Source organism: Bos taurus, chromosome 12 (assembly GCF_002263795.3).
Source record: "Bos taurus isolate L1 Dominette 01449 registration number 42190680 breed Hereford chromosome 12, ARS-UCD2.0, whole genome shotgun sequence".
In the NCBI taxonomy this organism is placed as follows: Eukaryota; Metazoa; Chordata; class Mammalia; order Artiodactyla; family Bovidae; genus Bos; species Bos taurus.
Window position 1 is genome coordinate 5,591,000 of NC_037339.1, and position 144,179 is coordinate 5,735,178.

Consider the following 144,179-nt stretch of genomic DNA (forward strand, 5'->3'; position numbering starts at 1 on the left):
TTTCCGACATACATCACAGCAGGATCCTCTATGACCCACCTCTCAGAATATTGGAAATAAAAGCAAAAATAAACAAATGGGACCTAATTAAACTTAAAAGCTTCTGCACAACAAAGGAAACTATAAGCAAGGTGAAAAGACAGCCTTCAGGATGGGAGGAAATAATAGCAAATGAAGCAACTGACAAACAACTAATCTCAAAAATATACCAGCAATTACTACAGGCAATTCCAGAAAAATAAATGACCCAATAAAAAAATGGGCCAAAGAACTAAATAGACATTTCTCCAAAGAAGACATACAGATGGCTAACAAGCACATGAAAAGATGCTCAACATCACTCATTATCAGAGAAATGCAAATCAAAACCACTATGAGGTACCATTTCACGCCAGTCAGAATGGCTGCCATCCAAAAGTCTACAAGCAATAAATGCTGAAGAGGGTGTGGAGAAAAGGGAACCCTCTTACACTGTTGGTGGGAATGCAAACTAGTACAGCCACTATGGAGAACAGTGTGGAGAGTCCTTAAAAAAACTGGAAATAGAACTGCCTTATGATCTAGCAATCCCACTGCTGGGCATACACACTGAGGAAACCAGAAGGGAAAGAGACACGTGTACCCCAATGTTCATCGCAGCACTGTTTACAATAGCCAGGACATGGAAGCAACCTAGATGTCCATCAGCAGATGAATGGATAAGAAAGCAGTGGTACATATACACAATGGAGTATTACTCAGCCATTAAAAATAAAATATTTGAACCAGTTCTCATGAGGTGGATGAAACTGAAGCCGATTATACCGAGTGAAGTAAGCCAGAAAGAAAAACACCAATACAGTATACTAACACATATATACGGAATTTAGAAAGATGGTAACAATAACCCTGTATAGGAGACAGCAAGAGACACTGTTGTATAGAACAGTCTTTTGGACTCTCTGGGAGAGGGAGAGGGTGGGATGATTTGGGAGAATGGCATTGAAACATGTATAATATCATATATGAAATGAGTCGCCAGTCCAGGTTCTATACATGATACTGGATGCTTGGGGCTGGTGCACTGGGATGACCCAGAGGGATGGTATGGGGAGGGAGGAGAGAGGAGGGTTTAGGATGGGGAACTCATGTATACCTGTGGTGGATTCATTTTGATATATGGCAAAAACCAATACATTATTGTTAAGTTAAAAAATAAAATTAGGTCCCATTTGTTTATTTTTGCTTTTATTTCCAATATTCTGGGAGGTGGGTCATAGAGGATCCTGCTGTGATGTATGTCAGAGAGTGTTTTGCCTATGTTCTCCTCTAGGAGTTTTATAGTTTCTGGTCTTACGTTTAGATCTTTAATCCATTTTGAGTTTATTTTTGTGTATGGTGTTAGAAAGTGGTCCAGTTTCATTCTTTTACAAGTGGTTGACCAGATTTCCCAGCACCACTTGTTAAAGAGATTGTCTTTTCTCCATTGTATATTCTTGCCTCCTTTGTCGAAGATAAGGTGTCCATATGTGCGTGGATTTATCTCTGGGCTTTCTATTTTATTCCATTGATCAATATTTCTGTCTTTGTGCCAGTACCATACTGTCTTGATAACTGTGGCTTTGGGACCTAATTAACCTTAAAAGCTTCTGCACATCAAAGGAAACTATTAGCAAGGTGAAAAGACAGCCTTCAGAATGGGAGAAAATAATAGCAAATGAAGCAACCAACAAACAACTAATCTCAAAAATATACAAGCAACTCCTACAGCTCAACTCCAGAAAAATAAACGACCCAATAAAAAAATGGGCCAAAGAACTAAATAGACATTTCTCCAAAAAAGACATACAGATGGCTAACAAACACATGAAAAGATGCTCAACATCACTCATTATCAGAGAAATGCAAATCAAAACCACTATGAGGTACCATTTCACACCAGTCAGAATGGCTGCAATCCAAAAGTCTACAAGTAATAAATGCTGGAGAGGGTGTGGAGAAAAGGGAACCCTCTTACACTGTTGGTGGGAATGCAAACTAGTACAGCCACTATGGAGAACAGTGTGGAGATTCCTTAAAAAACTGGAAATAGAACTGCCTTATGATCCAGCAATCCCACTGCTGGGCATACACACTGAAGAAACCAGAAGGGAAAGAGACACGTGTACCCCAATGTTCATCGCAGCACTGTTTATAATAGCCAAGACATGGAAGCAACCTAGATGTCCATCAGCAGATGAATGGATAAGAAAGCTGTGGTACATATACACAATGGAGTATTACTCAGCCATTAAAAAGAATACATTTGAATCAGTTCTAATGAGGTGGATGAAACTGGAGCCTATTATACAGAGTGAAGTAAGCCAGAAGGAAAAACATAAATACAGTATTCTAACGCATATATATGGAATTTAGAAAGATGGTAACAATAACCCTGTGTACGAGACAGCAAAAGAGACACTGATGTATAGAACAGTCTTATGGACTCTGTGGGAGAGGGAGAGGGTGGGAAGATTTGGGAGAATGACATTGCAACATGTAAAATATCATGTAAGAAACGAGTTGCCAGTCCAGGTTCGATGCACGATACTGGATGCTTGGGGCTAGTGCACTGGGACGACCCAGAGGGATGGTATGGGGAGGGAGGAGGGAGGAGGGTTCAGGATGGGGAACACATGTATACCTGTGGTGGATTCATTTTGATGTTTGGCAAAACTAATACAATTATGTAAAGTTTAAAAATAAAATAAAATTTAAAAAAAAAAATAAAAAAAAATAAAATTAAAAAAAAAGTCATGATTGACATGTGGAAATATATAATATAATATATTACATTGACAGAAAGAAGGACAAAACAATATCATCTGAAGTAATGCATAAAAAGCATTCTACAAAGTTTTCTCTCTCTTCATTATATATTAGGAAAAAAAAAAAAAAAACTAGAGATAGGGGAAAATTACCTTACCATTATAAAGGTCGTAATGAAAAAATCCCCAACTAAAAACTGTAACTTAGTAAAAAACTGAAAGTTTTGCATCCCACATTGGGAACAAGACAAGGATGCCACTCTTAGCACTTCTGTTCAGTATAGTACTGGAAGTCTTGGCCAGAACAACTAGACCAATAAAATAAAAAGCCTTCAGATGGTAAAGGGAGAAAAAAGTATCTCAGTTCACAGATGACATAATTTCATATGTAGGAAATTTTAAAAAATTCTAGAAGAAGCTTTTATAACTTATAAACAAATGCAGCAAAGTTGAAAAACACCAAGTCACCACATACAAATATCATTTGCATATTATACACTTACAATGAACAATCTGAATGCAAATTAATAAAATAGCCCTCTTTACAATAACACACACACAAAGAATAAAGTACTTTGGAAAAAGCTTAACTAAGAAGTGAATAAATTGTATACTGAAAATTACAAAATGTTACTGAAAGAAAATTTTTTCTTCTTTTTTTTTTTTGTTTCTTTTTATTTTTTAACTTTACAATATTGTATTGGTTTTGCCGTATATCAACTTGAATCCGCCACAGGTATACACGTGTTCCCCATCCTGAGACACAAGTGAATGGAAAGACATCCCAGGCTGATAGATTGGAAGACAATATTGTTAAAATGTTTACACTACCCAAAGTAGTCTATAGATTCACTGAACTCCCTTTCAAAAGCCTAATGTCATTTTTTGAGAAATACAAAAGAACCATCCTAAAATACATATGGAATCACAATGACCCTGGTGAGCCAAAAAAATCTTGAAGAAGAAAACAACACTGGAGGCCTCACATGTCTTGATTTCCAAACATATTACAGAGCTAATATTTAGATATAATGAATTGAAATATAGCACCATACATTTAAAACAACTATCATTAAAATATAATGAGCTTCTAATTGATCTATTTATTTACTACAAAATAGGTCTTTAATCAATTTCAGAAGATATAAATTCTTCAAAAAAAATTATTGATCATCCTATTCTATTCACCTATTTTCTTATTTAGTTTCTTGCATATTGGGTGCCAGAGATAACACTATGAATTATTACAGCAATATTACAGGGCACTACTTTATAAAGTCTTGTTAAAGAAAGCAGAGTGTGATTAAAGGTCTAAAATATTCAAAATATTATATATTAATCTCACAAATTGTTAAACTTTGCTTAAACTTACTAATTCTGAAACACTATTTTTTTATCTGCCAAAATTTCTGTAGTTTTTAATTGCTGAATTTCTCTAGCATCTCCAAAACTAAAATTTACATTCAAATATTAAGTTAGACACTTGGGAATTGGTTTAACTCTTTCATTATCCTAGACAATATTTTAGGACAGATAAAGCAAAGGGACTTTAAAAAAATAATAATAAACAAATATTGATTATGGACTCTCTGGTTATGAAGCCTTTTATAGGGGCCAACTAGGGATTAAAATGGCAGAGTAGGAGGAAATGGAATTTGTCTCTCCTATAAACACATTAAAAATACATACACATGTGGAACAACACTCATGGAAAATTAACTAAAGCCTGGAAAAAAGACTATCATACAACTAAGGCTGTGAAACAAGTCTATACAAAATTAGGTTGGATGGGAAAAGAAGGAATAAGTTGGGAACTTCTGACCCCAGGAAGGGACTCAGAAGTAAGGGAAGACTACATAGGTGAAGATTGTCCATGGGGAAAGAGCCATTTGACACCTACATTAAGTGTTCCTACCCTGAGATCCTGGGTTCGGTCCCAGGGTTGGGACGATCCCCTGGAGAAGGGAAAGGCTACTCACTCCAGTATTCTGGCCTAGAGAATTCCATAGACTGTATAGTACACGGGGTCACAAAGAGTCAGACACACTGAGAGACTTTCACTTTCACTTTTCACCCTGGGATCCAACATGAGGAAGACAAATCCTCTTAATTGTTTGCAGGACTGGTGGGACTAACAAGAGGGTTGTGAGAAGCCAGGATTTTACTGGTGAGGTCTGCAAATATGCTTGATTACTCCTAAAAGAGGGCAGAGAGGGTGGGTCATAACTTCACAGAGGTGACTGGCCAGTTTTCCATGATTGCGCCGCCTGAACCCAGCGTGAATCAGGTGGCCATTCCTGCAGCACCTGCTTCACAAAACGTTTCCACACTGGAGCAAAGGCTGCTACAGTCAAAAAGAACCTCTACTGCGAGACAAGCAGCTCAGCCTGAAGCAGCATCTGCACAGAGCAGGAGCAGCCATTACTGGTTCTTACAAGGGCAGTGCTTAGGAAGCAGTCTGTCTGTGGCTGAGAGCAATAGTTCATGCCCTAACTGGGGCATCCCTGGCTACTCAGCTGGTAAAAAATCTGCCTGCAATGCAGGAGACCCTGGTTAGATTCCTGGGTCAGGAAGATCCCCTGGAGAAGGGATAGGCTACCCACTCCAGTGTTCCTGTGCTTCCCTGGTGGTTCATATCAGACAGTGAAAGAATCCACCTGCAATGCAGGAGAACTGGGTTGAATCCTGAGGTTGGGAAGATTCCCTGGAGAAGGGATAGGCTACCCACTCCAGTAGAACTGCCTGGAAAATTCCATGGACATAGGAGCCTGACAGGCTACAGTCCATGGGGTCAGACAGGACTGAGTGACTTTGACTTTCATGCCCTAACCCATGCCAAGTGATTACGCAAGCCTATCTTGCTCCAGTACTACTCCCTTCTGGGGTAAGAGTGCTGATGATAAGAGGGGAGAAAGCACACATTTAAGAGAGCAGACCTGGCTTGATCCAAGTCTAAGGGCTTCTGCTCCAGCCATGTGGGAAGCAACTCAGACCCCAATAGGGCAGTGACAGCCAGTTTAGGAGAGAATCCCAGCTCACACTTGAATCTGATCCTAGTTCCTGCATCTCCAACCCTGCCTCCTATCAAGAAAACAGCTGCTGTCACACCCCAAGGAAAGGCTTGACTCCCTGTTCATGTCAGATGCACCGCTCTCATCAAAGGCAGTGGGCATTTGCAGATGGTACAGGGACACTCTTACATAAGGACTCTTTTTCAAGACCACAATAGGTAACTGTTTTACCTAATTTCATAGAGATAAGAAATGTTAACCAAAATGAGAAGACAGGTATTACTTTCAATTTAAAAAGCAAGAGAAAATCCCTGAAAAATTACCTAATGAAACAAGAATAAACAGTTCTCCAGATAAAGAGTTCAAAGTATTTGTAATAAGAATGTTAACTGAGTTAGGGACAAGAATAGATGTACACAGTGAGAATTTTAGCAAGAAACTAAAAATATATAAAAAAGAACCACTCAGAACTGAAGAATACAGTAACTAAAAAAAAAAAAACAAAACAAAACACTGAAATGAATGAGCAGAAGACTAGATAATACAAAATATCACAATTGATTTGGTGATTTGAAAGATATAATCTTAAAAATTATGCAATCAGATATAAACACCATGGTAACCATAAATCAAAAACCTGTAGTTGATACACAAAAACCATAGAGAAAGGAATACAGTTATCAGTTCAGTTCAGTTCAATTCAGTTGCTCAGTCGTGTCAGACTCTTTGCGACCCCATGAATCACAGCATGCCAGGCCTCCCTGTCCATCACCAGCTCCCGGAGTTCACCCAGACTCATGCCCATCGAGTCAGTGATGCCATCCAGCCGTCTCATCCTCTATCGTCCCCTTCTCCTCCTGCCCCCAATCACTTCCAGCATCAGAGTCTTTTCCAATGAGTCAACTCTTTGCATGAAGTGGCCAAAGTACTGGAGTTTCAGCTTTAGCATCATTCCTTCCAAAGAAATCCCAGGGCTGATCTCCTCCAGAATGGACTGGTTGGATCTCCTTGCAGTCCAAGGGACTCTCAAGAGTCTTCTCCAACACCACAGTTCAAAACCATCAATTCTTTGGCGCTCAGCTTTCTTCACAGTCCAACTCTCACATCCATACATGTCCACAAGAAAAACCATAGCCTTGACTAGATGAACCTTTGTTGGCAAGGTAATGTCTCTGCTTTTGAATGTGTTATTTAGGTTGGTCATAACTTTCCTTCCAAGGAGTAAATGTCTTTTAATTTCATGGCTGCAGTCACCATCTGCAGTGATTTGGGAGCCCAAAACAATAAAGTCTGACACCGTTTCCACTGTTTCCCCATCTATTTCCCATGAAGTGATGGGACCGGATGCCATGATCTTCGTTTTCTGAATGTTGAGCTTTAAGCCAACTTTTTCACTCTCCTCTTTCACTTTCATCAAGAGGCTTTTGAGTTCCTCTTCACTTTCTGCCATAAGGGTGGTGTCACCTGCATATCTGAAGTTATTGATATTTCTCCAGGCAATCTTGATTCCAGCTTGTGCTTCTTCCAGTCCAGCGTTTCTCATGATGTACTCTGCATATAAGTTAAATAAGCAGGGTGACAATATACAGCCTTGACATACTTCTTTTCCTATTTGGAACCAGTCTGTTGTTCCATGTCAGTGTACCACTAAGAAAATCATCAAACCACAAGGGAAGAAATTTTTAAAAAGAAGAAAACAAAGAACTTCAAAAACAGTGGGATATCAAGTAATAAAATTGCAATAGGACATACCTATCACTAATTATTTTAAATATTGATGGATTAAACGCTCCACCCTAAGACATAGGGTGGCCGATCAGATTAAAAAAAAAAAAATCAAGACCCACCTATATGCTACTTGCAGGATACATACACAGAAAATCAGAGGATGGAAACAAATACTTTATGCAAATGGAAGTGACAGAAAGCTAGGGTAACAATACTCATATCAGACAATAAAGACTTTAAAAAATGCTTAGAACAAAAAAGGACATCCTATAATGATAAAGGGATTAATACAAGACAAGGACATTACACTCATTATCATATATGCACCTAATACAGGAGCACATAAACATGTAAAGCAAATATTAACAGACATAAAGGAAGAAAGTGACAATAATACAGTAATAGTAGGATATTTTAACACCTCAATCACATCAATGAGCAGATCATCTAAATGGAAAATCAATAAGGAAGCAGTGGTCCTAAATAACAAGATAAATAAAACTTTAGTCCGGCTCATCAAGAAGTAAAGAGAAAGGATCCAAATAAAGTAAGAAATGACAGAGGTGAAATAACAACCAATAATGCAGAGATACAAAAAGTCATAAGAGGATACTATAAAGTTATTTGCCAATAGATTAGTCAGTTTAGAAAATGGACACACTTCTAGAAACATACAACCAGCCAAGCTGAATCAGAAAGAAATAGATAACCTAAACAGACTAATCACTAATTGTGAAAATCTATTTGCAATAAAAAACAAAAAGTAAAATAAAAAAAATCCTCTCATTAAATGAAAGCTAGGACTGAATGGCTTCACAGGGGAATTCTATCAAACATATAAAGATCTAATGACTATACTTCTCAAACTCTTCCAAGACATTAAAGAGAAAAGTACCCTCTCAAATTCATTCTACAAGTCAGTCGTTACCCTATTACCCAAACAAAAAACAAACAACAAAAAAAAAACATTTCAAAATTAAAATTACATATCAATATCTCTGATGAATATAGATGCAAAAATTATTAACACAATACAAGCTAATCAAATTCAACAATATGTAATAAGAGTCACACACCATATCATGCTGGATTTATGCAGAGATCCAAGAATGGTTTAATATTTTCAAGTCAATCAATGTGATATCCTCCATTAACAAGAGAAAGGACAATATAACATAGTCATCTCAATGGATGGAAGAAAAACTTTTGACAAAATCCAACATTCATTCATGTTAAAAACTCTCATCAAAGTTGATATGTGCTCAGTTTTTCTGATTCTTTGCAACCCTATGGTCTATAGTCTTCCATGTTCCTCTGTCCATATTTTTCAGGCAATAATACTGGAGTGGGATGCCATTTCCTCCTCCAAATCTTCCTTACCCAAGGATCAAACCTACATGTCCTGCAGCTCCTGCATTAGCAAGCATATTCTTTACCTGCTGAGCCATCAGGAAAGCCCCCAAGTTGGTATAGAGGGACAATATCTCAATATAATAAAGACCATTTATGACAATCTTCCCTGGTGGCTCAAATGGTAAAGCATCTGCCTACAATGCAGGAGACATGGGTTCAGTCCCTGGGTTTGGAAGATCCTCTGGAGAAAGAAATTGCAACCCACTCCAGTATTCTTGCCTGGAAAATCCCATGGATGGAGGAGTGTGGTAGGCTACAGCCCATGGGGTTGCAAAGAGTCAGACATTTTCATTTTCATTTTCACTTTCATGACAAATCTACAGCTAACATCATACTGAAAGATTAAAAATTGAAACCCTTTTCTCTGAAATCAGAAACAAGACAAAGTTGCTCATTTTCACCAGTTTTATTTAGCATTTTTGGCTTTGAATGTCTGAGCTATAACAATCAGAAGAAGAAACAAAGACATCCAAATTGGAAGTGAGAAGTAAAACTGATTCTATTTGTAGATGTCATGATGCTATATATAGAAAATTCTAGAGCCTCTGCCAAAAAGCTGTAAGAACTAATAAATGAAGAAAGCTAAAACAATAATTTGTGAAGATACATGCACTCCTATGTTCACAGCAGCAATATTTGCAGCAGCCAAGTTATGGAAGCAACCTAAGTGTCCATCAATATACGAATGGATAAAGGTGATGTGATATACACACAATAGAATAGTAATCTGCCATGAAAAGAATGAAATTCTATCATTTTCAATGACATGGATGGACTTGGAAGGTAGTATGCACAGAGAAATAAGTCTGACAAAGACAACAACTTCACAGTGTCACATATGTAGAGTCTAAAAAATAAAACAAATGAATATATATAAGAAAATGGAAATAGTCTCACAGAAAGTAAACTGGTGCTTACCAGTGAGAAGAAAAATGGGGAGAGGGACTCAATAGGGGTAAGGAATTAAGAGATACAAGCAACTATATAAAATAAATAAAATAAACTATATAACTAAATAAAATAAATAACAAAAATATATGGTACAGCACAGAGAAATGCATCCATTATTTTGTAAAAATTTTAAATGGAGTATAGACTATAAAAGTATTGAATCACTATGTTGTACACCTGAAATTAATATAGTACTGTAGAACAACTATACTTCAATTAAAAAGAAGGTGAATAAAGAAGTGATCATGCTCTCTAGTAATTCCATTTTATATACACACTCACTCACAGACACACACACTGGCGTGCATACACACATGCACACTACCCAATAGAAATGCTATAGGAAAGTATAGAACCAACAGAGGATTGAGTTAAGGTATTAAGGGAAGTCCAGGATATCTTCATAGGTGACATAATGATTAGACTGGATTTTATAGGATGAATGAGTATGTGGAACTTAGACAAAAAGCCTTTTTCTTACACCAAATGTGCCGGGAGGGAAATTTGTCTACAATTATGAAAGACAACAAGTTATTCTGTGATCTGTAAGTAGTTGGTCACTATAGAGTATAACAATGTGTTGATGTAGAACTTCCTAAGAGGTAACAACTGAAGTCAGAGTATAAGTGTTTTCACATGAAAAAGTAGTATTTACTTTAGGAAATCTGTCTGTGTACATTTGTATATATATCAACTTGGTCTAAAATAATTAATATAATGCCTATTATATCAAGAAGGAGTTGTTGTTGTGCAGTCGCTAAGTCAGCTCTGACTCTTTGTGACCTCATGGGACTGCTGCACACTAGGCTTCCTGTCCTTCACTATTTCCCTCAGTTTTCTCAGATTAATTTCCATTGAGTCAGTGATGCAATCCAACCATCTCATCCTCTGAAGTACCCTTCTCTTCTTGCCCTCAATCTTTCCTAGCATCTGGACCTATTCTTTTTTTTTTTTTTTGATAATGACCTCACTGTAAGCTATATTAGGAAATGCTACTGCTTTGATGCCACAAAGAAAAGATAAATAATAAATTAAATTTGATATTGGAGTCTTTAATCTTATATTTATAGTTGTATATTTCAAGCATTTATAATTCTTACAAATAATGACACTTTTTTTTTTTATTAATGTATTTATTTTAACTGGAGGGTAATTACTTTACAATATTGTGGTGGCTTTTGCCATACATTGACATGAATCAGCCACGGGTGTACATGTGGCCCCTTCTCCCAAAACCCCCACCCACCTCCCTCCCCATCTCATCCTTCTGGGTTGTCCCAGTGCACTGGTTTTGAGTGCCCTGTTTCATGCATCGAACTTGGACTGGTCATCTATTTCACATATGGTAATATACATGGTAATACATGGTACTATCTCAAATCATCCCACCCTCACCTTCTCCCACGGAGTCCAAAAGACTGTTTTTTTTTTTGTTTTGTTTTTTGTTTTTTTTTTAATCTGTGTCTCTTTTGCTATCTTGCATATAAGGTCATCGTTACCATCTTTTGAAAATCCATATATGTGCTTTATATACTGTACTGGTGTTTTTCTTTCTGACCTACTTCACTCTGTATAATAGGCTCCAGTTTCATCCACCTTATTAGGACTGATTCAAAGGTGTTCTTATTAATAGCTGAGTAATATTCCATTCTGTATATGTACCAAAATTTGTTATACATTTGTCTGCCAATGGACATCTAGGTTGCTTCCTTGTTCTAGCTAGCTATTGAAAACCATGCTGCAATGAACATTGGGATACATGTGTCTCTTTCAATTCTGATTTCTTTGGAATATATGCCCAGCAGTGGGATTGCTGGGTCATATGGCAGTTCTATTTCCAGTTTTGTAAGGAATCTCCATGCTGTTCTCCATAGTGGCTGCACTAATTTGCTTTACCACTAACAGGGTAAGAAGATTCACTTTTCTCCACACCCTCTCCAACCTTTTTTTGTTTGTAGATATTTAGATAGCAGCTGTATGGATCTGCATGAGATGGTACCTCATTGTGGTTTTGATTTGCATTTCTCTGATAATGAGTGATGTTGAGCATCTTTTCTTATATTTGTTAGCCATCTGTGTGTCTTTGAAGAAATGTCTGTTTAGTTCTTTGGCCCATTTTTTGATTGGGTTACTTATTTTTCTGGAATTTAACTGCATGAGCTACTAGTATATTTTTGAGATTAATTATTTGCCAGTTGCTTTGTTTGCTAATATTTTCTCCCATTCTTAAGGCTGTCTTTTCACCTTACTTGTATTTTCCTTCATTGTGCAAAAGCTTTTAAGTTTAATTAGGTACATTTTTTTAAAAATTTTTGCTTTTATTTCCTTTACTCTGGGAGGTGGGTGATAGAGGGTCTTATTATTTATGTTAGAGAGTATTCTGCCTATGTTTTCCTCTAGGAGTTTTATATTTTCTGGTCTTACATTTATATCTTTAATCCGTTTTGAGTTTATTTTTTTTGTATGGTGTTAGAAAGTGTTCTAGTTTCATTCTTTTACAGGTGGTTGACCAGTTTTCCCAGCACCACTTGTTAAAGAGATTGTCTTTTCTTCATTGTATATTATTGCCTATTTTGTCAAAGATAAGGTGTCTGTATGTGTACAGATTAATCTCTGGCCATTCTATTTTTTTACACTGATCTATGTTTCTGTCTTTGTTCCAATACCATACTGTCTTGATGACTGTAGCTTTGTAGTATAGTCTGAAACCAGGAAGGGTGATTCCTCCAGCACCATTCTGCTTCTCAAGATTGCTTTGGCTGTTTGAGGTTTTTGTGTTTCCATACAAATTGTGAAATTATTTGTTTAAGTTGTGTGAAAAATATCATTGGTAGCTTGATAGGGATTGCATTGAATCTACAGATTGCTTTGGGTAGTATACTCATTTTCACTATATTGATTCTTCTGAACATGGTATATTTCTCCATCTATTTGTGTAATTTTTTATTTCCTTCACCAGTGTTTTATAGTTTTCTATATACAGGTGTTTTGTTCCATTAGGTAAATTTATTCCAACGTAAAATTCCTACGTATAAATGAAAATTCTTTTCATTGTAATGGTGAATGAGATTGATTCCTTAATTTCTCTTTCTGTTTTCTAATTGTTAGTGTATAAGAATTCAAAGGATTTTGTGTGTGTGTGTGTGTGTGTTAATTTTATATCCTGAAACTTTTACCATATTCATTGATTAGCTATAGTAATTTTCTGGTGGTGTCTTTAGGGTTTCCTACGTAGAGGATCATGTCATCTGCAAACAATGAGAGTTTTACTTCTTTTCCAATCTGTTTTGCTTTTGATTCTTTTTCTTCTCTGATTGCTGTGGATAAAATTTCCAAAACTATATTGAAAAGTAGGGGTTAGAGTGGGCACCCTTGTCTTGTTCCTGACTTTAGGGGAAATGCTTTCAATTTTTTTTGCCATTTAGGAGAGTGCTTGCTGTGGGTTTATCATATATGGTTTTTATTATGTTGAGGTATGTTCCTTCTCTGCCTGCTTTATGGAGAGTTTTTATCATAAAAGCTTTCTCTGCACCTATTGAGATAATCATATTGTTTTTATCCTTCAATTTGTTAATATGGTGTATCACATAGATTGATTTATGAATATTGAAGAATCCTTGCATCCCTGGGATAAAGCCCACTTGTTCATGATGTGTGATCTTTTCAATATGCTGTTGGATTCTGTTTGCTAGAATTTTGTTCAGTATTTTTGCATCTATGTTCATCAGTGATATTGGCCTGTAGTTTTCTTTTATGTGACATCTTTGTCTGGTATTGGTATTCAGGTGATCTTGGCCTCATAGAAAGAGTTTGGGAGTTTACCTTCCTCTGCAATTTCCTGGAAGACTTTGACTAAATTAAGTGTTAACTCTTCTCTAAAGTTTTGGTAGAATTCACCAGTGAAGCCATGTGGTCTTGGACTTTTGTTTGTTGGAAGATTTTTTTATTACAGTTTCAGTTTCTGTGCTTGTGGTGTGTCTGCTAAGGTTTTCTATTTCTTCCTCATTCAGTTTTGGAAGGTTATATGTTTCTAAGAATTTGTCCATTTCTACCAGGTTGTCCATTTTATTGACATATAGTTGCTTATAGTAGTCTCTTATGATCTTTTGTATATCTATGTTGTCTTTGTGATTTCTCTATTTTCATTTCTAATTTTGTTGATTTGACTTTTCTCCCTTTTTTTTTCTTGAGGCGTCTGGCTAGTGGTTTGTCTATTTTATTTATCTTCTGAAATAATCAGCTTTTAGTTTTGTTAATTTTTGCTATAGTCTCTTTTGTTTATTTTTCATTTATCTGCTCTAATTTTTATGATTTCTTTCCTTTTACTAACCCTGGAGTTCTTCATTTCTTCTTTTTCTAGTTGCTATAGGCATAAGGTTAGGCTATTTATTTGATATTTCTCTTGTTTCTTGAGATAAGCTTGTAATGCTCTGAACTTTCTCTTTAGCACTGATTTTACCAAATCACATAGGTTTTGGGTTGTTGTGTTTTATTTTCATTTGTCTCTATCCACACTTGGATTTTCTTTTTGATTTCTTCCATGATCTGTTGGTTATTAACAAGTGTGTAGTTTAGCCTCCATGTTTGTATTTTTAATACTTTCTTTCATCCTGTAGTTGACATCTAATCTTACAGCAATTTGATCAGAAAAGATACTTGAAATGATATAATTTTTTTTTTTAATTTACCGAGGCCAGATTTGTGACCCAGGATAAGCTCTATCCTAGAGAATGTTCCATGTGCACTTGAAAAAAAGGTAGAAATCCTTGTTTTGGGATGAAATGTCCTATAGACGTCAGTTAGGTCTAAATGGTACATCGTATCACTTAAAATTTGTGTTTCCTTCCTAATTTTCTGTTTGGTTGATCTATCCATAGGTGTGAGTGAGGTATTAAAGTCTCCTACTATTATTGTGTTACTCTTAATTTCCCCTTTTGTACTTATTGGCATTTGCCTTACATATTGAGCTGATCCTATGTTGGGTGCACATATATTTATAGTTGTTATATCTTCTTTGTGGATTTATCCTTTGATCATTATGTAGCATCCTTCTTTGTCTCTTTTCATGGTCTTTTTTTCAAAGTCTATTTTATCTGTTATGAGTATTGCTACTCCTGCTATCTTTCGGTCTCTATTTGCATGAAGTATCTTTTTTCCTTCTCTGCACTTTCAGTCTGTATATGTCCCTTGGTTTGAGGTGGATCTCTTGAAGACAGCATATACTTTTAAGTTGCTTCAGTCATGTCCAAATCTTTGTGTCCTTCATGTCCTGCCTCATAGATGGCAGGCTCCTCTGTCCCTGGGATTCTCCAGGCAAGAATACTGGAGTGGGTTGCCATTTCCTTCTTCATGAAGACAACATATACAGGGATCATATTTTTATATCCATTCAGCTAGCATTCAACCCATTTACATTTAAGGCACTTATTGATATGTATGGTCCCGTTTCCATTTACTTTACTATTTTGTGTTTGATTTTGTAAACCTTTTCTGTGTTTCCTGTCTAAAGAAGATCCTTTCACATTTGTTGAAAAGCTGGTTTGGTGGTGCTGAATTCTCTCAGCTTTTGCTTGTCTGTAAAGCTTTTGATTTCTCCTTCGTATATGAATGAGATCCTTGCTGGGTAGAGTAATCTGGGTTGTAGGCTTTGCTCTTTCATCATTCTAAGTATGTCCTCCCATTCCCTTCTGGCCTGAAGAGTTTCTATTGAAAGATCAGCTGTTATCCTTATGGGGATCCCCCTTGTGTGTTATTTGTTGCTTTTCCCTTGCTGCTTTTAATATTTGCTCTTTGCGTTTGATCTTCATTAGTTTGATTAATAAGTTTACTGGGGTGTTTCATCTTGGTTTATCCTGTTTGGGACTCTCTGAGTTTCTTGGACTTGGGAGGCTATTTCCTTCCCCAATTTAGGGAAGTTTTCAACTATTATCTCTTCAAGTGTTTTCTCATGGCCTTTCTTTTTGTCTTCTTCTGAGACTCCTATGATTTGAATGTTGGGGTGTTTAACTTTGTCTCAGAGGTCTCTGAGGTTGTCCTTATTTCTTTTAATTCTTTTTGTTTATCTTTTTTCCCTCTCTTCTTCATTTATTTCCACCAATGTATCTAATACCTCACTTATCCTCTCTTCTGCTTCAGTTATTCTATTGTTGGTTCCCTCCAGAGTGCTTTTGATCTCAGTTATTGCATTATTCATTATTGATTGACTCTCCTTTATTTCTTTTAGGTCCTTGTTAAACATTTCTTATATCTTCTCAATCCTTGCCTCTAATCTACTTATCTGTAGCTTTGTTTTGTTTTCAAGATTTTGGATCATCTTCACTATAATTTTTTTGAATTTTTTTTCAGGTGGATTCCCTATCTCCTCCTCTTTTGTTTGGTTTCATGGGTATTTACCATATTCCTTTACCAGCTGAATATTTCTCTGCCTTTCATATTGTTTAGATTGCTGTGTTTGGGGTGCCCATTCTGTGGGCTGGATGTTCATAGTTCTTCTATATTTTGGAGTCTGCTCCCTGTAGGTGGGGTTTGACTAGTGGCTTGTCAAGGTTTCCTGGTTACAGGAGCTTGTGTCTGTGTTCTGGTGGATAGAGCTGGATCTCTTCTCTCTGGAGTGCAATGAAGTGTCCAGTAGTGAGTTTTGGTGTGTCTATTGGTTTGGCATGGCTTTAGGCAGCCTGTCATTTAATGCTCAATGTTGTGTTCCTGCTTTGTTGGAGAATTAGCATGGTATGTCTTTCACTGGATCCTGTTGGCTCTTGTGTGGAGCTTGGTTTCAGTGTTGGTATGGAGATTTTTGGATGAACTCTTGTCTACTAATTGTCTACTCTTGTCTACTAATTCCAGGGAATTAGGAGTTCTCTGATGTTCTCAAGTTTTGGATTTAAGCCTCCTGCCCCTAGCTTTCAGTCCTTCTCTTACAGTAGCCTCAAGACTTCTCCAAACAGCACAGATGCTAAAACATCTAGGTTAATGATGAAACAGTTCTCCATAGCAAGGAACACCCAGAGAGACTCACAAAATTGCATAGAGAACAGAAGAGGGAGGGAGGAGATAGAGGTGACCAGGAGGAGAAGAGGGGAAATCAAAAGGGGCGAGAGCAATTTAGGCAGGAATCAATTTCCTAAGTCCTCTCCACAGACCAGAACACCCAGAGAGATTCACATAAGGAAGAGAAGAGGGAGGAGATAGAGTTGAGCAGGAGAAGAAGGAGAGTCAAAGAGGGAGAGATCAATCTCACTAGTAATGAATTCCCTAAGTGTTCTCCACAGCCTGGAACACCCAGAGAGATTCACAGTTAAGTAGAGAATAGAAGGGGGAGGAAAGAGACAGAGGTGACCTGAAGGAGAAAAGGGAGAGACAAAGTGTAGAGAGCAATCAAACGAGTTTAATCACATCCCTAAATGAAAATGGATGCTGAAGATTAGATTCTTAAAGGTACAAAATTGATAGCAAATACCAAAAAGCAAAGGTTGAACATCTAGAATAGAGGTTAGACTTTCAAAAATACAATATAAAAATATAAAACAATATCAATCACAAAATTAATATATATATATATGAAATTTACTTTGATAATATGATCTTTTTGCAAGTTAATAGTAAGTTATAATAATGAAAATTAAAGGAGTAATAAAAGAAATGTTGATAGTAAAAAATAAACCTAGGAATTTCTCTGGAGCTGTTGTGGGTAGTGTGTGGTCAGTTCAGCTATGGACAGTTCCTTGTTCCAGCTTGTACTTATTCTCAAGGTCTATAGGTCCCCTCTAATGCACAGACAATATTGACTGCAGGGTTTTAATCTGTTGCACCTGTCACTTTCAGAGTGGTTCCTTCTTTGTTTATTTAGGCTTTCTTGTTTACAAATATCTTCAGTGTCTAATTTCCACCCTGACGTAAGAGGGTGAAGGTGGTCACTTATTTAGGTTCATTTATTCAAGTTGTGTTGTGAGGAGGGAAGAACACTGCAAATAAATATTGCTGGTGTGTGTCAGTGATGCTCGCACTTTATGGACCAAACTGGGTTTGCCACAGCCCAAGGCTGTGTGTGCTTCCTGGGTTTACACTGCTTGGGCTCCAGTGTGTTCTTCAAGGACACTGTCCCAAGTGGGCCCTGAGTTTTGTGCACTTCCCAGGTCCAAGGTGCTCAGGTTTTTGGGTACTCTACAAGGGCACAGACTGGTTGGGCATGTGTTTTGTGCCCTTCCTAGGTCCAAGCAGCTCAGATGACCAGGTGCTTAGCGAGTGCAGTGTCCTAGGTGGACCGTGTGTCTTACTCACTTCCTGGGTCTCAGCCACTCGGTTTCCTGGGTGTGCTGTGAGAGCACCGTCTCAGGTGTGCCAATGTGTTTCCTCTTGGGAGCTGATCTCAGGCTGAGACACTCCTGGCAGATGTCAACCATCCAGGATCCCAGGAAGACGTTGCTAGCAACTTGGAGTCTGCTCACAGTTTGGTGGAAGATGCCATCTCTGGGGCCGCGACTGCAGCAGCCCCTTAACTTCCCACTCTGGCTGTCACACACCTGCCTCTCTGCCTCCCCTGGGAGACGGGCCTATATTGCAGCCTGATAGCTCTCCTTTGGTATTCACTCAATCGTTTGTTCTGTGAGTGCTTCAGGCTTCATTCAGCATTAGAGCCTTGTGCGGCAAATTATTGTGTGTGTGTGTGTGTGTGTGTGTGTGTGTGTGTGTGTGTGTGTGTGAGACAATCCCTAGGTTTGGGTTGTTATCTTATGTTAGCTCCCTCAGATTGTCTTCAGAGCATTCAGGCGTGGTCCTTACCCTAAGGACTGATGATGCAGCCCACAGCTCCCTGCCCAGCCCCCACTAGCTGGTAGCAGACATGAGCATCTGAGATACTTCTCTGCTGGCAGTTAGGGCATATTCTGTGGGTTTGTTTTTTTTTTTTTTCTCCTGGTTATGTTGCCCTCTGAGATTCCAAATCTCCCCATAGACACGCCTGTTTTATGGTTTCCTACTGTGTGGAAACTGCTCCTCCTTCACGACTCCTTCCACAGGACAAGTCTCTGTCCCTAACATTTTGTCTCTCTTTGTCTTTTGTATTTTGTCCTACCTCCTTTCGAAGAGAATGGGCTTCCTTTCTGGGTGCCTGGTGTTCTCCACCAGTGTTCAGAAATTGTTCTGTGGAAGTTGCTCAACATTCAAATGCTATTTTGATGAATATGTGGGGGAGGAATTGTTCTCTCCATCCTATTCCTCCACCATCTTGGGACCACCCCCACCCCCCACTCCCCCCAATCTGTATCTTTTCCAAGGACTTGGTTCTTTGCATCAGGAGGCCAAAGTATTGGAGCTTCAGCTTCAGTATCAGCCCTTCCAATGAATATTCAGAGTTGATTTTCTTTAGGAGTGACTGGTTTGGTCTCCCTGTCCAAGGGACTCTCAAGAGTCTTTTCCAACACTACAGTTCAGAAGCATCAATTCTTTGGTGCTCAGCCTTCTATATGGTTCAAGTCTCACAGCTGTATTTGACAACTGGGAATGTCATAGATTTGACTACACAAACCTTTGTTGGCAAAGTGATATCTTTGCTTTTTAATATACTGTCTAGGTTTGCCATAGCTTTTATCCCAAGGAGCAAGTGTCTTTTAATTCCATGGCTGCAGTCACTGCAATAATTTTGGAGCCCAACTAAAACTTTAATATTGAAAGAATCCGGATCTTTTACTGGAACACATCAATCATTAGTTAAGGGCATCTAGATATGCATGTCCTCAGTTTCCTACAAACTATTTTCCATATAATTAAGTTTCTTTTTTTTTTTAATGAATATATAATTAACATACAACATTGTGTACGTTTAAAATGTACTAAGTCTTGCTATGATACATCTGTAACCCCTTCTTCATGTCACATAATTATCATCTCTTTTTGTGTTGAGGATAACTGACATCTGATCTCTTAGCAACTTGGCAATTTTGAAATATATAATATACTATTGTTGACTATAATAAATATGTTTCATTAGATCTTTAGAAATTCTTTATATACCAGGTGTAAATTTATACACTTAAAGAACATCTCTTCATTTCTCCCTCTCCTCCATGTTTAGGTAACCACTTCTCTACACTGTTAACAAGCTCATATTTTTCATATTCACATATAAGTGATATCACGCAGTTTTGGCACTCTCTGCCTGGCTTATCTCACTTAGCATTATGCCCTCAGGTTCAACTTGTGTTTTTACAAATGAAAGGATTTCCTTCTTTCTCATGACTAATATTTCATTGTACATATATACCATATCTTTTTTATTTCAGCCATTTCTGGACACTCAGGCTATTTTTATATCTTGGGTACTGTGAATGATGCTGCAATAAAGAAGGATGTGCAGTTATCTGTTTGAGATACTGATTTTTGTTTCTTTGAATATATACCCAGTAGTAGTATTGCTTGATCATATTGTAGCTCAATTTATAGTTTTTTTTTTTTTTTTTTAGGAACCACCATACATTTTCCCCCCTAATTGCAGTACTAATTTGTATACATACCAACAGTAGGTAAAAGGGTTCTATTTTCTCCACATCCTTAGCTCTTGTCATTTGGTAAAAGTCATCCTAATAGGTACAAGGTAATATCTCATTGGGTTCTTAATTTCCCTAACAAAGGTCCATCTAGTCAAGGCTATCATTTTTTCACTGGTCATGTATGGATGTGATAGTTGGACTGTGAAGAAAGCTGAGCATCGAATAATTGATGTTTCTGAACTTTGGTGTTGGAGAAGACTCTTGACAATCCCTTGGACTGCAAGGAGATCCAACCAGTCCATGCTAAAGGAGATCAGTGCTGGGTGTTCATTGGAAGGACTGATGCTGAGGCTGAAACTCCAATACTTTGGCCAGCTCATGCAACGAATTGACTCATTGGAAAAGACTCTGATGCTGGGAGGGATTGGGGGCAGAAGGAGAAAGGGACGACAGAGGATGAGATGGCTGGATGGCATCACTGACTTGATGGACATGAGTTTGGGTGAACTCTGGGAGTTGGTGATGGACAGCGGAGGCCTGGTGTGCTGTGATTCATGGGGTCACAAAGAGTCGGACACGGCTGAGCAACTGAACTGAACTGAATGAATAATGATGTTAGTGTGTGTGTGTGTGTGTGTGTGTATATGTGCACGTGCATGTGTTTATAGGCTATTTGTATGTTTTCTTTCAAAAAAATAAATCTGTTCAGATCCTTTGCCTCCTTTTAATTTGGAGTATTTGCTTTTTATTTTGAGTTGTATGTATTCTTTATACATTTTATAGTTAATTCCTTAACAGATGTGTGTTTTGTGCATATGCTTTTCTCATTCTGTAGGTGCCTTTTCAATTTATTGACTACTTCCTTTACTGTGCTTAATCTTCTTATGTAAGATAGTCCTATCTGTTTATTTAGTTCTAAGTTGCCTGTGCTTTGGGTAGCTTATTCAAGAAATTATTTAGTTGGACTAGCTTAGTGTTTCTTAAAGGAAAAACTTAAGGAACAAATTTAGATCTTGAGGAGAAATGAAAGCCACCAGAATATAATCATGCTATCACACTCTATTTTTCACCAGTCATAACTCCTTTCTCGCCTCTTAGTCATGTTGTTACTAAACAGAGATATTAATATTGCTTTTTAAAATTTTTTAAGAATGACAGCATGTATAAAGAGTGATGCATATGTATTTAATGAAATATTTGATACCAAGTGGACACATGAATGTCCTTAAAATATATCAGTCAAAAAGTTACAAAATATGCTATAGGTTGTATACATTTTGAGTTTGCAGGAAAGCAGTAGAATGTAGTAAAATGTATGGACAAGTAGAAAAGCATTTAACTCTCTCAGTATTTAATTTAGAAATATCTGCATCATTATGAAACTTAAGTGAGATTTAAAATAAAATACTACTAGTTTGAATTTCACTTACTCCTTTCTAGCTGTGTATTCCTTTTCCTCTCTTAAACTAATAACAATAAATCCTACAGTTTATTGCAAGATTTAACTTAGATTAGTTTATAGGACATTGTGATATTTAAATGTATAAACAGCATCTTGCTTTTATTTCCCCCCATTCCTAGTAAATTCTGGCACATGGCAGAAATTTAGTACAAATTTTTGAATCAGTGAATGAGGGTATGTTATTATCCTGCTGCTATTGTGTCATTATTAGTATATATTATGAATCTCAAAAGAAAAAAAAGAGCTTAAAAGAAGAAAAAGGAAACTGATAGATGACAAAAGTCCTCAGTTTTCATAGAAATATTAAGAAAACTAAATCTCAAGAAATTTAACATTGGGGATGGTCCCAAGATGGTGGAGGAATAGAATGGGGAGCCCAGTTTCACCCCCACAAATTCATCTAAAGGTCATTTGGATACTGAGCAACTTTCACAAAACAACTTCTGAACCCTGGCAGAGGACACCTGGACTACACAAAGGCAGCCCATTCTCTTTGAAAGGAGGTAGGATAGAATATAAAAAACAAAAAGAGACAAAAGAGGTAGGGAGGGAGACCTGTCCTGGGGAGAGAGTCGTGAAGGAAGAGAAATTTCCAAACTATAGGAAACCTTTCTCACAGGCGTGTCTGTGGGGAGTTTTGGAATCTCAGATAGCAACATAACCCAGAGAAAAACAAACAAAAAAAACACACAGAATAGGGGCCTAACCACCTCTGCCAGCCAAGAAATAGCCCAGAAGCTCGCATCTGCCACCAGCGAGTGGGGGATGAGCAGGGAGGTGAGGGTGGCATCATCAGTCCTTAAGGTAAGGACCGGGCCTGAATGCCCTGAATGCCCAATCTGAGGGAGCTAACATGAGATAGCAATACAAACTTTGGGATTGCTGAGGAAAAAAAAAAAAAAAAAGAGAGAGAGAGAGAACTTTCCTGCACAAGGCTCTAATGCCACAGCCTGGCCCACTCACAGAACAAAGCATTGAGTGAATACCAAAGGAGAGCTAGCCAGATGCATACCGGGCCCTCCCCACTGCTGGAGGCAGAGAGGCAGGCTTGCGACAGCCAGAGCCTGAAGGCAATGGGCTGCTCCAATCTTGGCCTCAGAGACGGCATTTTCCACCAAACTGTGAGCAGGCTCCCAGTTGCTAACCATGCCTTCCTGGGATCCTAGATGGTTGACATCCACCAGGAGAGTCGCAGTCTGAGAACAGCTGCCAGAAGAGACACATGGCACACCTGAGTTGGTGCTATTTTGGCACACCAGGAAACCGAGCGGCCGGTACTGGGGAGGTGATTAAGATGCACAGCCTGCCTGGGACAGTGTGCTCACAAGCACCTGGTTGCCTGAGCTTCTTGGACCTGGGAAGGGCACAAAACTCAGGGCCTGCTTTGGACAGTGCCCTGAAGAGAATGCTGGAGCCTGAGCAGTGTAGACCTGGAAAGCACACACCACTGTGAACTGGGGCAAGTGTGGTCCATACACTGAAGGCACTCTCCAAACATGCCAGTCATATTTATTTCCAGTGTTCCTCCCTCCTCACAACACAACTGAACAAGTACACCTAAATAAGGGACTGCCTTCACCCCCTTGTGTCAGCGTGGAAGTTAGACACCAAAGAGACTTGCAAACAGAGGAAGCAAAAATAAACAAAGAAGAGAGAACTGCTCTGGAAGTGACAGATGGAGCAGTCTTGAGGCCACTGTAAGAATAAGACTGAAAGCCAGATGCAGGAGGTTTAACTCCAAAACTTGAGAACATCAGAGAACTCCTGACTATAGGGAACATTAGTAGACAAGAACTCATCCAAAAGCCTCCATGCCTACAATGAAACCAAGAGCCAAAAACTTCCAGAGCAAGACATACCACATTAATTCTCAAGCAAAGCAGGAACACAGCTCTGAGCATTAAAAGACAGGCTGCTTAAAGCCATGCCAAACCCATAGACACCCCAAAACTCCCTACTGAACTCTTATTTACACTCCAGAGAGAAAAGATCCAGCTCCACCCACCAGAACACCTATGCAAGCTCCCCTAACCAGGAAACCTTGACAAGCGACTAGTCAAACCCCACCTACAGGGAGCAGACTCCACAATAAAGAACCATGAACATGCAGCCTACAGAATGGGCACCCCAAACACAGCAATCTAAACAATATGAAAGGCAGAGAAATATTCAGCTGGTAAAGGAATATGATAAATACACATGAAACCAAACAAAAGAGGAGGAAATAGGGAATCCACCTGAAAAAGAATTCAAAAAAATGATAGTGAAGATGACCCAAAATCTTGAAAACAAAACAGAGTTACAGATAAGCAGATTAGAGGCAAGGATTGAGAAGATATAAGAAATATTTAACCAGGACCTAGAAGAAATAAAGGAGAGTCAATCAATAATGAATAATGCAATAACTGAGATTAAAAGCACTCTGGAGGGAACCAGCTATAGAATAACTGAAGCAGAAGAGAGGATAAGTGAGGTGGAAGTTAGAGTGGTGGAAAGAAATGAAGCAGAGAGGAAAAAAGACAAAAAGAATTTAAAGAAATGATAACTTCTTAAAAGAAGTCTTTCTTAAAAGAAGGTTTTAAAAGTCACTTCTTAAAAGAAACGAGAGACCTCTGGAACAATGTTAAATGCCCCAACATTCAAATCATAGGAGTCTCAGAAGAAGACAAAAAGAAAGGCCATGAGAAAGTACTTGGGAAGGAAATAGCCTCCCAAGTCCAAGAAACTCAGAGTCCCAAACAGGATAAACCCAAAATGAAACACCCCAATAAACATATTAAACTAACAAAGATCAAACGCAAAGAGCAAGTATTAAAACCAGCAACAATAACACACAAGGGGATCCCCAAAAGGATAACAGCTGACCTTTCAATAGAAACTCTTCAGGCCAGAAGGGAATGGCAGGACATACTTAGAATGATGAAAGAGCAAAAGCTACAACCCATATTACTCTATCCAGCAAGGATCTCATTCAGATATGAAGGAGAAATCAAAAGCTTTACAGACAAGCAAAAGCTGAGAGAATTCAGCACCACCAAACCAACTCTTCAACAAATGTGAAAGAATCTTCTCTAGACAGGAAACCCAGAAAAGGTTTATAAAATCAAACAAAAAAATAGTAAAGTAAATGGTAACAGGATCAAAGATATCAATAATTACCTTAAATGTAAATGGGTTGATTGCCCCAACCAAAAGACAAAAACTGGCTGAATGGATACTGGCAGGGAACATTTAACAAGAGGGTTTCTGCATGCTGTTTTCTATTTCTCAAGGATTCTCTGTTCCTTATCAGTTCCTATTCTGAGAACAAGTAGAGCTGCATGCAGTTCTCAGGACTGAGGTCATAGGATGAAACATGCAGTGACTCTTTTCAGTGTCAGCGACTTTGTATGTATTAGCCTATCCATATTGTGGCTATTGATAAAATTTCATTCTGTGTAATAGCTGAGTAATCATCTTACTAAAGATATATAAGCCTGCATTTCTGCTAATTAAGCACCCTTGCTCCATCAGAACTTGGGTCCCCATGTCTTTCTTTCTTTCTCTCTCTCTCTCTTTCACTTTCTTATCATTGACTCCAGACTGCCAGGTTCCGGTCCATTAAAGGACCACAGCAGGATACAAAAACAGGACCCCTATATGTTTTCTACAAGAGATACACCTGAAACCAAGGGACACATACAGACTGAAAATGAAGGGCTGGAAAAGATATTTTATGTAAATGGAGACCAAAAGATAGCAGGAGTAGCAATACTCATATCAGATAAAATAGTCTTTGAATTAAAGAGATAAAGAAGGACACTACATAATGATCAAAGGAGCAATCCAAGAAGAAGATATAACAATTATAAATATATATACACCCAACATAGAGTCAGCTCAATATGTAAGGCAAATGCTAACAAGTATGAAAAGGGAAATTAAAAGTAACACAATAATAGTGGGAGAATTTAATACCCTACTCACACCTATGGATAGATTGACCAAACAGAAAATTAGGAAGGAAACACAAACTTTAAATGGTACAATGTACCAGTTAGACCTAACTGACATCTATAAGACATTTCACCCCAAAACAATGAATTTCACCTTTTTCTCAAGTGAACACAGAACATTCTCCAGGATAGAGCTGATCCTGGGTCATAAATCTAGCTTTGGTAAATTAAAAAAAAAAATAAAAGAAGTTATTTCAAGCATCTTTTCTGATCATAATGCAATAAAATTAGATGTCAACTACAGGAAAAACAAATATTAAAAATACAAATGTATAGAGGCTATATAACATGCTTCTGAATAACCAACAAATCATGGAAGAAATCATAAAGGAAATCAAAATATGCCCAGAGACCTTTGAAAATAACATAACGACCCTAAATCTATGGGATGCAGTAAAAACAGTGCTAAGGCAAAGTTCATAGCATTACAAGCTTACCTCAAGAAACAAGAGAAACATCAAATAAATAGCCTAACTTTATGCCTATAGCAACTAAAAAAAGAAGAAATGAAGAACTCTAGGGTTAGTAAAAAGAGATAAATCATAAAAATTATAGCAGATAAATGAAAAATAAGGGAGACTATAGCAAAAATTAACAAAACTAAAAGCTGATTATTTCAGAAGATAAATAAAATAGACAAACCATTAGCCAGATGCCTCAAGAAAAAAAGGGAGAAGAATCAAATTGACAAAATTAGAAACGAAAATAGAGAAATCATGACAACACAGAAATAGAAAGGATCATAAGACTACTATAAGCAACTGTATGCCAATAAAATAGAAAACCTGGTAGAAATGGACAAATTCCTAGTAAAGTATAACCCTCAAAAACTGAATCAGGAAGAAATAGAAAATCTTAGCAGACACACCACAAACACAGAAACTAAAGCTGTAATAAAAAATCCTCCAACAAGCAAAATATGTTTTCACAGGTGAATTCTACAAAAAAATTTAGAGAAGAGAAAACACTTATCTTAGTCAAAGTCTTCCAGAAAATTGCAGAGGAAGGTAAACTCCCAAACTCTTTCTATGAGGCCAACATCACCCTAATATAAAAACCAGACAAAGATCCCACATAAAAGAAAACTACAGGCCAATATCACTGATGGATATAGATGCAAACATCCTGAACAAAATTCTAGCAAACAGAATCCAACAGCATATTGAAAAGATCATACATCATGAACAAGTGGGCTTTATCCCAGGGATTCAAAGATTCTTCAATATTCACAAATCAATCAATGTGATACACCATATTAACAGATTGAAGGATAAAAACTGTATGATTATCTCAACAGGTGCAGAGAAAGCTTTTGATAAAATACATCACCCATTTATGATAAAAACTATCCATAAAGCAGGCAGAGAACGAACATACCTCAACATAATAAAAAACCATATATGATGACCCACAGCAAGCACTATCCTAAATGACAAAAAAATGCGATCCAAAAGTCTACAAATAATAAATGCTGGAGAGGGTGTGGAGAAAAGGGAACCCTCTTACACTGTTGGTGGGAATGCAAACTAGTACAGCCACTATGGAGAACAGTGTGGAGATTCCTTAAAAAACTGGAAATAGAACTGCCTTATGATCCAGCAATCCCACGGCTGGGCATACACACTGAGGAAACCAGAAGGGAAAGAGACACGTGTACCCCAATGTTCATCGCAGCACTGTTTATAATAGCCAGGACATGGAAGCAACCTAGATGCCCATCAGCAGATGAATGGATAAGAAAGCTGTGGTACATATACACAATGGAGTATTACTCAGCCATTAAAAAGAATACATTTGAATCAGTTCTAATGAGGTGGATGAAACTGGAGCCTATTATACAGAGTGAAGTAAGCCAGAAGGAAAAACATAAATACAGTATACTAACGCATATATATGGAATTTAGAAAGATGGTAACAATAACCCAGTGTATGAGACAGCAAAAGAGACACTGATGTATAGAACAGTCTTATGGACTCTGTGGGAGAGGGAGAGGGTGGGAAGATTTGGGAGAATGGCATTGAAACATGTAAAATATCATGTAAGAAACGAGTTGCCAGTCCAGGTTCGATGCACGATACTGGATGCTTGGGGCTAGTGCACTGGGACGACCCAGAGGGATGGTATGGGGAGGGAGGAGGGAGGAGGGTTCAGGATGGGGAACACATGTATACCTGTGGCGGATTCATTTTGATATTTGGCAAAACTAATGCAATTATGTAAAGTTTAAAAATAAAATAAAATTAGAAAAAAAGAAAAAAAAAAAAAAAAGAATTTCCCCTAAAGTCAGGAACAAGACAAGGGTTGCCACTCTCAACACTACTATTCAACATAGTTTTGGAATTTTTATCCCAGCAATCAGAGAAGAAAAAGAATGAAAAGAAATCCAGATTGGAAAAGAAGAAGTAAAACTCTCACTGTTTGCAGATGACAGGATACCCTACATAGAAAACCCTAAAGACACCACCAGAAAATTATTATAGCTAATCAATGAATATAGTAAAGTTTAAGGATATAAAATTAATACACAGAAATCCCTTGAATTTCTATACACTAACAATGAGAAAATGGAAAGAGAAATTAAGGAAACAATTCCATTCACCACTGTGAAAAAAAAGAATAAAATACTTAAGTGTATATCTACCTAAAGAAACAAAAGATCTATATAAAGAAAATTAAAAAAAAAAAAAAAAAAACACTGATGAAAGAAATCAAAGATGACACAATTAGATGAAGAAGTATACCGTGTTTGTGGATGGGAAAAATCAATATAGTGAAAATGAGTATACTACCCAAAGCACTCTGTAGATTCAATGCAATACTTATCAAGCTACCAACAGTATTTTTCAGAGATCTTAAAAAATACTTTCACAATTTGTGTGAAAATACAAAATACCTCTAATAGCCAAAGCAATCTTGAGAAAGAAGAATGGGACTGGAAGAATCAAACTGCCTGACCTTAGACTATACTACAATGCTCCAGTCACCAAGAGAGTATAATACTGACACAAAGACAAAAGTATAGATCAGTGAAATAAAGTAGAAAGGCCAGAGATAAATTTACATACGTATGGCCACTGAATCTTTGACAAAGGAGGAAAAATATACAGTGGATAAAAGACAAACTGTTTAAGAAGTAGTGCTGGGAAAACTGGTCAAGCACCTGCAAAAGAATGAAACCGGAACACTTTCTAACACCATACACAAAAATAAACTCAAAATGGATTAAAGATCTTAATGTAAGACCAGAAACATTTAAATTCCTAGAGGAAAACATAGGCAAAACACTCTCTGACATAAATCACAGCAAAATCCTCTGTCACTCACCTTCCAGAGTAATGCAAATAAATGTAAAAATAAACAAATGGGACCTAATTAAACTTAAAAGCTTTTGAGCAATGAAGGAAACTATAAGCAAGGTGAAAAGACAGCCTTTAGAGTGAGAAAACAATAGCAAATGAAGAAACTGACAAAGAATTAATCTCAAAAATATACAAACAGCTCATGTAGCTCAATGCTAGAAAAATAAATGACCCCATCAAAAAATGGGCCAAAGTACTAAACAGACATTTCTCCAAAGAAGGCATACAAATGGCTGATAAACACATGAAGAAATGCTCAACATCACTCATTATCAGAGAAATGCAAATCAAAACCACAATGAGGCACCATCTCATGGAAGTCTAAATGGCTGCCATCAAAATGTCTACAAACAATAAATTGCTGGAGAGGGTGTGGAGAAAAGGGAGCTCTCCTCTTACACTGTTGGTTGGAATGCAAACAGTACAGGCATCCAAGAGAACAATGAGGAGATTCCTTTAAAAACCTGGAAATAGAACTACCATATGACCCAGCAATCCTACTGCTGGGCATACACACTGAGGAAACCAGAATTGAAAGAGACATGTGCACCCTGATGTTCATTGCAGCATTGTTTACAATAGCTAGGACATGGTCCATCATCAGACAAATGGATGAGAAACTGTGGTACATATACAGAATGGAATATTACTCATCTATTAAAATGAACACATTTGAATCAGTTCTAATGAGGTGTATGAAACTGGGGCCTATTATACAGAGTGAATTGTCAGAAAGAAAACCACCAATATAGTATAATAATGCATATATATGGAATTTAGAAAGATAGATGATAACCATGACCCTATATGCAAGCCAGCAAGAGACAAAGGTATAAAAAAACAGACTTTTGGGCTCTGTGGGAGAAGTTGAGGGTGGGATAATTTGAGAGAATAGCAGTGAAACATGTATATTATCATATGTGAAATAGATGACCAGTCCAAGTTCGATGCATGGAACAGGGCACTCGAAGCCATTGCACGGGGACAACCCAGGGGGATGTGATGAGGAGGGTTGTGGGAGGGGTTCGTGATGGAGGACACATGTACACCTGTGGCTGATTCATGTCAATGTATGGCAAAAGCCACCACAATATTGTAAAGTAATTAGCCTTCAATTAATATGAAAAGTGAAAGTGAAGTCGCTCAGTCATGTCCAACTCTTTGTGACCACATGGACTGTAGCCTATCAGGCTACTCCATCCATGGGATTTTCCAGGCAAGAATACTGGAGTGGACTGCCATTCCTTCTCCAGGGGATCTTCCCAACCCAGGGATCAAACCTGGGTTTCTTGCATTGCAGGAAGATGATTTACCGTCTGAGCCACCAGGGAAGCCAAGTAATATAAGTAAATTAATTTACAAAAAAGAAATTTAACATTGGCAGGTAATGCATAATTATTAATATTAGTTGTTCAAAGCATTACATAGTTGTTCACTTAAGAAAAGAAAATATTTGAATGTCTTAGAAATGTTTTTTAAAATTGTTTTAAATACTGTAGCAAAATAAATAATGTCATAGCTCTCTTAATGACTTTATAATCTTGTTCACTTATGTGCTGTAAAACAAGCCACCAGATGGTAAAGTCTACCTGTATACATTATTTCCTTATCTTGCAAAGGGTAATCATCATTGTTTTTTTGATATACTTATTCATTAATGGCTTTTCAAATATAAAGGCCAATAGACCCTTTTTCATTTCTTCTAAGAAATTTCAGGTCACTTTTTTTTCCTTCATTATGTCTTTCAGTATTTTTATTATATTTATTTACTTATTTTTATATTAAATTTTAGATAGAAAATTGATATGAAAGTACTAAGTACTAATGTACTTTCATATCATGTACTTCCTCTCTGACACAAAATTTTTTATTAGAAAATTGATATGAAGGTATAATGTACTTTAGTATCATGTACTTCCTCTCTGACACAAAAATTTCTCCTATTGTTTAAATTTTGCCTTAGTGTTGAACTTTGGTTATAATTAATGAAGTAGTATTGATGCATTAACTAAAGTCAATACTTTACATTAGAGCTTATGCTTTATATTGTACCTTCTATAGGTTTTCACAAATGTAAAACATACATCCATAATTTCTGTATCATATAGAATAATTTCACTATGCTAAAAATCTCCTTTGTTCAACTTATTCATCCTTCTTCCCCTTAAATCCCTGGCAACCACTGATCTTTTCACATTCTCCATATGTTGCCTTTTCCAAATTGTTGCATAATTGAATTCCTACAGTATGTAGCCTCTTCAGATGGGCTTCTTTCACTTAAAGTGATTTTAAATCTTATATTTTTATTTTTCTATTTCTATAGACTTTTTCTTTTTTTATTGTTGAAAAATACTCCAATATATGAATACCCATCCACCTATTAAAAGATATATTGACTACCTTTTAGTTTTAAAAATTATGAATGGAAGTGCTATAAAAATTTGTGTGAGGGTTCTTCTACGGATATAAGTTTTTAACTTAGTTGTGCAAATATAAGTGGAATTTCTGTGTATTATAGTCTAGTTTTGTAAGAAGCTCACAAACTGTTTCCTTTTTTATGGAATGCTTTTCCCTCAACTATATTCCCTCAATTATATTTCCCTTATAAATATATATGTTCTCCAAATATTCTTCTATACTCCTTATACACTGTTCCTGGGAAACGATACATACATACCTGAGTTCACCTAATGCTAAGAGACTCATAAATTTCTCCTGAGTAGCCTTGTTTGTGTGTATTAGTTGCTCAGTCGTGTCCTACTCTTTTTGGCCCCATGGACTGTATCCCACTAGCCCCCTCTGTCCATGGAATTCTCCAGGCAAGGCTACTAGAGTGGGTTGCCATTTCCTTCCCAGGGATCTTCCTGACCCAGGGATCGAACTTATGTCTCCTGCATTGTAGGTGGTCTCCTGCATTACAGGTGGATTCTTTACTGACTGAGTCACCTGCTCAGAAGCACACTTGCTACTTGGCAATAGTTTTTATTCCTCCCCTGCCTCATGTCCTTATCTAATCACTAAATAAGATGTGTAGATATAAGTTCTTAATTATCTGTCTTATGTGTATGTTTGTCTTTATCATTACTTGTATTACCCTAATACTATATTTAAATGTTTATATTTTGCTCAAAATTACTTTATGGCTCCTCATTGTCTTTAAAGTAAAATCACATTTCAGCATGTTTTATGCAGTCATACTTGAAATAATTTTCATTGTCCTCATTTTCTAGCACTGTATGTATTATTCCAAAAACACAAATGAATATTTAACTCTTTAAATGGAATCTGTAAATAAAGTTTTCCTCATGCTCTTCTCACAGCAAGAAATGACTATTCCTCCCCTGTACTTATATTTATTGAAAAAAGTATTTCTATAACAATTTATGCAAGTGTTTCTTCTTCAAGTCTACTCTGACTCTCATTTGCTATCTTGTATTTACACTACAGTTTTTCTAATCTTGCACTACTGTGGTAGAGTTAACCATGTTTTGTCAGTTTTCCTGACTCTTTGTTATGCTAAAAACATCTGGAAAACAAAGATTTCCTCTTTTCCATCAAGTAGATCACAAACAACATAAACATAGCCTTGAACAGTGCCTTAGTTCAGTTCAGTTCAGTTCAGTCGCTCTTTGCGACCCCATGAATTGCAGCACTCCAGGCCTCCCTGTGCATCACCAACTCCCGGAGTTCACTCAAACTCACGTCCATCAAGTCGGTGATGCCATCCAGCCATCTCATCCTCTGTCATCCCCTTCTCCTCCTGCCCCCAATCCCTCCCAGCATCAGAGTCTTTTCCAATGAGTCAACTCTTCACATGAGGTGGCCAAAGTATTGGAGTTTCAACTTCAACATAAGTCCTTCCAATGAACAACCAGGACTGATCTCCTTTAGAATGGACTGGTTGGATCTCCTTGCAGTCCAAGGAACTCTCAAGTCTTCTCCAACACCACAGTTCAAAAGCATCAGTTGTTCAGTGCTCAGCTTTCTTCACAGTCCAACTCTCACATCCATACATAACCACTGGAAAAACCATAGACTTGACTAGACAGACCTTTTTTGGCAAAGTAATGTCTCTGCTTTTCAATATGCTATCTAGGTTGGTCATAACTTTCCTTCCAAAGAGTAAGCATCTTTTAATTTCATGGCTGCAGTTACCATCTGGAGTGATTTTGGAGCCCCCAGAAATAAATTCTGACACTTTTTCCACTGTTTCCCCATCTATTTCCCATGAAATGATGGGACCAGATGCCATGGCAGATAGTAAATGCTCACAAATTATTTGTTGTTTTGGTAACAGTAAATTATACAATGACTGAGTCATTTGAATGAGTTGATTTTCATCTTTAGGGAAGGTCAGATTATTATAATCTTCTCTTGTAAAAAATAATGAAGAAAGACATGTGCAATTAGAAAAGAATACTTTGAAGGATTTTCACATTTGAAAGGGCAAAGATGATATGTGCTTCTACTTCATACAACTTGTGAAAGAAAAAATATTTCTTTTGGACAGAGAAAAATGTGACTGGTTTCTAAAAAAACAAAAGTAAAAGAAATAAATCTATATATATTGTGTTGTGAAATGAGTAAAAAAGAAGTCTGAGACAAATGTTTAATTCAAATTAATTAAGTATTTAATACAACACCCCAAAACAATTTTATAATTTCAATGATAGTTCAAATGAGAGACATTTTTCAGTGAGTAATACTTTATCTCTGAATGTATGGAAATAATAAACATCAAAAACAACACAGAGTGGGATTTTTTCTGTTGAGTTTGTTTATGTTTTGTACTAAATTTGCAATTGATTTAAACTCTTTTGCATAGGCTAGAAACATATAAAGTCAAATGAAAACATTTTAAATTAGTAGGCTCACAGAAATTTTGCTCATCTATGGATTGAAACATCTTTTTTTGGATGTTAGTTCTAAAAGGTCTTGTAGGTTTTCATAGAAATGTTCAACTTCAGCTTCTTCAGTGTTACTGGTTGTGGCATAGGCTTGGATTACCATCATACTGAATGGTTTGCCTTGGAAATGAACAGAGACCATTCTGTTGTTTTGGGGATTGCATCCAAGTACTGCATTTCAGACTCTTTTGTTGACCATGATGGCTACTCCACTTCTTCTAAGGGAGTAGTAGATATAATGCCCACAGTAGTAGATATAATGGTCATCTGAGTTGAATTCACCCATTCCAGTCCATTTTAGTTCACTGATTCCTAGAATGTTGACGTTCACTCTTGCCATCTCCTATTTGACCACTTCCCATGTGCCTTGATTCATGGACCTGACATTCCAGGTTCCTATGCAATATTGCTCTTTACATCATCGGAACTTGCTTCTATCACCAGTCACATCCACAGTTGGGTATTGTTTTTTCTTTGACTCCATCCCTTCATTCTTTCTGGAGTTTTTCTCCACTGATCTCCAGTAGCACATTGGGCACCTACCGACCTGGGGAGTTTCTCTTTCAGTATCCTATCATTTTGCCTTTTCATTGTGTTCATGGGGTTCTCAAGGCAAGAATATTTGAAGTGGTTTGCCATTTCCTTCTCCAGTGGACCACATTCTGTCAGATCTCTCCACCATGACCCTCCCCTTCTTGGGTGGCCCCACGTGGCATGGCTTAGTTTCCTTGAGTTAGACAAGGCTGTGGTCCCTGTGATCAGATTGGCTAGTTTTCTGTGATTATGGTTTCAGTGTGTCTGCTCTCTGATGCCCTCTTGCAACACCTATCGTCTTATTTGGGTTTCTCTTAACTTGGACGTGGGGTATCTCTTCATGGCTGCTCCAGCAAAGCACAGCTGCTGCTCCTTACCTTGGACGAGGGGTATCTCATCATGGCCGCCCCTCCTGACCTTGGACGTGGAGTAGCTCCTCTCAGCCCTCCTGCACCCACTCAGCTGCCGCTCCCTGGACATGGGGTTGCTCCTCTCAGCTGCCTCCCCTGACCTCAGGTATGTGGTAGCTCCTCTTGGCCACCGCCCCTGACCTCAGAAGTGGGGTAACTCCTCTCAGCCGCTCCTGAGCCAATGGAGCCTGGCACTCTCAGTCACCGTCCCTGACCTTGGGAGAGGGATAGCTCCTCTCAGCCACACTTCTGTGAGGTCCGTTGCCCCACCTTTATTACTATGTCCCGCCCAAGGTAGACCCTTGGCAGCTGCCTTTTTGCAGACCTTTTAAGAAGCAGAAGAGTACCATTATTGAAGGAATGCAAAAGAAGGAAGTCAAGAAACACACGGATTAACAGACAAATTTGGCCTTGGAGTATGGAATGAAGCAGGGCAAAGGTTAATAGAGTTTTGCCAAGAGAATGCACTGGTCATAATAAACACTCTCTTCCAACAACACAAAAGAAGACTCTATACATGGATATCACCAGATGGTCAACACCGAAATCAGATTGATTATATTCTTTGCAGCCAAAGATGGAGAAGCTCTATACAGTCAGTAAAAACAAGACCAGGAACTGACTGTGGCTCAGATCATGAACTCCTTATTGCCAAATTCAGACTGAAATTGAAGAAAGTGGAGGAAACCACTAGACCATTCAAATATGACCTGAATCAAATCCCTCATGACTATACAGTGGAAGTAAGAAATAGATTTAAGGGACAAGATCTGATAGAGTGCCTGATGAACTATGGACTGAGGTTCATGACATTGTACAGGAGACAGGGATCAAGACCATTCCCATAGAAAAGAAATGCAAAAAAGCAAAATGGCTGTCTGAGGAGGCCTTACAAATAGCTGTGAAAAGAAGAGAAGTGAAAAGCAAAGGAAAAAAAGAAAGATTTAAGCATCTGAGTGCAGATTTCCAAACAATAGTAAGGAGAGATAAGAAAGCCTTCCTCAGCAATCAGTGCAAAGAAATAGAGGAAAACAACAGAATGGGAAAGACTAGAGATCTCTTCAAGAAAATTCGAGATACCAAGGGAACATTTCATGCAAAGATGGGCTCAATAAAGGACAGAAATGGTATGGACCTAACAGAAGCAGAAGATATTAAGAAGAGGTGGCAAGAATACACAGAAGAACTGTACAAAAAAGATCTTCATGACCCAGATAATCATGATGGTGTGATCACTCACTTAGAGCCAGACATCCTGGAGTGTGAGATCAAGTGGGCCTTAAAGCACCGCTATGAACAAAGCTAGTGGAGGTGATGGAATTCCAGTTGAGCTATTTCAAATCTTGAAAGATGATACTGTGAAAGTGCTGAATTCAGTATGCCAGCAAATTTGGAAAACTCAGCAGGGGCCACAGGGCTGGAAAAAGTCAGTTTTCATTCCAATCCCAAAGAAAGGCAATGCCAAAGGATATTCAAACTACCACACAATTGCACTCATCTCACACACTAGTAAAGAAATGCTCAAAATTCTCCAAACCAGGCTTCAGCAATATGTGAATGATGAACTTCCAGATGTTCAAGGTGGTTTTAGAAAAGGCAAAGGAAGCAGACATCAAATTGCCAACATCTGCTGAATCATTGAGAAAGCAAGAGAGTTCCAGAAAAACATCTATTTCTGCTTTATTGACTATGTCAAAGCCTTTGACTGTGTGGATCACAATAAACTGTGGAAAATTCTGAAAGAAATGGGAATATCAGACGACCTGACCTGCCTCTTGAAAAATCTATATGGAGGTCAGGAAGCAACAGTTAGAGCTGGACATGGGACAACAGACTGGTTCCAAATAGGAAAAGTAGTACGTCAAGTCTGTATATTGTCACCCTGCTTATTTAACTTATATACAGAGTACATCATGAGAAATGATGGGCTGGATGTAGCATGAGCTGGAATCAAGATTGCCAGGAGAAATATCAATAACCTCAGATATGCAGATGACAGCACCCTTATGGCAGAAAGTGAAGAGGAACTAAAAAGCCTCTTGATGAAAGTGAAAGAGTAGAGCGAAAAGTTGGCTTAAAGCTCAACATTCAGAAAATGAAGATCATGGCATCTAGTCTCATCACTTCATGGGAAATAGATGGGGAAATAGTGGTAACAGGGTCACACTTTATTTTGGGGGGGGGCTCCAAAATCACTGCAGATGGTGACTGCAGCCATAAAATTAAAAGACGCTTACTCCTTGGAAGGAAAGTTATGACCAATCTTGATAGTATATTGAAAAGCAGAGACATTACTTTGCCAACAAAGGTCCGTCTAATCAAGGCTATGTTTTTTTCCAGTGGTTATGTATGGATGTGAGTGTTGGACTGTGAAGAAAGCTGAGCACCGAAGAATTGATGCTTTTGAACTGTGGTGTTGGAGAAGACTTTGAGAATCCCTGGGACTGCAATGAGATCCAACCAGTCCATCCTAAAGGAGATCAGTCCTGGTTGTTCATTGGAAGGACTGATGTTGAAGTTGAAACTCCAATACTTTGGCCACCTCATGTGAAGAGTTGACTCGTTGGCAAAGACTCTGATGCTGGGAGGGACTGGGGGCAGGAGGAGAAGGGGACGACAGAAGATGAGATGGCTGGATGGCATCACCGACTCGATGGACATGGGTTTGAGTGAACTCCGGGAGTTGGTGATGCACAGGGAGGCGTGCCGTGCTATGATTCATGGGGTCACAAAAAGTCGGACACAACTGAGTGACTGAACTGAACTGATGGATTGAGACTCTATTTAACGTTTGCTAAATATATATTTTAGCGCAGTATGTTTTGATGAATTATCCTTGTGCTAATAAACAAAAAAGATACCGCCCTTGCAGAAATACCAGGCAAATATGGATGACTAAATCTACAACCTTATATATTAAATCTCCAGTGAAAATTGATCTGCCAAATTCTACTACGTTCAGCTACCTCTGGGGAAAACATATGTCTCTTATCTAATGAGCTTAAGAAGATACACTCTTTGAGTAGCAGAGGGAATTGAAAAGCAAATGAACAAACAAAACTTGTATCAGTTATTATACCCTTAAATGTCTTTGAAAAAAATGCTTGAAAATGCTTTAAATTAGACCAAAAATTGAAAACTGAATGTTTCAGTGCTCTAAGGAAGTTTGTAATTTACACAAAATTTATTCCAATATCAAGAATAAATTAATAAATTCCCTCTAGTTAATTTTGGTGGCATATATTTACCTATATTAAAAAAAATCTTCTTCATAATAATCTCTAAAGTATTGGTGATGTGCTGTGCAGTGCTTAGCTGCTCAGTCATGTCTGACTCTTTGTGAGCCCATGAACTGTAGTTTGCCAGTTTCTCTGTCCTTGGGGATCCTCCAGTCAAGAATCCTGGAATGGATTGCTATGCCCTCCTCCAGGGGTTCTTCATAACCCAGGGATTTAAGCCAGGTCTCCCAAATTGCAGACATTCTTTACTGTCTGAGCCACCAGGAAGGCCCATGAATCCTGGAGTGGGTAGCCAATCCCTTCTCCAGGGGATATTCCTGACCAAGCAATCAAACTGAAGTCTCCTGCAATGCAGGCAGATTCTTTAACAACTGAACTACCAGGGAAGCCCTAAGTGTTGGTTGTTGTTCTTGTTCAGTTGCCCAGTCATGTCAGACTCTTTGCAACTCCATGGACTGCAGCACACCAGACCTCACTGTCCCTCAGCATCTCCTGGAGTTTTCACAAGTTCATGTTCATTGTGTTGGTCATTCAGTCCAGCCATCTCATCCTCTGATGCTCTCTTCTCCTTCTGCTCTCAATCTTTCCCAGTGTCAGAGACTTTTCCAATGAGTCAGTTTTTCACGTCAGGTGGCCAAAGTATTGGAGCTTCAGCTTCAGCATTAGTTCTTCCAGTAAATATTCAGGGTTGATCACCCTTTAGATTGACTGTTTTGATCTCCTTGCTGGCCAAGGGACCTTCAGGAGTCTTCGAAAGCACCACAGTTCGAAGGTATCAGTTCTTTGGTGTTCTGCCTCCTTTATATTCTGCCTCCTCCAGTCCAGCTCTCACAACAATATGTGACCACTGGGAAGACCATAGCCTTGACTATACAGACCTTTGTTGTCACAGTAATGTCTCTGCTTTTCAATACATTGTCTAGATTTTTCATTTGCTTCTGATATCATGGCTGCAGTCAGCATCTGCAGTGATTTTGGAGCCCAAGAAGAGGAAATCTGTCACTACTTCCACCTTTTCTCCTTCTACTCACCATATAGTAATGGGGTCGGATGCTATGGCTTTAGGTTTTTTTTTTTTTTTTTTTTTTAATATTTAGTCTTAAGCCAGCTCTTTCACTCTTCTCCTTCACATTCATCAAGAGACTCTTTAGTTCTTCTTCTCTTTCTGCCATTAGAGTTGTATCATCTATATGTCTGAGGTTGTTCGTGTTTCTCCTGCCTATATTGATTCCAGCTTGTAACTCAGCCAGCCTAGCATTTCTCATGATGTGTTCTGCCTATAGGTTGAACAAACATGGTGACAACAGACTGCACTGTTGTACTCCTTTCTCTTGAACCAACTAGTTATTCCATACAAGGTTCTAACTGTTGCTTTTTGATCCACATGCAGGTTTCTCAGGAGACAGGTAGGATGGTCTGGCATCCCCATCGCTCTAAGAGCTTTCTACAGTTTGCCATGATCCACACAGTCAAAGGCTTTAGAATAGTCAATGAAACAAGAGACAGATATTTTTCTGAAATTCTTTTGCTTTCTCTATAACCCAGCAAATGTTGGCAATTTGATCTCCTGTTCCCCTTCTTTTTCTAAACCCTACATATACATCTGCAAGTTCTTGGTTCCCATAATGTTGAAGCCTAGCATGCAAGATTTTAAGCAAGACCTTACTAGCATGGGAGAGGAGTGCAATTATCTGATGATTAGCACATTCTTTGATATTAACCTTCTTGGGGATTTGGATGAGGATTTACATTTTCCAGGCCTGTGGCCACTGCTGGGTCTTCCAGATTTGCTGTCATAGTGAATGCAACACCTTGATGGCATCTTCCTTTAGGGATTTAAATAATTCTACTGGAATTTCATCGCATCCACTAGCTTTATTAAGAGCAGTGCTTTTTAAGGCCCACTTGACTTTGCACTCCATAATGTCTGATTCTTGGTGACTAACAGCACCATCATAGTAATCTGGTTTATTAAGATTTTTTTATACAGTTTTTCCACCTATTCTCTCTATCTTTTCTTGATCTCTTCAGTGTCTACTAGTTCTGTACCATTTTTATCTTTATTGTGCCCATTTTTGGGCAGAATGCTCCCTTGATGCTTCCAATTTTCCTGAAGAGATCTCGTCTTTCCCCTTTGTTCTTTTCTTCTAGTATTAAGCACTGTTCATTGAAAAAGCCCTTCTTGTCTCTTCTAGGTATTTTTTGGAACTCTGAGTTTAATTGGATGTACCTTTCCCTCTCTGCCTTGCTTTTTTCCTCTCTTTGCTCTTCCACTATTTGTAAAACCTCCTCGGATAACCAGTTTGCCTTCTTTACATTTTCTTTGGGATGGTTTTGTTCATTGCCTCCTGTATAATACTATGGACCTCTGTCCATAGTTCTTCAAGCACACTGTTAACTTGATCTAGCCCCTTGAACCTCTTTGTTACCTCTACTGTGAATTCATATGGGATTTGATTTAAGTCATACCTTGCTGTCATATTGTTTTTCCTGGTTTTCTTTAGTTTAAACCTGAATTTTGCTATGAGAAACTGATGATCTGAGCCACAGTCAGATCCAGCTGACTGTATACAGCATCTCCATCTTCAGCTACAAAGAAAGTAACCAATTTGATTTTGGTATTGACCATTTAGTGAAGTCCATGTGTAAAGTCATTTTGTGTTGTTTAAAAAGGGTATTTGCTATGACTAGTACTAGTGGTATTAAGTGTTTATACTAAATTTTAGTTGTGTGTTCTAAATAATGGCAATTTTATTTTTTTCTCTAGTGAGTCAAATACTAAATATTTCAGACTTTGTGTGTCATTCAGTCTCTGACACAATCATACCTCTGCTGGTGGAACACAAAAGCAGACATAAACAGTTAATAACAACTGAGTCTGTCTGTGTTCTGATAAAATTTTATTTATAATAATGTGGTGGGCAGGACTTGGCCACCTGTGTATAGTTTGCTGATCATTAGCATACACTGTTAAACATTATCTGTGTGCAAAATCATCTCCAGCTAAGAACCACTGTTCTAAAGAGACCAGGGTCAATGCAGTCATGGATACCTGTTACATTCTGTATACTTAAAATATTCTACATTTTAAAATAGATATGTTTTAAAGATATGCTCTCTAAATAAAAGTGCATGGATTTTAGTGGAACAGAAAACTCAGATGATAAGCACTGGGAGGACAAGAACTCCATAATTGTTATTTATCACTAGCTGCAGAACCTGATAGAGGGAACTATCAATAAACATTTATCCAAAAAGCAAAGAAGGAACAATCAATACACATTTATCCAAAAAGCAAATGAATAAAAGTTTGCAAAAATAACTACAATGAACAATTTAGAACTATTTGCCAAGTTTTAAGTTACTATGTTATTTTCCTTAAACACATTTTCTATACTCTCAGACTCTGTGAAGCATGTTTTCTTAGGTAAGATAATTCTCTGCTAAGTCTTTGCAATAGGGCTTGGTGGAAGCTAGAAGACTGAAAGAGAAAGAAGGAATATGCAGCATTTTGTTGTGGTCTCTTTACTGGTTCTGTTGCCATCACCTTAGCAGAATGCAGTGATGGTTTTCCAAACCCTAGCACTTTGTTCCAGTATTAGCAACCTCCACAACATTTATGAAATCAGAATCATAGAACCCAATGCAGAGGGACTTCCTCCTCAAACATCTGAGTTAAAGCTTGAAGGACTCCTACTCTAAATTTCTTAAGATTTAAAAATTCTAATCCTTTTTGCTCCTTCAGTGTTAGAGATATAGCTATTCCTTGTTGCTGCCTTCTAAGGCAGGAGGTGAAGGGAACGACAGAGGATGAGATGGTGGGATGGCCTCACTGACTCGGTGGACATGAATTTGAGCAAGCTCCGGGAATTGGTGGTGGACAGGGAATCCTGGTGTGCTGCAGTCCATGGGGTCGCAAAGAGTCAGACACGACTGAGCGACTGAACTGAACTGACTGGACACCTTTTCTCCTCCAGCATTAGAAGTATAGCTGTTTCTTGTTGCTGTCTGCCTAAGAAAACACCTTCATCTACATTTTTTGACTTTCAGTTTTTCAATATATAGTTAACAAGTCTGTATATTAAATTATCTTTGCTAAAGTAATTGCTGTGATTTCTATGCCCAAACTGAATTCTGGATGATACAAACTAAAGGAATAAAAACACGGACACCATTCATTCTATGGTCAGTAAAATGGAGATAGGAGGGCCAAATGACTTAAGGAGATAATTTTTAATTGGTTCCTGAAAAACTTATAGGTGTTTGACAGACTAACCATGTAAAAATTTTTAAGGGTGCATGCATGTATGCTCAGAGAAGGCAATGGCACCCCACTCCAGTACTCTTGCCTGGAAAATCCCATGGATGGAGGAGCCTGATGGGTTACAGTCCATGGTGTCGCTAAGAGTTGGACACAACTGAGCGACTTCATTTTCACTTTCATGCATTGGAGAAGGAAATGGCAACCCACTACAGTGTTCTTGCCTTGAGAATCCCAGGGACGGGGTAGCCTGGTGGGCTGCCGTCTATGGGGTCACACCGAGTCAGACACAACTGAAGCGACTCAGCAGCAGCACCAGCATGTATGCTAAATCACTTGTCATGTCCGACTCTTTGTGACTCCACAGACTATAGCCTGCCAAACTCCTCTGTCCATGGGATTCTCCAGACAAGAATATTGGAGTGGGTTGTTTTGTGCTTCTTCAGGGGATCTTCCAAAATCAGGGTTCAAGCCCATGTCTCTTGTGTCTCTTGCGTCTCTTACAATGGCAGGTGGTTTTGTTAACCAGTAGCACAGCCTGGGACGCCCTCATTAAGGTTATTTGAAGGAAAAGATAATGAGGCTCCTGAACAGGGGAAAAACACACACACACACACAGAATGGTGAAATAGTAAATTTAGAGACTGTGATACTATTTTAATAAATAGATAGAAAAGATTAATGTGATTACAATGGGGCTAGGGTGATACAACACTGGATACCCTAAGGTATCAATCATTCACTCAATTGCTGTGCTAAATTTATGGAGTAAACAAAATAGAATTTGTCTATAAAGAGATAGCATATTCAGTCTAGCTGAAAGATTGATACTAAAGAATTAATTTTACTAATAATTATATAATTAAAAATTCTGCAAAAAAATGAAATTCAGAGAGCTAGAATGAAGAATTAATAAGAAACTTTTAAATTAAGATGTGATAAGGAAATCTTTTCTGAGGAAGTGACATTTAAGCTAAGAACCAAAAGAGAAAAATTATTTTGGCCAGAATTAGACAGTTTGGTGTAAATTTGGGCCTTACTCTTGGCTTGGTTGAAAGATTTAAGTATGAAAGTTGTATGATCTTAGTTCTGTTTTAACCTAGAGTCTGTCGTACAGAATGAAGTAACACAGAAAGAGAAAAACATGTACTGTATATTAATACATATATATAGAATCTAGAAAAATGGTCTTGATTAAACTATTTGGAGGCAGGAATAGAGACACAATAATAGAGAACAAACTTGTAGACACAGTGGGAGAAGGAATGGATGGGATAAATTGAGAGAGCAGCATTAGCATATATACACTCAGTTAGGTTCAGTTCAGCTGCTCAATCATGTCCAACTCTTTGTGACTCCGTGGACCAGTTATGGATTTTCATAAATTTTTTTGAAATTCTAATAATAGTATAATAGCTATATGTATTTTTATTGTTTATTTTTAGCTAATATTAAGTGAGAGTACATCAAGGCTGTATACTGTCACCTGCTTATTTAACTTATATGCAGAGTACATCATGAGAAATGCTGGGCTGGAAGAAGCACAAGATGGAATCAAGATTGCCTGGAGAAATATCAATAACCTCAGATATGCAGATGACACCAACCTTAGGGAAGAAAGTGAAGAGGAACTAAAAAGCCTCTTGACGAAAGTGAAAGAGTAGAGTGAAAAAGTTGGCTTAAAGCTCAACATTCAGAAAACAAAGATCATGGCATCGGGTCCCATCACTTCATGGGAAATAGATGAGGAAACAGTGGAAACACTGTCAGACTTTATTTTGGGGGGCTCCAAAATCACTGCAGATGGTGATTGCAGCCATAAAATTAAAAGACACTTACTCCTTAGAAGGAAAGTTATGACCAACCTAGATAGCATACTCAAAAGCAGAGACATTACTTTGCCAACAAAGATCTGTCTAGTCAAAGCTATGGTTTTTCCAGTGGTCATGTATCGATGTGAGAGTTGGACTATGAAGAAGGCTGAGCGCTGAAGAATTGATGCTTTTGAACTGTGGTGTTGGAGAAGACTCTTGAGAGTCTCTTGGACTGCAAGGAGATCCAACCAGTCCATTCTAAAGGAGATCAACCCTGGGATTTCTTTGGAAGGAATGATGCTAAAGCTGAAACTCCAGTTCTTTGGCCACCTCATGCGAAGAGTTGACTCACTGGAAAAGACTCTGATGCTGGGAGGGAATGGGGGCAGGAGGAGAAGGGAATGACAGAGGATGAGATGGCTGGATGGCATCACTGACGTGATGGACATGAGTTTGAGTGAACTCCAGGAGTTGGTGATGGACAGGGAGGCCTGGCATGCTGCGATTCATTGGGTCACAAAGAGTCGGACACGACTGAGTGACTGAATTGAAGTGAGAATAATTGTATCCAATTACTTTAAATTTTTTTGACAAGCCAACCCTTACTTTACCTCCTATTTCATTTCTTCTCTATTACTCTGCTTGATCCATATTCTCCTCTCCATTGTTATTTGGAATATGCCTAGCTCCTTTCTTAGACCTTATGCAAATACTTGCTTTGCCTTCTTCCTGAACAATCTTGACTAAACATGACTTTCTTAAACTGTCTTTTGAAATGCCAAATTAATTAATAAATCTTCCTTGGGAACTTAATGTAAAATAGCATTTCACTATATAAAAATACATTCACTTACTATGCTGTATTTTTATTTCTAGCTCTTATCAATGAATTATTTATTTGTTTACCATTGTTGATCCCCACTAGAGTATGAGCTCTGTAACAACTAGAATTTTATCTGCTTCTCCTTTATTGTATCCCTGGTGTAGGAGTTCAATAAATATTTACTGAAGAACAAATATGAATTAAATATTTTAACACTACACAATAGCTTTCTTTAAGTCTATTAATAGCTTTGTTTTGAAATCTAATTTGTATTATATTAATGTAGCACAGTTTTTCCTAACTGGGGGTGATGAAGGAAATGACAACCCACTCCAGTATTCTTGACTGGGAAATCCCATGGACAGAGGAGCCTGGTGGGATAGAGTGCATAGGGTCACAAAAAGTTGGACACTACTGAAGTGACTGAACATGCAGTGTAACCCAGTGCTTCTCACCTGTGGGGGAGGGTGTAATCTAAGGGTGATTTTATAATATCTGGAGATATTTTTGGTTGTTACAACAGGAGGAGGGTAGTGCTCCTGGCATCTAGTGTATATAGGTCTTGGATGTTGCTAAACATCAAGGACATACCTTTATAACAAAGAATTATGCATGAAATATCAATAGTGTCACTGTAGTGAAACCTTGATGTAGCCACTCCATTTTCACTTTGATTAGCATGTTCTTGTATCATTTTACTTTATTTTACTTTCAATCCTATTGTGAGTTTATGATTTATATATGCATTTCATCAAATGATTGCCTATGTTTATATTTTTATATTTTAATTAAATAGTTAATCTGTTTAAATTCACCATGATGCTTGGTATATTTGCAACACTTTTATATATGCTTATTATCTCTCTTCCTTATTCTGTTCTTTTCTCAATTCTTTTATGTTGATAAAGGAATGTTTTTAGAGTTTTTTAAAACTTTTCATCAGAATATAATATAGAAATTGAAATGCACATAAGTGTGAAAATCAGTGAATTTCACAAGTTTAACATATCTGTATGTCCAGCACTCAGATTAAGAAATGGGATTATGACCATCACCCCATGTGGTCATGCTCCCTACCAGTCTCTAGCTAATCACAAGAAACCACTATTCAGACATTTTAGCAGCATAAAGAAAGGTTTTTTGTTTTTTTTTTTTTGGTATGTTAGTTGAATAGATTTATAGAGTATGTGTTATTTTTTTCTGATTCTTCATTCAATATTGTGATAAAGAATCATTCTTATTTTCCATGTAGTTGTAGACTTTATGTTCCTGTGGCTCTATCACATTTTGTGAATTTACCAGAGTTAATTTACACATTTTGTTTTATAAGCATTTGAATAGTTAACAGTTTCAGATGATTATTAATAGTACTATTATACACACTAGAACAAATCTTTTGTTAAACCCATGTCCACATTAAATCTGAGGATACACCTTTAAGAAAATCATCAAATAATTTTCCAAATTGGTTGTACAAATGTATACTTTGACAAATGGTACACAGAATTCTGGTTGCTCCCCATTCTTACCAATAATTAATATTTTTCATCTGCTTCATTTGGTACATTCTGGGGTTTAGAGCATTGTCGTGGTGTGATTTTATTGATAGATGATTAAGTTGAACAATACTTTTACCTATATTAATTAGGTATTTTGATATCTTTTTTGGTGAAGTATCTTTGTAAATCTTTATATCTTTTTCATTGAACTTTGTTCTAATTGATTTATTGGAGAACTTTATATGTCTTGCATTTGTCAAATATATGTATGGTGAATATCCTTTTCCTCTTGGGGGTTTGCCAATAAGTTGGTTTTTAATCACCTTAGTTCTTCTCTATTGGTTTAGAGTACATGCATTCTATTTTAACTATTACTTTTAAAATGTTAACATACACAGGATTATATGTGTATGTGCAACACTGCATTCAAAAGGATATATTCTTTTACCCATTCACTCATCCTGTGAGAGATATACTATTTTTTTTCTAGTATTTTCTTTTTTTCTTTTTTTTTGTAATCCTGCAAATTAGACATGAATTTATCATTATTTTATATAGTCTATGTTTCATAAAATCCATCCATATATTGCATATTTTCTTGTGTTTCAGTTTTTCTGTGTAAAGTGGCTTCTTTTTGAAGCAATCCTTTAGAATGGTGATTCTAAAATTTATCATACAGAAAAATAACGTGGTAGGCTTGTTGAAACAGAAATTGCTGGGCAACTTAAAAGTGCACAGACTCCTTCTAGGGTGACACTGGCAACCTGGAGCAGATCCGAGGGAGAACATGGAGATGACACCCACAGTCAGCTCCTGGATGTAAACTTAGAAGCCTGACCCCACTGCTGCATCTTCTGAAGTGTGCAAATAGGCCTTCTGAAGTATGCTAATGAGCCTCAGTCAGGGAAAGGTTGGAAATGGGGTGTTTATATCTACTTCCTCGTGCTCAGCCTGAAACTCTGTGCTAAGGAGTCAGAAAGAGTCCTTGGGCACTAATTAAAAAATATTTCTTTGTTTGCAGTTGTACTGTGGGTCTGGACATCAGCTTTATTGGGTTTCAGAGCATCAGGTGGAAGTTTTATAAGCTGAGGTGCTAGATATTGGGTCCAATCCCTTTACTCCTCAAGTTGAAGCTGAGAGTGTGAGTTCTCTTCTGATTGTATGATGTTGTGCTGGGGATGTGGTTTAGGTGGCAGTGTGTTTGAGCCTTCTGTACCCATTTCAAGGTAATCACTGATGCAATGGACATGAACTTGGCCAAACTTCTGGAGATGGTGAGGGACAGAGAGGCCTGGTATGCTGCTGTCTGTGGGGTTGCAAAGAGTTGGACACAACTGGGTGACAGAACAACAATCTCTCCTTCAATTGATGTGTATGAGTTACTCAAAGAGTTTCTGGAATTTATTTGGTGGGAATTGCACCATGTGTGGCTGTACATCAGGAACCTCCTATTTCACCATCTTGGAACAGAATTCTGTCTTTCTTTTCACTCTTTCCTAATCTTATCATCGAACCTGTTCCCTCACAGTAATCCACAACTCAGTAAATGGAACCTCACATCCTCAGGTGCTTAGGTCAAAAATTTGATAAGTCTTTTAAAAATATTTTCTCATATTACTCTTTTTTATGATATTGCACTGTGCTCATACTCTAATTTCAAGTTACATTGACCTTCTCACTGTTCCTAAAACAGACCAACAAGCCCTTCCTCTTAGAGTTCAAAAAAAAAATTATTTTATTGAAATATAGTTGATTTACAATATTGTGTTTATTATGCACAGCAAAGTGATTCATATATATATATATGTATACAAATACATACATACATTATGTATGTACATATATATTCTTCTTCATATTCTTTCTTATTGTGGTTTATCACGGGATATTGAATATCGTTCTGAGGCTGTACATTAGGACCTTGTTGTTGGGGCTTTTTGCATTTACTATTTCCTCAGCTCTTCCTCTAAGCACATTCATGACTGCTGTTTTTCCTCCTTCATATCATTATTCCTATGACACAATCTGTAAGACTATCCTTGGACACATAAAATTGGGGCCCATTCTAGCACATTTCCTATATTCTTTTATATATTTTCTTAGCATGTATTGTTCTTATTTTGTGTTCCACGAAGGAAAGGGTTATTTTCTTTTATTCTCAATACTGTATTTCTAGTGTCCACAACAGTGCCTGGCACACAATATTGAATAAATAAATTGACCTTAAGAATTGATCATGGCATCCGGTCCCATCACTTCATGGGAAATAGATGGGGAAACAGTGGAAATAGTGTCAGACTCTATTTTTCTGGGTTCCAAAATCACTACAGATGGTGAATGCAGCCATGAAATTAAAAGACGCTTACTCCTTGGAAGGAAAATTATGACCAACCTAGATAGCATATTCAAAAGCAGAGACATTACTTTGCTAACAAAGGTTCGTCTAGTCAAGGCTAAGGTTTTTCCTGTGGTCATGTATGGATGTGAGAGTTGGACTGTGAAGAAGGCTGAGCGCCGAAGAATTGATGCTTTTGAACTGTGGTGTTGGAGAAGACTCTTGAGAGCCCCTTGGACTGCAAGGAGGTCCAACAAGTTCATTCTGATGGAGATCAGCCCTGGGATTTCTTTGGAAGGAATGATGCTAAAGCTGAAACTCCAGTACTTTGGCCACCTCATGCGAAGAGTTGACTCATTGGAAAAGACTCTGATGCTGGGAGGGATTGGGGGCAGGAGGAGAAGGGGACGACAGAGGATGAGATGGCTGGATGGCATCACTGACTCGATGGATGTGAGTCTGAGTGAACTCTGGGAGTTGGTGATGAACAGGCAGGCCTGGCGTGCTGCGATTCATGGGGTCGCAGAGAGTCAGACACGACTGAGTGACTGATCTGATCTGATCTGATCTGATTGTATTCTTTCATTTCCCTTGTTCTATATTATTACTTGCTCTTCTTTTGTGTTATAAACTTTTAAAAATTGCTTACTTGTATATAGATTTTCTTTTTTCCCCCTAATTAAAGAGACCACAAGCTCCTTTGTGATAGTAGCTATATTATCTTATTTAAAAATCTAGGTTTAAGGTAAATAGTTCAGGGAGATGTTTATTTATTCATTTATCAATTTCTGTAAAATCTTTGCAATATTAATGTGTTGTATAGAATTAATGTTTTATTTAATGCTTTATTAAATGTTGAGTCTGTTATGTGCTCAAGATATATGATTTTATTAATAAAAAATGGGAATTTTCATTAATATTTTACTTTTCTCCAAATTCACAATAGATTATATAATCATTACTTCTTTATTATACATATTGCTCAAGTAATTAGTTACTTGTATCTTGTTATTTACTGATATTTAATCTCTTAGGTCTTTACAAGATAAGTTATTCTTCTAAAACCTAAATTATTATGCTGTTCTCTTTACTTACTCCTGCTTTTTTGAGTACTTCTGGGGACAGATTTTTTTTAAATGTTCAGAATATATAGTTTCTTTATAGTTATTTTGATTTCTTAATAATAGAACATTTTATTAAAATCCAAAGTGGATTAATTTATAAGATATGTATTTGAAGATAAAGCAAAAAGAGCAATACAATCTGTAGTATTTTTAGTGCTAGTTTAGAGTTACCAACGTATACATTCCAAAATGCATCATGAATAAAAGCCTGAGAAAATTGAAAAGGATGCAAGCCATTTCAGCAAGTGGCAAAAATAGGGTGCTTCAAAAGGGCAGAGCTGGCATGAATTAATTGGACTTTCACATCCATGTTTGTCAGAATTATTATAATCCAGTGGAAGAAAGAGTGGAATAGATACTTGGATATTTTTAGTTTATGGATTCTATTTCTTGATCTGTAAGCTAGAACACACATTAACATTTCTTCCAAATTACTCTAGTAAGTTTGGAAGTATGTATAAATCATGGGAATCATAGTAATGATTTTTTAAAAACATCTAAATAAAAAGTAGCACATATTTGCTAAGGAAAACATTTTCATATGTAGGCAGTCCTGTGTGGATTATTCTTAAAACAATTGTAATTTGTTGAAATTAATTCTCTCATTCAAGATAGGTGAAAACTGTCCCTTTTTTTCTGTTTAATTTGTCTTTGTTCTAAATCCTTTACATAGCCATGAAAATCTGAACTGTACATTAAAAAGTCCAAGAAAATTAAGGGTGACAATGAGGAGTTGGAGGAGCTAGACCTATGCAGAACAGGCATTAGGAAGGTGGAAAGTACTAAAAATCACATTTTGGAATGGGGGGTCCTGTGAAAGGCACTGATGCCCATTAAAAGTTTAAAATATCATAATATTACTAGTTTATTTTTAACATCTTTCATTTAATCCTAAAATGCACTCAACTAGATTTTAAACTGCTTGGTGGCAGAGGTTATAAATAACTGTTTTTTTTTCATTCATAATGAAGCACATGTCACTCAGAGTAGAAATTAAATATCTAATAAATCGTGAATGCTACATTGGATGTTCTTTAACCCTAAATTAAAGCAGCTGTTAAGCATTTTTTTCTTTTTATTCTATATAATTAATCTGAAAGTACAATATTTGAAAGTCATTCTTCTATCTTATTTTGTAGTATCTCACAGGTAAGTTTCTCAGGAACCAGAAGCCTCTAGAGAACTGGCTAACAACTGCTCTAATGAATTTTACTTCTCACGGGGAAGTACACTGTAATGTAGTGCATTACTCTACAAGAACTACTGCAAAGAGTATTTAAAATTTTGAAGATATACTTTTATCCCAGACTCATCTGCTTAAGTTCTTTCAACTGCTCAGTAGAGGCAGCAACAAAATATTGTGCCGAGTACAGCATGTCTGCATGTGCAGGGGAGAGAGAGACACACACACAGAGAATGAGAAAGAGAAACAGAGAAATGTTTGAGCTAAAGTTGTTAAAGTTTAGGCCCTCAAAGTTAAGTGAGAACTGTATATTTCCCATTCTTTTTTGAAAAAAAAAAAAAAAAAAAACAGAGTGGAATGTGTGAAAAGGAATACTTCTATAGTTATCTTTGAGGGAAAATCTCTCTAGATATGTATATTTCAATTAACTAATTTCTAAATTTCTAACATAGAAAATCCTTGTCTCTGTGTCATCTCAATTGAAAATTAATGTTTTCAATCAACAAAGACCAATTTGAAGAGAAAAAAGTATGATCTCATGAGTTATTATTGTTCATTTTCATTTTGAGTACATAAAAATGAGGACAGAAAAGTACAGTTCATTTGGAAATCCTCGCTACAGCTACCCTTCAAGAACAATAGCAAGTAAAAAAGTCTTTTACACCTTCTTCAATCTAGTTTGTCGTCCTCTCATTCCAGCAACAAAATAAGCACACTGAATTATTATATTCAAAATGAATAGCTATTGAACCTTAAGAAGTGGTTTAAGGTGAAGTGTGAACAAAAAATCCTGGTGATGGCATACAGACTGCAGAGACAAAACTGGATTGGAGACAGTGATTCCAGAAGGAGGCTTTCACTGGAAAACTTGCCTATTGTCTCATAAGACTTCTCTAGAGTCACTGAAATTTGCCAAAGACAAACTTTGTTGCTTTTCTAGTTTCTTTTTCAACCATCATTGGGGAGTTCATCCGGTCGTTGCATAAGGGAACACATATTGAATCATTCTACAAATGAAATTAATTAAGACAGGAGCATTGGAAAAAAAGTGAATTAAGTCTAAAATAATTTCAGGTTTTAAACTGCTTGTTCAGTTCAGTTTCTCAGTCGTGTCTGACTCTTTGGGATTCCATGGACTGCAGCACGCCAGGCCTTCCTGTCCATCACCAACTCCGAGAGTTTACTCAAACTCATGTCCATCAAGTTGGTGATGCCATCCAACCATCTCATCCTCTGTCATCCCCTTCTCCTCTTGCCTTCAATCTGTCCCAGCATCAGGGGCTTTTCCAAGAGTCAGTTCTTTGCATCACGTGGCCAAAGTATTGGAACTTCAGCTTCAGCATCAGTCCTTCCAATGGATATTCAGGACTGATTTCCTTTAGAAATGAATGATTTGATCTCCTTGCAGTCCAAGGGACCTTCAAGAGTCTTCTCCAACACCATGGTTCAAAAGCATCTATTTATGGTCCAACTCTCACATCCATACATGACTATTGGAAAAACCATAGCTTTGACTAGATGGACCTTTGTTGGCCAAAGTAATGTCTCTGCTTTATAATATGCTATCTAGGTTGGTCATAACTTCCCTGGTGGCTCAGGTGATAAAAGTGTCTGCTTGCAATGCAGGAGACACGGGTTCGATACCTGGGTTGGGAAGATCCCCTGGAGAAGGAAATGGCAACCCACTCCAGTTCTCTTGCCTGGAAAATTCCATGGATGGAGGAGTCTCATAGGCTAGAGTCCATGGGGTCGCAAAGAGTCAGACACGACTGAATGACTTCACTTTCACTTTCAGGTTGGTCATAGCTTTTATTACAAGGAGCAAGCATCATTTAATTTCATGGATGCAGTCACCATCTGAAATATTGAAATATTAGAACTCCCTAGTATGATCCTAGTCCTGATCAATTTTGTTATGTTCAAGAAGTTAGAAGAAATTTGATAGTACTTTTATTAATGTCCAAAGATAAAATCAGAAATGTGGAAGCCAGATGTTACAAGTATTAATGATGCTTACATATTTCAATTATATTTTGGATAATAGAAAGTTGAACAGAATTAATACAATTTCTTAAAATTATCTATTACCTTATGTTAGAAAATATTTACAATTGCAGTTAGCATATACATACATGTATATATAGAGAGAGAACATTCAAGTTTGCAACACCAGAGAGTAACTAAGTAGTGCTTTAAATTTAGATTTCTATGAATCCAAAGCTTTCTCTTTGTATAACACAGAACATTGTCTTTCAAATAAATAAGGGCATACATCTCAGTTTGCTTTCTACATTTCACCAGGAATACGTATGGCAAGATATGTATTTTACCTATGCTCCCTCACAGTTGGAGAAAAAATATTTATTTTTCCTGACATTCTACCAATCTCTTACTTTATTTCCCTTTCATATAGGCTTAAGCCCCTGAAGAAAATAACTCCTTAGTTCCTTAAGTGTCTGCTGGCAAAGCAATTTTATTGTATCCACTTGAGGCTATAGCAACACTCCAGCAAGAGTACATTTATGGGAAAGCCAGAATGAAATTAAATAACCAAGTAACTCATTTTTGTCATATTTATACAACACTTTACATTTGTGCAGTGCTATGTAATTATCTTCACAGCTTCTGTGTGAACTTTATTATCTATGTGCTATCATATGAAGTGGAAATTGAAGCACACTGAAGTTAGGTCACTCCCCCAAGGTGATATGAAAGTATTCTGAGAAACTGAGAGTTCAAAAAACATCTATTGCACAAAGCAGAAGATATTCAAGGTTGTTTTGTGCAAGTAGAATTAAATAAAGACAATACTTAATGTGAAAAAAGCAAAAATATATTTGAAGTTCAGTCATCAGTTTAGGAATAATTTTCTATATATGGAAGCAAGACTATCAAGACTGAATTTTTTTCAGACACCTGTACACTCTAATCCCTACACATAAAATATAAAATAATGAGCTTATACTTTGAATAATATGTTTAAATACAGTATAAAGTCATGGTTTGGGTAAACTCATTCTAAAATAATGTAATAAATTAACTTAAAATATCTAAAGACAATAGTTAAGCAAAGTAGATATCACTGTAGTGGAAGGTGATTCAAAGTTGTTAAAAAACAACACAAAGGTATGATAATTATGTTTTCGTGTGGTTAACCAGATCAAACAAAATTTATGAAAGGAGATGCCCTTTCTAAATTTTTAATTTATATTGGAGTATGCTGCTGCTGCTGTTAAGTCACTTCAGTCGTGTCCGACTCTGTGCGACCCCATAGACGGCAGCCCACCAGTCTCTGCCATCCCTGGGATTCTCCAGGCAATATTGGAGTATAGTTGATTAAAAACGGTGTGTCAGTTCCAAATGAATGGCAAAGTTATTCTGTTATATATATATATATATATATATATATACATATATCTAATCTTTTTCAAAATATTTATCCATTTAGGCTACTACAGAGTATTGGGCTGAGTTCCCTATGCTATACAGTAGGTTCTTGTTGGTTATCTATTTTAAATATAGTAGTGTGTGCACGTCCATCCCAGACTCCCAAACTCCTTATCCCTCACCCACCACTGCCCCCTGGTAATCATAAATCTGTTCTCTAAGTCTGTGAATCTGTTTCAAATAAGCTCATTTGTAATTTTTTTTTAAGATTCTGCATATAAACATTATCATATGATGTTTGTCTTTGTCTGACTTACTTTACTTAGTATGATAATTTCCAGTTCCACCCATGTTGATGCAAATGGCATTATTTCATTCTTTTTAATGGCTAATATTCCATTGTCTACATGTATCACGTCTGTATCCATTTATCTGTTAATGGGCATTTAGGCTGCTTACATGTCTTGGCTATTGTAAATAGCACTTCAAGAGGTGCATGGATCCTTTTAAAGCATGTTTTTCTCCAGATATACGCCCAGGGTTATATGGTAGTTTTAATTTTAGCTTTTTTTTTTTAAAGGAACCTCTGTGTATGTGTGTGTGTGTTTATGTGCGTGTGTGTGTGCCTGTGTGCAGTTGTGTCTGACTCTTTGCAACCATACTCTTCTCCCTACTGGCTGTACCAACTTACATTCCCTCCAACACAGTAGTAGGAGGGTTCCTTTTTCTCTACATCCTCTCCAGCATTTATTGTTTGTATATTTTCTAATCATGATCATTCTGACTGGTATGAGGTGGTATCTCACTGAATTTTTCCTCTCATAGTTGAAATAATTTCTTCAAAATGTGGAAATACATACACAATTTTAAAGGACATGTTATAAATAGAAATCAAGCCCACTTAGCACATAAATTTCTTGTGGTTAATTTTTAAAAAGAATGTTGATGTATGGCAAAACCAATACAATATTGTAAAGTAATTAACCTCCAATTAAAATAAATAAATTTATATTAAAAAAAGAATAAAAACTGTTCTAAGCAAAGACTGAAAGAGCTGCATGTGAATGAGTACAAAAGATAATTTTAAAATAAAAAATTAAAATATAAATCAAAATAAAGTATATATTATTCAGTTCAGTTCAGTTCAGTTGCTCAGTTGCATCTGACTCTTTGCAACCCCATGAATCGCAGCATGCCAGGCCTCGCTGTCCATCACCAACTCCTGGAGTTCACTCAGACTCACGTCCATCGAGTAAGTGATGCCATCCAGCCATCTCATCATCTGTCGTCCCCTTCTCCTCCTGCCCCCAATCCTCCCAGTATCAGAGTCTTTTCCAATGAATCAACTCTTCACATGAGGTGGCCAAAGTACTGGAGTTTCAGCTTCAGCATCATTCCTTCCAAAGAAATCCCAGGGCTGATCTCCTTCAGAATGGACTGGTTGGATCTCCTTGCAGTCTTCTCCAACAACACAGTTCAAAAGCATCAATTCTTCAGCATTCAGCTTTCTTCACAGTCCAACTCTCACATCCATACATGACCACAGGAAAAACCATAGCCTTGACTAGATGGACCTTTGTTGGCAAAGTAATGTCTCTGCTTTTGAGTATGCTATCTAGGTTGGTCATAACTTTCCTTCCAAGGAGTAAGTGTCTTTTAATTTTATGGCTGCAATCACCATCTGCAGTGATTTTGGAGCCCCCAGAAATAAAGTCTGACTCTGCTTCCACTGTTTCCCCATCTATTTCCCATGAAGTGATGGGGCCCGATGCCATGATCTTCATTTTCTGAATGTTGAGCTTTAAGCTCAGTATTTAAAATCAATTGATAACATGCTAGATGATTTCTTATTTTTAAAATTTTAATTTTACACTTTTTTCAGGCAAATGCTTTTTCACAATAGGATGTATATGGCCTTAGGGAATCCATTCTTGAGTGGATAAAATCCATATGTCCTGATGTGCCAAAATGACTCTCATAACCTTACCTTTTTGGGAATTCTAGTCTCATTTCCTATTTTGGATCAGGCTATATTTTTAACTTGCAAGAACTCTGCCAGAATACATTGGAAAACTGTACTTGCATCCACCTCCTTTGCTCTGTGTTATCATTACAGTAGTATCAACTTAAGAAGTTGATACCCTGTCTTGTAGTTGGGCAACATATGCTATATTTATGTCTTTTTGCAGGAATAAATTATTGTTACACTTTTAGGTTGAGTGCTGAGCAAACATTTTGAATAGATTTGCCAGTTGTCCCATGACACTCTCATTTGTTTATCTTCTTTAATCCATTTTCATATTCATCAGTTAAGACCAACTATATATTTCAATTTTATTGGATTGACACTTCTATTTTTGAGAAAAATTTTGTCATGCTTATTGAGATTATGGCCTTTTCAGTCAAATAAGTCAATGATTAATCTAACTAGTGATTGTGCATGTTTGATTTAGTTTGTAAGCTTTCAGATATTTTTGGAAACCACTCAAAGATAAGTTAGGTCTCAGGATTCATGCAACCTCTAGTCCTCACACTGTGCTGTCCTGTGCTTAGTCACTCAGTCATGTCCAACTCTTTCTGACCATGGACTGCAGACCACCAGGTTCTTCTGTCCATGGGGATTCTCCAGACAAGAATACTGGCATGGGTCACGTGCCCTCCTCCTCAATCCAGAGATCATACCCAGGTCTTCCACACTGCAGGCAGATTCTTTACCATCTGAGCCACCAGGGAAGCCCAAAATTGCCAGAGTGGGTAACCTATCCCTTCTCTGGGGGATCTTCCTGACCCAGGAATCAAACCAGGGTCTCCTGCATTGCAGGGGGATTATTTACCAGCTGAGCTATAAGGGAAGCCCAATCCTCAACCTGCTGCTGCTGCTTCTGCTAAGTCGCTTCTGTCGTGTCTGACTATGTGTGACCCCATAGACGGCAGCCCATCAGGCCCCTCCGTCCTTGGGATACTCCAGGCAAGAACACTGCAGTGGGTTGCCATTTCCTCCTTCAATGCATGAAAGTGAAAAGTGAAAGTGAAGTCGCTCAGTCTTGTCTGACTCTTAATGACCCCATGGACTGCAGCCTACCAGGCTCCTCCATCCATGGGATTTTCCAGGCAAGAGTACTGGAGTGGGGTGCCATTGCCTTCTCCCATCCTCAACCTACCAGCCAATAAATCAATATTGTGTTCACTTTAGAGTTCCAGAAACTGAGGCTCAAAAAGTCAAATGTCTAGCTCTAAGTTATCAGAGTTCTTGGTTATCTAATATGAAACATTTCAGTACTTCCATTGTTCTCTATATCTGTTCTCCCTTCCTTTCTACTATTACATATTTAAATATTCTGCTTCCAATTCTTAGATTTAGCAAACAACCTCTACACAAAATCACATTAACTTTTTACTTATATTCATCTATAATGACCTTCATACCTACTATCTACCAAAATAAGTGAAGATTTTGACACCTCCAAATCTATCTTGCATTCTTTCAAGTACATGAGCAATTTCATCATGGCATGTTTTATTCATTTATTAAAACAAATCTTAAATTGTGTATGTGTACGTGTGTTTGTTTGGTGTGGGTAGGGGAGATGTCTTGAGGCATTGATAACATGATCTTATGAATATTTGTAAATAGCTGCTTTGTACAAGAGTATATGGAATTTTGAATGTCTATATTGGATAGGCTTACCTATTGGGAAGGCAGATCAAAGAGATTATATGGTCATGATTTAAGCATGGGTTACTATGTTGACATCTCACGTTACTCTTAGGAAACTGACTTTTTCAACAACAACAAAAAATACCCTCAGCGTTTGTATATCCCTACCCGCTCAGGCTTTAAAACCACACTGTGGTGAAAAAGCTGTATCCTGAGTCATGCATTCTCATTATCAGAATTATCTCTGACTGAAGAAAGATGCAATCACCAACAGGACCCATTATATCCAACTAAATATTCTGGATTGATGACTATTTTTCTAATTGAATCTCTTATGAAATGAAGTAAACCTGTCAAGACATAGAGGACTCAATCATCTACAAAAGGGAAAGCTTCCCAGGTCACCAGTAACTGTTGTCATATCCACATACTGTTTTGCTTATATCCAATTTCCAATCTTTCAGAACTTTCTAAATCATTCCACAGTGACCCCTAGAACTCAAAATACCAAAGTCTTCCTAACCACATAAGTTGCTTGACTTAACTGAAGACTTGCTATCCTCAGAAGACAAAGTTTCTTCTGTAATCTACTGAAGATAGCTTCTTTACAATACCCTGTCATGCAATGCCTTAATATATTCACTACTGCTGGCTCCATGTAATTTATCTTCTTTCTTACTTCTTAAACTATTGCTCTTGTGAAGCAGATAGTATCAAAATATACGGTAACTTATTCTTCCCAAATGAATAATCTTTAGAATTTCCAGTCATCCCTTTCTATCAGTAAAATTGTTAGTATCTGAATAGCTGACTTTTGCTCTATTCTCCCCTTTTTATCATTCTAACCTATTTTATTAATATTAACATTTTCCTTTCTTCCCATTTCACCTCCCCCCCCAATGCCTTGTGTTTTGTCATCATTAATTAGGGTCCCTACTCCAAAATTTCAAATTTCATAATTTGCCCTTAGGCATCTATGTTCATCTGAGCGAATTTTCAGCAGTGTTAATATTTGCACCCATTTAGCCTATCCCATTCCCCGTCATTCATTACTACTCTATCTCCTTCATATCCTCTCTTTACTCCTTGTATGTATAACATAACTCTAGGGCTGCCTGTTACACAGTACCACATATCAAGTGGCTTAAAACAACAGAAATGTATTGTCTTACAGTTTTGAAAGCAACCTATGATATCAAGATGTTGGCAGGAAGATGCTGCCTGTGAAACTTGCAGAGGAGAATTCTTCCTTGCCTCTAGAGCTTCCAACTTTTGTGGCCCCTTGGACTATAGCCCCCCAGGTTCCTCTGTCCATGAGATTTCCTAGGCAAAAATATCGGAGTGAGTAGCCATTTTGTTCTCCAGGGGATCTTCCGGACCCTGGAATTGAACCCACGTCTCCTGCAGTGCAGGCAGATTCTTTATCACTGAGCCACCAGGGAAGCCCTTAAGCATTCTGTTACAGTCAATCAATTCTCTTTTCCTGAATAATGTTCAGTGTCAATATCTTTATATATAAATATTGTACATAGCTAAACCACTGCTGTATAATTTCCATTTTAATTTGAAATTATTTAGTTATGTGACTTTGGGTTTATGTGCTCTCTTAATCACTTGACTCCAATGTCCTGACAATATTTTTAAACATGCATCTTGTTATCTATTAATTCAATTTTCTTTTTTCTAGAAACCTCACTGTTAGAGCCCTCTGATTTCTTGTTTCTAATTTAGATTCAGTGTTCTCTATCCTCACTACACAAATCTTATCTTAGGACTTCCCCAATATCATCATCCTAAGAGCTTGCCTTACTTATCACCTATTTTAAATATTCTGCTTTTTGTATTTCCAAGTGTTGCCCCTTCATGGTTTTTAATATCCTTGTTTTACAAGTACACAATATCCATTGTCTTCCTGGGTAAAATTGTTAATATATAATATTGAAAATAATATGATAATGTGCATTTCTACTCATACTTTGTAATAGAAGTATATTTTATTGTTTAGAATTCTAGATTGGAAGTACTTTTCCCTCAAAATTGCTCAGTTGTCTCTAGCTTCCCCTGATTCTGAAAATTCAGTTAGATTTAAAAGAATTTTCCTCCATAGTTTAAAAAAAAAATCTTATCTGGATTCAAAACAGTTCTAAAACATTATAGCATAAGTCTATTTACCCACTAGTTGAAAAAATATGTTCTGCAATTATAGTTGCATTATAGTTATCCTACCATAAGGAAATGGATCAAATAATATGCATATTTTCAATAACATTAGATATTGGTAAACTGCTCTTCTCAGTGATCTTCCCAATTCAGCTTCATCAGCAGTATATGGGAATTGCTATTGTTCTATATATTTCCCAACACTTTATATTGTAGTTTTAAAATTCTGTCCATATCAAGGGCCTGAAATACCATTTCAATTATTTTTTGTTTGTTTTATTCAAAAAGCAGGGTTTTATTCAGTGACAGAAAACTGTAAGGAAAGGCTGGATTAAGACAATATATATGGTTATCAGTACATGGTAATTTTTTTTTAAATTATGATATATGCTAAAAGCATTTCCTATTCTTAGATAAGTTCTGGTCTGAAATTTCTTTTCCTCTTTTTTTTTTCTTATTTTAAATTGAAGTATAGTTGATTTACAGTGTTGTGTCAGTTTCAAGTGTACAGCAAAGTGATTTAGTTATACATATTTATGTCCATGGGCTCCTCTGGTGTTCAGCTGGTAAAGAACCCCCTTGCAATGCAGGAGACCCTGGTTTGATTCCTGGGTCAGGAAGATTCCCTGGAGAAGGGATAGGCTGCCCACTCCAGTGTTTTGGGGCTTCCCTGGTGGCTCAGAAGTTAAAGAATCTGCCCACAATGCTGGAAACCTGGGTTTGATCCCTGGGTTGGGAAGATCCCCTAAAGAAGGGTTATGGCAACCCAGTCCAGCATTTTGCCTGGAGAATCCCATGGGCAGAGGAGCCTGGTGGGCTACAGTCCATGGGGTTGCAAGGAATCCGACAACTCAGTCAATAAGCACAGTATAGCATATATGTAAATATATTCTTTTATAGATTATTTTCCCTTATAAGTTATTTCAAAATATAGAGTAGTTTCTTGTGCTATATCATAGGTCCTCACTGGTTATCTATCTTACATATTAGTTCAGTTCAGTTCATTTCGGTCACTCAGTCGTGTCCAATTCTTTGTGACCCCCTGGACTGCAGCACACACACAGGTAGTGTGCATATGTTAATTCCAAACTTCTAATTTATCCCTCCCCCAACCCTTTCCTCTTTGGTAATCATAAGTTCATGTTTTGTTTTGTTTTCTGTGTCTGTGGGTCTATTTCTGTTCTATTAATATATATATATATATATATAATACTTATTTGTATCAATTTTTAGATTCCACATGCAAGTGATATTGATATGATATCTATCTTTCTATTTCTGGCTTACTTTATTCAGTATGATAATCTTTAGGTCCATCCATGTTGCTGAAAATGGTATTATTTCATTCTTTTTTCTGGCTGAGTAATAGTACTCTGTATGTATACACTACATCTGCTTTATTCAGTCTCTTGCTGAAGGACATTTAGGTTGTTGCTATTATTTTAATTTGCATTTTTTGGCTTCCAGTGAGTTAGAACAGCATACTTTCTTATGTTTCATACTTTTTCCTCTCTTACATACAGCACTTTTAGTGATTACATATCAGTAGATTCCAGAGGTGAGGCATAGATGATATTGATCACTGTTCCACTGAAATTTAGAATGTCTTTTTCATTTCTGATCTGTGGAGACATTCATTTTATTTCTTTAGCTCAATTATGTGCTTTGAATGTACATGTACACGTATTTAGGCTTTCTACAGTGACAGAGAGGTAAAGAATCTGCCTGCAACACAGGAGCCACAGGAGAGGTGGGCATGATTTCTGGGCCAGGAAGATCCCCTGGAGGAGGACATAGCACACTCCAGAATTCTTGCCTGGAGAATCCCTTGGACAGAGGATCATGAAGAGTTACAGTCCACTGAGTTGCAAAGAGTTGGACATGACTGAAGTAACTTAACACACACACACATGTATTCATACACGTTAATGTTCATATATACATTGACCTATACACAGAAGAACTGTATAAAAAAGATCTTCACAACCTAGCAGTGGCCACGAACTCAGCAGTGGCCACAGGACTGGAAAAGGTCGGTTTTCATTCCAATCCCAGAGAAAGGCAATGCCAAAGAATGCTCAAATTACCGCACAATTGCACTCATCTCACATGCTAGTAAAGTAATGCTCAAAATTCTTCAAGCCAGACTTCAGCAATATGTGAACCGTGAACTTCCAGATGTTCAAGCTGGTTTTAGAAAAGGCAGAGGAACCAGAGATCAAATTGCCAACATCCACTGGATCACGGAAAAAGCAAGAAAGTTCGAGAAAAACATCTATTTCTGCTTTATTGACTATGCCCAAGCCTTTGACTGTGTGGATCACAATAAACTGTGGAAAATTCTGAAAGAGATGGGAATACCAGACCACCTGACCTGCCTCTTGAGAAATATGTATGCAGGTCAGGAAGCAACAGTTAGAACTGGACATGGAACAACAGACTGGTTCAAAATAGGAAAAGGAGCACATCAGGGCTGTATATTGTCACCCTGCTTATTTAACTTATGTGCAGAGTACATCATGAGAAATGCTGGACTGGAAGAAACACAAGCTGGAATCAAGATTGCCGGGAGAAATATCAATAACCTCAGATATGCAGATGACACCACCCTTATGGCAGAAAGTGAAGAGGAACTAAAAAGCCTCTTGATGAAAGTGAAAGTGGAGAGTGAAAAAGTTGGCTTAGAGCTCAACATTCAGAAAATGAAGATCATGGCATCTGATCCCATCACTTCATGGGAAATAGATGGGGAAACAGTGGAAACAGTGTCAGACTTTATTTTTCTGGGCTCCAAAATCACTACAGATGGTGACTGCAGCCATGAAATTAAAAGACGCTTACTCCTTGGAAGGAAAGTTATGACCAACCCAGATAGCATATTGAAAAGCAGAGACATTACTTTGCCAACAAAGGTTCGTCTAGTCAAGGCTATGGTTTTTCCTGTGGTCATATATGGATGTGAGAGTTGGACTGTGAAGAAGGCTGAGTGCTGAAGAATTGATGCTTTTGAACTGTGGTGTTGGAGAAGACTCTTGAGAGTCCCTTGGACTGCAAGGAGATCCAACCAGTCCATTCTGAAGGAGATCAGCCCTGGGATTTCTTTGGAAGGAATGATGCTGAAGCTGAAACTCCAGTACTTTGGCCACCTCATGTGAAGAGTTGACTCACTGGAAAAGACTCTGATGCCGGGAGGGATTGGGGGCAGGAGGAGAAGGGGATGACAGAGGATGAGATGGCTGGATGGCATCACTGACTCAATGGACGTGAGTCTCAGTGAACTCCAGGAGTTGGTGATGGACAGGGAGGCCTGGCATGCTGTGATTCATGGGTTCGCAAAGAGTAGGACATGACTGAGCAACTGAACTGAACTGATACACATATGTTTCTGATTTTTTAAATTTTATTTCTTCTGAGTGTTATAAACCTTGCCAAAACTACCTGCTATGTCTTTTGCTGTGAGTGAGAGTTGACCACTGATTTAGAATTTCTTTGTTATTTAATTTATAGCCATTAAAAACTTTGAAATATGTAACTGAAAAATATTTGAGTTTATAAAAACTAAAACTATGCAGTATAATATATTATCTTCTCAGGTAAATTAAGTTGCTTTCTTATGATCTTATGTGTTCATTTATGAAATTAGGGTTGCCATATTTAGCTAACAAAAATATAAGATGTATAATTAAATTTGAATTTCAGGTAAACAGCAAATCTATTTCAGTGTAAACATATCCCAAGTATGCTGAAATGGGGTATCCTGTATTTTTTGCAGCAACATTAATAAAATCCATATGTGTAATTAAATATTTTGACAAATATAATACAATCATTTAAAACATACTTTTTTGAGTTTTCTGCTCTGGTGGATTTTTCTACTCCTAGATTTTTCTAATGTATTAAAATCAGAAACAAAATGAATACTATATGATTTTGAAAAACAATAGACTGATGACTATAAAGTGTGACTACACAGGGAGTAGTATACTATGGTACCTATGAGTACGCTCTCTAGAACCAGATTACTGGGCTAGAATTCTGGCTTCAACATTGTGAATTTAGATATGCTATGTAAACTCTCTGTGCCTTAGTTTCTTTTTCCAGAAATGAGTTAATATGTGCATTAAACATGTGACTCAAAATAATATCTGGTTTGTGAAAAAAATCTGTAATTTTAGATATTTTTATCTTCTATCTCTACATTATTTTTAATATCTATGAATGTTTATGCATATTTTAAATATTAGAAGATAAGTAGGAATAGTTTAATGATCCTAGACTTGATAGCTTAAATTTAATTCATGAAAGGATACTGAGACAAGCCATCACATTATCAATTTACAATTGCCTAGAATAAGAAAGTGTGTGAGCCCTATATTATTACAGAGAGTAGCTCTTTTGAGCCCAATCTGATTTGCATCTGTAAAATAATTACTTTGTATCTAGACAGAATAAGATCAAAATATTATCCCTATGATTTTCATGTTTATCTTGAGAATTTACCCTATATCATATTTTCATAAATGATTAAAAAGATGAAATGGAAATTGAAATACTCTTCTATGAATAAAACTGTCTAAGAATGCAATTCAGATATTTCTTCCTGTTAGCTCACTGACAATCTTAGAGCTGCACAAGTCTGGTATCATTTAATTATTGTACTCTCTTCACTACTGGGTTCATTTTTAGAATACCACATAAGCCGAGATAATGAATTAGTGAGTTTCACAAGGTGCAGAGTTGTGAGAACATCAACCTCCAATAAATGTTGTTAGAAAAATCTGAATGTTAATTGAACCACATGATGAACACAGGTAATGTTTGAACAGCAAACTAATGTATTAGAAGTAATAAGTAAGCAGGAAAAAATGTTGATCAACATATCTAACTAAAAGCTAACTAAACAGATAAATAAACACACTATGTAAAAGCTATAGACTACTAATATTGCTTTTTAAAAGATATGAATAATAAAAAAATAAGGAAAAACTTTAAATGATACTACCTTAATAAATTTGAATAATTGACTAAATAAAATTGTAGTAGTTTATTTGAATTACAAAAATTACATCAATGTATTTTAATATGTAATATATTAATAAATACATTTGTTTGACATAAAAAGAAATTAGGTACTATAATGAACTAATTCATTTGCAAAAGCAGAAAAAATATGTAAGATATAAGAATATTATGAAGAAAAGAGTACTGCCTACATAAATAAAATTTATAACTGTGACTGGAGAATCTGTTTAAAAATGATTGAAGACTTTTTGTGTCTTTCTAAATAGTTGTATTTGCCCCAGTTTACATTCCCGATATTTATTAATTTGGTGTATATGTATATTTGTGAAAATGTAAGCAATAAACTGCAAGCAATTGGTTTAGCATGATATTTATTTTCCTTTTCATTTTTTTCCCCCTACAGTCTAAATTTCTATCTTGTGGATCTCTTTTACATTAAAAGTATTTTCAATTAACAATCAAAGAACTATCACTCACTCAGTGCTAACATCTAAGTTATACAGGACAATTTTTTTGTTTGTTTGTATTGTTTTAACCAAGAAAGATTTTAGAATTTTCTTTCTATATCAGTATACTTCTTAGCTTGTTTTTCATCTTACTTTTAGTCATAAATTCTCTTAACAATATGTCACATGTCTTGTTAATTTACTAATATAATTTTCTCTTTCCTTAAAAACTCAAGTAACACATTTGTTTCCACTTGGAATCTTTTTATTTTTTTTTCCTACCTCATGTGTCACATTATTTTAGCTATTGTTGAGCATCTGTAGTTATTTTCCATCCACACAATCCTCGTGATAGAAGACAGATCACATCTCACTCTAAAACTAACTTTTACCCACATTTAAGGATGTGGGTAAATCATTCTTTAAAAAAATATTAAAGTATTTCAAAAGCCTGAAATAAATTTTCCACTTAAATTTCTCTTGCATTGATTATTTTTTAAAAAATACAGAATGATTTAACAATGCAAGTATAAAACTTTGTAAGTCTGTATTTTCACTTTTTGACTTCTTACAATTTAAGATGATTATATTCTTCTAATGACAAATTTTGAACACAAATAGAAAGACAATGTTCTAACCTTACAATACATTGAACAGGTTACTGTTTTGTTACTAGTACATTTTTCTACTATTTATTTACAAAAAAGAGTAATATTTTGTAGGTTAAAGACAAATTCATGCTCAAGGTGTCTTTTCAAACAATAGGAGGCAATCTAGAAGGTAATGATTATCCATGATGATCTCTCCATTTAAAATAGTCTGTTACACATTCCTGCAAAGCTTTGTCTGTGTGTGTGTGTGTGTGTGTGTGTGTGTGTGTGTGTGTGTGCTCAGTCGCTCAACTGTGTTGGACTTTTTGTGACCCCATGGAAGCCCACCAGGCTCCTCTGTCCATGGGACTTCTCAGGCAAGAATGCTGGAGTGGATTACCATTTCTGGATCCAGAGGATCTTCCCAAGCCAGAGATGGAATCCATGTCTTTTATGTCTCCAACATTGGTAGGCAAATTGATTTTCTAGAACATTAAATTAATATTGGATATGTTTATCCATTATATATATTCTTCCAGTCAACATCATATTGTGAAGAATAGCTTCTCATTTCCTTCACTTGTTACAAAGGAAACACTGACTGGGACTTGCGCCCTCCTTTTGATATTGCTAAATAATAAAAACTATAAGCAACAAAAACTAGAGAAAAAGAGAGAGACTGTGAAAGAAGGAGAGGGGAAGGAAAGGGAAAGGAAAGAGAGAAATTTGGTGGACAATTGACTTTTTTAATGAATGTCAATTCCTACACCAATTCCCAGGTGGCTTGACTGGTAAAGAATCCGCCTGCCAAGGCAGAAGACAGAAGAGATGTGGGTCAGAAAGATCACCTGGAGAAGGAAATGGAAACCCACTTCAGTATTCTTGTCTGGAAAATTCCATGGACTGAGTCTGGAGGGCTATATTCCATGGGGGTCACAAAGAGTTGGACACAACTGAGCATAAACACGCAGTACACAAGGACTGTAAATGGGCCAGAAAAACAACAGTTTAATATCTCCCAAGTGTTTATGAAAAGCAACTCTCAAACAACTAATTATACAAAAGATTTAAAAAAAAAAGTAGATTTAAGAACAGTGAACAACCTCAGTGTCAAAGTTGCCTGTAATGATATACAAATTGAATCATGTATTCCACAGCCCTTTTGTACACCAATGTTCTCTGCTAATTCAAAGAGGTGCATGGGACAATTTGTTAGCACATGTGTGACAGCAGCATAATGTACTCTGAAATCTTTTATTTTGTACTTTTTTTGACCTCTCCATTTTTTCTAGACACAGTCTGAAAAGTTAAGAAAGCACACAAAACAGAATATTATGTGTGGAACACGTCACAGGTGTTTCTATCTGCAATGCAAAATGTTGACACTTGTAAAAGCATGCTTTGCAATTCTTATTCACACAGATTGTGATCTCACTGTTCTTTTAGTTGATGCTAGCAATTCTATTTCTAACCCAATATTTTTTAGTAACATGCTTACAATATAATTTAGTGGGGAAGGTATAAATATGTCTTGAAAGTGAAAATGAATGTGTTAGTTACTCAGTCATGTTCAACTCTTTGGGACCCCATAGACTGTAACCCACCAGGCTTCTCTGTGGGATTCTCCTGGCAAAAATTCTAGAGTGGGTTGCCATTTCCTTCTCCAGGGAAACTTCCTGACCCAGGGATTGAGCCCTGGGTCTCCTGCATTGCAGGCAGATTCTTTACCATCTGAGCCACCAGGGAAGCCCTATAAAAGTGTTTTAAAAATACAATTTTGGGTGATTTTTCTATATTTAAATGCAGCCCTTAGACTCAGTCATTATATAATTGGTGAAACCTAATCAATTTAAAAATCAGTCATAATTCTGAAATTTGACCATTATTAATCACAAAATATTTTAAAATAATGCTTTTTAAATATTTTCCTTATTTTTAAAACAAATGTAAGGACCTCATTATACTAAAATATTTACTTCAAAACAAATGGCTTCATAGAGCAAAGTGAAAGGAAAATCGGGGAAATGTTTTTAATAAATGCATTTAATCTAGATTTATACAAATTTATAGCATTTATTTTAATTGAGTAAGCCTAGGTTATTTTACAACTATATGATCTGTTACATTAGTATATTAATAAGCAATTATCAAATAATAACTTTTTTCAAAATATTATGTAAAGGAGTTAAATATTTATAGTTTGTATAGTATATTATGTCATCATAAATTTAAAGAATAAATACAATATAACTCATAGATGTATGTCAAACTATGGTAGTAAAATTTTGAATATACTATATGCTGGCATTATGTTAAGAGAGATACAAATATATTTGGGTAATGAATAGCATAATATGTTGATAATGAAAAGGAAATTCTTAACCTAATAATAATTAAATGATAGTATGGAAAAATCCTTAAATGATCTTTCTTAAAAAATGGAACTTCTGCTTCTAGTCATAAGTATACCTAAATATTTCATCTAAGGTGGATAATCTTCTTTCTATTTTTACATGTAACAAACCAAATTACACTTGCAGTTTCCATGTCGCAAATAAACATTTATCTGTAAAGTAAAGGTTTTACAAATTTTCCCTTAATCTAATAATTCATCTGAATGAAAACATTAAAATGTTGTTTTATAATTATCATTACATTTCTTATACAAAATCTCTGATTCTGCATACATATTTCTGTACCAGTAAAACCTGTATTAATTATATATTTATATACATTTATCTACATGCATTTATGTACTTAAAAAAAAAACTAACCAATTTTATTTATTTATTTGTTTTCCCTATTAAGCAAGAAAATTGTGTTTGTAACACTGGTAATGATGATTAGTTCTCCACTGAAAACTGATGAAATGAAACATTCAAATGGAAGAGAGTTTCAGAAAAGTAGCATGCTTGACAGCTTCTTGTTATTCTCTTATTCGCAGCCTCACAAGTACCGAGGAAGTATTGCTCATCTTCTAGGCAAGTAGTAGGTACACAAATGTTAAGATACTTAAAAATCAAATTCATGCTGAGCTTGTGTTTTGAGAGACAGTTCAATTCAATAAGAGAATGTAGCAGTTTCCTTTTGTATACAGTTACTGATTATTCATAGATATTTATTTAATAACTATTCTGTGCCATTTACTGCAGATACATAGATTAATAAAACAAATAACATATTAATGCATTTTCAATATATCGAGGGGCATCCCTGATGGTTCAGTGAAAGAGAATCCGCCTGCCAATGCAGGAGATGCAGGTTAGATCCCTGGTTTGGGAAGATCCCCTGGAGCAGGAAATGGTACCCCACTCCAGTATTCTTGCCTGGGAAATCCAATGGACAGAGGCATCTAGCAGGCTACAGTTCATGGGGTTACTAGAGTCAGACCCGACTTAGCGACTAAACAGCAATATATCAAGGGGTAAGAAGTGATATTTAGAAAAGTAAATCAGGACAAAATGAAAAAGGCTAATAAAGAATTTTTATACATGTGTGTTTTTATAAGCATGTGTGCAGGGGGCACATGCATGCTTATATGTATGGATGATTTATTCTTTAATATTACTGTAGTGCGTCTATTATAAAAATAGCTTTCCTATATGCTATTCTCTTATCCTTTCCAGTTCCCATCTGGGGAGAGGTCAAACATTCATTTGAAGAATAGCCAATGGTTCTAAAATTCTAACCAGCTAAGAAGCATTCAGATTCTGAAAACTTGAAATCTCACCCAAAGGTGTAGTTTAAGGGCAATCGTTAGATTTATATGCTTCTGGATTTCTCCTGAATGTATCACCAAGGCATAATACACTTTACAAAGGCCTAAAATGGTTCCAAATACCGATGTTATGTGTAGCTCTAGGTCATATTTTCTATTATAGAAGATATGAGGGTATAAAAATTGCATTGCACACTGCATCAATAAAAGAACATTATGGGCCTTATCTTATCTTACAGAAATTTCCAATTTGAAATGTGCATTTTTGTTGTGAAAATGCTTTAATAGATCACAGTAGTTTCTGCCTCTACCATCTGAATTATATCCAAGCGATTTTAGGCTAAGCTTTTGTTCTGGTTGAAGATCTATGAACAGAACTGGTGTTTTGCTAAAGGAGAAATGAGGGGAATGGGGCAGAGAGCATACTGCTAGACGATAAACTGAAGGCAACTTGGGAAAGCATTCTAGTAAGATTCAATGAAATAGTATATCAAGTTTGACTATAATATTGTTTTTACAAGAAGAAAATATTAAAATAATTTATTCTAAGATCTCCCAGCATATCTTCTCAGAAACGATATTTAAAAAAGATCTCTAATGAGTATTATCAAAATAGCATATTCTATGGGGCTGTTTATTTCCATGGGGAATAAAACTTAAAGGAATGAAAAGCATCTGTTTTATTTTTTTCTTACCTCTTATCAATACTGGCTTAGAAATTATTTACCAGGCTCTATTTTCCTGCTGTTGTGTCTATTTGGATAATATTAATACTAATTGGTAGCATTTTACTGGGTCATCCAAAGGTCTCCATTAGTAAGACAGATGTTTGTTAACACTCTTAATGAAAACAACCTAAGAATTCTGTTCTTTTACTTAATCAAAATAAATTGACTTATAAATGAGTGCAAAAATAGTGAAATATTAGGATATTGGAAAGAAATGAAGATAAGCTAATAGGAAATAGCAGAAGAATTAGGCTTTGTCATTACCTATACATGTTACAGCCTCAAAGCAAGAATATATTGGACATATTTAGTGAATAAATTAATCCCTGGGCATAAATTAGGAATTCATAAGATTTATTTACTCTTACAGTACCTGTATATCAGTTATAAAGACTTTAATAAATAAGCAAAAATATAAATAAAATAATTTATTAATTTTTTCAAACATGCACACAACTTTAGTTTGTTACAATGCTCCAGAGTTTGAAAAATGGAAATAAGTATTTCTGTGATCCAAGTATTTAGACTGTATAGCTAAAATTTATTAACGAGCTATGACATGTGAATATTGTTTCTTTAGACTATCATTTACCGAAATACCCAGTGCTGTGAGATTATCATTTTAGAACATTTGGCAGATACATGTTGATTACGTATTGTTTAGAATCTAGGTATACCAGCATTGGCTTCTTTTTCCTAGTAGAGTTCAGTAACCCTGTTTTCTTTCTGACCTCTACCATAGACAATATTTTTGCTTGGAAAAAAAAAAAAGAAGAAGAAGAAGAAAAAGCAAGGAAAAAAATAAGTCAAGTAGTATACATATTAGTGAAACATTTGGACTTGATATCATCAAAGCAAAAAATTAAGGTTATTTTTCTCTTCTTTTTTTTTTTTTAATAGTTTCCCACTCATATAGGCAGAACCCATGTTCTTGAATCCCTAGCAACAGGTATGCAGAAGTACACAAGTAATACAAACGTACACTGATTTACAACAAAGAATGCTTCAGAATTTGGTTGCAGGATTTACATTCTAATTTTGCCACTGAGCTATCTTGGATAGGTTACTGAAATTTATTTAATTTTAGTTCCATTTTCTGAAATAGATAGCAATAGTTTTGGGATTTAAGGATTCCATTTACACACAGCTCAGAGACTGGCACAGGAAAAAACATGTTTAATGAAGGTAAATGAGTCGTAGTCAAACAATAGATGGCAAGATTGAACATCAGCATCTTAGGAAGCAGTGGGAATAAAAAATGGATGAGAATGAGCAAATTTAATTCAGATGACCATTATGTCTGCTACTGTGAGCAAGAATCCCTTAGAAGAAATGCAGTAACCCTCATGGTCAACAAAAGAGTTCAAAATGAAGGGCTTTTGTCCAACCTCAAAAATGACAGAATGATCTTGACTTGTTTCCAAGGTAAACCATCACAGTAATGGAGGTCTATGCCCCCACCACTGATCCTGAAAGAGCTGAAGCTGACCAGTTCTACTCTTTAGTTCTGGAAGACTTCTAGAAGGTCTTCTAGAAGTAAGACCAAAAAAAAAAAAAAAAAAGATGTCCTCTTCATCAGAGAGGGTTGGAATGCAAAAGTAGGAAGTCAAGAGATACCCAGAATAACAGGCAAGTTTGTCCTTGGAGTACAAAATGAAACACAACAAAGGCTAACATAATATTTTCAAGAGAACATGCTGGTTACAGAAACACTCTTTTTCAACAATATGAAAGACTACTCTACATGTGGGCATCACCAGATGATCACAACTGAAATCAGATTGATTATGTTCTTCTCAACCAAAGAAGGAAAAGTTTGATACAGTCAGCAAAACAAGATCTGGAGCTGACTGCACCTCAGATATTGAGCTCCTTATTGCAAAATTCAGGCTTAAACTGAAGAAAGTAGGAAAAACCACTGGACCATTCAGGTATGACCTAAATCAAATCCCTTATGATTATACAGTGGAAGTGACAAATAGATTCAAGGGATTAGATCTGCTAGACAGAGTGCCTGAAGGACTATAGATGGAGGTTCATGACATTGTATGGGAGGCAATGACCAAAACCATCCCAAAGAAAAAGAAATGCAAGAAGCAAAGTGGTTGTCTAAGAAGTCTTCAAAAATAGCTGAGAGGGAAAAGAAACAAAAGGCAAAGAGAGAAAAGGAAAGCTATATCCAACTGAATGCAGAGTTCCAAACAATAGCAAGGAGAGATAAAAGGTCTTCTTAAATGAACTGTGCAAAAATAAATAAATATATAAAGGAAAACAATAGAATGAGAAAGATTAGTGACTAAAAATCATCAGTGTGGACTTTATAATATATTCAGGGAAAGTAAATGTAATTAAACAGTGTATGAATAAGGCACTATGTAAGAAAATTAATGGGTTTAGAAAATTAGCAAGTTGTTTCCAAAGATAGAAAAAGCATGGCATCTACCTAAAGTTGAGTTCACCTTGGTGGGAAAGTCAATCCTACCATGTCCTCAGGAGAAAAAACCCACATCTTTATGAACAGTGTTAATTGCTACCATAGGATTATCTCTCATTCTTTAGTGATAAGTCTTAAAGGAGGGAACATTCTATCTCTCTATCTATCTACCTGTCATTTTTTCTAAATGCCACATTAAAGTTTACATAGATTTCAAGGTTGCTTCAATCATTCTAAATAAATCATATGTCAGTTGTGCTTTGATATATTGAATGCACGTGGAAGAAAAATGTAAAGATCATCTTGTTCAGTGTGGACCATATTACGCTTGTTCATTTCTTTTTTTTATTAATCTATGCTCAGTATTATTTTTTTATTTTATTTTTTTAATTTATTTTAATTGGAGGCTAATTACTTAACAGTATTGTATTGGTTTTTCCATACATCAACATGAATCCACCACGGGCATACAAGTGCTCCCAATCCTGAACCCCCCTCTCACCTCCCTCCCCATACCATCCCTCTGGGTCATCCCAGTGAACCAGCCCCAAGCATCCTGAATCCTGCATTGAACCTGGACTGGCGATTCACTTCTTATATGATATTACACATGTTTCAATGCCATTCTCCCAAATCATCCCCCCCACCCCCACACAGAGTCCAAAAGACTGTTCTATACAGAACTATTTTGCTGTCTCGCATACAGGGTTATTGTTATCATCTTTCTAAATTCCATATATATGCGTTAGTATACTGTATTGGTGTTTTTCTTTCTGGCTTACTTCACTCTGTATAATAGGCTCCAGTTTCATCCACCTCATTAGAACTGATTCAAATGTATTCTTTTTAATGGCTGAGTAATTTCTCCATTGTGTATATTACCACAGCTTTCTTATCCATTCATCTGCTGATGGACATCTAGGTTGCTTCCATGTCCTGGCTATTATAAACAGGGCTGCAATGAACCTTGGGGTACACGTGTCTCTTTCAGTTCTGGTTTCCTCGGTGTGTATGGCCAGCAGTGGGATTGCTGAGTCATATGGCAGTTCTATTTCCAGTTTTTAAAGGAATCTCCACACTGTTCTCCATAGTGGCTGTACTAGTTTGCATTCCCACCAACAGTGTAAGAGAATTCCCTTTTCTCCATATCCTTTCCAGCATTTATTGCTTGTAGACTTTTGGATCACAGCCATTCTGACTGGCATGAAATGGTACCTCATTGTGGTTTTGATTTGCATTTTTTTGATAATGAGTGATGTTGAGCATCTTTTCATGTGTTTGTTAGACATCTGTATGTCTTCTTTGGAGAAATGTCTATTTAGTTCGTTGGCCCATTTTTTGATTGGGTCATTTATTTTTCTGAAATTGGTATGCTCAGTATTTTAAAAGATGGAATGGTCTTAATAAAACATCAGATTAAATTACACAGACCTATGTATCAGGGACCCTGCTAGTTAATAAAGGCAGAATAATAATTATGGCACAGCCCCTCTCCTCCAGTAGCTCAAACATAAAAGGGTAATGGCCAAGTAAAATGCTATTAGCTTTATTGATGATGAAGGTAAATCTCTATTATGAAAAGTCACTTAACTAAGAAGGAAAAGGAAACAGAATCAAGGATTTCACAAGAGCACGTGAAACGTCAACTATGCAGAATTGTTGAGTGAGGCAGATAGACCCAAGTCTCCCAAGCTTTAATTGCACATTGTCTACCTACCACATGACATTGCCATTATGGAAAACAATCACCACAGCTCATCAGCTTTCTCTGTAGAGGGATTTCAGTTGGACTAAAGCTCCTTGTCCCAACCTCTTCCCCTAGATTCCTCATTCATTCCTCTGTAAGGAAGGAGAGGTGAGTTATCTAAATAATTTTGAGTTTGAAAGAATACTCCTCTTTGGAGCAAGCCTGCATATGACCAGATGTGAACTGCTTTGTCAGCTTTGTGATCTTGCAGTACTGGTGATACTCTGGTGGATCAGCTTGCAGTGCTCCCAGTAACTGGCTAAATAAGTTGATCCAATCCTAGAAGGTGTTCTCAAGTCTGTTTGGCTGTATATTTAAGCCATATCCTTTAAGACTTTGATCTATTTTTTATTAGCAATAAAGCTGACAATTTTTGGTCTCCATCTGCATGACTCCTGTGTCTGTTGCCCAGCTTGTTGCAAACATAGATAGTCAAGAGGGCTAGTATTTAGGGACTTAACATTTCAACCACCACTTCCAATATATTCTCTAAGAGGTTATTTAAATACATACAGCTTCATTTGGTGATTATTTCAAGATCCTAAACTCTGAAATAGGTTCAAATTCAACTTGGGACTTAATCGTATCTCCTTTCCAAGTCATAGCCAGGAGCTACACATCTAATGGGTGCTATATATATTTTTTTTTAATTTAGTGAATTTATTCACTTAGCTTTTCTTCACTGAGAGGCAAAAAATTAACAATAATATAGATCTATCACCACTAAAAAATAATTGTGAGAATTGCGCATATGCTTTTTTTGCATTACTGTCTTAGTTAGCTCTGGCTTCAGTAAAATAAAAATATAGACTGGATAGGTTAGATAACAAATGTTTCTTCTCATAGTTGTAGAAGTTGGAATTCCAAGATCAAGCTACCAGCATAATTGGTTCCTGGGTAATTGTGTCTTCCCAACCTTCAGATCACTGTCCTCTAGCTATGTGATGACATGGCCTCTCTGTGTTGGCAGAGATTGAAAGGAAACAAGTACTCTGGTATTTCTTCTTATGGGGATATTATTCTTATTGGATCATGGGCTCACCCTTATGACCTCATTTTAACTTAATTACATCTTCACAGGCCTTATCTCCAAACACAATAACCTGGGAGTGAGGGCTTCAGCACATGGACTAAGGATGGGGAACATTTTAGTCCATAACAATTACCATTCAATAGAATAGTAGTGACTTCTGTTTTATTCTTTAGATACTAAGTCATGTCAGACTCTTTAAGAGCACACGGACTGCAGCACACCAGGCTCCCCTGTCCTTGACTATTTCCTGGAGTTTGCTCAAATCCATACCCACTGAGTCTGTGACATTGTCTCACCATCTCATCCTCTGCCACTGCCTTCTCCTTTTGCCTTCAATCTTTCCCAGCTTTAAGGTATTTTCCAATGAGTTGGCTCTCCACATCTGGTGGCCAAAGTGTTGGAGCTTCACCATCAGTTCTTTCAATGAACATTCAGGGTTCATTTCCTTTAGGATTGATTGGTTTAACTTCCTTCTTGTCCAAAGGATTCTCAAGGCTCTTCTCCAGCACCACAATTTGAAAGCATCAATTCTTTGGTGCTCAGCTTTTTCTATGATTCAACTCTCACATCCATACATGACTACTGGAAAAAAATACAGCTTTGACTATAAAGTGATGTCTCTCCTTTTTAATACACTGTTGAGGTTTTTCATAGCTTTTCTTCCAAGAAGCAAGCATCTTTTGGAATTGAGCTGCAGGTGTTGCTTGTATATTTTTGAAATCAGTTCTTTGTCAGTTGCTTCATTTGCTATTATTTTCTCCCATTCTGAAGGCTGTCTTTTCACCTTGCTTTTAGTTCCCTTTGTTTTGCAGAAGCTTTAAATTTTAATTAGGTCCCATTTGCTTATTTTTGCTTTTATTTCCAATATTCTTGGAGGTGGGTCATAGAGGATCCTGCTGTGATTTATGTCAGTGAGTGTTTTGCCTATGTTGTACTCTAGGAGTTTTATAGTTTCTGGTTTTACATTTAGATCTTTAATACATTTTGAGTTTATTTTTGTGCATGGTGTTTGAAAGTGTTCTAGTTTCATTCTTTTACAAGTGGTTGACCAGTTTTCCCAGCAGCACTTGTTAAAGAGATTGCCTTTCCTCCATTATATATTCTTGCCTCCTTTGTTGAAGATAAGGTGTCCATAGGTGCATGGATTTATCTCTGGGCTTTCTATTTTGTTCCATTGATCTATATTGCTGTCTTAGTGCAAGTACCATACTGTCTTGATGATTATGGCTTTGTAGTAGAGCCTGAAGTCAGGTAGGTTGATTCCTCCAGTTCCATTCTTCTTTCTCAAGATTGCTTTGGCTATTTGAGGTTTTTGTATTTCCATACAAATTGTGAAATTATTTGCTCTAGTTCGTTGAAAAATATCATTGGTAGCTTGGTAGGGATTGCATTGAATCCATAGATTGCTTTGGGTAGTATACTCATTTTCACTATATTGATTCTTCCAATCCATGAACATGGTATATTTCTCCATCTATTAGTGTCCTCTTTGATTCCTTACACCAGTATTTTACAGTTTTCCATATATATGTCTTTTGTTTCTTTTAGTTCATTTCAGTTCAGTTACTCAGTCGTGTCTGACTCTTTGTGAGTGCATGAATTGCAGCATGCCAGGCCTCCCTGTCCATTACCAACTCCCAAAGTTCACTCAAACTCACGTCCATCGAGTCAGTGATGCCATCCAGCCATCTCATCCTCTGTCTTCCCCTTTTCCTCCTGCCCCCAATCCCTCCCAGCATCAGAGTCTTTTCCAGTGAGTCAACTCTTCACATGAGGTGGCCAAAGTACTGGAACTTCAGCTTTAGCATCATTCCTTCCAAAGAAATCCCAGGGCTGATCTCCTTCAGAATGGACTGGTTGGATCTCCTTGCAGTCCAAGGGACTCTCAAGAGTCTTCTCCAACACCACAGTTCAAAAGCATCAATTCTTCAGCGCTCAGCCTTCTTCACAGTCCAACTCTCACATTCATACATGACCACTGGAAAAACCATAGTCTTGACTAAACGGACCTTAGTTGGCAAAGTAATGTCTCTGCTTTTGAATATGCTATTTAGGTTGGTCATAACTTTCCTTGCAAGGAGTAAGTGTCTTTTAATTTCATGGCTGCAGTCACCATCTGCAGTGATTTTGGAGCCCCCCAAAATAAAGTCTGACACTGTTTCCACTGTTTCCCCATGTATTTCCTATGAAGTGATGGGACCAGATGCCATGATCTTCGTTTTCTGAATGTTGAGCTCTAAGCCAACTTTTTCACTCTCCTCTTTCACTTTCATCAAGAGCTTTTTAGTTCCTCTTCACTTTCTGCCATAAGAGTGGTGTCATCTGCATATCTGAGGTTATTGATATTTCTCCCAGCAATCCTGATTGCAGCTTGTGCTTCTTCCAGCCCAGCGTTTCTCATGATATACTCTACATATGAGTTAAATAAGCAGGGTGACAATATACAGCCTTGACGTACTCCTTTTCCTATTTGGAACCAGTCTGTTGTTCCATGTCCAGTTCTAACTGTTGCTTCCTGACCTGCATACAAATTTCTCAAAAGGCAGGTCAGGTGGTCTGCTATTCTCATCTCTTTCAGAATTTCCACAGTTTATTGTGATCCACACAGTCAAAGACTTTGGTATAGTCAATAAAGCAGAAATAGATGTTTTTCTGGTACTCTCTTGCTTTTTCCATGATCCAGTGGATGTTGGCAATTTGATCTCTGGTTCCTCTGCCTTTTCTAAAATGAGCTTGAACCTCTGGAAATTCACAGTTCACGTATTACTGAATCCTGGCTTGGAGAATTTGAGCATTACTTTACTAACATGTGAGATGTGTGCAATTGTGTGGTAGTTTGAGCATTCTTTGGCATTTGAATGAAAACGGACCTCCTCCAGTCCTGTGGCCACTGCTGAGTTTTCCAAATTTGCTGGCATATTGTATACAACACTTTCACAGCATCATCTTTCAGGATTTGAAATAACTCCACTGGAATTCCGTCACCTCTGCTAGCTTTGTTCTTAGTGATGCTTTCTAAGGCCCACTTGACTTCACATTCCAGGATATATTTATAATTGTTATATCTTCTTCTTGGATTGAGCCTTGATCATTACGAAGTTTCCATCTTTTTCTCTTTTCCCAGCTTTTGTTTTAAAGTCTGTTTTATCTGATATGAGTACTACTACTTCTGCTTTCTTTTGGTGTGTTTGCATGGAATATCTTTTTCCATCCCTTCACTTTCAGTCTGTATGTGTCCCACGTTTTGAGTTGGGTCTCTTATAGACAACACATATGGGGGTCTTGTTTTTGTATCCATTCAGCCAGGCTTTGTCTTTTGGCTGGGACATTCAGCCCATTTACATTTAAGGTAATTATTGATAAGTATGATCCTGTTGCCATTTACTTTATTGTTTTGGGTTCAAGTTTATATACCTTTTCTGTGTTTCATGTCTAGAGAAGATCCTTTAGAATTAGTTGGAGACCTGGTTTGTTGATGCTGAATTCTCTCAGCTTTTGCTTGTCTGTAAAGCTTTTGGACTTCAAGGAGATCCAACCAGTCCATTCTGAAGGAGATCAGCCCTGGGATTTCTTTGGAAGGAATGATGCTAAAGTTGAAACTCCAGTACTTTGGCCACCTCATGTGAAGAGTTGACTCATTGGAAAAGACTCCGATGCTGGGAGGGATTGGGGGCAGGAGGAGAAGGGGACGACAGAGGATGAGATGGCTGGATGGCATCACAGACTTGATGGATGTGAGTCTGAGTGAACTCTGGGAGTTGGTGATGGACAGGGAGGCCTGGCATTCTGTGATTCATGGGGTCGCAAAGAGTCGGACATGACTGAGCGACTGAACTGAACTGAGCTGAAAGGTTTTGATTTCTCCTTCCTATTTGAATGAGACCCTTGCTGGGTACAGTAATCTGGGTTATTTTCTTTCATCACTTTGAGTATGTCCTGCCATTCCCTTCTGGCCTGAAGAGTTTCTATTGATAGATCAGCTGTTATCCTTATGGGAATCCCCTTGTGTGTTATTTGTTGTTTTTCTTTTGCTGCTCTTAATATTTGTTCTTTGTGTTTGATCTTTGTTAATTTGATTAATATGTGTCTTGGAGTGTTTCACCTTGGGTTTATCCTGTTTGGGACTCTCTGGGTTTCTTGGACTTCGGTGATTATTTCCTCCCCATTTTAGGGAAGTTTTCAACTATTATCTCCTCAAGTATTTTCTCATGGTCTTTCTTTTTGTCTTCTTCTTCTGGGACTCCGATGATTCAAATGTTGGGGCATTTAACATTGTCCCAGAGGTCTCTGAGTTTGTCCTCATTTCTTTTAACTCTTTTTAAATTTTTTTTTCCTCTCTGTTTCATTTATTTCTACCATTCTATCTTCTACCTCACTTATCCTATCGTCTGCCTCTGTTATTCTACTGTTGGTTCCCTCCAGAGTGTTTTTTATCTCATTAATTGCATTATTCATTATATGTTGACTCTTTTTTTTTTTTTTTTTTCTTCTTCTAGGTCCTTGTTAAACCATTCTTGTATTTTCTCAATCCTTGTCTCCAGGCTATTTCTCTGTAACTCCATTTTGTTTTCAATATTTTGGATCATTTTCACTATCATTATTCGGAATCCTTTATCAGGTAGATTCCCTATCATTTCCTCTTTTGTTTGCTTTGGTGGGCATTTATCCTATTCCTTTACTTACTGGGTATTTCTCTGCCTTTTCATCTTGTTTATATTGCTGTGTTTGGGGAGGCCTTTCTGTATTCTGGCAGTTTGTGGTTCCTCTTTGTTGTGGAGGCTCCTTGCTGTGGGTTGGGTTGGACGGGTGGTTTGTCAAGGTTTCCTGGTTAGGGAAGCTTGTGTTGATGTTCTGGTGGGTTGAGCTGGATTTCTTCTCTCTGGAGTGCACTGAAGTGTCCAGTAATGAATTTTGAGATGTCAGTGGGTTTGGTGTGACTGGGGAGCCTATATGTTGAAGCTCAGGGCTATGTTCCTGTGTTGCTGGAGAATTTGCATGGTATGTGTTACTCTGGAACTTGTTGGCCCTTGGTGGTGCTTGGTTTCAGTGTAGGTTTGGAGGCATTTGATGAACTTCTATTGATTGATGTTCCCTGGAGTCAGGAGTTCTCTGGTGTTCTCAGGATTTGGACTTAAGCCTCCTGCCTCTGGTTTTCAGTCTTATTCTTACAGTAGGCTCAAGATTTCTCCATCCATACAGCATCAATGATAAAACATCTAGGTTAATGGTGAAAAGTTTCTCCACAGTGAGGGACACCCAGTGAGGTACACAGAGTTACCTGGAAAAGAGAAGAGGGAGGAGGGAGATAGAGGTGACCAGGAGGAGAAGGGGGGGAATCAAAAGAGAAGAGAGCAAGCTAGCCAGTAATCACTTCTCTATGTGCTCTCCACAGTCTGGATCCCTCAGAGATGTTCACAGAGTTACACAGAGAAGAGAAGAGGGAAGAAGGAGACAGAGGTGGCCAGGAGGAGAAAAAGGGGAATCAAGAGGAGAGAGACAGACCCAGCCAGTAATCAGTTCCCTAGGTGTTCTCCACAGCCCGGAACACACAAGAAGATTCACAAAGTTGGGTAGAGAAGAGAAGGGGGAGGAAGGAGACACAGGTAACCTGGTGGAGAAAAAGGAGAGTCAAAAGGGGGAGAGAGCAATTAAGCCAGTGATCTCGTTCCCAAGTGAAAATGGGTACTGAAGATTCGGTTCTTGAAGGTACAAAATTGATAACAAATACCAAAAAGCAAAGATTAAAAATCTAAAGTAGAGGTTAGATTCTCAAAAATACAATATCAAAAAAAAGTCACAAAAATTATAAAATGTACACATATATGAAGTTTGCTTTAAAAATAGGGTCTTTTTTTTTTCTTTTGCAAGGTAATACTGGATGTTATAAAAATGAAAATTAAAGGAGTAATCAGATCAGATCAGTCGCTCAGTCGTGTCCGACTCTTTGCGACCCCATGAATCGCAGCACACCAGGCCTCCCTGTCCATCACCAACTCCTGGAGTTCACTCAGACTCACGTCCATTGAGTCAGTGATGCCATCCAGCCATCTCATCCTCTGTCGTCCCCTTCTCCTCCTGCCCCCAATCCCTCCCAGCATCGGAGTCTTTTCCAATGAGTCAACTCTTCGCATGAGGTGGCCAAAGTACTGGAGTTTCAGCTTTAGCATCATTCCTTCCAAAGAAATCCCAGGACTGATCTCCTTCAGAATGGACTGGTTGGATCTCCTTGCAGTCCAAGGGACTCTCAAGAGTCTTCTCCAACACCACAGTTCAAAAGCATCAATTCTTCGGTGCTCAGCTTTCTTCACAGTCCAACTCACATCCATACATGACCACAGGAAAAACCATAGCCTTGACTAGATGGACCTTTGTTGGCAATGTAATGTCTCTGCTTTTCAACATGCTATCTAGGTTGGTCATAAATTTCCTTCCAAGGAGTAAGTGTCTGTTAATTTAATGGCTGCAGTCACCATCTGTAATGATTTTGGAGCCCAGAAAAATAAAGTCTGACACTGTTTCCAGTTTCCCCATCTATTTCCCATGAAGTGGTGGGACTGGATGCCATGATCTTCGTTTTCTGAATGTTGAGCTTTAAGCCAACTTTTTCACTCTCCACTTTCACTTTCATCAAGAGGCTTTTGAGTTCCTCTTCACTTTCTGCCATAAGGGTGGTGTAATCTGCGTATCTGAGGTTATTGATATTTCTCCCAGCAATCTTGATTCCAGCTTGTGTTTCTTCCAGTCCAGCGTTTCTCATGATGTACTCCGCATACAAGTTAAATAAACAGGGTGACAATAAACAGCCTTGACGAACTCCTTTTCTTATTTGGAACCAGTCTGTTGTTCCATGTCCAGTTCTAACTGTTGCTTCCTGACCTGCATACAAATTTCTCAAGAGGCAGATCAGGTGGTCTGGTATTCCCATCTAATAGAGGACTTAAAATTAAAAAAAAATTTTTTAAATGATAATAGTAAAAATATATCTAGGACTTTCTCTGGAGCTGTTGTGAACACTGTGGGGTCAGTTCATTTTCAGATAGTTTCTTGATCCGGCTTATACTTCTCAATGTCTGTAGGCCCCTTCCTATGTAGTTGGTGCTAATTACAGAGTTTTAATCTATTGCACCTGTCACTTCCAAAGTGGTTCCCTCTGTTTATTTTAGCTTCTTCTGTTTGCTTGTCTCTTCAGTGTCTAAATTCCGCCCTGACACAAGGAGGGTGGTGGTGGTCACTTTTTTTAGGCTCACTTGTTCAGTCGTGCTGTGGGGAGGGAGGAACACTGCAAACAAATATCATTGGCATGTGGGGGGCGTGCTCACAGTGTTTCAGCTGCACTGGGTTTGCCCACACTCATGGGGTGTGTGCTTTCCCAGTTTACACTGCTCAGGCTCTAGGTTGCTCTGCCAGGAACTGTGATGCAGGCCTTGGGTTGCATGCAATCCCCAAGTCTAAGCTGCTCAGGTTCAGGTTCTTGGGTACACCACAAAGGTGCAGACTTGGCTGTGCCTACCTTTTGAGCTTGTCCTAGGTCGGAGCAGCTCAGGTGACCAGGTGATTGGCAAGCGCTGTCGCCCCCAGTTGAAGGCTGTGACTTATGGCCTCCCCTGTCCCAGCTGCTCGGTTTTCTGGGTGTAGAGCAGGAGCACCTTCTCAGGTGTGCCATGTGTCTTTTCTGGGGAGCAGATCTCTGGCTGTGACCTTCCCGGCAGATGTCAACCATCCAGAATCCCAAGAAGTCTTGGTTAGCATGGAAGTCTGCTTGCAGTTTGGTAAAGGATGCCTCTCTGGGGCTGCGATTGTCCCTTTCCGTCTCTGGCTGTCCTCTCCTGCCTGTCTTTGGCGGGTGATGGGCCAGCCCACAGCTGGCTTCCTCTGTTCAGTCCTTTGTTCTGTGAGCAGGCCTGGCAGTGTCTTCAGTTCAGTTCAGTTGCTCAGTCATGTACGACTCTTTGCGACCCCATGAATTGCAGCACGCCAGGCCTCCCTGTCCATCACCAACTCCTGGAGTTCACTCAAACTCACGTCCATTGAGTCGGTGATGCCATCCAGCCATCTCATCCTCTGTCGTCCCCTTCTCCTCCTGCCCCTAGTCCCTCCCAGCATCAGAGTCTTTTCCAATGAGTCAAATCTTCACATGAGGTGGCCAAAGTACTGGACCTTCAGCTTTAGCATCATTCCTTCCAAAGAACTGATTTCTTCCCAGGACTGATCTCCTTTAGAATGGACTGGTTGCAGTCCAAAGGACTCTCAAGACTCTTCTCCAACACCACAATTCAAAAGCAACAATTCTTTGGCACTCAGCTTTCTTCACAGTCCAACTCTCACATCCATATATGACCACTGGAAAAACCATAGCCTTGACTAGATGGACCTTTGTTGGCAAAGCAATGTCTCTACTTTTTAATATGCTATCTATGTTGGTCGAAACTTTCCTTCCAAGGAGTAAGCGTCTTTTAATTTCATGGATGCAGTCACCATTTGCAGTGTTTTTGGAGCCCAGAAAAATAAAGTCTGACACTGTTTCCACTGTTTCCCCATCTATTTCCCATGAAGTGATGGGAACCAGGTGCCATGATCTTAGTTTTATGAATGTTGGTCTTTAAGCCAACTTTTACACTCTCCTCTTTCACTTTCATCAAGAGGCTTTTTAGTTCCTCTTCAGTTCCTGCCATAATGGTGGTGTCATCTCCATATCTGAGGTTATTGATATTTCTTCCAGCAATCTTGATTGAGCTTGTGCTTCTTCTAGCCCAGCATTTCTCATGATGCATATAAGTTAAATAAGCAGGGTGACAATATACAGCCTTGACATACTCCTTTTCCTATTTGGAACAGGTTAGGGCTTTTTGCAGGATAGCTATCCCACAGTCTGGGTTGCTATCTCAAGCTAGTTCCCTCAGATTGCCTTTGGGGCATTCGGGCCTGGTCCTTACCCTAAGCAATGCCGCCCACACCTCCCTGCCCAGCCCACGCTTGTTTGTGGGGGATGCAAGAATTTGGGCTGCTGCTCCGCTGGGAGTTGCTGTTAGGCACGTAAGCTGTGGGTTTTAATTATTTATTTATTTTTCCTCCTGGTCATTTTTCCCTCTGAGATTCCAAGGCTCACCATAGACCCGCTGGAGAGTGTTTTCTGGTGTTTGGAAACTTCGCTCTTTTTTATGACTCCCTTCCCAGGACAGATCTCTATCCCTACCTCTTTTGTCTCTTTTTATCTTTTATATTTTGTCCTACCTCTTTTCAAAGACAATGGCCTGCCTTTCTGGGTGCCTGATGTCCTCTGCCAGCATTCAGAAGTTGTTTTGTGGAATTTGCTCAGTGTTCAAATGTTCTTTCAATGAAATTGTCAGGGAGAAAGTGGTCTCCCCATTCTATTCCTCCACCATTTTAGGACTGCCCCCCAGAATCAAGTCTCTAATGGTTCTCTGATTCCAAAATATTAAATTTCTTTTGTGGATTATTGTCATTCAGAGATAAAATTTCTAGAGATAACCAAAATTTCATAGAACATTCTAATCTGTAATTATTTCTCACTTAAAGAAATAATTAGTATTTTTTTCTTAAATGAGGGGTAGTGGAAGGGAAACTCTGTGAAGGCCTTTTTATCTCTGGACAATTAGTAAAATCTTTAGCAGTGCATAGATTAAAATGTAGCCTCCATATACCAGACAATAAACCCCAGGCAGTAATATAGTGCAGCTACATTTGCTAATAAGTTAACTTGTTATCAATGTAATATTATGTATAGGTGACAGGTTAAAAAAAAAAAAGATGAAAAATAATTACACGATTTAGATGTGTATCTGAAATCAAAGGTCAAATTGTAAATATAAAGAGATAAAAATACCCATAGAACTTGAGTGTTTATATTATATTTATACTTTTCTCACACTATATATTTAACAGAATAAAATTCATACTGATTTCAAACAGGTCATAGTTTATGCAAGGGCAAATTCTTATCATTTTGTATTTAACTATAATTTCCTAATTATTTAAGCTATTTGTTCCTGCTTTTCTTTTGTGGTTATATGTCCCTAATAATTATCACATCTGTATGATGTTTAACAACAACAACAAAAAATAAGAGTGAGAGAGAAAAACAAGTAAGGAATGACAGATAATTAAAGCACAAGGCAAACTTGATTATTGCTCCGTAAAAGTTTTATGAAGTTAATAATAAAATAATTAGATAAAATTAGGAGTTAATGGCTTCAATGACCTTTTCAATTTATTATTTTTAGGCCTCACAATGACAATATTTCTTGGAATGAGAAATTTGCTTTAGAATATCTGGATACAGGGTGGCATAGGCTATTATAGTCAAGCTAGACTGGATCTTATTCTTCAATTAGCTATCTGTATTCAACTTACCATGCTATTAAATTATTCAAAGTCTCTGTTGCTTCATTTGTCACACATGGGTATCAAGTTATTTCAAGATATTGTTGTAAGAACTAAATAACTATGTGTGTAATATACCTAGCATGTGGTTTCTGTCATGTATTACAGCACTTAAGAGCCAAGTGGCTGCATTTGAACCCTGACTGTGACTCAGAATCTTCACATTGGAACAGTTACGTAACATTGCAGTGTCTAAATTTTCTTATATACAAAACTGAGGATAATAATATAAGGTTCTTGTAGTTTTCTCCTGGATGTTCAATGAAAGGACTGCTGTTGAAGCTGAAACTCCAATACTTTGGCCAACTCATGCAAAGAGTTGACTCATTGGAAAAGACCCTGATGCTGGGAGGGATTGGGGGCAGGAGGAGAAGGGGACAACTGTTGGAGTCCAGGTCCAGCAGCCTGAAGAGTGGTGTCGGCGGGAAATGATGTAGCCTCTGACCCGAGATACGGGACTACATGTTTATTTCAAGCATCAGGTTTTCTTTTATACTTTTTCAAAAGCATTAGATCAGAGGTTTGACATTTTCAGTTCCCCCTCACCCAGATTATTGTCTCATTGTTGCCCTTCAAACGGAGTTCCTGCTTCAGCAATTCTCTCAGAATCATGTTTGCTTATGATTACATTGTAACTCATGCTTATGTCTGGGCTGCATACCACATTCCTCAGTTTATTTCTTATCTTTCAAAAATCCCGCTTGCCCCTAGTATCTTAAGCTCACTATCTCCTAAAAAGGCTTCTAACTATTCTTAAGTATTCTTAAACCCTAAACTCAGCAAACGTCTTTTGCCATAAACATTTCCCTCACAAACAGGTCTCAGATAACAATCTTTCCCATGGCCTCAAGCTGTGGCCTACGTGCTCATCCTGGGACATTCTTTGCAAAAATCCTTGAACAAATGTTAATGGTTACTTTATGGATTATTTTCTGGGCACAACTGCAGAAGGCTTTGTGCTTTCTCACGCTTCTCTAAAGAACAATAAGCACCTTAACATTCTTTCCAGCCAACTCAACCAAAAAAAGGAAGAAACACGTCAGAATCACAAGAGCTAACTCCTTCATCCCGGGTCCATGCCTGCAGAATGAGGAGAGGGGGTTGGGGCTGTGCCTCCTTTTTGTCAGTAATACCTAATGCAGCTCCCGACAGATAACAGAGGATGAGATGGCTGGATGGCATCACCAATTTGATGGACATGAGTTTGAGTGAACTCCGGAGTTGGTGATGGACAGGAAGGCCTGGCGTGCTGTGCTGCATAGGGTCACAGAGTCAGACATGATTGAGTGACTGAACTAAACTGAACTGATGTTAATATAAAAGCAAGGTGCCTAAAAGAGAGTCCAAAACATGATAACAATAAAGAAACATTAAGCACTGTTTTTCAGTGGTAAGATCAATAAATGTTTCTCTTTACATCTTCCTTATATTAGAAAATAAGAATTTTAAAAACAGAGGTGGTCAGAAATCAGTACATCCTTAATTATTTGCATTTTGGGGCCTCAAGATATCACTAATATGTGTTAAAATATGTAAATAAAACTATATTCCTGAGCAAGATGATTGAAAGTATAGTTTGCTTTAAAGGGTAAACTATTTCACTTTAAATATAATACTTGTAATTTTGCATTTCTCAGTATTTAAATTTAGGAATATCAATATGTTTCTGAAATTCCCTGGTACTACATTAACCTTTAACAATGTTAGAAAATCAAAATTCATCTGAGTAAATTTAAAGATCTAATTGACTTTATTCAACAATTCATGTATCAGGCAGTGTCCATCTAGCAATTAGAAAGGAGCTTTAAAGAACTGTTCAATATGCAAGGTTTTACATTAGGTTGGTGCAAAAGTAATTGAGTTTTTTGCTTTGTTGAAATTTGCTGTTTGTTATTGGAATACAGTCTAAATAAATGTGGTTATGTTATATATCATTTTAATGTGCATTTCTCACATTATATCTTTTTTTTTTTTGCTAATGACATTACTTGCTGTTTATTTTATATTTACTTTAGACTATGGAAATGATGTTAGACAAAAAGCAAATTTGAGTGATTTTCTTATTATAGTTCAAAATGGGTTGTAAAGCTGCAGAGACAACTCACAACATCAACAGTGCACTTGGTTCAGGAATAGCTAATGAGTATATAGGGCAGTGGTGGTTCAAGAAGTTTTGCAAAGGATACAAGAGCCTTGAAGATGATGAGTGCAGTGGCTGGTCATCAGAAGTGACAACATCCAACTAAGAGCCATCACTAAGCTGATCTTCTTAATACTATACAAGTTGCCAAAGAACTCGAAGGTGACAACTCTATGGTTGTTCAGCATTTGAAGCAAATTGGAATGTGAAAAAGCTTGATAAGTGGGTGCCTTATGAGCAGAATGAAAATAAACATATATATATATATATATATATATATGTTTGAAGTGTTGTCTTCTCTTATTCTACACAACAACAATGAGCCATTTCTTGATTAGATTGTGGCGTTCTACAAGAAATGCATTTAATACCACAACTGGCAATGATCAGTTCAGCGGTTGGACAGAGAAGAAGCCTCAAAACACCACCCAATGCCAAACTTGCATCAGCAAAAGATCATGGTCACTGGTTGGTAGTCTGCTGATGGTCTGATCCACTACAACTGTCTGAATCCTCATGAAACAATTACATTTGAGACTTATGCTTAGCAAATCAATGAGATTCACCAAAACCTGCAATGCCTCCAGCTGGCATTGGTCAACAGAGAGGGCCCAATTCTTCTACATGACAACATGGTTGATACACAACCAATGTATCGAAAGTGGAACGAACTGAGCTACAGAGTTTTGCTTCATCTGCCATATTCACCTGACTTATTGCCAACCAACTACTGCTTCTTCAAGCACCCTGATAGCATTTTGCAGCAAAAACACTTCCACAACAAGCAGAAGGCAGAAAATGCTCTCCAAGAGTTCATTACTCCCAAAGCATGGATTTTTTTATGCTAAAGGAATAAACACACTTATTTCTCATTGGTAAAAATGTGTTGCTTGTAATGGTACCTATTTTTATTAATAAAGATGTGTTTGCGCCTAGTTATAATGACTTAAAATTCAGGGCTGAAACCATAACTACATTTGTACCAACCTAACCCACTCCAGTATTCTTGCCTGGAGAATCCTCATGAACAAAGGAACCTGGTGGGCTACAGTCCATGGGGTTGAAAAGAGTCAGACATGACTGAGCAACTAAGCAGAGCACAGCACAATAGTTAAACAGGGGGCAAGACAACAAAAAATTAATATTTTATCTTATTTTTTTCAATTAAGCTCCTCTTTTGAGGGAGGGAAAGAGTCAATCTTTTGGGTGGATTACCTCACTTAGGGCTGACTAAATAATTCCAGATCAACTGGTTAAACATTACATTCTAAGAAAGGCTGAAATATGTTTTGGTTTGCTGACATAAAGCCTAGCACAAGTAACTCCATTTGGGGACTTTTCTTTCTTTCTTTCTTTTTTTTAAACAACAGTAAGTACTATGATCAGGCAATAATTGTCTGAAATGCCCTACTGATTATTTTCTATGCTTTGTATCAAAGACTACTTGGATTTCAATGAAAGTACTCAGGTGCATTTACTGTAATGAGAATTGGCAGCAGCATGAAAAGTGAAAGTGAAAGTCGCTCAGTCATGTCCAACACTTTGCAACCCCATGGCCTATACAGTCCATGGAATTCTCCAGGCCAGAATACTGGAATGGGTAGCCTTTCCCTTCTCCAGGTGATCTTCCCAACCCAGGGATCGAACAGGGATCTCCTGCATTAAACAACTTTAAAAGATCCTGTGCTGCAGAAACCCTTCCCGCTCCCACATAATGCAGCTGGTTCAAATTGGGAAGAGGCTGGTTGTAACACCAACTGAGCTATAATTTTAATATTCAGATCTTTTCATTTATATGGGGTTTCCAAACCACCTGTGAAGTCTTAGAACATTCCATTTTCAATAGCTTATGGGATATTTATGAGATACTGCTAGGGACATTGTATAGTTCTTGAAATTGCTCTTCTATATATGTGTGTATTAGTCACTCAATCATGTCTGACACTTTGTGACCCCAAGGACTGTAGCCTGCCAGGCTTCTCTGTCCATGGAATTTTCCAGGCAAGAATACTGGAGTGGATTGCCATTCCCTTCTCTGCAAGAACTTTCCAACCCAGGGATTGAACCCTGGTCTCCTGCATCACAGGCAGATTCTTTACAATTTGAGCTACAGGAAAGTACCACATTCTAGATACAGTTACATATAATTACTAAAATAAATACAATTGCTGCTCTTCTATTCCATCAAATATGTAATTTCCCTTGGCAGGGCATTAAATATGATGAGTTAATTCAGAAATACATAAGTATAAGCAGTACAGGATGGCCTCATCCATTCAAGTTTTGAAACAATGTTGAGCTACTATTGGAAAATGAAGAAATGGTACAGGAAATGGAAGTTCAGATTTGATTACAAGGAAGAAAGTGTATGCATACCCAATCTACTGTAAATGGAAGCAAGTGCATTGGAAAAGTATGTTAAACACTTATGGCATTTAAAATAGAAATAGAATGCAAGTTGATAAGATCGGCATGACATAAGTAGTTTAGGACAGACTGCACTGCCTTTCATCATATCCTCTCTGCTCACCTCTAGATCCCCATTGCTCATCATAACTTACTCCTACACTTTACACTTTGCTTCAGCCTCACAGGATTGCTGGGAATCACCAGTTACTATTCTTCTGAGACTTCAAACATGCTACCATCTAAATTAAATGCAAAAACATTTCTAATTCATCACTAAGTCCCATTCTTTGCACAGGCAGTTTTAGCGAATCATTTTATCCAGAGATCTCCAAGAGGCAAGAGAGATGCCTCTCTTTGCTCTCATCATCCCCAGTACTCACCCCATTCTAATTGTGACTATTTTCCATTCCATGTTGGCTTTCCCTCCACAGTTAGAGACAATGTTATTGCATACATGGTGCCTAGGGCACAGTATGTACTCAGTAAATGTGAATAAAAACCAAAATCTTAATTAAAAAAGGGGAGGAGGGCAAGAAAACTGAGAGTACAGAAAAGGGAATACAGATTGATAAAATATAAAATAGAGACATAGAAGTATGTTCCAACACACACAAACATGGTCAGCAATAGACATACAATGCTTCACCTATTTGATTAAATATCTAAAGGAAATTATAATAGTTAAAAATACAGTATTCAAAGAAAGGGGTCCTACCATGTGAATATAAGTGACAACTTACATTGTTTTAAACTTTTCTTTAAAAATAACAGCACAAATACATGACATGGTCATTTCCAGTTAAACTTGATCTTAAGAGTTAACTTAAAATTCAGGAATAGCATTTTAAAAGTGAATATTAAACTTGAAATAATATGAAGTGGAGAATTAAAAATACTCTCAGTGTTGAATTATAGTAAAAAGACTGTGAAAACCTAGGTAGATTTATAGAATAAAGACTGGAATAATTTTATGTGAAAGTGAAAGTCGCTCAGTCGTGTCTGACTTTTTGCGACCCCTCAGAGTATATAGTCCGTGGAATTCTTCAGGCCAGAATACTGGAGTGGGTAGCCTTTCCCTTCTCCAGGGAATTTTCTCAACCCAGGGATCCAACTCAGGACTCCCGCATTGCAGGTGGATTCTTTCTCAGTTTAGCCATAAGGAAAGCCCCACAAGGAAATTATTTTATGGTTATGTTTTATACAGATAATGAATAAATTTTAAATGTTATATAAGTAAATACAATGGTACACATATACACACATACACATACTAAAATGAACAAAAACAACATGGAAATGAATCCTAGATATTCCCTAAAATTGTAAAATGTGGTTATTGATGTGTTCCTCTGAAATTACAATATGTTGCACATGACATCCCTGTGATTGGGGAAATATCCATTGAATGAGAAATCTCAGAGCCCAGGCTCCAGAAAGAGAGTGTGGACTTGATGACTGGCTATGACATCTATTTTACTTGTGATCTTTAGCAGTCAACATTAGTTTGATGTTCCCCAGTTCTCTTATCAATAAAAAAAAAGGAGCCATTACTAATGCTGCCTTACATGTTAATAGGATAAATGGCTTAATATCCATGACAAAGATTCTCTCCTTTGTCCAAATTTTGGTCAGCTCTTCTGAGTCCTCTTTCTGGCTAGGTCTTACCCTTGAACTCTGTCCTAAGCTAATTTAATCCAATGTTAGTGAGAATCTTGCTGCATCGATTCAGTGAAAAGCCCCTGCTCTTGAAAGATGATCAAATTTTATCCTCCACCCTAATATGTTATCATTTGGGCCTGCCTTTACCAAAAATTTTATCAAATTGGTTTAGCCATAATCCCTTTATCCATAATATTCTGTTTCAGTTATTTTTCATTTACTGATTCCACCATGGCCTTTGGTTATAAATCTCCATTTATACTTATTTTCAGAGTTGAGTTTAGTCTCTCTCCCTTACTACAAACCACTACTGTAGTAGCACCCCCAGAAAAAAAGTCTGCCTTTCCCTTTTTAACAAGTGTCAATACTTTTTCATTTTATCCCTACAAAGGACATAAAAGTGCACTGTGAAGAATATGAGCTTGTGCAATTTTAGCTCTTTAAATCATGATTAGTATTATATTTTATTTTTACAATTTCTTAAAATTTTCTATTGTTATCTGGCTTTGGAAATTTACCCCAGGTAGATGACTTCATAGCAGTTTGTATTTCTTCTATCACTACGTTTATGACAACTTATTACTAAATTCAAGAAGGACATAATTCATGTGTGTCTTGTTCACTGTTACATTTCCAGTGTGAAGAAAGTTGCTTGATGCATGAGAGGCTTTAAATAAATATTTGCTGATTAAATTATTAATTGATGTTTGAATCTAACACAGAACATTTTATCCTTCTATTATCTTTCCTCTAATCCTAGGGGATTTTCCGTAGTCTCATCATCAATTTCTGCAAAATAACACTTTTTTGAGGGGTGGGTCTATTTTCAAAACAAATGTTGCAGAATAATTTTTTTATATCCATGAGGATAAACCTCATAAATTATAAGATAATTGAGAACAAAGGATTTCTCTCCTATTCTCTTTATGTTTCTCATGCTTCTCTTGAAATAATTTGTATATAGTAAGTCTTTAGATGTGTTAACTATTAAAATATTGTCTCACAAGAAAAGTCTCTAGAACTAGTGTTTGAACTAGAAACTTACTTCCAATTGCATCTTATATTTCAATAAATGCATTAAAATAAATGAGGTTTGTGGCTATAACTTATTTTTGCCTGGTTAAAAAAAATGTAGGAAATGTTTAATGATAAAACAACACATTTTAATTATGGTAGAATATGATTGTTTTTAACAAAATAGTTGAAGTTCCAGTTAAACTATTTAACTGCTCATCTTTTCTTTATTGTACCTTTAGCTAAAGGAAATTCACAAAATGTTTTTAAAAGTTTATTATTAGGCATGTGGCTAATTGATAGTGTTCACTGTCCGCTATTATTTTAAGTGCTGAATGTTAATTACAGCCCAGAGGTTACTGTAAGTTGCTATATTTAGATTATTCCCATTTAAGATTACTTCCTTTTAAGAAATTTTAATTAATTAATGTCACTTCTTACAAGGTATCAGTAAAGTGTATTTTGAAATATATAAATTATTTTTGAAATCTGTGAGTAACATTTGCAGTACAAAATGTGTGTTCAACAGACTTCTTACAGAGGGTCTGTTTCAAATCATATTAATATAATGGCTATGAAGCATACATCAAAATAAAAAAATGAACACATGTGAGGCTGGAAAGACTGTAAATTTTTAGCATCTGAACAGGTGGCCAACTTACCAAAACAACTTAAGCCTTTATGATATCTTAACATAATGAGACAGAACCTGGTGTTTTACAATTATATTAAAACTAAACTCTAATTTTTACCATAGAGATAATAATTAACCAGTGTCAGCGAATATAGTGAGATCGTATCTTCTGAACGGAAAAAGGAAGACATTGTTTCTGTCATGGGCCAATGATTGTTGACATATTTGATGGTGCTAAACTAGAAAGCTGTGAATATGGAGGTAAGTAGCCTTTGATATCGGAGAAGGCAATGGCACCCCACTCCAGTACTCCTGCCCGGAAAATCCCATGGACGGAGGAGCCTGGTAGGCGGCAGTCCATGCGGTCGCTGAGGGTTGGACACGACTGAGCGACTTCACTTTCACTTTTCACTTTCATGCATTGGAGAGGGAAATGGCAATCCACTCCAGTGTTCTTGCCTGGAGAATCCCAGGGACGGGGGAGCCTGGTGGGCTGCCCTCTATGGGTTCACACAGAGTTGGACACGACTGAAGTGACTTAGCAGCAGCAGCCTTTGATATTGATGGTCTTACTTTAGGACTTGAGGAAAGTAATGACAAATTTCATTGTAAGGTGAAAAGTTAGGAAATCTGTATATATTCAGATATTGATTATATTTCAGAGCTTCACTTTATTCTAAAAGAAAGGATGGATATTTTATTAAACAGATGTCATACCAAACTACCAAATTTCTCACATTATAATGCAAACTGGATAAACTTAATGTACTTAGCCTACAGTATCTAGAATAAAATAAATAAACTTAAATACATTAATTAATTATTCTTAGTAGCCTATTTACAGGTTTCCCAGGTGGTAAAGAATCTGCCTGCCAATGCAGGAGACGTAGGAGACATGGGTTCAATCCCTGGGTCAAGAAGATGCCCTGCAGGAGGAAATGACAACTCTCTCCAGTATTCTTGCCTGGAGAATCCTATAGATAGAAGAGCCTGGTGGGCTTCAGTTCACAGAGTCCTATACAACCGAGCACAACACAGAAACCTATTTGGATTGTTGATTTGATGACACCCAATGAAAGCACACCTTCTCCTTGTTATAGAATAAACGGGAGTTCTATTTAGCCTTCCTCATTTACTGTTTTTTGAGAACATATCTGTTCAGAGGCAAACATTAGAGTGGCTACATGTGGAACTTAGGCATTTAGAGAACTTTAGAAGTCATTTGGGGAGAAGGAAATGGCAACCTACTCCAGTACTCTTGCCTGGAAAATCCCACAGACAGAGGAGCTTGGTGGGCTACAGTCCATGGGGTCATTAAGAGTCGGACACGACTGAGCGACTTCACTTTCACTTTTCACTTTCATGCATTGGAGAAGGAAATTGCAACCCACTCCAGTGTTCTTGCCAGGAGAATCCCAGGGACCAGGGAGCCTGGTGGACTGCCGCCTATGTGGCCTCACAGAGTCAGAAACGACTGAAGTGACTTAGCAGCAGCGGAGGTCATTTGGGAATAAAGTGTCTTATTCCTGACATTCTTCTTAGGTTATTTGTGCAGTTTATTTCTGTGACATGTTTGTTGCTTCCTGAAATGTCATGTCCCATTGACCCCTTGCCTGTTTCTAGCATCTTCCTCCAGCAGTTGATTTATTTTTTCCTTTATATTCAGCACAGTCTCTACTTCTTAGTGTACCAACCCCAGATTTTCTGTTAACTCACATGTCTGTACATCTCCTTTGATTACAGAATTCCTAAATTTCTCTCATCAACCTGAATCCCTGAGAATACTCAGCATGTGTACTCTTCCTCAAGTACCAAGTTGCTTTTTTTAGTGTAATAAATGATATTGTAAAATTAATTTTGTACAAAACTTTGAATTACAATTATTGAATTGTAATTATTTGTTTTGTTGAATATTGCTCAAATAGTATTTACAGTATGTATTTATAATGTAGTTTTATTTTATCTCATGCTGCTGCTACTACTGCTAAGTCGCTTCAGTCATGTGCGACTTTGTGCAACCCCATAGACGGCAGCCCACACTGTCCCTTTAAATTTCCCCAAAGAGATTTGTCTCTGTTAGATGATGAGATGGGCTTCCCAAGTCGTGCTAGTTGATAAAGTACTGATTTTTATTAGCTTTATGGGCTTCCAAATGGTTATCAGGAGCCTATAATTGCTTATAGGCAAAACAATATTTTAAGATTAACCCAGGCAAGTAAAAAATTAAGAAAGATAAAAATAACAACTTAAGTTCTTTTCCCTTTATTTCTCTGTCTCAGGCTCCACCGCAGGCACAATTTATATATCCCTTGGCCAGATTTTGCCTCCAACTCCAAACTCCCCCTTCCCTCTTATACCCATCTACAACTCAGCTATACCTTTAATTCTCTTAATATCAATTTTCTCACCAAGCTTCCCCTTTTCCCTGAAACTCTCTCCACTTCCCTTTCTTCTGAACTTGTCATAATTGTTCTTTTTAAATTAATCTGTCTTAATATACTCCCTGGACTAGAGCTGAACTGAGAGCTGTATTAAAGATTCCTCCAAAGTAAACAGGGTCCTCACAGATTTGCTATGGAATTTCATATAGTCATTAAATTGGCTTCTCTGACTTCTATTAAGTAGTTCATATACTTGTCAGTGGAGTATAGGTTCAGCATGGGGTGAGAGCTGCTATTTGGGAAAATACTAAAAGTTCTAGATTTATAACAGAGAGATCAAACTACTAACTTACTGTATAATCAGGCTCTGGCAATTGTTAGGCAACTTCATTGAGCAATTCCTAGAGCTTAAAAGAAAAAAAAAAAAGTCTCCTCTCTTTTAATGTTGATTCCACCAGGGAATCAACCTCTTTGATTCCCTTTTAACTTTATGATTATTAATAGGCTAAAATAAAATCTTTTCCTTCTACTAAAATGACTAAGATGGAAAGGGGGAAACAATGCCCTCTCCAGGTATAGTTGGTCTGGCAAATCATCTCTCTTGCACTATAGATGGGTCACCTAAAAGGAGGGTCACTAAAATTCTTAACCATCAACTCCTGCCAATGAAGGCCCTAGGTAAAACCAAAACCCTCCTAGATTCTGTTATTATTATAAAGAAACAGAATACTGAAAAGGAGATTGTTTTAAGCATCTTCAGTCCTCTAATCAGCCTTTACAAGCTCTCCTAATTCTCAATGACAGGGCTGAAGAAACTACAGACTTTTATGAATCTTCCCTTTGATTAAGAGCATCCCTTCCTCAGAGGACTAAAGCAGTTCAATTGTGGGGTTCTCTAATGAACCTCAAAAAGTTCCTGTCTCTGAACCAATCCCTTTTGTTTAGAACCTTTGAGAGATACACAGCTTTTTCTTCTTATTTCCTCCATCCCTCCCCGTTTTTAGGCTGAGACTTCTTAGAGAAGAATCATGCCCTAGTTTCTTTCTGCCAAAAGAAGAAAATAATTATATAACTTAGCTGCTGCTGCTGCTAAGTCACTTCAGTCGTGTCCGACTCTGTGCGACCCCATAGACGGCAGCCCACCAGGCTACCCTGTCCCTGAGATTCTCCAGGAAAGAACACTGGAGTGGGTTGCCATTTCCTTCTCCAATGCATGAAAGGGAAAAGTGAAAGTGAAGTCGCTCAGTCCTGTCCGACTCTTCACAACCGCGTGGTCTGCAGCCTACCAGGCTCCTCTGTCCATGGGATTTTCCAGGCAAGAGTACTGGAGTGGGGTGCCATTGCCTTCTCCAATATAACTTAGCAGTAGTCATCAAAATAATTAGGGAAATCAAATGGACCCCTTGACATCTTTTACTAGTTTCATCTCTGACAGCTCTAGAATAAATTCAGAAAATATTATAATTTGTACCTACTGAATCAGATACTACCCTCCTTATGAGCAAAGTCTCCAACTGATATTGGGAAAATTCAAAACCAACCTCTCATTAAGAATCCAATAGAATCCTCAAAATTTTTCACGGAGGTAATTGATATTCTATAGGTAAAGTAGCCTTTAAAAATATAAAGCACATAGTAGATTACCAGACTCAAAATATCTATTATACTAGGCCCTTCAATACTCCTATTTTACCAGTGAGGAAACCTAAGGACTGATCATGGAAATTTATCCAGGAACTCAGAACAATTTAATATATATATATATATATATATATATATATATATATATATTGACACTCCACTGTAACTAGCATTAATGGATTTCTAATATCCACTCCCCTGAAAGCAAATTCTTTACTATAATTTATTCAGTGCATTCTTTCATATTCCAGTTGATGAAGCTAGCCAAAACACTTTTGCCTTCACTTGGGAAGAAAACCAATTCACCTGGACATTAATACCTTAGGGTTTTATTCAGAGACCTTATTTCTCACAAATTTGAAGGTTAGAGGTTCAACTTTACTGTACTGTATGAAGGATTTGCTTCTTTGCTTTCTTTTTCAATCCTCTTCAGAGTAACATAGCATCCAAGGGCTATAGTTTTTAGTCTTAAAGCAACATAAGATCACCAAAAAAATTGCATTTTTCCTTAACCATGTTTGATATTTAGGGCATGTCTGGGGAGGCCTTACAAATAGCTGTGAAAAGAAGAGAAGGGAAAAGCAAAGGAGAAAAGGAAAGATATAAGCATCTGAATGCAGAGTTCCAAAGAATAGCAAGAAGAGATAAGAAAGCCTTCCTCAGGGATCAATGCAAAGAAATAGAGGAAAACAACAGAATGGAAAGTCTAGGGATCTCTTCAAGAAAATTAGAGATACCAAGGGAACATTTCATGCAAAGTTGGGCTCGATAAAGGACAGAAATGGTATGGACCTAAGAAAATTAGAGATACCAAGAGAATATTTCATGCAAAGATGGGCTCAATAAAGGACAGAAATGGTATGGACCTAACAGAAGCAGAAGATATTAAGAAGAGGTGGCAAGAATACACAGAAGAACTGTACAAAAAAGATCTTCATGACCCAGATAATCACGATGGTGTGATCACTGACCTAGAGCCAGACATCCTGGAATGTGAAGTCAAGTGGGCCTTAGAAAGCATCACTACGAACAAAGCTAGTGGAGGTGATGGAAATCCAGTTGAAATTTGAAATCCAATTTCAAATCCTAAAAGATAATGCTGTGAAAGTGCTGCATTCAATATGTCAGCAAATTTGGAAATCTCAGCAGTGGCCACAGAAATGGAAAATGTCAGTTTTCATTCCAATCCCAAAGAAAGGCAATGCCAAAGAATGCTAAAACTACTGCACAATTGCATTCATCCCACATGCTAGTAAAGTAATGCTCAAAATTCTGCAAGCCAGGCTTCAGCAATAAGTGAACCGTGAACTTCCTTATTTTCAAGCTGGTTTTAGAAAAGGCAGAGGAACCAGAGATCAAATGGCCAACATCTGCTGGATCATGGAAAAAGCAAAAGAGTTCCAGAAAAACATCTATTTCTGCTTTATTGACTATGCCAAAGCCTTTGACTATGTGGATCACAAAAAACTGTGGAAAATTCTGAAAGAGATGAGAATATCAGACCACCTGACCTGCCTCTTGAGAAATCTGTATGTAGGTCGGGAAGCGACAGTTAGAACTGGACATGGAACAACAGACTGGTTCCCAATAGGAAAAGAAGTATGTCAAGGCTGCATATTATCACCCTGCTTATTTAACTTATATGCAGAGTACATCATGAGAAACGCTGGACTGGAAAAAACACAAGCTGGAATCAAGATTGCTGGGAGAAATATCAATAACCTCAGATATGCAGATGACACCACCCTTATGGCAGAAAGTGAAGAGGAATTAAGAAGCCTCTTGATGAAAGTGAAAGTGGAGAGTGAAAAAGTTGGCTTAAAGCTCAACATTCAGAAAACGAAGATCATGGTATCCGGTCCCATCATTTCATGGGAAATAGATGGAGAAACAGTGGAAACAGTGTCAGACTTTATTTTTGGGGGCTCCAAAATCACTGCAGATGGTGACTGCAGCCATGAAATTAAAAGACGCTTACTCCTTGGAAGGAAATTTATGACCAACCTAGATAGCATATTCAAAAGCAGAGCCATTACTTTGCCAACAAAGGTTCGTCTAGTCAAGGCTATGGTTTTTCCTGTGGTCATGTATGGATGTGAAAGTTGGACTGTGAAGAAGGCTGAGCACCGAAGAATTGTTGCTTTTGAACTGTGGTGTTGGAGAAGACTGCAAGGAGATCCAACCAGTCCATTCTGAAGATCAGCCCTGGGATTTCTTTGGAGGGAATGATGCTGAAGCTGTAAGTCCAGTACTTTTGCCATCTCATGCAAAGATTTGACTCATTGGAAAAGACTCTAATGCTGGGAGGGGTTGGGGGCAAGAGGAGAAGGGGACGACAGAGGATAAGATGGCTGGATGTCATCACTGACTCGATGGACCTGAGTCTGAGTGAACTCCGGGAGTTTGTGAGGGACAGGGAGGCCTGGTGTGCTGCGATTCATGGGGTCGCAAAGAGTCGGACAGGACTGAGGACTGAACTGAACTGAAGTGATATCAGTAAAAGGGCTGTTGTTAGATCCAGATAAACTTTATAGTGAACCGCATTTTCCCAACTTCAAAGTCAAATATCAACAGCGGTGTTTAGTAGGTTATTGCTGAAATTCGATTTCAAATTTCTCTCTAATGTCCAAGCTTCTGCATGTTTTTCTAAAAAATAATAACCTCAACTCAGCCTTTAAGATCTTATAAGAGAGTTTAATGACCCTACCAGCCCATGGCATCCCAATTAGCAGATTCCCTTTTTATTTTGTATATTTTTTATATATTAAAAGGAAGGGAATGTCCTCGGAATATTCACTCTAATACATGAAACCACCATCAGCCCACAGTGTATAATAGAATGCCTTGTGGCATAGGGATGAACATCCTGTCTTGAGCTATTACTACCACTAAACTTTTGGTGACGCTAACTAAGAAAGTTATTGTGGGAAATGCTTTATCCATTTTTGTACGTAATGCAGTCGAAGTCCTCCTGAATTTTCATCACATGTGACATTTCTGAGTGAATTGCCTACCTGCTATGAAATATTTCTGTTACTTGTTCCTACGTAACTCTTTTACAAAAGTCTTGATCTGCTTACTTTTCTCCCCTCCATCACTGAAGAAGTCCATCTTAATTGCTTAACTCTGACAAACCATCTCCTGACTCGTGATGATCTGCAGGAAATTCCTTTGGGTAATGCTGGCTTCTCATAGTTCTCAGATGATTCTTATTTAAAAGATGGCAATGGCAAATATTGTGCTGTGTGTGCTATTGAAATTCCTTTCACTGTCATTGAAAGAGCATATTTGCCTACATTTATATCAGCCCAACAGGCCAAATTATATACTCTTACTTGTGCTCATACTGTAGCCAAGGGCAAAACTGCCAATATTTATACTGACTGTAGAAATGGTTTCAGAGTAATTAAAGATTTTGGAATGTTGTGGAAACAATATGGTTTCCTGATTTTCAGCAGGAAATAATATATACCTATACATATATATGGGTGTGTGTATGTATAAAATCTCTGTTCTTTGAACTTGGAATGTGTTTATTTTGTTTTTCTTCTAAGCACTTCCACACATTGTTGAAGACACCAGCACCCCATCTTCACTCCTATAGTGTCTATTTCTCTAAGTATTTTAAATTCCCACAAGTATTACTAAGTGTTAAGATGGCTAGTCATTTGCATTTCTTTTGTAGCCTCAAGTGTATGCAAGTCTATTTTTAGCTCTCACACACTCGGTGGTCCCTTTAGATGTAGAGAATTTGTGCACCCTATGTCCACTCTGTGCACCAGTAACCCTCAAACTAGAGTCAATCTTGTTCTTTAGATTTCTTGGATATTTACTTAGACACTTTTTTCTCTGTCTTTTCATACATTGTTTAGCATGAAAACTCCTACTAAATTCTCACAGTATGAATTTCAAAATTATCTTCCTTGTTTTAAGATAAGAGAGGAAGCACTTCCTTCGTACCTCTACTGGGTTTTCAGACTCACAGCTGACTGCTAATGTGTGCTAAGTCACTTCAGTCGTATACCCACTCTGCACAATGCTATGGACTGTAGCCTGCTAGGCTCCTCTATCCATGGGATTCATCAGGCAAGAATACTACCGTGGGTTGTCATGCCCTCCTCCAGGGAAGCTTCCTGACACAGAGGTTGAACACATGTCTCTTAGGTCACCTGCATTGGCAGGTGGGTTCTTACCACTAATGTTGCCTGGGAAGCCCAGGTGACTGCTAATAGCTCTCTCCAAAGAAATTCTGCTCAAGAATGGTCTTCAAATGTAGTCTAACTCCCATACTTTTATGTTTTTGTTATGAAAGGGTGATTTAATAAGCTTTTTACTCATTTGTTTTTGTCTACTTTTAACTTTTGGCAAGTTGGCCTCACTTTGTCAAAATCAGGAAAGAAAGGACCCAGTTTAAAACTTTAGTTCAGCTAACAAGACATCATTGTTGTAGATAGATTGATTCTGATATTCAATAATAATTACCCCTTTTCAGGATTTAGTCATCTTGTAATTCAATTGCATTTTTACTCACTTCCAGCTTTCCTTCATCTCTTAATTTCTCTTTCCTCTATTTTTCTCCCATAGTTTTTGCTTCTATCGCATGGAAAACGTAAATAGTGGTGGAGAGGTTCCTATTAATTGGTCATTTATTCATTGAATCTATATTTTGGCTAAATATTTTTCACAAAATATTGTGCTCATTGATAAAGATGATACAATAATTATTCACCATGCCCTCAAGGCAAATTTCAGTTTCATATGGGCATATGAAATATGTTAACTAATATAAATTAGTTAATTATGAAATTAATAATTTCATAATTAACTAATTTATCCCCAGTGTAAGAAAGCTAACTAAATATCTTTAATATGGTCCCATTTCATAGTATAATTTCAATAATGCCTATTTTCATCAACCAAATTTTTTTTTTAATTTATTGCTTTCTCTTATATGATGGCTACTCTCTCAGCTCTGTCCTTTCTAAAACCAATAAATCTGGCCATTAATGGGAAAAATAAATAGCCTCATGCCAAAACTCATGGATATTGCTGTTTATTCTTGCTCCTTTGTGTATGGGTCTTCAGTTTTATTCCCCATTACATGGTAAATGAGAACCAGTTTAGAACCTTATCTTTTTCCTGCTCTTTAGTAATTGAATTTGTTTTTATACTTCTAAGTCTCATTTGCTTCCTGTTACTTTAGTTCACTATCTGACTAATTTAAGTTGTATTCCCATTTTTGCTGCTGCTAAGTCACTTCAGTCATATTCGACTCTGTGTGACCCCATAGACAGCAGCCCACCAGGCTCCCCCATCCCAGGGATTCTCCAGGCAAGAACATTGGAGTGGGTTGCCATTTCCTTCTCCAATGCATGAAAGTGAAGAGTGAAAATGAAGTCGCTCAGTCATGCCCGACCCAGACGACCCCATGGACTGCAGCCTTCCAGGCTCCTCCATCCATGGGATTTTCCAGGCAACAGTACCGGAGTGGGGTGCCATTGCCTTCTCCAATTCCCATTTTTAGAGGCAGCCTAACTAGATATACCTTATAGCTGAATTTTCTGTCTTATGGGTCTCAGTTTTCTCATTCAGTTCAGTTCAGTTCATTCGCTCAGTCGTGTCCGACTCTTCGCAACTCCATGAATTGCAGCACGCCAGGCCTCCCTGTCCATCACCAACTCCCGGAGTTCACTCAGACTCAGGTCCATCAATTCAGTGATGCCATCCAGCCATCTCATCCTCTGTCGTCCCCTTCTCCTCCTGCCCCCAATCCCTCCCAGCATCAGGGTCTTTTCCAATGAGTCAACTCTTCGCATGAGGTGGCCAAAGTACTGGAGCTTCAGCTTTAGCATCATTCCTTCCAAAGAAATCCCAGGGCTGATCTCCTTCAGAATGGACTGGTTGGATCTCCTTGCAGTCCAAGGGACTCTCAAGAGTCTTCTCCGACACCACAGTTTAGAAGCATCAATTCCTCAGTGCTCAGCTTTCTTCACAGTCCAACTCTCACATCCATACATGACTACTGGAAAAACCATAGCCTTGACTAGATGGACCTTTGTTGTCAAAGTAACATCTCTGCTTTTGAATATGCTATCTAGGTTGGTCATAACTTTCCTTCCAAGCAGTTAAGTTTCTTTTAATTTTGTGGCTGCAGTCACCATCTGCAGTGATTTTGGAGCCCAGAAAAATAAAGTCTAACATTGTTTCCACTGTTTCCCCATCTATTTCCCATGAAGTGATGGGACCAGATGCCATGATTGTAGTTTTCTGAATATTGAGCTTTAAGCCAACTTTTTCACTCTCCTCTTTCACTTTCATCAAGAGGCTTTTTAATTCCTCTTCACTGTCTGCCATAAGAGTGATGTCAACTGCATATCTGAGGTTGTTGATATCTCTCCTGGCAATCTTGATTCCAGTTTGTGCTTCTTCCAGCCCAGCATTTCTCATGATGTACTCTGCATATAAGTTAAATAAGCAGGGTGACAATATACAGCCTTGACATACTCCTTTTCCTATTGGGAACCAGTCGTTTTTCCATGTCCAGTTCTGACTGTTGCTTCCTGACCTGCATATAGGTTTCTCAAGAGGCAGGTCAGGTGCTCTGGTATTCCCATTTCTTTCAGAATTTTCCACAGTTTATTGTGATCCACACAGTCAAAGACTTTGGTATAGTCAATAAAGCAGAAATAGATGTTTTTCTGGAACTCTCTTCCTTTTTCCATGATCCAGTGAATGTTGGCAATTTGATCTCTGGTTCCTCTGCCTTTTCTAAAACCAAATTGAACATCAGTAAGTTCACGGTTCACGTATTGCTGAAGCCTGGCTTGGAGAATTTTGAGCATTACTTTAATAGCATGTGAGATGAGTGCAATTGTGCAGTAGTTTTAGCAGTCTTTGGCATTGCCTTTCTTTGGGATTGGAATGAAAACTGACCTTTTCCAATCCTGTGGCCACTGCTCAGTTTTCCAAATTTGCTGGCATATTGAACGCAGCACTTTCACAACATCATCTTTCAGGATTTGAAATAGTTCAATGGGAATTCCATCACCTCTGCTAGCTTTGTTCGTAGTGATGCTTTCTAAGGCCCACTTGACTTCACATTCCAGGATGTCGGGCTCTAGGTGAGTGATCACACCATCGTGATCATCTTGGTCGTGAAGATCTTTTTTGTACAGTTTTTCTGTGTATTTCTGCCACCTCTTCTTAATATCTTCTTCTTTTAGGTGCATACCATTTCTGTCCTTTATCGAGTCCATCTTTGCATTAAATGTTCCCTTGGTGTCTCTAATTTTCTTGAAGAGATCTCTAGTCTTTCCCATTCTGTTGTTTTCCTCTATTTCTTTGCATTGATCCCTGAGGAAGGCTTTCTTATCCCTCCTTGCTATTGTTTTGAAATCTGCATTCAGATGCTTATATCTTTCCTTTTCTCCTTTGCTTTTCCCTTCTCTTCTTTTCACAGCTATTTGTAAGGCCTCCCCAGACAGCCATTTTGCTCTTTTTCATATCTTTTCCATGGGTATGGTCTTGATCCCTGTCTCCTGTACAATATCATGAACCTCAGTCCATAGTTCATCAGGCACTCCATCTATCAGATCTAGTCCCTTAAATCTTTTTCTCACTTCTACTGTATAATCATAAAGGATTTGATTCAGGTCATACCTGAATGGTCTAGTGGTTTTCCCTACTTTCTTCAATTTAAGTCTGAATTTGGCAATAAGGAGTTCATGATCTGAGCGACAGTCAGCTCCCCGTCTTGTTTTTGTTGACTGTATAGAGCTTCTCCATCTTTGGTTGCAAAGAATATAATCAATCTGATTTTGGTGTTGACCATCTGGTGATATTCATGTATAGAGTCTTCTCTTGTGTTGTTGGAAAAGCATGTTTGGTACGACCAGTGCATTTTCTTGGCAAAACTCTATTAGTCTTTGCCCTGCTTCATTTCGTATTCCAAGGCCAAATTTGCCTGTTACTCCAGGTGTTTCTTGACTTCCTACTTTTGCATTCCAGTCCCCTATAATGAAAAGGACATCTATTTGGGTATTAGTTCTAAAAGTTCTTGTAGGTCTTCATAGAACCATTCAACTTCAGCTTCTTCAGCATTACTGGTTGGGGCATAGACTTGGATTACTGTGATATTGAATGGTTTGCCCTGGAAACGAAGAGATCATTTTGTGGTTTTTGAGATTGCATCCAAGTACTGCAGTTCAGATTCTTTTGCTTACCATGATGGCTACTCCATTTCCTCTAAGGGATTCCTGCCCACAGTAGTAGATATAATGGTCATCTCAGTTAAATTCACCCGTTCCAGTCCATTTTAGTTTTCTTATTCCTAGAATGTCAACATTTTCTCTTGCCATCTCCTGTTTGACCACTTCCAATTTGCCTTGATCCATGGACCTTACATTCCAGGTTCCTACGCAATATTGTTCTTTACAGCACTGGACGCTGCTTCCATCACCAGTCACATCCACAACTGGGTATTGTTTTGCTTTGGCTCCATTCTTTCTGGAGTTACTTCTCCACTGATCTCCAGTAGCATATTGGGCACCTACTGACCTGGGGAGTTCCTTTTTCTGTATCCTATCATTTTGCCTTTTCATACTGTTTATGGGGTTCTCAAGGCAAGAATACTGAAGTGGTTTGCCATTCCCTTCTCCAGTGGACCACATTCTGTCAACCCTCTTCACCATGACCCGCCCGTCTTGGGTGGCCCCACAGGCATGGCTTAGTTTCGTTGAGTTAGACAAGGCTGTTGTCTAATGATTAGATTGGCTAGTTTTCTGTGATTATGGTTTCAGTGTGTCTGCCCTCTGATGCCCTCTCGCAACACCTACCGCCTTACTTGGGTTTCTCTTACCTTGGACTTGGGGTATCTCTTCACGGCTGCTACAGCAAAGCTCAGCTGCTGCTTCTTACCTTGGGCAAGGGGTATCTCCTCACGGCGGACCCTCCTGACCTTGAACGTGGAATAGCTCCTCTAGGCCCTCCTGCACCCACGCAGCCACTGCTCCTTGGACGTGGGGTTGCCTCTCCTGGCCACCGCCCCTGGCCTCTGGCATGGGGTAGCTCCTCCCCGCTGTGGTCCCTGACCTCGGATGTGGGGTAACTCCTCTCAGCGTCTCCTGCACTGTCAGAGCCTGGCACTCTCGGCCGCTGCCCCTGACCTTGGATGCGGGGTAGCTCCTCTCGGCTGCCGCCTCTGACCTCGGATGTGGGGTAGCTCCTCTCGGCCATTCCTGCACTGTCGCAGCCTGGCACTCTCAGCTGTGGTGCCTGACCTCGGACCTGGGGTAGCTCCTCTTGGCCGATGCCCCTTGGGCATGGGGTCCTCCCGGCTTCTGCCCCCACCTCGGACGTGGGGTAGCTCCTCTCACCCACGCTATGTGTGCTGTCTCAGCCGCCCACTCTATACTGTTCCTTAATTCCCCCATATATACTTTACGTGCTTCTTATATCAGTGTATTTTGAAGTTCTCTACCAATCATTGGCTGGAATGAACATTTATTTCAGCCCTTTAGAAAATGAGCTATTGTTCCTTATGGAGTTGCCCACAAAGTGCACTTGGTAAAGGATCCACCTGCCAATGCAGGAGATGAAAGAGACATGGATTTGATTCTTGGGTTAGGAAGATCCCTGAGAGTAGGTAATGGTAACCCATTCCAGTATTCTTGCCTGGAAAATTCTGTGTAACAGAGGAGCCTTATAGTCACAAAGAGGTGGACACGGCTGAGCACATATGCTTACTAATGTTCCTTATATCCTATGTTTCCCTCCCCCCCATGGTGATTGCCCTGAATTGAAGGTCTGCTTTGAGAATTTCTCTGCGATTTCTCCTAAGATAGAAATCTGCTACTTATTTCCATGCAGCTTTACCTGATCCTGCAAGTTTTCCAAAAATTCTTGTACTAGTTTCTCTATACATTTCACTGTCTCTAAACACAAACATTAGCTTAATCAGATATGTAAAAAAAAAAAAATATGAAAAAAAAAGAAAATATGGGGAATAGAGAAAAATTACTGGCAGAAGGTACTGGGATGAAAACCACAGGTAGGAATGGATGATAGGAAAAAAGATAATTTTAAAGAATTATGATCATAAAATAACATGTGTTACTAAAGACTTGCTATCTTTTCCAAACAGCATATGAAATATTACCTTTTTAAGTACCTTTCTCTTTAGGTCTTGAAAGGGGTTGAATGATAATTCCCCAATAAGATGTATTCACATTCTCCTTCCCAGAACCTGTGAATGTTACCTTATTTGGAGAAAGAGTCTTTGTATATGTAATTCAGTCAAGGAAATTGAGATAAAGAGATTACTTGGATTGTTTGATTATCCTGGATTGTTTGGGTGTTCTAAATTCAATGAAGAGTGTTCTTCTAAGTCTGAGACAAAGGAATATTTGATATCCATAAGATGAGGCAACATTGTGACCACTGAGTCAGAGAATGGAGTGAGACACCTACAAGGCAAGGAATGATAACAATCAACAAAAGTTAGCAGCGGTAAACAGCGTTTTCTCCCTGGAAACCCCAGAGAAAGTATGGCTATGCTGACATCTTGATTTTAGACTTCTAGCATCAAGAACCGTGATAGAATAAATTGTAGTTCTTTTAAGTCACACTGTTTATAGTAGTATATTACAGCAGACATAAGAAACTAAACAGTCATTCAACTGCCAATATCCAAATAAGACACAAAATCCAAATAAAACCTCAATTTGGATTTTTATATAATGGACAATTTAACCTCTGTTAAGATAGAACTCCTCCCTTCCACCCCAGTTTTAATGAGGCAGGAGACGCAAGAAATTCAGGCTTGATCTCTGGATCAGGACGATTCCCTGGAGGAAGAAATGGCAACATATTCTAGCATTTTTGCTTGGAAAATTTCGTGGACAGAGGAGCCTGATCGGCTAAGGTCCATGGGGTCACAAAGAATCCACCACGACTGACCTACAGAGCACAGATGTAATTGACAGAGTTGCACATATTTAATGCATATATCTGGATGAATTTGTACCTGTGCATATACTTGTGATAATTTTTTAAATTCCAAACAAACAGACAAAAAGGGAATATACTATGTTAATGAAGAAATAAAGATAACACTTTTTTATCTCCTATTATTTTGACTATCTTTTTAAACTTCAGATTACTAAAATTCCTCTTCCTAATGAAATTTGCCTTCTATTTCTCTGCGTTGTCACATACTCTATCTAAAATTGTCATTCTTTAATAGTTCTCATTTCAACTTAGATATGCAAAAGTAAGACAAATGAATGCTTTCAACATTTTCCAACAAGTTCTGAGTATTGGAAAAGTATTCAAGACCCATATTTTTGTATCACTAAAATTACTTTGCTTATTTTAAATGTTATGAGGAAAAAAAAAAAAAACTGAAGGGAATTGTTTCCATATATGCATAGAACATGCATATTTTTAGCACTGGGAAAAATGGAAGAATTTTAATTAAAATTGAATTAATTATAGCATTTTATAATATGTTACACATTTAATTTTTGTACTACCAATATTTTCTTTGGAGAAATATGTTTTAGATGATACCCTTACTTGTAGCCAATCTTACAAAACATTATATAGAAGGCTGTACTAAAAATGTCTTCTAAGTCACAAAAAAAATCCCTATACCAAGCACATATGACAAAAACGGCTTATTAGTGCCTCTTAAAATGACAAATAATTTAAATAAATAATCTTAAGATCATTTTAAGCACATATAGAAGAGAAGTTGATTCCTAGAAAGGAAAAAAGTATGATAACCACAAGTCTTGATGCTGTAGAAGTAAGACAGCAAGATCATTTTCTGAGAACTGTCAACCCTGGGGTGTTACCTTGTGCCACCAAAAGAAGCATTTAGATCTGTTGGTAAATAACCCTGGAGGGACTATGTTGTTAGGAGTCATAAGTAGCAATAACAACTGTTGGAATCAAGACTGTGAATGCAAATTAATGCAGAAAGGCTATGAATAAGATTTAAACACATATCCTAGGTCAGGAAAGGAGTCAATTCAAAACTATAAGCCTCAAATCTCCTCCAAGATATTCCTGACATATTTGAATCTACAAACTTAGCTCTAAGAACTCTTTTCTTTCCCCCAAGGCAAATCTCATCAAACCACAAATTTCCAAATATAGTTCTAAAAAATAGCATGTACTCAAATATTTTATGGATGTTCAGAAAATATAAACAAAAAATTGAAACAAAAATCAAGTTTGTCACACATGCATTACCTATTACAGATGCATGCTACATCTTCTAGGAGAAATCATCTTGACAAGGGAATGAAAGTCTTTTATACTCATAGAAGTAAAATATTCAAAAATAAAAAGTACTACTTTCTAAAATTTTGTCTTTTTTTTCCCACATAGTTTCTGGTTCCCTTCTCTGAATTCCACACTGACTAGTGAAGATGGCACATATTGATATTTTTCTCTCTCTCATATGAGGGCACATATCTGTGTGAACATACATGCACACACACACTATGAAATATATGCATGGATTATAGAAATGGTTGTATCTGACTGGTATATGTATGTTTTGTGTGTATCCAGAGAGAGCTGTGAGCCAAAATTAAGCACAGACTGGGGGAATGTGTTAATAAGATGTAGAATAACTGTTTTACAAGTGAAAACAGATGACAGTGCTTCAGAAAACAGTCATTACTTACAAGCATTGCTTCACTTAAAATTGAAGATATATATTTATACAAAATATAGTAGTCTTCAATGAGTAGCATATGAAAGGCAAAACCCTTTTACATTGCTAATTTTATAAACAGACACAGAAGGTCATTATATTTGACAAATGCAAGTTTAAATACGAGATAAGTCTGTATATCCATCAGATAATGAATATTTTAAAAAAGTAAAATAATTTCAAGTGCTAAAGAGAGGATAAAGAGTTGTTGGACAGCCCTTTGAAATTGCTTATGAAAATGAAGTTTTGTATATCTTGTATAGTAGCAACAGGATTCCAAAGTGTTTAGACTAGTAAACCTCAACAACTAGTAAACCTTCTGAGAATGTGTCCTCAGGAGCCACATTTAAATATTATGTTGATAAAGAATCAGATAAAGATATTAGTTCATTCATTATAGAGGGATGTAAATATAAATTATGAAATCAAAAATTTATGCGGCAGCCAGAAGTAATAAATAGCATGCACATATATGGAGAAATACTGTAACACATTACTATATTAAAAAGTTAAAAAAAGAATGATACAAATCTTATATTATTAACATAAATTTTAACAAATGTACTCTGAAACCAAAATCATATTTTTAAGGAATAGATGGAAAATCCATTCATGGAAGGTAGTTTGAAAGAGCACTTTTTTTATCTATGCAAATTTTTAGTATATAAATCAATTGTGGAAAGTATATTAGGAAGATATATTAAATCCAGCATTGTAGACACAGTGATGAATGTGGAAAATGGACAAGGATAGTCATGGAAGCAAAACAGAACAAAAGAAAATGACAGATCACAAGATAGATCTTGATTGGATTAAGTTGATAAATTTTATTTGAAGGCATTAGAAAGCACATATTATATGATGTGATTTTCAGAGTGTATTTAGGTTAGAACTCCAGAAATTCTGAAATTAGTAGTCTGGTGGTGCTTCGTATGTTGGCATCCATATACTTTCCAAATTCAGCAAATTCAAATGATTCATGCCTCTTACCCTATAACTTCCATTCCTTCCATCTCCACAATAGGAAATAGATTGCTGCTGCTAAGTCGCTTCAGTCATGTCCGACTCTGTGTGACCCCATAGAGGGCAGCCCACCAGGCTCCCCCATCCCTGGGATTCTCCAGGCAAGAACACTGGAGTGGGTTGCCATTTCCTTCTCCAATGCATGAAAGTGAAAAGTGAAAGTGAAGTCTCTCAGTCGTGTCCGACTCCTAGCGACCCCATGGACTGCAGCCCACCAGGCCCCTCCATCCATGAGTACTGGAGTGGGGTGCCCTTGCCTTCTCCGAGGAAATAGATTAGATACTTCCTATTTTGGTAATGCCACCAGTTGTCCAAGATTATAAATTGTTCTAATCTAAGTTCTGGATCTCACATTCAACTTTTCTCATTTGGATTATTATAGTCATCCAATTATTCTCCAAGATCTTCCTTTAATCATTCTTTTGTCCCACCCAGATTGTTGACTTTATTTATTTTTTTTAAATTTGATTTTATTTTTAAACTTTACATAATTGTATTAGTTTTGCCAAATATCAAAATGAATCCGCCACAGGTATACATGTGTTCCCCATCCTGAACCCTCCTCCCTCCTCCCTCCCCATACCATCCCTCTGGGTCGTCCCAGTGCACTAGCCCCAAGCATCCAGTATCGAACCTGGACTGGCAACTCATTTCTTACATGATATTTTACATGTTTCAATGTCATTCTCCCAAATCTTCCCACCCTCTCCCTCTCCCACAGAGTCCATAAGATTGTTGACTTTAAAACAACAGTATGAGTATACTCATACTGATGTGAGAAGTTAAAAAAAAACCCACAGAATTTTGCCCCAGATAGCGGAGGTGCATATGAAAGGAATGAATTCAGTGAGCCCAGAGACTTGTATTTTCCCATTCATAGGGGAGCACTAAATTCCTTACTTGATATCTGGGTTTCATTCCTTAACAATAATCTTTGATGTTTAGACTGCCTGCTCCCTTTGTTTAAAAAAATGTATAAAACCTGACTCCCTCTCTTGCCTCCTTGAAGCAGTTTTCTCAGAGCTACTGAGACACTGTCTCCGGGTTCTAAATATTCCCATCAAATCAAATAACTCTATTTACAGGTTGGAACTAATATTTTCAGTTAACACTCTTAAAGGAGATTAAGTTCTATGAAGCAACATGCTTGATCTGTTTTGCTCATCACTGTATCCCCAGCAGCTAAAACAGTGCCCAGGGCAACATAGACACTAAATTTGTATTTATTGGATGCATAGTTTGCTGACTAGCTTCTAAAATGCTCTATCTCACCCCATAATCCCAATTTCTGTTATTCTTAACCTTGTAAAATCACATCCCTTCGAGTAACTTGCTTCTTAGAATTCCTCAACTTCGAGTAGATGTGTCAACTGAAAAAAGATACAGTGTGAGTATAGCGAGTTAAGTTTTATTTGGGCCAAAATGAGAACTGCAGCCTGGGAGACAGCACCTCAAATAGTTCTGAAAGACTGCTCCAAAGATGGAGTGGGAGAAGGTCAACAAATAAGATTTTGGTGAATGTGGAGGTAAATATAATCCAGCACTCATTTTCCCTCAACCTTGGCTCAAACGGTAAAGAATCTGCTTTCAATGCAGGAGACCTAGGTTTGATCCTGGGTTGGAAAGATCCCTTGGAGATGGGAATGGCTACCCACTCCAGTATTCTTGCTTGGATAAACCCATGGACAGAGGAGCTGAGCAGGCTACAGTCCATGTGTTTGCAGATCTGGACATGACTTAGCAACTAACACACTTCAACATACACACTTCAAAACACTCACCTTGTGAAAGGCTTTCTTTTAGTCATGCAGAGCTATTGTCACCATGAAAGATAGTGAATGGTGCTTTTCTAGGTATGAGGAGATGTAAGGATTGGGATCACAAAACCAGTTCCTAATAAATTCTAACTATCTAAGACTTGTCCCGTGAATTTCCCTGGAGCACAGCGTGGCTCCCTCTTCACCATGAACTCCCTTCAGGACATGTCAAACGCACCAGCTTCAGCAGCACACTATTCAGTCACCATAGAGGCAAAGGGCAAATGTACTTGGCAAGCACCAGTTTGTAGCTGGCAGATTCTTTTCTATAAATTATAAAAATACTGACTTCCATCTTGCTATTAGTCTCTCCCTTTCTGACTTTAATGAAATGAGTTACCATCTTGAAGAGAAAAGCATTCTGGTTACCAATTCTAACATGTCAGTGAGTAGGGTTTTGGGGATTTACATGCCAAGGAACTCTGGTATACCAGCTTGATGTCCTACAATTAAACTCAATTCTCACACTGTCTACCAGGAGATCAGTTCAGTTCAGTTCAGTTCAGTCGCTCAGTCTTGTCCAACTCTTTGCGACCCCGTGGACTGCAGCACGCCAGGACTCCCTGTCCATCACCAACTCCCAGAGCTTACTCAAACTCATGTCCATTGAGTAATGTCATCCAACCATCTCTTTCTCTGTCTTCCCCTTCTCCTCCCACCTTGAATCTTTCCCAGCATCAGTTTCTTTTCCAGTGAGTCAGCTCTTCGCATCAGGCGGCCAAAGTATTGGAGTTTCAGCTTCAGTATCAGTCCTTCAAATGAACACTCAGGACTGATCTCCTTTAGGATAGACTAGTTGGATCTCCTTGGAGGCCAAGGGATTCTCAAGAGTCTTCTCCAATATCAGAGTTCAAAAGCATCAGTCTCTAGGGGCTCAGCTTTCTTTACAGTCCAACTCTCACATCCATACATGACTAGTGGAAAAACCATAGCCTTGACTAGATGGACCTTTGTTGACAAAGTGATGTCTCTGCTTTTTAATATGCTGTCTAGTTTGGTCATAACTTTCCTTCCAAGGAGTAAACATCTTTTAATTTCATGGCTGCTGTCACCATCTGAAATGAACGTGAAGACCCCAAAATAAAGTCTGCCACTGTTTCCACTGTTTCCCCATCTATTTCCCATGAAGTGATGGGACCAGATGCCATGATCTTCATTTTCTGAATGTTGAGCTTTAAGCCAACTTTTTTACTCTCCTCTTTCACTTTCATCAAGAGGCTCTTTAGCTCTTCTTCACTTTCTTCCATAAAGGTGGTGTTATCTGCATATCTGAAGTTATTGATATTTCTCCTGGCAATCTTGATTCCAGCTTGTACTTCCTCTAGCCCAGCGTTTCTCATGATGTACTTTGGATATAAGTTAAACAAACAGGGTGACAATATACAGCCTTGACTTACTCCTTTCCTGATTTGGAATCAGTCTGCTGTCCCATGTCCAGTTCTAACTGTTGCTTCCTGATCTGCATACAGATTTCTCAAGAGGCAGATCAGGTGGTCTGGTATTCCCATCTCTTTCAGAATTTTCCACAGTTTATTGTGATCCACACAGTCAAAGTCTTTGGAATAGGCAATAAGGCAGAAATAGGTGTTTTTCTGAAATTCTCTTGCTTTTTCGATGATTCAACAGATGCTGGCAATTGAATCTCTGGTTCCTCTTCTTTTTTCTAAAACAAGCTTGAACATCTGGAAGTTCACGGTTCACATATTGCTGAAGCCTGGCTTGGAGAATTTTGAGCATTACTTTACTAGCATGTGAAGTGAGTGCAATTGTGCAGTAGTTTGAGCATTCTTTGGCATTCCCTTATTTAGGATTGGAATGAAAACTGATCTTTTCCAGTCCTGTGGCCACTAATGAGTTTTCCAGATTTGCTGGCATACTGAGAACAGCACTTTCACAGCATCATCTTTTAGGATTTGAAATAGCTCAACTGGAATTCCATCACCTCCACTAGCTTTGTTCATAGTGATGCTTCCTAAGTCCACTTGACTTCACATTCCAGGATGTCTGGCCCTAGGTCAGTGATCACACCATATAGATTATCTGGGTCCTGAAGTTCTTTTCTGTATAGTTTTTCTGTGTATTTTTGCCACCTCTTCTTAATATCTTCTGCTTCTGTTAGGTCTGTACAATTTCTGTCCTTTATTGAGCCCATCTTTGCATGAAATGTTCCCTTGGTATCTTCAGTTTTCTTGAAGAGATCTCTAGTCTTTTCCATTCTATTGTTTTCCTCTATTTCTGTGCACTGATCACTGAAGAAGGCTTTTTTAAATCTCTCCTTGCTATTCTTTAGAACTCTGCATTCAAATGGATATATCTTTCCTTTTCTCCTTTTATTTTTGCTTCTCTTCTTTTCACAGCTATTTGTAAGGCATCCTCAGACAGTCATTTTGCTTTTTTGGAGTTCTTTTTCTTGGGGATGGTCTTGATTCCTGTCTCCTGTACAATGTCATGAACCTCTGTCCATAGGTTCATCAGGTACTCTGTCTATCAGATCTAGTCCCTTAAATCTGTTTCTCACTTCCACTGTATAATCATAAAGGATTTGATTTAGGTCATACCTGAATGGTCTAGTGGTTTTCCCTACTTTCTTCAATTTAAATCTAAATTTGGCAATAAGGGGTTCATGATCTGAGCCACAGTCAGCTCCCAGTCTTGTTTTTGCTGACTGTATAGAGCTTCTCCAACTTTGGTTGCAAAGAATATAATCAATCTGATTTCAGAGTTGACCATCTGGTGATGTCCATGTATAGAGTCTTTTCTTGTGTTGTTGGAACAGGGTGTTTGCTATGACCAATGCATTCTCTTGGCAGAACTCTATTAGCCTTTGCCCTGCTTTGTTCTGCAGTCCAAAGCCAAATTTTTCTGTTACTCCAGGTGTTTCTTAACTTCTTACTTTTGCATTCCAGTTCCCTATAATGAAAAGGACATCTTTTTTGGGTGTTAATTCTGGAAGGTCTTGTAGGTCTTCATAGAAGCGTTCAACGTCAGCTTCTTCAGCATTACTGGTCGGAGCATAGACTTGGATTACTGTGATATTGAATGGCTTGCCTTGGAAACAAACAAAGATCATTCTGTTGTTTTTGAGACTGCATCCACGTACTGCATTTCAGACTCTTTTGTTGGCTATGATGGCTACTCCATTTCTTCACAGTAGTAGATATAATGGTCATCTGAGTTCAATTCACCCATTCCTATCCATTGTATTTCACTGATTCCTAAAATGGTGATTTTCACTCTTGTCATCTCTTGTTTGACCACTTCCAATTTGCCTTGATTCATGGGCTAAACACTCCAGGTTCCTATGCAATATTGCTCTTCACAGCATCGGACCTTGCTTCAATCACCAGTCACATCCACAACTGGGTGTCATTTTTTGTTTGGCTCCATCCCTTCATTCTTTCTAGAGTTATTCCTCCACTGATCTCCAGTAGCATATATTGGGCACCTACCGACCTGAGGAGTTTGTCTTTCAGTGTCCTATCTTTTTGCCTTTTCATAGTGTTCAGTACTGTTTAGTTCCAGAAGATAGTACCACAGGTTAAACATTCCACTGGAGATAGATTCCACAATTAGCCTCAGTCCCATAAACTGCTCTCCCCTAATTCAGATGCCAATGGCAAGTCAATGTTGTTAACTGTACTTTTGAATGACAGCTGTAAATCAGAGGTTCCTGTGAACCCCACCTTGAGTTTGATTAATTCAGTAGAGCAGCTCAGGGGAACCAGGAAATCAGTTTACTTAGTAAGTGATTAGTTTAATAAAAAGATGTCAAAGGGATATGAATCAACAACCCATTAGATACATAGTGTGAGGTTCTGAAGGAAGGAGTTTCTGTCCTTATGGATTTGGGGACCTGGTATTAAGGCATGTGGATGCATTCCGGTTGAGCAATCTGAAAGCTCTCTGAACCCCTTTCTTTGGATCTTTATAGGAACTTCCTTACATAGGTATTGCACCATTGATTAAATTATTGTCATTGGTTTTGGTTCAAACTCTAGCCCTTTTATCCTCCCTGGAAACCAGGGAGTGGGACTGACTGTTTCAACCCTCTACTCAAGGTTGATTTTCCTGACAGCCAGATACCCTCCTCTTCCCCTTTTTGTTGTTGTTGTTCAGCTGCTCAGTTGTGTCTAACTCTTTGTGACTCCATGGAATGCATCAAGTCAGGCTTCACTGTCCTTCACCTCAGGTGGAACTTTAGCATCCTCTTCTGCTTAAGTCACCTTATTAACATAAACTCAGTTAAGGTTGAAAGGGACATGTTATAAATAACGAGACACACATGTTACCTTTATCACTGTGAAGAACTAGGATAAGAAGCTAATATTATAGCCAAAGACAAAGATACCTCCATTGCTCTTATTGTTTAGAAAATCCCAAGGGCTTATGGAGCCTGTCAACCAGGGATCGTGTATTAAAACCAAATGCATATGAAATATGCTTCCTTGGTGGCTCAGCTGTAAATAATCTGTCTGGCAATGCAAGAAATGCATCAGGAGATCTGTGTTTGATCCCTGGGTTGGGAAGATCCCCTGGAGTAGGGCATGGCAACCCATTCCATTATTCTTGCCTGGAAAATCTCCATGGGCAAATAATCTTATGGACAGAGAATCCCATAGACAGAGGATCCTTTTCCATAGGATCACACAGAGATGGACACACTCAGCACACTCATACTCCTGTATACATGGCAGACACAGATGCACCTCAATAACTCTCTAAATGATCAAACCTATTACTTTAAATACCACTGCCAGCTAAAAACAAACAAAAAAAAAAGAGATGATTCCATTCACTGAATTTTTCTTTCACTATGTTTATGGATTTTATGTTTATGAGGATTTTCCTCAAAGATTACTTTCATGGTTGTTGCAGATACAACTCCTTCTTGGGGTTCTGACCTGAAGCCCCTGACCCCATACCTGTCTGTTGGTGGGAGAGAGTTGATTTATGGAAGGTTACCAGAAAATAACAGTAAACAATGTTATCCTTGTTCTTGAATGGGTATAAGTGACTTCAGTTGTGTCCAACTTTGTGTGACTGTGGATTGTAGCCCACCAGGCTTGTCTGTCCACGAGATTCTCCAGGCAAGAATACTGGAGTGGGTTGCCATTTCCTCCTCCAGGGGATCTTCCCAACCCAGGGATGGGACCTGCCTCTCTGAAGCCTCTTGCATTGGCAGGAGGGTTGTTAACCACTAGCGCCACCTAGGAAGCCCCTCTTGTTATGCTTGTTATGCAGATTTAAATCTGTGCCTTCTCCATTGTTAAGAATTTCTAGAAATTTGATCATTCTATTCCTGGTACAGACAGGGAAACACCATCAGAAATGGAGATTTCCCTTATAAACATAAATGTCTCTTAGAAAAGAGTAACTTCCACTCATTTTTCAGAGTTTTTCATATATTTGCTGTTTCTTAGAATTTACCAGTTCAAAATAACTTTACACAACAAAGGCCTATTTGGGGGATGCTATTCTGATTTTCAAGTCCAATAGATCGAAAAACTGAGAGCATGCCCCAGATAACAGACAGCTATGGGGTCAGGGGCTTCAGGACAGAACCCCAAGAAGGAGTTGTATCTGCAACAACCATGAAAGTAATCCTGAGGAAAATCCTCCATAAACATAGTGAAAGAAAAGTTCAGTGAATGAAATCATCTATTGTTTTCCCATAACTTTAAGGATTCCTTTTATTATATAATATACTGACAGAAGATGAATTCTGCCATATTGTAAAACAGAGCTGTTAGTTACTTGTTAGAATATCTTCTGAAAAAACGTTCACTTTCTCTCTACTCCGTCTCTAATAAAATAGAAAAGAAAGCCGCAAAGTTTTTCATATGACTTTACTGTGTAAAAAGGGATACATTTCACAAAAGTGGTGTATAAATTATAAAATATCCTTTTAGCCTGTCCCAGATGTTGAAGTTAAAAAAACGCTTGCTCCTTAGAAGGAAAGTTATGACCAACCTAGACAGCATATTAAAAAACAGAGACATTACTTTGCCAACAAAGGTCTATCTAGTCAAGGCTATGGTTTTTCCAGTAGTCATGTATGGATGTGAGAGTTGGACGGTGAAGAAAGCTGAGCAATGAAGAATTGATACTTTTGAACTGTGGTGTTGGAGAAGACTCTTGAGAGTCCCTTGGCCTGCAAGGAGAGCCAACCAGTCCATTCTAAAGGAGATTAGTCCTGGGTGTTCATTGGAAGAACTGATGCTGAGGCTGAAACTCTAATACTTTGGCCACCTGATGTGAAGAACTAACTCATTAGAAAAGACCCTGATGCTGGGAAAGATTTAAGGCAGGAGGAGAAGGGGACCATAGAGGATGAGATGGTTGGATGGCATCACTGACTCAATGGACATGAGTTTGGGTAAACTCCTGGAGTTGGTGATGGACAGGGAGGCCTGGCGTGCTGCAGTCCATGGAGTCACAAAGAGTCAGACACTACTGAGTGACTAAACTGAACTGAACTGATGTTGAAGGTTTTTTGTATATGTGTATACCTGAGGAATAGTAATGTTTGATACATAAAATACTTCCCTGTTGTTATACAACATTTTTATGATAATATCGATTTTCTCTCCTCTCCAGGTTATAATAACCTAACATTAACAAGGATATAACTTTCAAATGTGTTTTAGTCATTATTATTGGATATTCTATTTTTAATTGTGTCTCGGATCAACTGATATTTTGTTTCACTGCTTGAATATCTCTATCTATCTTGAATAAATCTAGCTGATTTTATTTGCTAAGAAAATTTGGGGGATAAAATTATCAAAGTTTCCAACCATCTGCAAGTTGGAAAAGCATTTTCAGACATGAGGCAAATGAGAGGGAAATAACATTTATTAGAATGGGAGACACTGTTAGAAGAACAGTTTGCTTTCACTGGCTAGTAGCCAAATTTTTTATCCTCAAGACAGAGAAAATCCCTGCTGGAATCATAGCTTTAGGTGATTGGTTAGGATATTATTGGCTGGGTATTTTACCTAATATAGGATTAGGGAACTGGCCTGTTTGGATATAGAGGCTAATAATGGCAACAGCTGCGATGGGGCTTGGTCACTTCCAGAGATTTTTACCCTGTGACCATGGTTCAGGGCTCCACACCTGTGACCTTGGTATAGGGCTTCACAAAAGTGACATAGTTATTTACCCACTGATTGATAATCCAAGTTATAATTTCTCAGAAAATTTTTCTCAGACTCAATTCAACAATGCCAATCAGTGAAGAAATCAACACAAGTAGTTGGACTGATTTTTCAGTGTTTTTTTTTTTTTTCAATTAAAATAAGACATTTTATATTTATTTCATCTATTGAATACCCATTGAACTTTAAAACTAGTATTTTGTGATTTTTATTATATTGTGATTTATGGAAAAAAACGGAAGAAGAAAAAAAATGAAAATGAAATTTACTTTGGAAAATGAGCTAAACCATATCTTTAATGTAAAAAATGATATTAGGAAATTCAGAAACCAAATGATTGTTATGGCTTGTTGACCTAAAGCACATAGACTGAGTGCTATGTATTTCTTCAGCAATTATGGGTTTATTCAAAATCAGCAGAGGATTGAAATTCAAGCTCTGCAATCATGGTGAGCCATGTGCACGTACCCACACATCAGGAGAAGAAGCACTCATTTATGGAAGAGAAAGGGAAGACAGGATAGTTATAGTAATCAATGAGTCCATGGCTCTTCATTGGCTGAGTCCTTGTCAGAAAAGAAGAGTCTTTCCTCTTCCTGTTGGACTCAACTGTCATGGGAGGGCATGAAAACTACCTCTCTGGCCTTCCAACTTTAACTTCCTGTTTATTAATTTTTATAAAGTCCAACATAACTAAGGTATCATTCTTACTCATTTATACAATAGAGAATATCTTTGAGATAAGCTGGGGTCTCCACTATTATACTAAATATAATTAGTAATTATAAGTTGCTTAATATCACTTATATTAAGAAAAAATAGCAGTTCATTTGGATGAAAGCTTCCCTGGTGGCTTAGATGGTAAAGTGTCTGCCTGAAATGCAGGAGACAGGGATTCAATCCCTGGGTTGGGAATATCCTCTAGAGAAGGAAATGGAAACCCACTCCAGCACTCTTACCTGGAAAATTGCATGGACAGAGGAGCCTAGCAGGCTGCAGTCCATAGGGTTGCAAAGAGTCAGACATGACTGAGAGACTTCACTTTTTTTTTTTTTTTAATTTGGATGAAAACTTTTATATTAACAGAGAGTTTTTGCTTGAATTGGATGTAAGAGTGTTATATCTCCAAATAAATTTGTCCTCACACAAAGCATAGTTACACATTTTTTAAAAAATCAAGAGTATAAAACAGTAATACATTATTTTGAATTTTTGTAAGGAAAAGAGAGCATTTTATTTATGAACTATTTCTTTTTGCTTATTAATATTTGAATTACAGAAAAATTAGCATTCATAAATTTTAGCATCTGATTCTAAATATTTAGCATTAATTATCCTTGTAAATACCGTATAATGTTTGAATACCTTCAATATATCCACAAATAGTCATTTATAATTTTATTAAAGATGTTAAAGACAGGTGCCTAACCTATATTCTGGAAAGTTTATTGATGTTTGCATAATTCTGTTGGCAAAGACTGAATTTTATCATCCTCTGTAGCTTCCCCTCATTAATTCTTTTTCTGTGCTATGAATTCTTACGTAGATACTAATAAAGTACTTTCCACATGATAGTCTTTAATATAATGAAGATGACTATAAGAAATCCATAGTTTGTTCCACTTTTTTTGAGCCATGCTGCATGGCTTTTGGAGAAGGAATTGTCAACCCACTCCAATATCCTTGCCTGAGAATTCTGTGGACAGGAGAGCTTGGTGGGCTACAGTCCATGGGGTCACAAAGAGTCGGACACAACTGAATGACTCTCTCTCTCTCTCTCTCTCTCTCTCACACACACACACACACACACACACACACAAAGTATTTTTATTTACTTATTTGGCTGTGCGGGCTTCCCTGGTGGCTCAGATGGTAAAGCATCTGCCTGCAGTGCGGGAGACCAGGGTTTGATCCCTGGGTTGGGAAGATCCCCTGGAGAAGGAAATGGCAATCCACTCCAGTACTCTTGCCTGGAAAATCCTATGGATAGAGGAGCCTGATACAATCCATGTGGTCTCTGTGGTCACAAAGAGTCGGACACAACTGAGGGACTTCATTTTCACTTTTTTTTCACATGACTTTTAGTTTTTTTCATTTTGTCTTATACGTATTTTCATTTTTTTATGATCTTTTAGAAATGTGCTTAATAGAATATTTAAGGGATAAGGAATAGATTGGGAGTTTGGGATTGACATGTACACCCTGCAGTATTTGAAACAGATAAACAAAAAGGAGATACTGCAAAAAAAAAAAAAAAGTTGAATTTAGCTTTCTAAGTCAAGAGAACTCACAATTGTGTAAGTGTCCCTAAGCTCCATAAACTATCTGAAATTATATGCAAACTACTTTTGTCATGAACATTTCTTCTGCCAATGAAGTGAGTAATTTTCACCATATTCCAGAAATGTCATAAATTTCACTATTTAATGACAGTAATTCACAATCTTTTAGATATATTAATAAAAAAGAAAAACAGACAGTGTGAGCCTGTTCACATACTTGGATTTCACAACAGAATATGCATTTTTTAAAATAAAATTAAACTCTCTAAAAGTTTATATGCATAAATAACATTTTTGGCAGATTCTTTATTTGCATATTTATCTGCTTGCTAAAATTTGTTTTTAACCCAAAATCAATATTCATGGCACTTTCATGGCATGTCATTCATGCACTTGTACACAGCAATGAAAATTTGCATCACCCAATATGCAAGTTCCCAGCTGAGGGTGATGAAAGTGATGCTCTTCCTTCTTATTTAAGCCCTCATACTGTAAACAAGTGGCCTTTTCATGGTCTATTTAATGCCATGCTTGTCATTTATTGTGTTTTTTTTTCATTGTTGTTGGCAATATCAGTTTTCAGGCATGAGTTATAGTGTTGTTACTTTAATATTAAAAAATCAGTAATATTTAATGATTTTTTGTGATTCTAATGACAGTCAAAAATATACTATATGATGATAGTCAATAAAATCACAATCCTTCTTTCAGCAGAAGCACTTTTAAAACAAGGTAATATATTGATCAGTGGATAGAAATGTAACCAGAAGCTCACAGAAACCTAACTCATCTATAGTTTATCTAGGAGCAATTGTTTGATATTCCCTAAATTAGTGTTTCCAGCAACTTTATAGAACATGACTACCTATCAACATAAATAACAATAATTGAATGTATAAGAACATATTTGTTAAAACAAAATAATCTTTAAAATGTATCATACACAATTTTATCCCCTTTTTTTTCAGACTGTTGTTTTGAAGTGAATTGTTAAATCTTGACATTATCCTATTAGATTTTATCCCATTCTTTCAGTCTATCAGAAATCTTTTAGTACAGAGTTATAACTTTTTGTTTTATTCAACTAATTAAAACTTTAAGCATGATAACCATATTTTCTGGTACTGTCTAAAATGGTATCATTAAGAATATAGTCAGGATGGAGGAGGAGTAGTTGGACAAAAAGTACATCTCTCTCCAGGGAGAGATGTGCACACAGAAGTGCATGCAGAACACCAGCTGAGAGCAGACAAGAGTACCTGACTGGTGCAAAAGAATATATCAAACCACACAAAACTCAGTAGGATGAAGGAACATGGGGGAAAAACAGGAGGGTTAGTAGGACTGGACCAGAAGCAGGGATCTGATCCCCACAGCAGGGCAATTGTCTGAGTCAGAGGAGAAACATTAAAGGCTGAGAGTGAAACAGCAGATCTGTGGCATGAGATGGAATGAGAATGAGACAGTCCTTGCTGCAGCCATACACACCCTGGATGGGGATGCAGAGCTGGGAGCTGGTGTTTAGAGATTGTGGAGCAATCCCAGGGCGGGGGATGCTGATGACTACAGAGAGATGTGTTGAGGGGATATGAGGGAGGAGATTGCGGTGAGAAATTTCCTCTGTGGAGGAAAGCCAGCAGCCATGGAAGCAAGACTACACTGCTGAGTCACACGTAGTGGGTGGAGCCATCACCATAGCCTCTCTTTCTCCACATGCCAACATTGGCAGCTGAACAATAGAGAGGCTGGCCTATCAAACACCTGATGCACTGAACTACAGAGCAGGACCCCACCCAGGTTGCCACTTTAAGTGCCTGATGTTCTGATCTACAGAGTAGGACCCCAGTTGGGGGGCCCCTGCAAGTGCCTGACATGCTGAACAATAGAGAAGGACTCCAGGCAAGGTATCCCTCTAAGTGCCTGAACAGGTGGAGCTACAGAGAAAGACTGGCCAAAGAAGCTTTCTGATCGCCAGCTACAAGAGGCTAGACAAAAGACTCTAATGGGGCCATAACTCCTGTGGTGGAGGAAATTTGTGTCCCTGAACACTTGGTGCCACCTGGGTCCCCGCAAGCCAAGCAGCTGCACCACCTTCACACTCAACCCTCACTGGGGCAGAGCTGCCACAGGAAAAAAGAAAAACAAAAACCCAGCTTTGCATCTATGTGCTCAGGGTCGCTTTAGTTGTGTCCAATTCTTTGCGACCTTGTGGACTGTGGCCTGCCAGGCTTCCTAATAGGGGGGCTCTCCAGGCAAGAATACTGGAGCGTATTGGCCAATACTGGTTGCCATACCCTTCTAGAGCACTCTATTTCCTGCTGCCCTGGCCACCAACCCCCCTGAGTACCTGGTGCTGCCAGAACCCCTGAGACCCAAGCAGCTGCACCACCTCCACACCTGGCCCTCGCAGGGGCAAACCCAAGTCTCCAGGGCAGCCACAGGAGCAAATCCCAGGGGATGACCCGCATGAAGAGGTGGAAATAAAACCATAATTGAAACCCAGGGCAGTGTGGCTAGGGAAGAAGACCCCAGGCCTTCCCACCATCTTTACAGGCTGCAGATTAAATCCACATGATCAACTAAGCAGACTCTGTGTCTTCTGGAATATATAAAAGGACACTGAGAGCTCCCACAAAAGAAAATACACTATTTCTGATAGCTGAGAACATTGGAGGCAAGAATACACAGGACTAGGACCAGATTAGAAACTGAGCTGCCTTCCCAGCAGGTCCAGAGACCAGCACAGTGATGGAGGGCATCCTAAGGAGGTGAGGTGGACTGTGACTCCCAGCGAGGAAAAGGACTCTGACAGCAGTGACTCAAGAAAAACATTGTTTTCACGTTTTGACTTGTTCGGTAGATTCTTTTGGATTTATTTATTTTTTTCTTTTTCCTTTTTTTTTTTTTCTCTTTTTTTGTAGTTGCCAATTTTATTGACATGATGAAATCTAATTAAGCTTTTGAGCTTTTTTCTTTTTAGTTACACTTTTTATTGTTGCTATAAACCTCTTCCTCTCTGTTGGGCTTTTGCAGTTCTGCAGAGTTTTCCTTTTTTCTTTTTTCATTCTTCCTCTTTTTTTTTTTTCTTTTTTCTCTTTTTTTTCCTAAAGTTTAATTTTCAACCTATTATTATTTTTTCTACATTTATTTCTTCATTTGCTTTTCCTACTGTACTTTTCCCCTTGCAGCTAATCTTTAATGTATATAAGTCTTCTTTATCTACCTCTATTTAACTTTGCATATCTATACTTTCTTTCCTTTCCTCTCAACATATTTGTTAGTTTTGTTTTTATTGCTTTATTCCCCACTTGGCACCTTGCTTTACTATTGTTTTCCAGTTTGTGCTTTAGTTAATTTTGTTCTCAACTGGTAGATATAATTTTTGGTTTCCTTTGATCACTGGGTCAATCAACTGTACTTTATTTTTTGTTGGACTATTTTGATTTTGCTTATGGGTGCATATGTATATGTGTATATGCCATTATTTTAATTATTATTTGCCTGATTTTATAACTGCTATTTCTCTGGGGTTCTTCTTTGGTTTCTCAGTTTGGAGTATTTGTTTTAATCTTATGTAATGCCATAACATACCACTTTTGGAATCTTTGTTCCTGGCCAGAGATCAAGCCCTGAGCCTTTGGAGTGGGAGCACTGACTCCAAGACCCTAGACTACCAGAGAACTAACCCTAGGGAGTATCAAACAGTGAGAACTCACACAAACAAAACTACTTGAATACAAGACCCAGCATCACCCAACCACCAGTAGCATCCTCATCTAAATAGCAAACAGAACAAAAATACAAACACATTCATCAGCAGACTGGATTACCACATAATCAGCCTTGCTCATCAGAGGAAAAACAAAAGAAACCAAAACTCAACATAAATCTCACCCTATATGAAGCTTATGCAATCCATTGGATGAACCTTAAGAAGGCAGAAACCAAAAGGAAGAAATAATTCAATCTTGAAGCCTGGGAAAAAGAGACCTCAAACACAATAAGTTTAAAAAAAGATAATGAAAAGGCAGAGAAATACTACACAAATGAATTAATAAACCATAAACACAGAAGTCCAAAAAAAATGAAGAGGACATATGAAAACTCAATGAAAAAAAGAATTCAGAATAATGATGTAAAGATGATAAAAAACCTAAACAAAATGGAGAAAATGCAAGAATCAAATAGCAAAGACCTAGAAGAATTAAAGAAGACATACATACAGAGACAAACAACACAATTACTGAAATTAAAAATACTCTAGAAGGAATCAATAGCAGAATATATGAAAAAGAATGCATCAGTGAACTGGAAGATAAAATGGTGGGAATAACTTCTGAAGAGCAGAATAAAGCAAAAAATGAGGATATTCTTAGAGACCTCTGGGACAATATCAAATGCAACAACTTTTGAATTATAGGGGTCCCAGAAGAAGAAGATAAAGAGAAAGGGTAAGAGAAAATTTTTGAAGAGATTATAGTTGAAAACTTTTTCAACATGGAAAATGAAATAATTAATCAAGTCCATGAGATGCAAAGATTCCCACACAGGATAAACCCAAGGAGAAACACAGCAAGACACATACTAATCAAATCAACAAAGATTAAACACAAAGAAAGAATATTAAAAGCAGCAATGGAAAAGCAACAAGGGCAATCCCATATGTTTAACAGCTGATCTTTCAGCAGAAACTCTATCCAGAAGTAAAGCTCTCATTGTTTGTCGATGACATGATACTGTACACAGAAAATCCTAAAGACGGTGTCAGAATATTAGTAGAGCTAATTAGTCAATTTAGAAATGCTGCAGGATACAAAATCAATGAACAGAAATCACTTGCATTTCTATATACTAACAATAAAAAATCAGAAAGAGAAATTAAGAACTCAATCCCATTCACCACTGCAACAAAAAGAATTAAATATCTAGGAATAAACTTACCTAAGGAGACCAAAGAACTGTACACAGACAATTATAAGACACTGATGAAAGAAATCAAAGATGACATAAACAGGAGAGATATTCCATGTTCCTGTGTAGCAAGAATCATTACTGTGAAAATGAATGCACTGCCAAATGCAATCTACATATTCAATGTTATCCTATCAAAGTAGCAATGGCATTATTCACAGAACTAGAACCAAAATTTTCACAATTAATATGGAAACAGAAAAGACCCCAAGAAACCAAAGCAGTCTTGAGAAAGAAGAATGGAGCTGGAGGAATCAACCTTCCTGACTTCAGAATATATGACAAAACTACAGTCATCAAGACGGTGTGGTACTGGCACAAAAACAGAAATATTGACCAATGGAACAAGACAGAAAGACCAGAAATAAACTCATGCACCTATGGGTACCTTATTTTTGACAAAGGAGGCAAGAATATACAATGGGGCAAAGGCAGCCTCTTTGCTAAATGGTGCTGGAAAAATTGGACAGCTACATGCAAGAGAATGAAATTTCATATCACCATACACAAAGATAACTCAAAATGGATTAAAGACCTAAATGTAAGAAAAGAAACTATAAAACTCTTAGGGGAAAACATAGGCAGAAAATTCCATGAGATAAATCAAAGCAAGATCTTCTATGACCCACCTCCTGGAGTAATGGAAATAAAAACAAATTAAACAAGTGGAACCTGATTAAACTTAAAAGCTTTTGCACAGAAAAGGAATCTATAAGCAAGGTGAAAAGACAACCCTCAGAATGGGAGAAAACAATAACAAATGAAACAACTGACAAAGGATTAATTTCCAAAATATACAAGCAACTCATACAATTCAATGCCAGAAAAACAAACAATCCGATCAAAAAGTGGGAAAAAGACCTAAACAAACATTTCTCCAAAGAAGACATACAGATGGCCAACAAGCACATGAAAAGATGTTCAACGTCACCCAGTATTAGAGAAATACAAATCAAAACTACAATGAGATATCACATTGCACCTGTTAGAATGGCCATCATCAAAAAGTCTGCAAACAATAAATGCTGGAGAGGGTGTAGAGAAGAGGGAATCCTCTTGCACTGTTGGTGGGAATGTAAATTGATACAGCCACTATGGAAGACGGTATGGAGATTCCATAAAAAACTAGGAATAAAACCACCATATGACCCTGCAATCCCACTCCTAGAAATATACCTTGAGGAAACCAAAATTGAAAAAAAACACATGTATCCCATTGTTCATTGCAGTTCTAGAACATGGAAGCAAACTAGATGTCCATAGACTGATGAATGGATAAAAAAGTTGTGGTACATATACACAATGGATTATTACTCAATCATATAAAGGAATACATTTGAGTCAGTTCTAAGGAGGTAGATGAACCTAGAGCCTACTATACAGAGTGAAGTGAGTCAGAAAGATAAAGATTGTATTCTAATGCATATATATGGAATCCAGACAAATGGTACTGAAAATTTTATTTACAGGGTAACAGTGGAGAAACAGACATAGAGAATAGACTTATGGACATGAGGAGAGGGGAGAAGAGGGTGAGATGTATGGAAAGAATAACATGGAAACTTACAGTACCATATGTAAAATAGATAGCTAACTGGAATTTGCTGTATGGCTCAGGAAACTCAAACAGGGGCTCTGTATCAACCTAGAGGGATGGGATGGGGAGGATGATGGGAGGGAGGTTCACAAGGGAGGGGGTATATATATATACCTCTGTCTGATTCATGTTGAGGTTTGATAGGAAACAACAAGATTCTGTAAAGCAATTATCCTTCAAGTAAAAATAAATTAAAAAAGAATATAGTTTGAGGAAAAATAAAAATTATATAATTGTACAATATTTGTCAAAATTTTTTTCAAAGTATCTTCCCACTTACTTTTGAAGATATAAAGATGAATAAAATCAGTTGTTTTATTTATCAATGAATTTGCAGTCAGGTTGAAAGAACAGAGAATGATGAGATGAAGTATTGTTTAATGGAAGAAGAAAGCACATTTTATAGTTAGAAAACTGAAGTTCAAGTGACAGTTCTGTATGCTTTGGTCAAATTGATTAATGTTTGTGAGCTTTAGGTTCCTTAGCTATAAAATAAATACAATAATATCTGACTAACACAGCCACTTCCCTGATAGCTCAGTTGGTAAAGAATCCACCTGCGGTGCAGGAGACACTGGTTCGATTCCTGGGTCGGAAAGATCCACTGGAGAAGGGATAGGCTACCTACTCCAGTATTCTTGAGCTTCTCTTGTGGTCAGCTGGTAAAGAATCCACCTGCAATGGGGGAGATATGGGTTTGATCCCTGGGTTGGGAAGATCCCTTGGAGAAGGGAAAGGCTACCCACTCCAGCCTGGAGAATTCCATGGACTATATAGTACTCTTGCCTGGAAAATCCCATGGATGGAGGAGCCTGATGGGCTGCAGTCCATGGGGTCGCTGAGGGTCAGACACGACTGAGCGACTTCACTTTCACTTTTCACTTTCATGCATTGGAGAAGGAAATGGCAACCCACTCCAGTGTTCTTGCCTGGAGAATCCCAGGGATGGGGGAGCCTGGTGGGCTGCTGTCTATTGGGTTGCACAGAGTCAGACACGACTGAGCTACTTTCCCTTTCAACACAACCACAGTCATCATAAAATGAGCTCATATATGAAAAAATAGTTTGTATAGTACTAGCAAAATTTACAACTGCTTTTAAAAATTCAAGTTCAGAAGGATTTACTACATTAAAAATAGCATAGATTTTTACAATTAATATGCAGTTTTGTTTTAATTTCAGATGGCTTATGTCTGCTTTGATAATTACAAATGTCTACATCTGTAATGTCTCTATCATTGGGAATAACATAGGAGGTATTTCTATAAAGGATAGGAAAGTGGTAAAATAGTTTATTAAAAACAGCCTCATTTTGAACACTTATAGATGTGATATAGGTCTTTGTTAATAACTTTGTAGCCTCTAAAGATATATAATAGTTTTTTTTTTAATTACATGAAGATAAATCTAAGATATGTATATGATGGACTGAAATGAGAAGACGCAGAACCATAGAAGAAAAACTATTTATTATTTCAAGGATAAGGTAAATTCAGGATGAGTTAAGGTAGTGTTTTCTTGAATGAAAATAAATTTTAAAAAGAATACAGAGAAGAATTTCTGCTTCAGAAATTTTTGATTTTCAAATTATAGAACTAATGTTGATTTTGAACAACTGAAATATAATACAATACAAAATTAATTTAAATTAATTTAATTTAATTTAACTTAAAGTACAAAGTTAATTTTCTCTGTTACTCTTTCTTCAAAGCATACACATAAATACAAAAATACTTTCTATTATGTCCTTTAAGTAATCAAAATTTAACCTCCTGATGTATATTTTTACACTCTGTTATCTCTACTTGAGTAAAAATATACACGCTTGTGTTTCCAAATACTTAAGCTTTTTTTTTTTTTTCCAAAAGAGAATTATACTATATGTGTTGGTGGTTTAGATTACTTCTTTAAAATTTGGCAATTGACTTGATTAATGATGAGATAAGATAAGGGAAAATAAAAAAAGGATAATAGAAATTTTCACCATAATAACTAAACAATAGATCCTTACAAGGAGTAAGAAAGGTGGGAGAAAGAAGCACTATTGGTAGAAAGGAGAAAACAATTGAAACATCATTTCAGTATCATATACTAAAATTGAGTTCAGTTAATATAATAAATAAGATTAATTTCTTCATAACAAATGAACATTACTATTTTTATTTGTGGGAATATCATACATGCTTTTCTTCTTTTGCATATTTTATCTTATATATATCTGTTTATTATATAATTCATAAAAATATTTTATACTTTATTTTCCTCATTTTTTTTACATCTACTTGTGCTTTATTTTTTTTTTTATTTAAATGTTTTTTTTTTTTTATTTTTTTATTTTTAAACTTTACATAATTGTATTAGTTTTGCCAAATATCAAAATGAATCCGCCACAGGCATACATGTGTTCCCCATCCTGAACCCTCCTCCCTCCTCCCTCCCCATACCATCCCTCTGGGTTGTCCCAGTGCACTAGCCCCAAGCATCCAGTGTCGTGCATCGAACCTGGACTGGCAACTCGTTTCTTACATGATATTTTACATGTTTCAATGTCATTCTCCCAAATCTTCCCACCCTCTTCCTCTCCCACAGAGTCCATAAGACTGTTCTATACATCAGTGTCTCTTTTGCTGTCTCGTACACCGGGTTATTGTTACCATCTTTCTAAATTCCAAATATATGCGTTAGTGTACTGTATTTATGTTTTTCCTTCTGGCTTACTTCACTCTGTATAATAGGCTCCAGTTTCATCCACCTCATTAGAACTGATTCAAATGTATTCTTTTTAATGGCTGAGTAATACTCCATTGTGTATATGTACCACTGCTTTCTTATCCATTCATCTGCTGATGGACATCTAGGCTGCTTTCATGTCCTGGCTGTTATAAACAGTGCTGCGATGAACACTGGGGTACACGTGTCTCTTTCCTTTCTGGTTTCCTCAGTGTGTATGCCCAGCAGTGGGATTGCTGGATCATAAGGCAGTTCTATTTCCAGTTTTTTAAGGAATCTCCACACTGTTCTCCATAGTGGCTGTACTAGTTTGCATTCCCACCAACAGTGTAAGAGGGTTCCCTTTTCTCCACACCCTCTCCAGCATTTATTATTTGTAGACTTTTGGATCGCAGCCATTCTGACTGGTGTGAAATGGTACCTCATAGTGGTTTTGTTTGCATTTCTCTGATAATGAGTGATGTTGAGCATCTTTTCATGTGTTTGTTAGCCATCTGTATGTCTTCTTTGGAGAAATGTCTATTTAGTTCTTTGGCCCATTTTTTGATTGGGTCGTTTATTTTTCTGGAGTTGAGCTGTAGGAGTTGCTTGTATATTTTTGAGATTAGTTGTTTGTCAGTTGCTTCATTTGCAATTATTTTCTCCCATTCTGAAGGCTGTCTTTTCACCTTGCTAATAGTTTCCTTTGTTGTGCAGAAGCTTTTAAGTTTAATTAGGTCCCATTTGTTTATTTTTGCTTTAATTTCCAATATTCTGGGAGGTGGGTCATAGAGGATCCTGCTGTGATGTATGTAAGAGAGTGTTTTGCCTATGTTCTCCTCTAGGAGTTTTATAGTTTCTGGTCTTATGTTTAGATCTTTAATCTATTTTGAGTTTATTTTTGTGTAAAAATAATAAAATAATGGGTTAAGAAGAAAAACTCCCAGAGAACATAAAGGCCATCAGTCCATATTATGAGCCTTCATTTAATTAATTATTAAAAGTAGTTTAATAAAACTCACTGTCTGCTACATAGCAGATGTTTCATGTATGAATGGATGGATTAGTGAATTAAAGTAGCTAGCTGGGAATTCATGAGCAGTGTAAGAAAAGGGGAAAGGAGAGCCTGAGACTGAGGGGTGGAAGACACCAAGCAACAGAGCTTTGATTTTCTTTCCCCACAAAGTTAATACGAGTCTTATCTAGTTAAAAAGTGATAGAGAATATTCTTATCTCAAGTGTATATTTCCCATTAAGTAGCAATAAACAATGTAGCAAATGTGGCTATACCTGAAAAAAAGCATTTTAGCTCATTTTAAATCAAACTTTCTTTGGTCTAAACTATAACATAACAATCTTCAATTCAAATTTTTATTGGGTTTTGACACACACAAGTGTCATAGTTACTGGATACTTAAACAAAAGAGGCAACTTTTTTTTTTTTTACTTGAAAAAGAAACACTGAATTTTAATTTGTTATTATATTTGTAATTGCATACTTCTTCAACTACACTGGTTGAGGCAATATGTGAATTTAATAACAAAGATAATACTAATTTCTCAGACTATTTGAAAATTATATAAAATGACTAATAAAAGTGAGGAAAAATAAAAAAATATATACCTTTCAGTTTATGTCCAAATATTTGGAAATTTTGTAGTCTATAGGGTGGTAAACCAACTATGTGTTACAGGTGTTTAGACATCTTTGTATCTGGAGTTTAGTCATCAAGGTTAATTGGAATATTTGTTGAATTTATAATGTATGTTGTTGTTTATAAGACTCTGAGAACTACTATGGGCTTAAATGGAATCTGTTTGGCTACTAGGCATTATTATGTTTTAGTAATGTTATTAAAGAAAAACAAGAGGGAAAGAGTAACTCATGTATTTTTATTGGAATTGTTCTAAGCTATTTGGCACATATGTCACAGAATTATAAAGAAGGAAACTAACATTTCTGATGGAGATATGAATCATATCACACAATATCTTCACTTCAAATACTTATAATCAGAAGAAAAGTAGAAGGACATATATATGACAGGTACATCTAAAAGCTCTGCTTTAAAATTTGTGAATATTATTTGGGTACAGATATCTAGTCAATCATGTATCTCTGGGGTTTCTCAGTTCTTGCTAACAAATAGGTAAAATTATGTGTCACATTTCATATTTATTACAATAAAAAGTTACAAATGCCACAATTTGAATGAATAATTCCAAACATTGCCCAAAGTATAAAAATGCTTAAGACTAAGTCATGCTAAGCAATGCTATGCTAAGTCACTTCAGTCGTGTCTGACTCTGTGTGATCCCATAGACGGCAGCCCACCCGGCTCCCCCGTCCTTGGGATTCTCCAGGCAAGAACACTGGAGTGGGTTGCCATTTCCTTCTCCAAAGAGTAAGTCATAGTGGTATATTAATATATACTTCACTTGAATAATAAAAATATACTGCCTATGCAATAATTAGTTATCAAAAGAGGAACAATAACCTTCACTCTTCACTTGAAACTATCACAAGATTGTTAATTGGATGTACCTGATGTGACATGAAAAGTTTAAAAAATTAGAAAAGAAGAACAATAAGAAAACTGAGAGGAAAAATAAACTAGAAATGTTGAAAATTATTTCTGCACAAAAACCAGCATGCAAATGTTTGTAGCAACATCATTTTGCCTATTGGAAACAAGCAATTTCACTGTTTGCCTGTTGGAAACAAGCCTTCTACTGATGAATGAATATCCTCCAACTTATGAATGGATGAAAATTTCTATATATATACAAGAGAATATTTTTCATCTATGAAAAAGAATGCAGTATTGATGCAAGGTACAACACAGATGAACTTTGAGAATGTTATTCCAAGTGAAAGGAACCAGTCACAAGGACATATTTCATTCAAATAAGTTATTCACAGTAGGAAATGTATTTTGTTGTTCAGTCACTAAGTTGTGCCTGACTCTTTGCCACCCCATGGACTGCAGTATGTGAGGATTCCCTTCGCTCTCTCCCAGAGTTTGTTCAAACTCATGTTTATTGAGTAGGTGATGCTATCCAATTATCCCATCCTCTGGTGCCCCCTTCTGCTTCTGCCCTCAATCTTTCCCAGCATCAGGGTCTTTTCCAATGAGTCGGGCTTCCCATCAGGTGGCCAAACTATTGCCTTAGTTTGATCTCTTTGCAGTCCAAGGGACTCTCAAGAGTCTTCTCTAGCACCACACTTCAAAAGCACCAATTCTTGGGCACTCAGCCTTCTCTATGGTCCAATTCTTACATCCATTCATCACTACGGGGAAAAAAAAAAAAAACAGCTCTGATTATATGGACCTTTGTTGGCAAAGGTGTTTCTCTACTTTTTAATATGCTGTCTACATTTGTCATAGCTTTTCTTCCAAGGAGCAAGCATCTTTTAATTTATAGAGCTAAATAAGGTATAGCTAAAAAGAGCTATAAAGAAAGTATAGCTAAAGAAAGTAAACTAGTGATTGGGGAGGTGGAAATAGAAAAATCGTGGGTGAAGATTAAGAGTACATGCTTTTTTCCTGAGGTGATGTGAGTGCTCTAAAATTGAGTGTGGCTATGGTTGCACACATCTGTGAAATACCAATAATGATGAACTGTATGCTTTCTGTTGATGAATTGTATGGGATATGAGTTGTATATCAATAAAACTGTTAAGACAGAGGAGACAAAGGAGAAGATGACAGAGGATGAGGTGGTTGGATAGCATCACTGACTCAAATCCGAGAGTTGGTGATTGACAGGGAAGCCTGGTGTGCTGCATTCCATGGGGTCACAAAGAGTTGGGCACTACTGAGCAACTGAACTGAACTGAAAACTGTTAAGAAAAATAGTATGGAGACTACACTTGTACTCACCAATTATTAACATCTTACATTTGAATGGTACACTTATCAAAATCAGTGTACACATATTGATATACTATTATTACTAAATAGTGTCCATGTTTATTTTATACCTAAATTTTTAAAATGAATATCATTTTCTGTTTCATATCTGATCCTTTATATACCTTATGCTCTTCTTGGTTGTGACAATTTTTCAAACTTTTATAGGTGTATCTTGTTCTATTGCACTTCACTTTATTGTACTTCACAGATACTGTGGCCCTTTGATTTATACAAATTGAAGTTTGTGCAACCCTTCATCAAGCAAAACTATTGGCAACATTTTCCAAAAGTATTTACTTACTTCATGTCTTTGTGTTTTATTTCAGTAATTCTTTTGATATTTCATGCATATGTATACCCCACAAAGAATCATCTCAATTATAAGGCAAATGCTAACAGCCATGAAAGGGGAAATCAACAGCCACACAGGAGAGGTGGGGGCTTTAACACTCGCACAAATAGAGAAATAATCCAGAGAGAAAGTTAACAAGGAAGCAGAAGCCTAAAATGACATATTAGACAAAATAGGCTTAAGTGAAATTTAGAGAGCATCCATTCTGAAGGTAGCATAATACATTTTCTTCTCAAATGCACACAGAATATTATTCAGTATAGTTCTCCTCCTGGGTAAAAAAGAAAGCCTCAATATATTAAAAAAAAAAAAAAAACCTGAAATTATATCAAGTATCTTTCCTGACTATGAAGTTCAGTTCAGTTCAGCTGCTCAGTCATGTCTGACTTTTTGCGACCCCATGAATCACAGCATGCCAGGCCTCGCTGTCCATCACCAACTCCCGGAGTTCATTCAAACCCATGTCCATCGAGTCAGAGATGCCATCCAGCCATCTCATCCTCTGTCGTCCCCTTCTCCTCCTGCCCCCAATCCCTCCCAGCATCAGAGTCTTTTCCAATGAATCAACTCTTCGAATGAGGTGGCCAAAGTACTGGAGCTTCAGCTTTAGCATCATTCCTTCCAAAGAAATCCCAGGGCTGATCTCCTTCAGAATGGACTGGTTGGATCTCTTTGCAGTCCAAGGGACTCTCAAGAGTCTTCTCCAACACCATATTTGGCAAAACTAATACGATTATGTAAAGTTTAAAAATAAAATAAAATTAAAAAAAAAAAAGCATCAATTCTTCGGCGCTCAGCTTTCTTCACAGTCCAACTCTCACATCCATACATGACCACTGGAAAAACCTATACAAAAAAGATCTTCATGACCAAGAATCATGATGGTATGATCACTCACCTAGAGCCAGACATCCTGGAATGTGAAGTCAAGTGGGCCTTGGAAAGCATCACAAGGAACAAAGCTAGTGGAAGTGATGGCATTCCAGTTGAGCTATTTCAAATCCTGAAAGATGATGCTGTGAAAGTGCTGCACTCAAGATGCCAGCAAATTTGGAAAACTCAGCAGTCGGCACAGGACTGGACAAGGTCAGTTTTCATTTCAATCCCAAAGAAAGGCAATGCCAAAGAATGCTCAAACTACTGCACAATTGCACTCATCTCACACACTAGTAAAGTAATGCTCAAAATTCTCCAAGCCAGGCTTCAGCAATACGTGAACCATGAACTTCCAGATGTTCAAGCTGGTTTTAGGAAAGGCAGAGGAACCAGAGACCAAATTTCCAACATCCGCTGGATCATCAAAAAAGCAAGAGAGTTCCAGAAAAACATATATCTCTGCTTCATTGACTATGCCAAAGCCTTTGACTGTGTGGATCACAATAAACTGTGGAAAATTCTGAAAGAGATGGGCATACCAGACCACCTGACCTGTCTCTTGAGAAAACTCTATGCAGGTCAGAAAGCAACAGTTAGAATTGGACATGGAACAACAGACTGGTTCCAAATAGGAAAAGGTGTATGTCAAGGCTGTATATTGTCACCCTGCTTATTTAACTTATATGCAGAATACATCATGAAAAATGCTGGACTGGAAGAAGCACAAGCTGGAATCAAGATTGCCAGGAGAAATATCAATAACCTCAGCTATGCAGAAGGCAATGGCACCCCACTCCAGTACTCTTGCCTGGAAAATCCCATGGATGGAAGAGCCTGGTAGGCTGCCGTCCATGGGGTCGCTAAGAGTCGGACACAACTAAATGACTTCACTTTCACTTTTCACTTTCACACTTTGGAGAAGGAAATGGCAATCCACTCCAGTGTTCTTGCCTGGAGAATCCCAGGGAAGGGGGAGCCTGGTAGGCCACCATCTATGGGGTCCTACAGAGTCGAACACGACTGAAGCGACTTAGCAGCATGCAAATGACACCACCCTTATGGCAGAAAGTGCAGAGGAACTGAAAAGCCTCTTGATGAAAGTGAAAGAGGACAGTGAAAAAGTTGACTTAAAGCTCATGGAGAACAGTGTGGAGATTCCTTAAAAAACTGGAAATAGAACTGCCTTATGCTCCAGCAATCCCACTGCTAGGCATAAACACTGAGGAAACCAGAAGGGAAAGAGACACGTGTACCCCAATGTTCATCACAGCGCTGTTTATAATAGCCAGGACATGGAAGCAACCTAGATGCCCATCAGCAGATGAATGGATAAGAAAGCAGTGGTACATATACACAATGGAGTATTACTCAGCCATTAAAAAGAATACATTTGAATCAGTTCTAATGAGATGGATGAAACTGGAACCTATTATACAGAGTGAAGTAAGCCAGAAAGAAAAACACCAATACAGTATACTAATGCATATATATGGAATTTAGAAAGATGGTAACAATAACCCTGTGTACGAGACAGCAAAAGAGACACTGATGTATAGATCAGTCTTATGGGCTCTGTGGGAGAGGGAGAGGGTGGGGAGATTTGGGAGAATGGCATTGAAACATGTATAATATCATGTATGAAACAAGTCGCCAGTCCAGGTTCGATGCACGATGCTGGATGCTTGGGGCTGGTGCAAAAGGGAGGGTTTGGGGAGGGAGGAGAGAGGAAGGTTCAGGATGGGGAACACAGGTATACCTGTGGCAGATTCATTTCGATATTTGGCAAAACTAATACAATATTGTAAAGCTGAAAAATAAAGTAAAATTAAAAAAAAAAAAAAGAAAACGAAGATCATGGCATCTGGTCCCATCACTTCATTGGAAACAGATGGGGGAACAGTGGAAACAGTGTCAGACTTTATTTTTCTGGGCTCCAAAATCACTGCAGATGGTGACTGCAGCCATGAAATTAAAAGACGCTTACTCCTTGGAAGAAAATTTATGACCAATTTAGATAGCATATTTAAAAGAAGAGACATTACTTTGCCAAAAAAGGTCCATATAGTCAAGGCTATGGCTTTTCCAATGGTCATGTATGGATGTGAGAGTTGGACCATGAAGTTATGAGAGTAGAAATCAATTAAAGAAAGAAAAACTGTTAAAAAAAATAAAACTGACATCTGATAGCTCAACAGTACCAACATCATATTAAAAGATTCTTATACCCAAATCAAATGGAGTTAATCCCAGGGTGCAAGGAGTCTTCAATATATACAAAGTATTCAATGTGACACACAACATTAAAGAATTGTAGAATATTATAATTTCTATAGATGCAGAAAAGCTTTTGCAAATTCAACACCAATGTTTGATAAAATCTTTCCAGAATATGTGCTTAGAGGGAACCTTCTCTACATAATACAGGTCATATACAACAAACTTATAGCTAACATCCTACTCAATGGTGGAAAGCTGAAAGTATTTCTTCCAATATCAGAAACAAGAATAGGCTGTTCACTCTTGCCACTTAAAGAAAAAAGTTATATAATGTTTCTCTTTGTTTATTTATTGAAGTTTAATTTACAATATTATGTTATTTTCAGATATGCAACTTTAAAATTTTATATTTTTATGGCATCCAGTCCCATCACTTCATGGGAAATAGATGGGGAAACAGTGGAAACAGTGTCAGACTTTATTTTTCTGGGCTCCAAAATCACTACAGATGGTGACTGCAGCCATGAAATTAAAAGACACTTACTCCTTGGAAGGAAAGTTATGACCAACCTAGATAGCATATTGAAAAGTAGAGACATTACTTTGCCAACAAAGGTTCATCTAGTCAAGGCTATGGTTTTTCCTGTGGTCATGTATGGATGTGAGAGTTGGACTGTGAAGAAGGCTGAGTGCTGAAGAATTGTTGCTTTTGAACTGTGGTGTTGGAGAAGACTCTTGAGAGTCCCTTGGACTGCAAAGAGATCCAACCAGTCCATTCTGAAGGAGATCAGCCCTGGGATTTCTTTGGAAGGAGTGATCCTAAAGCTGAAACTCCAGTACTTTGGCTACCTCATGAGAAGTGTTGACTCATTGGAAAAGACTCTGATGCTGGGAGGGATTGGGGGCAAGAGGAGAAGGAGACGACAGAGGATGAGATGGCTGGATGGCATCACCGACTCAATGGACGTGAATCTAAGTGAACTCCAGGAGTTGGTGATGGACAGGGAGGCCTGGTGTGCTGCGATTCACGGGGTCGCAAAGAGTCGAACACGACTGAGCGACTGATCTGATCTGATCTGATCTGATACATTGCAAAATGATCACTAGTATGATTCTAGCTACTACTTGTCACCATATAAAGTTATTACAATTTTTTTGCCTCCATTCACCACTTTTATTCAGCATAGTTTTGGAAGTCCCAGCCATGGCAATCAGAGAAGAATATGGAGTCCAAATTGGTAAGAAGTTAATTGTCACTTTTTGCAGATGACATGATACTATACATAGAAAATCCAAAAGATATTACCAGAAAACTACTGGAGCTCATCAATGAATCTGATAAAATTGCATATCAAAACATTAATACACAGAAACCTCTTGCATTCCTATACACTAACAATGAAAGTTCAAAAAGATAAAGTATGTAAGAATAAACCTAAGAAGGAAAAATCCTGTACTTAGAAAACTGTAACTTATTAATGAAAGAAATAAAAAATGAAACAAATAGAGAGATATACACTGTCTTTGCATCGGAAAAATTAATATTGTGAAAATTATTATACTCTCCAAATCCATCTACAGAGTCAATGCAATCCTTTTGAAATTATCAGTGGTATTTTTCACAGAAGGAGAATGGAAATTTAAAAAATTTTTATGGAAACCCACACACAAAAGCCTGAATAGCCAAGGAATCTTGAGAAAGTAAAACAGAGCTGGAGATATTAGGCTCCCTCATTTTAGACTATACTACAAAGTTACAGTCTTCAAAGTGGTATGGTATTGGCACAAAAACAGAAATATATCTAAATGGAACATGTTAGAATGTCCATAAATAAACCCATGTATCTATGGTCAACAAATCTACAACAAAGAAAGCAAGACATACAATGGAAAAAAGATAGTTTCTTCAATAAGTGGTTCTGGGAAAATTGGACAGCTACATGTAAAAGAATAAAATTAGGATACTTACTAATACCACACACAAAAATAAACTCAAAAATGAATTTAAAAAGCTAAATGTAAAGCTGGATACTGAAAAAGTTTTAGAGAAAAACAGAACACTCTGTGACATAAGTCAAAGCAAGATCCTGTTGGACACAACCTTTAGAATATGAAAATAAAAATAAACAAATGGGACTGAATTAAACTTTAAACCTTTGCACAGCAAAGGAAACCATAAAAAAAAAAATTCAAAAGAAACCCCTCATAATGGGAAAAAAAAAATTGCAAACAAAACAACTGACAAGGGATCAATCTTTGAAATATCAAAACAGCTCATGTAGCTCAATGTATGAAGATGAGCAGATCCAAATAGATGTTTCTCCAAAGAAGTGATACAAATGGCCAAAAAACAAATGGCAAATGAAAAGATGCTCAATATCACTAATTATTAGAAAAATTAAAATCAAAACTACATTGTGGTATCAGCTAACACTGGTCAGATTGTCATCATCTAAAATTCTACAGTGTTCATGAGATGTAAATTAGCCTTGCCACTATGGAGAATGTTATTGATGCCCTTTACAAAAACTGAAATTATAGGTACCATATTACCCAGAAATCCTGCTGCTGTAAATGTACCGAGAAAGCCATAATTCAAAGACGAATGCACCCCAGTGATTGTTGCAGCATTATTTACAATAGCAAGGACATATATGCAATCTAAATGTCCATTCACAGATGAACAAATAAAGAAGATGTGGTAATATACACAATGGATTATTGTGATTTATTACAAGCCATAAAAAAGAAATGAAATAGTGTCATTTGCAGTGACATGGGTGTACCTAAAGATTGCCACTCAGAGCAAAGTAGATTAGAAAGAGAAAGACAAATATCTATAATATTGCTTATATTCAGAATGTAGAAAAATTATATAGATGAATATACTTGCAAAGCAGAAATTAGTCACAGATGTAGAAAGCAAACTTACGGCTACCAAGGTGGGAAGTGGGGATAGGCTGAAATGGAAGATAGAAATTGACATATACACATGACTATATATAAAATAGATATTTAATGAGGATCTCCCATGCAACCTAGGAAACTCTACTCAGTGCTCTGTGGTGACCTAGATGGGAAAGGAATCTTAAAAAGAGTGGATATATGTGTATGTGTATGTATATACATAACTGATTCACTTTTTTCTATACAGCATAAATCCAACACAGCATTGTAAATCAACTACACTCCAATACCAGTTAACTAAAAGAAAAAAAAGATAATCAATATGGAAGAAATAACCTCCTATTAGAAGAAGATGTCATCCAGGTCTTTTAGAGCTAGAGAGAAATCAATGCCTGGCTCCAAAGGACAGGCTAATTCCCATGTTAGGGACTAATGCAGTTGGTGACTTGAAGTTGAAGCCAAATCTCATTTACCATCCTGAAAATCTTATTACCCTTAAGAATTATGCTAAATCTACTCTGATGGTGCTCTATAAATAGAACAACAAAGCCTGGATGACAGCACATCTGTTTACAACCTGGTTTACTGAATATTTTAAGCCCACTATTGAGACCTACTGATCAAAAAAGAAGCTTCCTTTCAAACTATCACTGCTTATTTGCAATGCACCTTGGCACCCAAGAGTACTGATGGAGATGGATGAGATTAATGTTGTTTTCATGCCTGCTAACATGACATCTATTCTGAAGCCCATGGATTAAGCAGTAATTTTGACTTTCAAGTTTCATTACTTAAGAAATCCATTTAAAGTTATAGTTGCTGTAGATAGTGGTTCCTTTGGTGAATTCTGGGCAAAGTAAATAAAAAACCTTCTGAAAAATATTCACTATTCTAGATGCCATTAAGAACTTTGGTGATTCTTTGGTAAAGGTAAAAAATATCAACATGTACAGGAGTTTGGAATATGTTGACTCCAACCTTCCTGAATGACTTTGAAAGTTTAAGACGTAAGTGGAGAAAGTAACTGCAGAGGTGGTGGAAATAGCAAGAAAACTGTGATTAGAAGTGGAACCTGAAGAAGTGACACGATTTCTGCAGTCTCATAA